This window comes from Ursus arctos, unplaced genomic scaffold (assembly GCF_023065955.2).
Source record: "Ursus arctos isolate Adak ecotype North America unplaced genomic scaffold, UrsArc2.0 scaffold_1, whole genome shotgun sequence".
In the NCBI taxonomy this organism is placed as follows: domain Eukaryota; kingdom Metazoa; phylum Chordata; class Mammalia; order Carnivora; family Ursidae; genus Ursus; species Ursus arctos.
This window is the reverse complement of record NW_026622763.1, coordinates 98,265,253-98,397,344: the sequence shown is the minus strand read 5'-3', so window position 1 is coordinate 98,397,344 and position 132,092 is coordinate 98,265,253. Positions and strand designations below refer to the sequence as shown.

The window sequence follows — 132,092 nt, the reverse complement described above, 5'->3', positions numbered from 1 at the left end:
TTCATTTCCACAGAAACACAGATGAAACTTTGAGATTTAGAACTAAGAAAGCACTTGATTACTGCTGGCTCCTTTTCCGCCTCTCCTCAATGGTTTTCTCTCCATATATTCAGCTGAAACCACCCTGCTCTGACAGAAACTTCTGAGAGGTAGAGCCCATATGAATAACCAAATTGAACAAGCCATTTCTTTCCAATTATTTCACATCTATTACTGTCATGTACTTTACACCTCATTAAATGGGCCATTTTAGTTCTTGTGAGGTTACATGTTCATGGCTGTATTTGCAAAGAGATGTGGACTAGTTTTAAACTAAACGACCCTCTTTCCTTCCTAAACCCTGAAAGTTGTCTATTGAAAATCTTGACCTGATGCTCCCCTCTCTCTCTCCACACTCTCTCCCTTGGTGCTCACATCCACACCCAGGGCTTCAGTTCCCATATGCATTTCCCAGATTCCTTCCTCCAGTTTAGAATCTCCTCCACACTCCAAATTCACAGACAGCCAACTTGCGCTCCATCTTCTTCCCACTGTCCCAAGGCACCTGCCATGTCCTGGGCCCCAGGCTCAAGCCACAATCTCCCCAGCCCAATTACCAACCCCACCAGAAAAGCTACCTGCCTCCACTGCGCCTTCTCCATCCAGCTGACAATCCATTCAAAAGTCAGCTTTGAATCAATCCCTTGTTTCTCTTAGCCCCAGATCTGGTCTTCCACTGAATTCTGTCATTGTGCCTCCTTAAAAGCTCTCAAACCTATTCTCCTATTTCTTGCCCCACTGTACCCCGCACCCCAGCTCAAGCAATCTGGGGTGGTTGAAATGTATGCTCTGGTCTACATACCACAAAAATAGTTTGGGATCATGAATAACAATGCCAACACGCCTCCAGGGACCTTACAGCATTTCCTCTCACTCAGATTCCTGAGGAACAATCTCACCAGATTGGGAAAATGGGCTCCGGACAGCAAGCCAGTTACAAGTTGTAGTTTGGGGAATCTGTTGGCCACCAACGATCTCCATGAAGGTCCTCAGAACTCCCTGAGAGGCCAGAGGGCTCCTCCAACAGCACACGTGATGAAGAGCTCACCTGTGCTCTTGTTTTTCTTGGATTATGTTTTTATAGCCACCTTGTTGGTCGTTAGCCCTCAAATCCCACTCAGGACCATAGCTGCACACTTCACCATATTTCACACTCGTTTTCTCCCCACATCGGGCCCCTCCTCACATCTCTGGCCTCTGCACCTGCACCCCTCAAGGTTCCCACCCTACTTTTTTTTTTTTTTAAGATTTTATTTATTCATTTGACAGAGATAGAGACAGCCAGCGAGAGAGGGAACACAGGCAGGGGGAGTGGGGGAGGAAGAAGCAGGCTCCCAGCGGAGGAGCCTTCTGTGGGGCTTGATCCCAGAACGCTGGGATCATGCCCTGAGCCGAAGGCAGACACTTAATGACTGAGCCACCCAGGCGCCCCACCACCCTACTTTCAAAATCGCCTAGGTCAGACTACTTAGCAAAGGGGTGTTTCAGACATGAGCTGATATTATCTCCTCATCCAAAGCAAAATATACCAAGGATTACATCATTAAAATGAAGACTCTTAAGAGGATTTATTTCTGTTTTAAAACAGTCATTAGATCCTGGGTGTGAGAAAGAACAATGGGATGCTTCCCACGAAGAGGTAGGGAGTTAAGTTTCCAGCTCCAGAAGTTGTCATTGGTCAACAAATGCAATGATGGCATCTGGCCTTGGCAGTGACCTTTCAATCTGTCCCAAAGTTCACATCCCCAGCTCCCAGTGTTACTTCCTGTTGCACGCTCTTTGAGGTCAGGGACTGTCCACCTTCACTGTGTCAGCCCCCTGAGAGCTCACAGATCACCTGGCCCAGGGTGAGGTCTGCAAACCCCACGGACACAGGCATCATGGGCAGGTGGAGATCCTGCCCTTTCCTGTTGATAGCCTCACCGCACTCCCAGTTCCCAGAATGATTCCCTAGAACTTTACGTTTTTTTCAAAGTTTAACTGGAATATAGGTTTTATTTAAAAAATAGGGGCGCCTGGGTGGCACAGCGGTTAAGCGTCTGCCTTCAGCTCAGGGCGTGATCCCGGCGTTCTGGGATCGAGCCCCGCATCAGGCTCCTCCGCTGTGAGCCTGGTTCTTCCTCTCCCTCTCCCCCTGCTTGTGTTCCCTCTCTCGCTGGCTGTCTCTGTCTCTGTCGAATAAATAAATAAGATCTTAAAAAAAAATTATAAAAAATAAACTAAACATGTGATGAAGACAAAAATATCTAAAAGGGAAGCAAATAAGAGATGATGTGATTCTTCCCTGTAAATAGAGCCGAATAGCAACAAGGAAGTGGTCATGTGTCTTTCCGCTCTCCTCCCGGAGTTGGTATATAAGGGGCTCCCCCGGCAGAAGGCGGCATCAGACCTCTCTCACCTCCTGAGTCTCCCTCGTCTTTACTCCCTCCTGAGTCCTCTCTCCTGACACCATGGGGTGCTGTGGCTGTGGAAGTTGTGGTGGCTGCGGGGGCTGCAGTGGCTGCAGTGGCGGCTGCGGGGGCTGCAGCAGTGGCTGCGGGGGCGGCTGCGGGGGCGGCTGCGGCAGCTGCACCACCTGCAGGTGCTACCGGGTGGGCTGCTGCTCCGCCTGCTGCCCCTGCTGCTGTGGCTGCTGCGGGGGCTGCTGCAGTACCCCCGTGGTCTGCTGCTGCCGCCGCTCCTGTGGCTGCGGCTCTTGTGGCTGTGGCTCCTGTGGCTGTGGCTCGTGTGGCTGTGGCGGTGGGAAGGGCTGCTGCCAGCAGAAGTGCTGTTGCCAACAGAAGAGCTGCTGTAAGAAGCAATGCTGCTGCTAGGCGTGGGGCTTGGCCTCTGGGCAGGTGCTGCAGGTAACCATGCTGTAGGTAAGACCTCCCCCTCCCTGTCTGCTCCTTTCTGACTTGCAAATCACAAGCATGACCTGAGCCTTGTCACCAACCCATAGGAATCCCACATTTCTGTGGTTTCTGTCATTCTGTCTGCATTTAATGAATACCAACCAAAGTAATAAATGGGCAGTCACCCGCGTCAATGATCATTCAAATCTTGCCCTTGACAAAAATGAATCAAGATAGCTAATGTTTTACCTTCTTGAAATGCCTTTAACCTTATGTTCATTTATGTCCTGTTTTTACCTCTGCATTGCCATCTCTGTAAACACATGCAAAGCAACTGTTTTCTTAATAAATTTTCCTAAATCAGCCTCGAAGACCCGTTTCTTTTTTTCTTGCCAGTCTCTAAACTATCTATCCCTCGGGGACAATGCCCTTCAATCTGAACAGATGAGGCCGATGGTATACACGTGAAGATAGCAATGAATCAACAACTAGATAAATCGTTCGCGATGGATATAGATGGCTGTAGATGGTGAATTCATTGTGGGTGTAGCAAGGAGCAAAGAACTCGGGGGCACATCCTCTAGTTGAGCAACTGAATGTCATAAACTAAACTCTTCCCAAATCTCTCCTTTGATAGAGTCTTAGCAACAGAAGTCTGAGTGCGTGAATATTCATACAGATCTTGCAAAGTCATTTGATAGCTTCAGGGCATGGTCACTTTTGAGGCTTATCGTTTATGATGTTCACTTTTCGTCTGCTTCTAGGGTCTTTTTCTACTGCATGTCGATCTTGATTGTCATGGCCTCATTGCTGAGAATTACTCCAATAGGCAACGTAAATGGAAGCCCTGAGTCTCTCACATCTCTTTGCGCATTAGCTCTGTAGTCCATGAGTGCTTTCCATTCAGCCGTCACCTCACTAAGCATCCATACCCTCCCATGCAGCTCCCCCAGATGTTCTGCTGGAGCCCATGGCAGGGGCCACGGAAGTCTGTCTGTCAGCCACTACAAACTACAAAATAGGCTTTCCGATGTAGTGTCAGAAAATGAGCATTAGATTCAAAATAATCAAACTGGGCAACTTTCATCCCACCCCATCAGCATTGTCTGAAGGAGTCCGCACCACACACACAATAAAATGTGTTCCCAGACACCCCTTCTGTTAATTTCCCATAGTGCTCCCTGGTCCTTTTCTGTGTAGCTTCCAGATTCTTGATCCATCATGGGTGGTTTAGCAGTGAGCTGAAAGGAGACAGGGGTCTCCCAGCAGGGTCTGGTGGTGAACCTGGGGCTGAGGGAAGCCAAGCCCCTGGGGTCTGTCTCCAGAAGATGGATATTCTTGCTCCAACGCCACAAGTCCACATGGGGTATTTCCTTGTCCCTCTAAGCAGAGCCTGACAAACACAGATGCTTACATAGGTTGAAGTGACCAAATGCAATGAAATCACCAAAGGAAATATGAATTGAGTAGTCGCATCAAGTAAGATCCCCAAAGGGAGCCCCTGAAAAGATAGTCTTCCTTCCCCCCTTGAAATTCAGAAAATAAGGTTTGAGGAGGGGTTCTGAGATGAGCTTCCTCAAATTCTAAGTTGACACACACCCATCTATGTTTCTGTTTCCTTTTCCACATCCAAGGGCCCTGAGCCTCCAGTGCCCTCTGGCTACCCATCACCCCTTAGTTACTCTCAGCCTCTAGGATGGTCTCCATCCTCTGACTTACACTTCTCCAGCCAGGTTCCACCTTTAGAACCACCTCCTAGGGGTGCCTGGGTGGCTCAGTGGGTTAAGTGTCTGACTTCAGCTCAGGTCATGATCCTCGTGTCCCAGGATCGAGCCCTGCGTCGGGCTCCCTGCTCAGAGGGGAGTCTGCTTCTCCCTCTCCCACTGCTCCTTCCCCCGCTCATGCTCTGTCTCTCTCTCTCCCAAATAAATAAATAAATAAAATCTTTAAAAAGAGGGAGAACCACCTCCTATCACATAGCTATTCTCAGCAGGAGAGAGTCCTATCCATCTATCTTACCCAGATTCTCCTCATGAGGACTCTTTGAGGCAGTTTTCCCACAAAGTAAGGTTGACGGCAGAATTCTGGGACACATGGCCCTCCTGCATCGGAGATGTAACACGTCTTAGGCTCCTGCTCTCTCCGTCCTGCTCGCGAGAAATGTGAGCTTGTTTACAGGCAGTGTAGGTAGAAGATGGGGCTGTTAGGAGTGGGTGAGTCGTCCTTACTCAGCACTGACATCAATCGGTGAAAGAACCCAGGCAGCAGGGCGAACCAGTGACAGTTACTGAACGTTTAGTTGCCAACATTGTGCTGGGTCCTATGAGGGACACTGAGACACAATTTCTTTGTTAGTTAGGTGACAACTTGATATAGAAAACAAAGTAAGTGAAAACCTGTCATGGCTACCGACAAAAGAAAGCACAAAACCATAGTATATTAAACATAGGTCACTAGCTAAACCACATAAATGAAGAACAAAGCATGAGACTTTTCTATAGTTTGTTATTCTTTTGTTATGGGCTGAACTGCATCTCCCCCAAGTCCATATGTTGAAGTCCTAACTCCCAGTACCTCAGAATGGGACTATGCTTGGCGACAGGATCTTTAAAGAAGCAAGTGAGTTCAAGGTCCTTAAGTTGGATCCTAAACAAATATGACTGGTGTTCTTATAAGAAGAGAAAATTAGAATACAGATGTGCATGGAAGGAAGACCATGTGAAGACAGAGCAAGAAGACCGTCATCTTCCTGCCAGAGAGAAAGGCTGCAAACCAAACGGGCTGCCACTTTCATCTTGGACTTTGAGCCAAGGAACTCAGACTTCATCTTGGACTTCCAGCCTCCAGAATTGTGAGAAAATAAATTCCTGCTGGTTAAGCCCCCCAGTCTATGGTGCTTCATTATGGCAGCCCTGGCAAACCAATACACTTTGGGGGGCTGCCTAATGAGTACCAACAATACACGTGTTGGTGGAGTTCCTGAGCCACAAACCTAAAGAGATGCTGTGGCTTAGGTGAATCTGTGTGACACGTCATCCCTGATGCTGAAATGAAAGAAATGTGCAGAGGCACCTGGGTGGCTCGGTCGGTAAAGCATCTGCCTTTGGCTCAGGTCATGATCCCAGGGTCCTGGGATCAAGTCCCACATTGGACTCCCTGCTAAGCAGGGTGTCTGCTTCTCCCTATGCCCCTCCTCCCTGCTTGTGCACATGCGTGCTCTCTCTCTCGCAAAAATAAAATCTTTTAAAAAAGAAAGAAGAAGAAGAAAGAAAGAAAGAAAGAAAGAAAGAAAGAAAGAAAGAAAGAAAAAAGAGGAAGGAAGGAAGGAAGGAAGGAAGGAAGGAAGGAAGAAAGAAAGAAAGAAAGAAAGAAAGAAAGAAAGAAAGAAAGAAAGAAAGAAAGAAAGAAAAAGGTGCTGCTGTTGTGTCCACAACGTGGCACGTGTACGCAGGATGGTTCCTGGTTTTCCTTGATGCACTCAGCTCTTTCTTCTTCCCCCTGAGTATGGTCCACACTAATTCCCACCGCATGAAGCGATCACAAAATTCACAAGGAAATCAGGATCCACGTATGAGGGCTTGGTGACAGGGGCTGGAAAGCATGGGAAGGGCACTCTGTGTGCATACATCCTGCATCTCACCTCAGTTCTTGAACATTCTTCTCCATAATCTGATTGCAAATATAGGTCTTCATCTAGGTTACCTGAATAACTGAATAACTGAAATTTGTAGTCAGGGCCTATAAGGATTGAAAAACAAAGTGAGAAAAATATCGGATTGAAAAATGAAATATTTGCTGAGCTCCACTGAACTACAGAAATATTTTCTTTAAATTGTGACCCATCTTTTTGTTTTCAGTACTCAGTCCGTCTGAGAAACGCGTGCCTTGTGGCAAAAGATGAGGAAAGTTACTGCGGAGGCCACAAATGCCGACCTTCACAATGACAATAACCTCTGCCACTCTTTGGCTCTGGTCCAAAATAGACCAAAAGCGACAGAGAGAAAATACACTGAAGAGTCTACAGACAACAAGAAAGCCATGAGATTCAGTGCTATGAAGCCACTCTGGATGTTTTCAAGAACTCTCTCTCCACCTCTGATGGAAACACCTGCAGCAAGCATCACAGTTGGCCTTGGATTATAATTCTTCGTACACAACCCACCCCACCCAAAGACACTCTAAGGCAGGGTCTACTTCATCTTAGAACTGGCTTCAGCACTTTAGACCTGCCTTTATATCTAGGGACTTCTCAGAGAACACTTGTCAACAGAAAGTCAACTCTTCCAAAATATTTAAATAAATACTTCGAAGTACAACTCATGATCGGAATCCTAAAAAGTCATTTGTATTTCAATTTTATCTTCCAAGTGAATGATGGCTATAGGGGATTAACTGAACTCTAGTGTCCTCTAGGTGTGAAAGAAACAGATCTTGCTCATAAAACTGTTTTCATATCAAGAATAGACTACCACAGTCTAGCAAAACAACATAGATTCCATGAATATTCAGAGCCCCTCTAAGCTCATGAGTCTTTAAAAATGGAAATAAAACTTAAAAACATACATCACAGTTTAAGTTATTAAGTAAGATCTGAGGGGCACCTGGGGGGCTCGGTCAGTTAAACGTCTGACTGTTGATTTTGGCTCAGGTCATGATCTCGGGGTCATGAGATCAAGGCTCCACACTCAGCATGGAGTCTCCTTGAGATTCTCTCCCTCTCCCTGGGCCCCTTCCCCCTATAAAAAGAAGAAGAAGAAAAAAAAAAAGATTTGAAATGAAGTCAAAAGAAAGCTTGATCCTCAACAATAGCCCAATCAAGGTTAAATTAACATAGAAGAGAATGATGGGTAGTAAGGAGGGCACGTATTGCGTGGGTGTTATACGCAACTAACGAATCATCGAACTTTACATCAAAAACCAGGGATGTACTGTATGGTGACTAACAGAATACAATAAAAAAATATTACTATAAAAAATAGAGAGAATGAAGATAAATCCCATGTCCACCAATGCTGACCCACTTAACACTACTTGATGGCATTACTTTTTGTAGTTAGGGAGATAGAAAGCTAAACTAATAATACTAAAAGTCTAAATGTGCACTGCTGGCTGAGTTTATAGGGAAAAAATGAAAGCGCCTGCACGGCAGGGGTGGAACTCTGCCCTTGACGCAGAGTAAATGGCCCCAGTAGGTGGGAATCTAAAGCAAAGGTAGCCGTCCATATTTGGGTAGCAGATACATTTCTGAAAATTTGTTTGAATTGGTTCTTTGTGAATACAACAGGATTTTTTATGAATTAGGGACACTTGCTTCTCTGTAACTGAAACTGTCATTTTAAAATAGAATTCAAAATGTAGATAAATCATTCTTTCAAGTGTCCCATTGGTGTTCGTAGCTGGAATGCATGGACAGCAGTGGCAAGAAAGCTGTTCTCATGCTCCTTGCCTTGCTCTGCTATCATTGCCCGTCTTCCAACGGATGTTTAAGTGAGATGAAGATGTTCCAGGAGGCGGGATAGGATAAAATCAAAATAAAGGCAAAGAGAAACTTTTAATGATAAAAGTTTTTATTTTATTAGAAAATTTAGAAGAGAGCTATTGACAAATAGGAATACAAGATAAAAAAGGAGCAGACATAAGAGCACATACATGGGAAGGAAATAATCACATATATCTAAAGAATAATAATGGGACCCTATCTGCTGGAGCTCCATGATGCCAGCTCTTCTTCCGGAGTGAGATCATTTTCACGTCCTTGATTTTGCTGTTTCCTATTTGACTGGAAACTTTTCAGTTAGGAAAACTGAAAACACCCAAAACAGAAAAAAGAGGAACCTAAATCCAGGAGCAAAGTCAGTCCAAGAGGGTAAGTCTCAGAATACCAGAGGACGACAGGTAGGACAGGTGAATGCAGTAGAGGAAATTCCCAGTATCTCCTGTGCAGGGACAGAGGCCAGATGGCCCACCTAGCAGCAGCATTGCTTCTTACAGCACTTCTGCTGGCAGCAGCACTTCTGCTGGCAACAGCCCTTCCCACCGCCACAGCCACACGAGCCGCAGCCACACGAGCTGCAGCCACAGGAGCGGCGGCAGCAGCAGACCACGGGGGTACTGCAGCAGCCCCCACAGCAGCCGCAGCAGCAGGGGCAGCAGGCGGAGCAGCAGCCCACCCGGTAGCACCTGCAGGTGGTGCAGCTGCCGCAGCCGCCCCCGCAGCCACCGCCGCAGCTGCCACCGCAGCCACCGCAGCCACCACCGCAGCCACCACCACAGCCGCCACCACAACTTCCACAGCCACAGCACCCCATGGTGTCAAGAGAGAGGACTCAGGAGAGGTGAGGGGGGAAACTCAGGAGGTGAGGGAGGTCTGATGTCGCCTTCTGCTGGGGGAGCCCCTTATATACCAAGGCAGGGAGAGTACTGACCCAGGACTCAAGGCCACTTCCCTGTTGTTGTTGATGCAAATATCCACAGCTGAATCTCACATGGCCTCATGTGCACTTCCTTAATGGGTCCTTCTGACTTGTAAACTTTGCTAAATTTATCTTTTACTTGTCTTTTTAAGGTCATTTTAAAAATAGGACAGGAAGTAACTATGAAATCCCATTTTTTTGCTTGTTTTCTGCGGGGGGTGGGATTGGAGGGTTTTTTGGTAATTTTTTTTTTTTTTTAGTAGACGTCTGACTGGGTCAGAATCACCCTTGGGTGCTTTTACATTTCTTGGTCATATCAGCCCAGGACAAGATATTTTCATTCCTACACCATTTATTACCATTTACTAAGTGATGAAGCATCCCTTTAGACTGAAGAGAACATTTTGAGAATCAAAGGGAAAGGTGATCCCAGGTCACACTGTTTTGTTGTCCCAAAGCAGAGTTCCTTGGGTGTTTCTTCATCCTGCAACATGAGTCAGGAGGAGACTCTGATTCAGAGGTGAAGGGATCCAGTGTTATCAGGGGTCATTACAGAGTGCCCTTGCATTCTGCCAGAAGAATGTGCATTCTGCACAACACTCCCAAGCCATGGGCCAAACTCGAGGAGCCTTCTGCTATCATCAGCCTGTTTAAAAAAAAAGACAAACCTAGGGCGCCTGGGTGGCTCAGTCAGTTAAGCAGTTAAGCAGGTAAGCCTTCAGCTCAGGTCATGATCCTGAGGTCATGGGATCGAACCCCTCGTCTGGCTCCATGCTCAGCAGGGAGTCTGCTTGAGATTCTCTCTCTCCCTCTCCCTCTGCCCCTTCCCCCATCCCTGCTCATGCTCTCACTCTCTCTCAATGAAATAAAATCTTAAGAAAAGAAAAAGAATGACAAACCTAAAGGCATATTTCCAACAGTTGCTCAGTCCCTAGTTAGCGTGGACCAGTCCACCGCGGAATGCTTACATGAAATGGTCGCTTCTAATTAGCCATTCCTATTCAGATCACTCTTTTCTGTTAAGGGTAAATAGTGAAGGCAATCAGTGCAGTCTGCAGGTCAGGTTCTATTGACTGTTGTAGAACATGAAAGTGCTCTTATCGGCCATCCTAGGATAGTCCAAGTGGCACACTGATGAGGCGAGCCCAGGTGTCCTGTCAGCCTCCTGCATGACCCTGAGTTGAAGGAGTTTGGAATACTGTGATAGCCCAAGTCCTTAACACAGGGCTCTCTTCTGGTTACTTTTTAAGTTACTGTTAAAGAAGTCCTAAAATTTAACCAAGGAAGTAAAAACCTGTACTCTGAAAACTACAAAACTTTGGTGAAAGAAATTGAAGATGACACAAGCAAATGGAAAGATAGTCCATGTTCATGAATTGGAAGAGCCAACTTGTTAAAATGTCCATACTACCCAAAGCAATCAACAGATTCAATGCAATCCCTATAAAACACCAACAGCATTTTTCACAGCACTAGAACAAATAATCCTAAAATTTCTACAGAACCACAAAAGACCTTGAATAGCCACAGTGATCTTGAGAAAAAAAAAACAAAACCTGATATATCACAATCCCAGATTTCAAGGTATACTACAAAGCTGTAGTAGTCAAAAAAGTATGGTACTGACACAAAAACAAACACATAGATCAATAGGATAGAATAGAGAATCCAGAAATAAACCCATGTTTTATGGCCAGTTAGTCTATAAGAAAAGAGGCAAAAATATACAATTGGAAAAAGACATTCTTTTCAACAAACAGCGTTGGGAAAGCTGGACAGTTACATGCAAAAGAATGAAATTGGACCACTTTCTAAACCATACACAAAAGTAAACTCAAAATGAATTAAAGACCTAGATGTCAGACCTGAAACCATAAAAATCCTAGAAAAAACATAGGCATTATCTTTTTGATATCAGTCATAGAAATATTTTTCCAGATATTTCTCTTCTGGCAAAGGAAACAAAAGCAAAATTAAACCATTGGGACTACAGTAAAATAAAAAGCTTTTGCATCGCAAAAGAAACCATCAACAAAACAAAAAGACAACCTACTGAATGGGATAAGGTATTTGCAAATGATGTATCCAATAAGGGGTTAATACCCAAAACATATAAAGAACTTATACAACTCAATACCTGGAAAAGCAAATAATCCAGTTAGAAAATGGGCGGAGAACATGAACAGACAATTTTCCAAAGAAGAGATACACATGGCCAACAGACACACGCAAAGATGCTCAACGTCACTTATCATCAGAGAAATGCAAATAAAACTACAATGAGACACCACCTCATACCTGGAAGAATGGCTAACATCAAAAACACAAGAAACGATAAGTGTTGACAAGGATCTGGAGAAAAAGGAACCCTTGTGCACTGTTGGTGGGACTGCAAGCTATGTGGAAACAGTATGGACACTCTGTAAAAAAATTAAAAATAGAATTGCCAAGTACTGGGTACTGTTGATGGTTACCAGAGGGGAGGGGAGGGGGAGTTGGGGAAATAGGTGAGGGGGGTTAAGAGTACGCTCATCATCATGAGCACTGAGTAATGTACGGGATTGTTGAATCACTATACCTGAACCTAATATAACACTGTATGTTAATTATACTCGGATTAAAAAAAATGTCTTAAAGATGACTTTTTTGTGAATGCAACTATGTTCTACTTTTCAGAGCAGAAAAAAAAAATGGAGGGGCGCCTGGGTGGCTCAGTGGGTTAAGCGTCTGCCTTCAGCTCAGGTCATGACCCCGGAGTCCCAGGATCGAGTCCCGCATCGGGCTCCCTGTTCAGTGGGTGTCTGCTTCTCTCTCTCCCTCTGTTCCTCCCCCCACTCATGTTCTCTCACTCACCCCCTCTCAAATAAATTAATGAAATCTTCTAAAAAAGAGAGAGGAAAAGAAAGGTAATGGAGTGGTTTGCAGACCTCTGAATCATGCCCACACCTACCTGGCTTCAGTCAGCACAGTTCTAGGAAAAACTCTGTATAAAATAACCAATTTACTTCTGGTGGATACTTTTTTGTTGGAATGTATTCATGTCCTGTGAATTTTTGGTAGCTCTTCTTTCTTGTGCCAGAATGAAGACAGAATACAAGTGCCTAAATAACTATCCTGGGAAATACACAATGAACAAGCATTGCTCCCATGCCTTCAGCTCATACACGTTTCTCCCCAATTCTCAAACCTTCGAGATTCCTCTGTTCTTGTTTAAAAGGGCTCATGAACTTCTGCTCTAAAGCACATTAATATTTTCCATCATATCAACGTGGGGGGGGGGAGCAGCACATGCAATTTAATAAATAGTTGTTGAATTACCCTTATCTTACGAGGATGGAACTCTGAGGACACTGTGAGGACACCATGAGATGAACCCGTGGGCTCTCAGTCTGGTGAGAAATGCATGAGCAAATTCCAATACCAGAACCAGAATAAGCCTATCGATTGACTTTCTTAGAGGTATGAGAAAGAGGTTGATTCTGAATTTATGTGGGAGAAGGGGAACTGGGAAACTGTGACAGGGACCCTCTATCGCAGGAAAGGCTCCTTGCCCATATAAGAGCGTCAGTCAGGGCTGGAGATGGGAACAGGTGAGGGGGGATCCAGGCAGCTCCCCTATAGGCCTGCAGCTGGCACTTATGGGATGGAACCCAGAGGAAGGCCTGGGAACGTAGGTAGAATTAATGGTAGAAATCCTTGGGCACAGGTATCCCCACTTTTTAGAAAGTTCATGCTAGGCTACTTTGCTTTTACAAAGACCTACATTAGTACCTGTTTTTGCTGATGGAAAGAAATCAGAAGGGGATTTTCACTTTTATGATTAAAGCCGTAAGATAGAGCTGCTCTGGGGAGCTCACGGCACCTGAGCAGCGAGAATGGCCCCGCCCAGCTCCTTCCCTGGGAACCACTCTGGGCATCCCAGCCTCACGCCAGAGCTTTGACCTGTGTCCGTGAGCACCTGTGCTTTATCTCCATCGATTGTGTGCATCTGTTAGCAAGACGTGTCCTAAGGTTGCAGAAAAGCCTGAGAGGTCTGAGAACACTCAAAATTTTTCCTTGTAAATTAATGGTAATTGCTTCTTCAGCGTTATGCCACTTTGGTTTATGAAAGTGTTCACAGGAATGCTCTACTTCCAGCCGGATAGCAAGGGAAAGCTGGTCAAGAAGCACTGGGGGTGTGGAGTCCATGTTCCCGGAAGGTGACTGACCACAGAACCAGGACTTGGGAAGGTGAGACCCCAAAAGCAGGGAGCAGTTAAAAGTCTTTTGCAACAGTGTTGGCCGGCTAACCTCAGTGGGCTAGAGACGGGGGCAGAGAGGGAAGAAACAAGTGGTAAGCAGGGCACAGAACATTCCCCAGGGGACCCCATCATAGCAGAGAAAACAGCATCACATTAACAGTAACAAACCGTGTTTTACTAGATTGGCTAGTTAGTCCCTTAGTCAGTGGTCAGTAAATACGGTTGAATGTGTCAATTAACTGATTAACTGAATTTTGCTCATCATCATGTGCTATGTAGTTCCTCTCACCCTCTTCAGAGTCCTCCCCCACAACCACACCATGATCCTGGGGTCCCCGTGAGGTGTCAGTGTAGTCAGGAACGGAGCACACTCAGCAGCCCTGGGGAGTGTCCCCAGGGCCAGGTCCCCCAGGGCCGGCAGTGATGCCACTCTGAGGCCTTGCAGGCAGGACACGCATGACGGTACACGGTGGCTGTCACCAGCCGCAGCCACTGCCTAAGGGTTGCAGGTCCTAAGCCAAAGCCATACCACGATGGAGCCCACACTGTTACCAGCCACCGCCCTGTGCTGTGGCTGCTACCAGCGAGCGCCGACCTTCCCGGCCACGTCTGTACTAACGTCACCCTGCCCTGACGTCGCTCTACTGCCATGGAGAGAAGGTCCTCCCCCACCTCGTACCACGCCCCGGACTCTGCATGTGTCACTGGGAATGTTTCTCATTGCCATTTTCCCACATGCCGCAGGCCCAAGTCCTTAGTGAGATCTAATTGCTCTTGGTCCATGACATGAACCACGCAAAAGACCTCTAGTAATTGGGTCATCGTCATAGAACTGAACACCATTGCTTGACTCTTTTCCCTTAAAATGACTCTACTTGCTTTTGTTTTCCTTAAGATGCCCCCCGGTCTTCATCCCAAGAGACCCCTGGCAGGCCCACTTCACCATTTCTGGAGACCTAACCAGACACCCCAGACCAGTCGAGTTGAAGTTCAGCTGGGACAGTCACTGCCTAAGTGTACATGACATCATGGAAGCAGAATTGATAAACATCTGTGGTCATCCATATGGCTTTCCAACTACTTTTCTAGCTGAATGAGCCAGTCAACTTTATCCCTTCTCCCTACATACTTGCTATTGCCCCTGTTTTTTGTACCAATCCTCCCTACAATTAAGTTAAAACATAAACTTCTGCGTATAGTGCATGTGCTCAGTCTATTTGTGGAATGTCAAGGTGAAAAAGTACAGAGAAATTCGTCATCATTACCTCTTGCTCTCCAAGCTATCCGTCAAACCAGATATCCAAATAATGAATGATATTAACAGAATCATGGTAGAGTTGAAATTGTCGTTCAGAGGCTTTTGCTCTTAACTGAACTGGTATGGAATGGATTAGCAACAGATAAAGTAACTTATTGTCTATAAAGGAAATTGAATTATTTGTTTTTACCTTGAATATTTAACTGTGTTTCCTTTATTTTTTGTTAGTGAAAGGATGGAAGAACCCTCACATTTTTTCTTTTTTCTTTTTTCTTTTTTTAGAGGAGGGTTTTTGGGAGGAGGAGCAGAGGGAGAGAGAGAGAGAGAGAATCCCAAGGAGGTTCCATGCCCAGTGCAGAGCCTGATTTGGGACTCGATCTCATGACCCTGAGATCATGACCTGAGCCAAAATCAAGAGTCAGATGCTTAACCAACTAAGCCACCCAGACACCACAAGAACACTCATATTTTTAAAAAAGTAGTCCATTCGTCTTTCCTTCTTAAAGGACAGAAAGGTTCTGCACATTACCCTGGAGGAAAGAACAGATGTCAGTGGATGTGGTAAAAGGATGTCTTTTAGGGATACTTCACAGAGCCAAAGAGATGACAGAAACAGTTCGTTAAACTGGGAAAAGATGGTTAGAGACTAAAGAAATAAGGACTCAGAGCACACCAAGATCACCTGAAGACCCTAAACCATAACATTAATCTTAACAACAATGCCTCCCATTATAAAAGAGTGCAGGAATCCCTACAATTACCCAAAGACTAAACTAGACTCCAACACAAATACCATCTAATGGGTTCTTTGCTTCACTTGAACTTTTACCAAGATTTGAAAAAATAACATTGGACAATGATCAGATCTCATTCAAAGGGTGACTGCATTCAGATTAACCCCCATATGGGACTGTCAGCTCAGCTCCATCCTGTTGGGATAGACAACAATCCCAACTCCCAACCTGTACAACGAGGTCATTGGAAGCCTTAGAGCATTCAAATATATGACCCATTAGTTGGTAACACAAATTTCTACCTAAAGCATGGTTCAAGTGCGTAAGCATGCCAGTTAAAAATAACCAGGTGTGGCTGTTCTAAATAGAGGATACTATTCAGTGCACCTATCAATTAACTTCTTACTTATAGTTCTACTTGGAATGATAAACACTTGAGCAAAGCAAACCACATTAACAAATATGTGTTGAACCCATTTCACATGCCAGGCCACATGGGTAATGCAAAGAAATGTACTTCTAAGTAACTCCTACTGATCAGAGATCAGTTTAATCAAAAAAGATTTAAATAATAGTCCAATAAAATAAGAGTTGACTCCAAGTATGGGCTGTTTAAGTTGCAAGTGAATATTAAGACTTGCAAGAGTTCCAAGGAGGGGCTAATTAATTCCAATTACGTAGTGAAGATAGGGAAGCTTTATGAAGCAGGCAGGGCTCAAGCTGGGTCTTGAATGGGAAACCAGACAGGAACAGGTACATAGGAGGAAGGGGTGGGGGTGGAGTGTGTAGTCTGGAATCATCTTACTTCCTCCCTCCACCTCCAGGGGTATGACAGGATCCTTCTTGATCTCAGTTTCCGGATGAAAAGAATAATACCTCTAGCAGAGGGTTATTGAGGAATGTAAACATGATAATACATATAAACACTTCAAATAGAGCTTGCGACCTACTCAATAAAAGCCATTGTTAGCATTAGTATGGCTTTCCTATTTATTTACAAGTCCTTGGGATCACTGATGCCTAGTCACAGTCTGAGAATAACAATTTGAATATGAATATTATTCCATGTAGAAAACCTATGTTTATATCTGCATAGAAGTAACAGTGGTGGGGTGGGTGGGGAATATTTTGATTCACATAATGCTTCTTCCCAGGGCCAGACCTTATGTAGGATGAATGAAGCACTCACCTGGGGTGAAAATTTAAGGTGGCACCCAAAACCTCAAGTCATTGAGATATTTTTAATGCAATATTTTAAAAAGTAAAATTGGTGCAAAAAGTCCATGATGAAAACAATAGCAAAATTTTACCAAAAGACAGGGCTGGACACTGTACTGGCCTGACTTGGCCTCCCCTAGTCCCAACCTGCTTCTTACTTTACAGGCATTTTATACAGTTTAGTATTGCCTAGGTTTTTAAATGGTCTATGTCTCCACAAACACAAACATGGTTCCACCTCCCACCTGTTAAAGACTGTGGCAGGAGGGAAGATACATGTGGTTAGCATGAATGCAGAGTCCCTAAGGTCCCATTTCTCAGGGAGCAGATTTTCAATTATAGTCATGCCAAGAGGGAGGCCTCCACCATGAATCACGTGCCAGGTTCTAAAAGGCCACAAAAACCTCACTCCCACCTTCACTCCTTCTCTATGGTGCCATCTGGGAGCTGAGAAGCCAGCTTGGTAACCAGCAGGTTGAATGTGATCCAGGCTCCACCATGCAGACTCTGAGAGACTTCCCCTCACAACCTCGATTTCCTAAACAGTGGGGATGGTTTTCATACCTTCCTCTTAGCCTGTTGTAAGGACTAAACAGGAGGAGACTTGCTGACAGCATCACTGCCACCATCAATATCGCTGACTCAGTGGGTGACCCCATGATTCATTCCCCTGACTTCCCTACCTGTCCCAGGTAGTTCACCCGCCATCTATCATCCACCCACTTGTCCAAGCTAGACCCCTCGTTCTTGAATTCTCCTGCAGTCCATTTTCTTCTCCACTTGACATTTAAACATTTCTCAAATGTCCCCATTGCACAGCAGTTCAAGCCCCCTTCATTGGCGCCCAGACCACTACAGCAGCTTCTTGTCTGCCTTTCTGCCTCCGGACTCGTCTCCCTGCACCCATTCTCCCTATGCTGCCGCACTGGTACTTTCCCCGAAGTATGTTCCTCCCCGACTAAAATCCTTCAAAGAAATCTTTCACAGTGTGGAACACAATGTCCACATACTTACGTGAGGTCTTTCCTGGTCTGGACTTTGCTCACTTCTCCAGCCCCATCTCCTCATGTGACACCCGCACCGTCAACTCTGCAGCCACACCCAACTTGGGCTGTCCCCACTGCTCATGCTGCCTCTCACCTCTGACCTTTGCACACACAGTTGCCTCGGCCTGAAACAGATCCCATCCCTGCCATGTCCCCTGACACTCCCTCTTCCCACCAGTTGCCTTAGCACTTCTTGACTTGGTTTAAGTGTCCCTTCCTCCATGAGCTTTCTATGATGCTGGCACCCCCCCCCCAAAACCTGGTTTAGGTCTTCATGCATTTCCATAATACCTCAGGCTGCTCTCAGCCTCAGCACTTATCACATTACGCAGTATTTCTCATTTACTTGTTTGTCTCCCTCATCAGAATGTAAGCACCCCAGGGCCAGGAGCCATTGGAGAATCAGTTTGGTATAGGAAAAGGATGGTCGGGTTTGGTGCCACAAAAACCTTGGGTTCAATCAGGACCTGCGTTTCTTTCAGTGAATTTCTTAACTGCCTCAACCTCAGTCACTTCAGCAGTGAAATGGGTCTAATACAATTCACCTCGAAGGCCTGTAGTGAGCTATAGAAGTAGCTGTGTGTGTGGCGGGGCGGGGTGGGGGGGGGGGAGTGTTGTCCAGGAGAACTCACCACCCAACTCATCCTTTCTTTTTTGAATGGACACGGGAGCAGCATGCAAACCCAAGGAGAGGACCCCTCGGCTGCCCTGCTGCTGGAGCTGGGCTGGCCACAAGGTTTGGCTCTGACGTCATAGCGCGGCTCCCCTCTTGTGGCTTAGCGGAATCATCCCACGCACTCGGCAGCTGGGAGGCAGTGCATCTTCCCTCCCCAAAGGCCTGCACCGAGAGTTTGCTGCACAAAATCAGCAGAAGCAGAGAGAAAAGACACAGTTGTCAGAGGCACGGATAAGGATGCTCGCAGAACAAGAGCCTCCCAGAACCCTCAACGGAGCTCAAGCTCCCTGCCGGGGCCAACGCTTCTCAGTCTCCCCAGAAATCACCCAGCATTGCAGGGAAGGATCACCCACCTTCTTCCTTCCTTTGGGGCCCGTTTTTTATTTCTTAAAAATACCACCACCACCAACGCCCGCCACCTTCACCCCACTGTGGAACATCCTCCGGTGGGTGTGAGTACAGAGGCCCCTCTGGGCGGCTACGAAGGGGGCTCAGTGGCTACGGCGGAAGGGTCCAGTCCCCGGGACGGCTGCGCGGCGATGCGGCCACGGGAGGACCAGGGTCGGATTCACTGTGCGGGGCCGAGCAGCCGACGGAGAAACTCACAGACTATGTGATTAATGGAGAGATGTCATCGTGCGTCAAGTCAGTTTATTAGGAAATTTAAAACAGCAGATGTAGACAGAGCAGCAGAAAAGACTGCACACAGCCAGAAAACTCCCAAATGGCCCAAAGCCAGGCCTGAGCATTTATAAACGATAGAACGTTACAAACTCCTAGGGTTCCCAGTAAATCTGGCTTTGCCCCGCTGTCTTCTCACGGGCTCTTTGGTTGCATCTTTGTTTCTTGCTGTGCGATTGGGGCAAACTTGTGCCAAGTGTGGCCAGAGGGAGATCTCAGAAGGACAAAGCAGGACGCGCAGGAAGCATGAGGGGGAAGCTGGTGACAGAGAGGCCCAGGGAAAGGAGTAGGTGGACGAGGTGAAGCAGTCTTACCGGCAGGACAGAGCGGCCTCCCGCAGCCGGCTCCCGGGAGGGGCGGAGCCGCCGGCCGCCTAGCAGCAACATTGCTTCTTGCAGCAGCACTTCTGCTGACAGCAGCTCTTCTGCTGGCAGCAGCCCTTCCCACCGCCGCAGCCACACGAGCCGCAGCCCCACGAGCCGCAGCCACAGGAGCGGCGGCAGCAGCAGACCACGGGGGTACTGCAGCAGCCCCCGCAGCAGCCGCAGCAGCAGGGGCAGCAGGCGGAGCAGCAGCCCACCCGGTAGCACCTGCAGGTGGTGCAGCTGCCGCAGCCGCCCCCGCAGCCACCGCCGCCACCGCAGCCGCCACCGCAGCCACTGCTGCAGCCACCGCAGCCGCCACCGCAGCCACCGCAGCCACCACAACTTCCACAGCCACAGCACCCCATGGTGTCAGGAGAGACGAGGGAGTAGAGACGAGGGAGACTCAGGAGGTGAGAGAGGTCTGATGCCGCCTTCTGCCGGGGGAGCCCCTTATGTACCAACTCCGGGGGTAGGAGCGGGAAGACACGTGACCACTTCCCTGTGGTTGATTTCAGCTCCTATAGGAAAACTTCAGGCTCTTCCTGTTTATTTCCTGACACCTCTAGTCTCATTAAGTCACCTGTTTTCAGTTTAGCTAAATTTATCTCTGTTTCACCCCACGGGAATATTTAACAGAGAACCTATCCCCGTTTTCAAATATAGCTGGTCTTGGAATCGATGAGCTGGGACACGCATCTGCCCGCTGACATTTTGTTGCTCACCAGTACTTTCGCTGGCGGAATTATTTTTTCCCTTGACACTTCTTTTAGGAAAATTCTTAGAGGTCCTTTCAGTAGGGAAAAGAGAACATAGAACCTTAAATAAAGGAGGTAACTTGCAATACCTACCACATTTTCTACCACCGGTCAGCATGCCACGGAGCAAAGAGGCCACATCACTCTAGACTAGCAAACGTGTATTTCTTCTTCCTGGGACACATGCTCTGGCTGCAAATGGTGAGTTCACTCAGCAAATGATAAAAACCATCCTCCCTGGAGAAGCCCACAGTCTCCAGATTCATCCTCAGGACCTTCACACTCTCGAATGTCTGCCTTGTCATTAGTTCTCCTTGCACGAGTCCCATGTGTAGCTTCAGGCTTGGCCACAGAACAGGCAACAAGGCGGCCACTCGGTGAGCTTTCCAAGGCTCTGGGGAGCTCCTCCGTCCCCAGAGACTCCTTCATCCGATGGCTGCCTTCTGAGCGTCAGCTTTAATTTTAAGATAACACAAGCCCAGTCCTTGCTCACATAAATAGCACTTTTTTGGGAAAAATAACTAGATTTTCCCAAAAATTCAGTGAATACAGTGACATTGTTTTATACTTTTGCAAATCGCTTTAATGTCTGACTTATTCAAAGATGACCAGCTCCTCATTATCTACTTTCCACATTGTAACTATTGGACCGTGTTGTTTTCGCTGAAGTGTATGCAGAAAACCCACCCTCACACTGATACCCAGTTGGAAAAGGACCATCTTACCACCTCAGGGCCCCCCAGGGTCTTTGAACCACACCTTGAGGACTGCCAGAAGAGAGATTTGGAAAATTTGGGTCCCTGAGGAAAGAAACTACTTAAAAATGTACCCAACTATTGACTTTTGCCTCATCAAGTATAATAAATCTCTACGCATGGTTAGTATATGATACAATGATGGCTCAATGCCACTTAATGAAATTTTAGTGCTTCTATTAAAAAAAAAAAAAACAAATCCTACCTTATGTTGCTGTATTTTCCAGGGGAGCACATTTCTTCCCACTCAACAATCCTCGGCTGATTGCCTTTGTCTTCAAACTAAAGTCCAGACTCACCAATAACAATCTGGCTTCAATTTGCTTTGCAGCCTAATCCTTCTGGGGCTCGAGGGTAACCCTAAGCTGCGCGAGAACGCAGAGCTTGGTAATTAATAGCACTACGACGAGTAGTTCATCTTCGTGGTACAGGTACCATGCCGCTCAGCGTACAGAGCACGTAGAAATAAGACACAGACGTTAACAATGAAACAGGCAAGATTCAGCAAAGAACACGCAGCACAAGAGGGAAGAGTGTCAACGTGCAAAAGTCCTCTGGGATGATGGTGACGACACAGGACACGCCCTAGATTTCTCCTGTGGCCCAGACCTTCTTGCTCTCCTAAAGGAAACACAGCAACCGTACAATCGTTATTTGAACTTTTATATCCTCCCTTATCTCCCTCATGACTGTGTCTTTAGCTGAAAATGCCCTCTTCCACCACTGAAATTCTGCTCATTTTTCACAGTTCATAGGGTAGCTTTTCCCAATCACTCCAATTGAAATTAATCTTTCTTTTTTCTACCCTTCGGTTTTGGTTGGATTTTCATTACATGATAATAAAGGGAGGCGGGAAGACGGGCAAGGAAAACAGGCAGACGTGGTAGGTAGAAGGACGATGGCGAGGCAAGATGGGGCTGAGAGCTGGTAGCACCACCTTCAATGGACCCTCCACCCTGTCCTCCTCCACGCTCACCTCTCTTCTCTCATCAGCTCAGCTCCCCTTCCAACAGCACTGACCACTTCCAATCTTGTCCCCTTTCTTCAGATGCCAGATGCTTCCTCTTGCCCCTTCACTCGAGAAGGAGCTTCCTACCACAAACTCTATAAACCCACCCAAATCTGCGCCCTCTCTCTCCTTCTTGCCCTGAGTTACAACCAAGGAAGTGCACCCCCACCCCTCCCATCACAGGCCAGCCCCTCCAACTGTGCTCAGAAGACCACCCCTCTGGCCCTTTCAATCTCCTTTCTCATGTACTTTCTACCGCCACAGTATTTGTTGAGCACCTACTACGTGCCCACCCTGTTAGAGGTACTGCAGACACAGCAATGAACTCTCTCCGCTTTCTGGACCCTTCTCAGCAGCCTCAAAACCCTCATGATAGCCTCTTTCCCACCCTCAAACAAGGAAGCACCTCTGTTAGGCCCAGTCTGCCTCCTGACACTTCCTCTTGTCTCTCCCACCCTTGACAGCCACACATCCCCACACTAGCTCCCTGGAGATGACAGGCATGAAAACAATGACATTAGAAAACAGGAATTGACCTTTCACACCGTATACCTGTATCAAATCATCACATGGTAAACTTGAATATCTTACAATGTTATTTGTCAATTTTACCTCAGTAAAGCTGGGAAAGAAAGCAAATAAAATAAGGATTGAGTGGGGATCAAGATTGTGGGAAAGGACAGTCAGCAAAATATGCATAAGATTATATACAATAAAATGCATTGGCAATCTCTTAACATATAGTAAAATATGCAGAAACAAAATATTACCCATGATTTCACTATTGAAACATAATTACTCCTACTTAATAACACACATATGCATATTTAATACAATTTTTGTTTTTTTATCATGAAAGCTATATATGTTCATCATAAAAAATTTGAAAAATGCACAGAAATACAAAGAAAATAACGATTACCACAATCACACATTCCTGAAATAACTACTGTTCACTAGAATTTTCTTCCAGAATTCTGAAAGTACACACATACGCATTATTCAAAAACATAATTGGGGATGATAGTGTGTATCCTGGGTGTTATTGTATTTTTTGTTTACTATAATAAATAAAAATCTTCGCCAAGAACTCCAGAACTTCTCCACTCCTCCCTAGACAACCACTTCACTGGAACTACTCTAGTTCAAGTCCCAGATGGCCTCCACCTGCTTCCGTCCAAAGTATGCTCTTCAGGCAATTTACAAGATAATCTCTCGGCACTAGGCAGTTGGCAAATCTCTCTATTTCTTGACACACTCTTATCTCTTGGTTTTGATGAGACAAGATTCCGTTCTCTCCTACTGATCTTGCCATCCCCATCCCCCCCAGTCTACTTTTCAAAAAATAGCTATTTGGGAGGCTCGAGACTTGGTGTATAGTCTTGCTTGGTATTGTCTCTTTAAGAAAAATTCACTTCCGGGGTGCCCGGGTGGCACAGTGGTTAAGCGTCTGCCTTCGGCTCAGGGCGTGATCCTGGCGTTCTGGGATCGAGCCCCACATCAGGCTCCTCCACTATGAGCCTGCTTCTTCCTCTCCCACTCCCCCTGCTTGTGTTCCCTCTCTCGCTGGCTGTCTCTATCTCTGTCAAATAAATAAATAAAATCTTAAAAAAAAGAAAAAAGAAAAATTCACTTCCTTTATAGTTTATTGACTCCTTTGTGGAATACTGTAGATTTTATCACATAGATTGACCTTCTTTCAAAATCTGATTTTTCTGAAGAGGACTTTCAGTCTGAAATGTTTTCAAGAATATTTTCCCAAATGGGGGAATCATCTTTTTGTCAGTTTCATGGGAAGGTAGGGGGATATCACCAGCTCTTCTGAGAATGATCTGGATAATTAGGGAGCTATAGCTCTTCATCCACTGGAGTCCAGACCAACACGGACCAGTAGAACTTCTGGCAATGAAGGAAATATTCTATTCTGCATCGGCCAATATGGTAGCCATTTACCACATGTGGCTACTGAGTATTTAAAATACGACTAATGGGGCTCAAGAACCAAAATTCTTTACTTATTTCATTTTCATTAATCTAAATTTCAACAGCCATACATGGTGAGCAACTACTATATTGGAGAGCAGAGTTCTGGATTGACGGCATCTCAAAAGAAAGGACCACACCTCATCCTTCTTTGAATCAGTTCACCAAGAGTTTGATAATTGTCTCCTAGATTCCAGACACTGTGTAGCAGTCAGGGAAGTGAGGTGAATGAGAGATGAAACTGGCCCTAAAGGAACATATATAGTCCATCCAAAAGAGACAGAAGTAAACCATAATAATGTAATATGAGAAGTTCTATCACAGAAGGCCAAGTGGAAAACACACGGAAGATCAGTTAATTAAATTTCCAACACCTAGCATAATTCCTGATATATAATACAGCCAGTTCTGCTGTAACACTTGTTTCAAAAATGCAAATTTGTTCCAAGGAGGACATTATGCTAAGTGAAATAAACCAGACATAGAAAGACAAATACTGCATGATCTCACTTAGGGACGGAATCTAAAAAAGTCAAACTCACAGAAGCAGGGAATAGAAAGGTGGTGGGGGGGGGGGGCCCTGGGTGGCTCAGTCGTTAAGCCACTGCCTTCGGCTCAGGGCGTGATCCCGGCGTTCTGGGATCGAGCCCCACATCAGGCTCCTCTGCTGTGAGCCTGCTTCTTCCTCTCCCACTCCCCCTGCTTGTGTTCCCTCTCCCGCTGGCTGTCTCTATCTCTCTGTCAAATGAATAAATAAAATATTAAAAAAAAAAAAGAAAAAAAAGAAAGGTGGCAGGGGCTGAGGGGAGGGGACACTGAGAAGATGTTGGTCAAAGGGCACCAATTTTCAGTTAGATGAGTAAGGTCTGGGGATCTAACGTACAACGTGGTGACTGTCGCTCATAGTACTGTACTGTATCCTTGACATCTGCTTCAAAGAGTCAGTCTTAAATGTTCTCACCACAAAAAGGAAAAACATGGTACCTCAGCGCGGTGATGGATGTGTTAATTGACTTGACTATGGTAACCATTTCACAATGTGTGCATACATCACATCATCACACTATACACCTTAAATATATCCAGTTTTGATGTGCCAATTACCCCTTCCTAGGGCTGGAAAAGAAGTTCTTCTAAGGAGATTGCTATATTAGGGAACAATTAGAGCAGAATGCTAATTCTGTGTTTGCTCATGCGGGACTTTGTCCAGAAGAAACACCAAGTAGACGGAGAAAACTATAGCCCCGTGGTTTTTATTGCTTAATTTTGTGCAGTGCTACGATTTGCTGGAGCACACACATTGTGTTACAGCAGAACTGACTGTAAATAGAGAAAAAAATCTTCACAATGAGCGTAGCTGCCATCCTGACCTTGGATTCTAAACACCATTCTCCAGTCAAAGGAACCAGACTCTTTGGAAGAAAGGCTGATTCCAGGTCTCGGGCTGGGGAAGGATGAAATGGGCCATGAACATCTTGTGTCAGGATATAAGTCGGTACTCAAAAAATGATAGAGATATTTTTAAAAGGTACGAGAACCAGCGTGGAGGTGTGGCAACTGGAAAAACATAGGCCAGTTTGAGCTTCAAAACAATGACAGTAATAGATAATTCAGTGAATAGAATAGGATTGTTCTTTCCATTAGCTCACACTGATATACGTGAGTGGAAGGGATAACGTGCATCTGCGTCTTGACCAGATGTGGCTGAACTGCTCTGCAAATTGGTCATAGTGACGTACATTGCCATCCAACGCTGTATGAACCTTCCGGCATCCTCATCAGTATTTGGTATTATCAGACTTGAACATTTTGATAAGCAGGTGGTTATAAAACATACCACAGTGTGGTCTTAATCTCTACTTGTCTGAGCATTAGTAGCCTCGAGCTGCTTATTATTGTAGGCAGAGCTGTGTCTTCTGTGACTCCTCAGTTAATATCCTTCACGCATGGTTTCATTAAGTTGTTTCCCTTTCTAAAATTGATTTTCTCTTTAGCCTGTGGCTGGTTTTAACTTTTGCTTTCAGCATCATTTTGTAAAATGTTTTCTTCCCTTTCATGTATTTTGTCTTTAATTAATGTCTTCCTTTTATAGTTTAAGAAATACTTTACTAATTTGAAGTCATAGAGCTAATTTTCCGCAACTCCCTAAAATGTCAAATTTTGCTTGTCACTTTTTGATCTTAAAATCATCTGGAACTTATTTTAATGTGTAGTATGAAGAAGGACCCTCATATTATTTGTACTGATAGAGACAAGCCTGTTATTTCAGTACCAATACTGAATGGCCAGGATCTTCTCCTGATTTGTAATGTTTCTGCCATACACCAGATTCCAAAATCTGTGTTATTTTATCTCTGTGCTCTCAATTCCCATCCACTAGTCTCTGTCTCTCTCAGCAAAAGAATATCCCACTGTTTTAATGATCATAGTTTTAGAATTAGTTTCAATATATGATAGGTGAACTTCTTTCCACATTCTTCTTTAAAAAATGTCTTGGGGGCACCTGGGTGGCTCAGTCAGTTAAGTGGATGGCTTTGATTTTTGGCTCAGGTCATGATCTCAGGGCCCTGGGATCAAGCCCCGCCTTGAGGTCTATGTTCAGCGGGGAGTCTGCTTGCGGACTCTCTCTTTCCCCCTTCCTCTGCCCCTTCCCCCGGCTCCCATGTGCATTCTCTCTCTTTCTGTCTCTCTCAAATAAATAAATACATCTTTTTTTAAAAAATGTCTCTTACGTTCTCGTTTTGTCAAACATATTTTTGGGGAAGCTGTCCAGTTTTTATAAAAAATTAACAATGAAAAGAGACCAATATTTTAAAAATCTCTTACGGTTTTTCACAGAATTGCAGTGAATTTATTAATTACTTTGGGAAGGACTGACATCTGCAGTAATCAGTGTTCGCCAGAGATGCCGAATCCACAGGGTATGGAGATACAGATACAGACGTATAGATTTCCTATAGGAATTGGCTCACACCATACGGAGGCTGAGAGGTGTTAGGATCTGCCATCTGCAAGCTGGAGAGCCAGTGACGTAATTTCATCCGCATCTGAAGACCTGAGAACCAGGAGCTCTGATGTCTGCAGGCAGGAGAAGATTGCTGGCCCAGCTCAAGCAAAGACAGCAAATTGGCACTTCCTCCACCTTTTTGTTCCATTCAGATCCTCAGGGCACCGGATGACTCCCGCAGACGCTGATGAGGACCATCTTCTTCACTCAATCTACTGATTCAAATGCTACTTTCTCCCAGAAACATTCTCACAGACGCAGAAAAAGATGTCTTACCAGATATCTGGGCCAGCCTTAGCCCAGGCAAGGGGACATGTGAAACACCATCACAGCATTGGTGCAATATGGAGAATTACTAGCTATAAACCTAGTACATTTCTCCATATATTTCTTCTTTGATGTTCTTCCACACAATTTAATAATTTTCTTTCTAAAGATCTTGCAAGTCATTAGGTATAATTTCATTATGTATAATTTTGTTGCTATTTTGAATGGGTTTTTTAAAACTACATTTTCTATTTGATGTATAAGAAGTTTCTTTATTGCTGAAAACTGATTTTTTTTTCCTCCCAGACTTCTTATGACCTGTGCTATGTTTGTGCCAACTTCCCAAATGGAGACACAACTCCACAGCCCTTCCTGGGCTTATTCAGCTCTAAAATCCATTTGAATAGAGACACTAAACACCAAATTCATTGCCTTTTAACGAGTGATTAGATCAGATAATGTACATAAAGTGCGTATAATTGGAGTAAGATAGAAGATAAGATAAAATGCCCGTCAGGGTCTCTCCTCTGGGAGGGGAAGATCCCCCGGAGAAGCGGGAAAGCTGGATCTCCACAGTTTCCATCATCCAATATTAATCAAAAGAATTGCACTCTGGGGCAGACCTGTTGTGGGGAAAGCAGCATGTTATTAACTATTTCTGTCAGTTCTGATTCCGCTTTTCAAATAAAAATGAATTTATCTGAAATTGAAAGAAAATTAAGTCATGTGTACTCATGAGAAAGTAACAGGAAACAAAACACCCGTCTCAGAAACGGGTCAAAACAACCAGGGGGTGAATACACGACATGTGCAACCCCCCACGTTCAGTATTTAAGGGCCCCTGGCAGAGGGCAAATATCAGACCTCCCGCATCCCCTGAGTCTCCCTCCTCACCACTCCTGAGTCCTCTCTCCTGACACCATGGGGTGCTGTGGCTGCACAAGTTGTGGTGGTGGCTGCCATGGCTGCCGTGGCAGCTGTGGTGACGGCTGTGGCAGCTGCACCACCTACAGGTGCTACTGGGTGGGCTGCTGCTCCTGCTGCGGCTCCCGTGGCTGCGGCTCCCGTGGCTGCGGCTCCCGTGGCTGCAGCCGTGGGAAGGGCTGCTGCTGGAAGCAGCGCCCTGCTAGGCGGCCAGCCTCTGCTAGCGTGTGCCCAGATGGCGCTGGCCTGTTGGTGCCACTTTCCCCCAACTCCCCCATTTCTCCTCCCACGACCTGCCAGTCCATCCCAGGCCTTTAAGAGCTGGAAGCTGACACTCCCGCTGTGTCATGTCACAAACTGATCATTTCAAAAAGACCCTGCTATTGGCGAGAACAGCAAGAACTCTGAGAGCAGGAGACAGCCCAGCTCCTGGAGTCAATTCACATGCTGAACAAACTAAAAATGGAATCGTAGCTACTAATTTATTTCTGTTTTTCTGAAATTCTTTCCCACAACTTCAGTGCCTGCATTTCCATCGTGCCCACACGTCCCGGGCCTTTTCTACTCTGTTCTCATGCTCGGCAGGTCTGTGCCACTGAAAACCAAAGGCACAGAGAGAATAATGTACTAGACGTGGATGGTTGAGATCTCCTTTTTTGATTTTTATTTGTTGTCTTGCTATGAAAGGACCATTTGTGTTCCATAAATCCATGCAAGCTAAATAAAGAAACCGTTGTTGGGGAGAACGTCCCCTCTTGTTGGAGTCTCGTCCTTTAAGATCACGGTTGCACTGGGGGGCAACACGGGCCGTGACCCAGGGCTATGCAAGCTTGGGGGGATGAAGACACAGGGCCACGAAGAAAGACCACTAACCGCAGGTTTTGCCTTGAGACCCATTTTCAAAACAAAGGAACTGATACATTTTGCTCTATCATGTTTTCTGCCAATTCCCACGTACAGACCCTCAAAAGAATTGGATTTCCTTGTCATCCTCCAACTCCAGGCAAGCAGCCCTGGCCCTGGGAGTCGGTGAAGCCCTTTCATGGTTGAAATTTCAATGTTTATCTTTAATTCCTGCCACGAACTGTGTAGACATTGTTCTACTAATCTTTTGTTTGAATGCTCTCCTGCCTTGTTCGCTGCCCTCAGTTTTGCGACTGACTCCATTTCCCGGGCTTGAAACTTGGCTTTGCACTGCAGGGATGACAGGTGACCTGGGGAGCAGGGCTGTGGCCTGAAAGCCGGCGAGAAGAGGCACGCACTCCTCGAGAATCGGAGACAAAGAGGTTGACCACAGCTCTGCTCAGGGTTGTGCCCTAAAGATTTTACCTCCGTGCTCAGGTCACTTGAAGGTTAGGTCCATCAGGAAGCTCAGAACCGGATATTTGCCTTGTCAAAAACGGTCTTCCATTTCGCTTTGAGGTGGGGTGTCCTTCGTGTTGCCCCAAAGCCAGGCCGTTGTGTCAAGATGCAAAGAGATTTTCAGAAAGCAAACATGATGTCTCTGTTGAGCAACCCCTTTCTGTTATTTAGAGGGTGCACCTGTCTGTATCAAAGTAATTCTGGAAAAAATCCCTGAGGGGTAGTCCTGAACATAAACTTTTCCTCTTTTTTCTTTATTAAGAAAGAAAAACCCATGACGCCATTCCTTTTTCCAGTAAAAATCTTTTTCTCCCTGTTCGTAGTCACCAACAGGTCTAGGACAGCCTTATTTACACAACCTCAGGGGCCGGTCTCACTGTCTGGGACACTCCGTTCTTTGAAATCAATGGGATTGTTATTACTCTTTCCAAAAGGCCCACATGTCACATTGGGTTGAAGGAACAGGAGCCCACTTTGTGCTGTTGTCACTCCAGTAGAATGGCAGGTGTTTTTCCCCAAATCGGCCTAACGCACCCCAATAGGACATTCTTAAGACAAATGTCATCCATCTACCAATCTGCATACATCTTTCCATTTCAAATACCAATCAGAAGAATGTGGCCTTTGACACAAAATGCTTATCCCGGAGAGTGATTTGGGGAAGAGGTCATGACCAGGTCAGGCAAACAGGTATTTCACTCTTACATAGCAATGGCTCTGGGCTGGGGTGGGTCGAGATGCACCGAGAGTGGGATCGTATTCAGGTGCTGTCAAAGTTCACGGAGTCCACGTGAACAGGTACAGGCCTGTACCTAAGAGTTCAGTCCCAGTCTGTTCGTTTTTACTTTCTTTCTTTCTTTTTCTTCCTTTCTTTCTTTCTTTCTTTCTTTCTTTCTTTCTTTCTTTCTTTCTTTCTTTCTTTCTTCCTTCCTTCCTTCCTTCCTTCCTTTCTTTCTTCTTTCTTTCTTTCTTCTTTCTTTTTAAAATTTTATTTATTGATTTGCGAGAGAGCACATGCATGAGCAGAAGGGGGGGCAGAGGGAGAGGAAGAATCAGACGCCCCATGGAGCAGGGAGCCGGATAGGGGACTCGATCCCAGGATCCTGAGGTCATGACCTGAGCGAAGGCAGACACTTCACCGCCTGAGCCACCCAGGCATCCCACTCTGGCATCTTTCTTAGAAATGGTGAAAATATTTTAATTTTGCATTTGCCAGTTTCTGAGGGTGATTCTTGGCCTCATTTTCATGAGAACAAACAAAGTAAATGTGCAAAGCAGATCTAAGATGTTGACCAAGGACCTCCCCCTGCAAAAAACAAACAAACAAAACTTTTTCTGTACATTCATGAGCAGGAGGATGAAGACTTTTGAAATCTCTGTGTAACATGGGGATAAGGACTGCAATGACTCTTGGCCAAACCAAAGCATCCACAAATACACCTACCATGAGCTCCGGATTCTTAAGACCCAGAAGGATTCTCCTCATGTGTAACTAAGAGAATACAAGTCAAGCATAGAGAGAAAACATCTGTACAACTGAAGAATTTAATTACTACCCCTAGTAGATTTAGAAATTGGGAAGAATTAGGGGCGCCTGGGTGGCACAGCGGTTAAGCGTCTGCCTTCGGCTCAGGGCGTGATCCCGGCTTTATGGGATCGAGCCCCACATCAGGCTCCTCCGCTAGGAGCCTGCTTCTTCCTCTCCCACTCCCCCTGCTTGTGTTCCCTCTCTCGCTGGCTGTCTCTATCTCTGTCGAATAAATAAATAAAATCTTAAAAAAAAAAAAAAGACATTGGGAAGAATTAATCTATACCAACTTTGTGGCATGTCCTATAGTTTTAGAAACTTAGTCATTTACTTATAAACAGGAGAACTTCCAAACAATTCGGGACAAAAACTGGCCTGAGGCCTATTCTCTTTAGAAGGACTCCGGGTTTGGAAAACCCACGCTCTCCTTTGTTCATCCGTCCCAGTGTGCTGTCCCCTGGGACTTACTGTCTCTCTACAAGGGAAATCTACTCTACTTTAGTGTTTCCCCTTGTCCACTGGAGACCCAAGAGTAACATCTAGAAATCTGCTCATCCAAAGTCTTCATAGACCTGAGGACAGCCTTCAGTCTTTTCCTTGTCGAATCTAACAACCCCAGTATTTTAGCCTTTGGTGAAGAATGAACTATATTCGATCTCACAGTTGGGCCCTGACACCAGCAGTGTCAGCATCATAAGGGAACTTGTTAGAAATGCACATTTCAGAGAGTCTGGGGGTGGGCCCTAGAATCCGTGTTCTAACAAGTCCTCCAGGTGATTCTGAGGCATGTTTAAATTTGAGATCTTTTGACTGTGTCAATCTTGAGGAAGAAGCTAGTTTCCATTGGGAGACGGGAGTGTCATCCCATCATAATAGGCACCTCATTTACTATTTACGTCCCATTTTTCCACTGAAGATGTTTTAGAAATAGAGATGATAAGGGGCGCCTGGGTGGCGTAGTCGTTAAGCGTCTGCCTTCGGCCCAGTGCGTGATCCTGGCGTTCTGGGATCGAGTCCCACATCAGCCTCCTCCGCTGGGAGCCTGCTTCTTCCTCTCCCGCTCCCCCTGCTTGTGTTCCCTCTCTCGCTGGCTGTCTCTCGCTCTGCTAAATAAATAAATAAAATCTTAAAAAAAAAAAAAAGAAATAGAGATGATTAAAAAATTGTTTTAATTTAAAAATTAAAAAAGAGAAGATAACTTTTTACTAATTTGCATTATTCAGTCACCTTTCGTATGCTTACTTTGCCTTCGAGATCTTCTTTCCATATCTTTTCTTAGACCCACGAGTTGACGAAGTCTACTATTTTGAAAGCAGCATCTTTTCTCGCTAAGACTGTATCAACTGCTAAATTTGCACAAAAACAACCCAAAATGCAGGGTCCCCTAATAATTACCTGGTGCTTCCAGGCTTACATCTCAATATATACATTTCCACACATACACAATTTTCCTATCAATAACTAATAACTCGGAACTCATTTACTCAACTCTAATACCAGTCTGGGGTTGGGAAGTGTGATCTCCCTAACAACACCAAGTGGTGAACATTCTTTTCATGATGTTGGTTAAATATACAATAAGAAATAGAATAACTGCTAGTCAGACGAAGCCGGGGGCAGCTGCCCTTTCCTCAGTGACCAGTGCTGCCAACCTTTGAGTTACTTATCTCGATACTGGTTCTTAGACTAGTACGGGAAGAAAATAGAAGCATGTCATTTCAGCAGGTACATTCGGTACTTCCCGACAGAATATAAAAATAAAGACAGTAAAATAAATATAGCTTGTATGAACATTCTTTTAGGCCACCTACCTAATTCCAGATAGATCCCAAGAGCCAAAAACAGCTTGTGCAAAGAGCAGTGTGATTGCCTGAACGACAAAAGCTCTTTCCCTGGAAACAATGCTCCCCTCTTCTCTGACACACACACACACACACACAGTGAATCCCAAGCAAACATCACAGGCTTCCATGCAGGTAGAGGCGGTCTAATTCTTAACCTAGATGAAGAGTCCAGAAAATCAGGATTGAAACCATGTCTGCGAAATTGCAATTCCGGAACTCATGATTTTCTTAGTGATTTATATTTGTTACAAGGTGCAATCTTTTACCTGGAGGTGAAAAAACAAGTAGAGCAAAAATAAACTACATACTAACAACAACAAAGAAACCCATGTGGGAACATTTAAAACAATACCATTTAAATTCGCTCCAAAGAAAATGATACTTAGGTATGAATCTAACAAAACATGCACAGAATCTATATTCTTGCAAGTTACAACATGCAGATGGAAGAAATTACAGAATCCTAAATAAACGGGAGACACGTCATGTTTGTGGGATTCGAAGACTCAACATAGCGAAGATGCCAATCTCCAAACTGATCTGTAGGTTTCATGTAATTCCGAAGTCCCCGCCAGGTGTTTTGTAGAAATAGACGAGTTTATTCGAAAGTGTGTATGAGAAGGCTCAGGACCTATAATAGCTAAGGCAATTTTGAAAAAGAAAAGTAAAGTGAAAGGAGTCCTCTACCTGGCGTCCAGGATTATTCCACAGATAGTCATCAAGACAGCGTGGAATGGGAAGACGGACCGACTTACAGATCCGTGGAACGGACTCAGGGGTCCAGAAGGAGACCAACACTAACATGCCCAGTTTATTTTTGACAAAGGAGTGAAAGCCATTGAGAATCGTCCTTTCAACAGTTGCAGCTGGAGCAGCTGGACATCCAGAGCCGAGAAAAGAAAGAAAAAGAGAAAAGAATCTCAACCTGAACTTCATACCTTATTCAAAAATTACCTCAAAGTCAATCATGGGTTTAAAGGTAAAACATAAAACTTTTATAAAGTTTTTAGAACAAAACGTAGGACAACACGTTTAGGACCTGGATCAAGGCGAAGCGTTTTCAGACATGACACAAACCGTAAAAGGAAAACTTGATTAGTCAGACCTCATCAAAATTAAACTGTTCACTCTGCGAAAGGCCTGCTAGACAGGACGAGGAGACAAGCCACAGGCTGAGACAAGACATGTGAAGCCACTATCGCGCAAAGGACTCGTTTCAGAAAAGAGGGCGCCTGTCTCATCTATGGAACATAAGAACTAGAATGATCAGTAGGGGAAGAAAGGGATAAAGAAAGGGGGGGTAATCAGAAGGGGGAATGAAACATGAGAGACTATGGACTATGAGAAACAAACTGGGGGCTACAGAGGGGAGGGGGGTGGGGGAATGGGATAGACCGGTGATGGGTAGTAAGGAGGGCACATATTGCATGGTGCACTGGGTGTTATACACAACTAATGAATCATCGAGCCTTACATCGAAAACCGGGGATGTACTGTATGGTGACTAACATAATATAATAAAAAATCATTATTAATAAAAAAAAAGAAAAGAAAAGAAAAGAAAAGAGGGCACCTGGGTGGCCCAGTCAGTGAAGCATCTGCCTTTGGCTCAGGTCATGATCCCGGGGTCCTGGGATCGAGTCTGCATCAGGCTCCCAGCTCAGTGGGGATTCTGCTTCTCTCTCCCTCTGCCTCTGCACTCCCCCCACCCCCAGCTCATGCTCTCTCTACTTCAAATAAATAAATAAGATCTTTTTTTAAAAAAAGAATAGGTAAAGAACTCTCAACACTCAATGGTAAAAGAAAACAACCAATTAGAAAATGAACAAGAGGGGCGCCTGGTTGGCTCAGTGTTAAGCGTCTGCCTTCGGCTCAGGGCGTGATCCCGGCGTTCTGGGATCGAGCCCCACGTCAGGCTCTTCCACTGGGAGCCTGCTTCTTCCTCTCCCGCTCCCTCTGCTTGTGTTCCCTCTCTCGCTGGCTGTCTCTCTCCCTCTGTTGAATGAATAAATAAAATCTTAAAAAAAAAAAAAAGAAAATGAACAAGAGACATGAGCATGCTTTTCTGTGACAAGGATATGCAGATGGCGAGTAGGCACACGGAAAGTGTGCAGCATCCTTAGCCATGGGGGAAATGCACACGAAACCACAAGGAGCCACCACTACATACCTACCAGAATGGCTAAAACCCAAAATAGCGACAACACCCACAGCTGGGGAGGATGCAGAGAAACCGGACCACTCATTCTTTGTGGGCACCAACGTAAACTCGTACAGCCATGGAGAAGTTAGGGCAGTTTCTTACAAAGCTAAGTTGCAGTCAGAGAATTCAGCACTTGTACTCTGAGACATGGATCCCAGAGAAGTGAAAACTGACGTTCACGCGGAAACCATACCCAAAACCCAACACTATACACAAACGTTTATAGCGTCTTTAAATAGCCCCACGCTGGAAAAATTTCAGCTGCCACTCGACAGATGAACAGTTAACCCCCCGCCCCCAGAATACCATGCAACCACGAAAGGAACCTGCAACACGTGGATGGTCAAAACAGAACTATGGTGAGGCAAAAAGCCTATCGCAAAAGGGTATCTACTGGATAATTCCGTTTACAGAACACCCTCAAGATCGCAAGAGGACAGAAGCAGAGAACAGAGGAGTGGTTGCGAGGGTTGAACCGAGGGAAGTGGCTGGGTGTGACCGCAGCGGTCCCTGTGAGGGAACTGTTCTGTATCTTCACTGTGATGGCGGTCGCATGCGTCCACACATGTGATGAGATTGCCTGGAAGGGAATACCCCCAAACGAGTGCCTGGAAGAGCAAGGAAAGCCGAACACAGCCCCCAGCACTGTCTGCTTCTCTGCTGCGATCTTGCACTGTGGTCAGGCTGAGTGTTACTCCTGGTTTAAAAAGCCTGCAAGAAATACATGGAGGTTACTGGGGCGTCAGGGCCGAGTGGGACTCAGTTCCTGCTTCTCTCCGGCCACTCCATCTGCTCACTCTCAGCCCCAATATGAATTGATGCTGACTCTCCCACGCCCGCTGCGGTGTCTCCTGGGTCCTCCCTTCACCTTGGACGCTTGCATCCTCTTTCACAAACGTGCACCTGTTTCTCCAGTCCCGTCAACCCCCGGTACCAGCCATCATCCCTCTTCTGAGCTATCATGTGACCTCCCCACTGTTGCTCATGCTTCCCTCCTTCCCCCGCTAAGTCCCATCTTCCGCGCAGCACAGAACATGCCTGCAGACAGCTCACCAACGGCTTCCTTCTACGCTCTGGGTGTGTCCTCACCCCCCTTAGCCCAGCCCAGCAGGTGCTGCGTGGCCCGCCCCTGCCCCCTTCCCACCCACCCCCCCACCCCCCCCCAGCCACTCCTGCTTTCTTTCCATTTCTCAAGCACAGAAAGCTTGTTTCTATTTTAATACCTCTGCCCGAGCTGTCTCCTCCGCCCGGAAATTTTTCTCCAAATCTTTGCACAATGGACTCCTGCCTAACCTCCAGTTCTGACCTTAAACACCACGTCCTCCCTCAGAGTGATCTTCCCTGGTCACTGGACCTGAAGCAGTTCTTAGGTTATCTGTTGGTAAACACCCCATTTTTGCTTGTTAGTTGGCCCTTACTTATTTTTCTCTCTCTCCATGAGAGTTGAACTCTGCCTGCTTATCTGCACTCTTGGGGCCGTTTTCCCGCTGCTCTTGGCCAGTGCCAGGCACTAACTCAGTAACGTCCACTGAGTCAATAGAAGGACGCTCTGTGGGCTCCCTCGCCCATGCGGGCACCTATCTTGTCCATGGTCTTACTGGCACTTGGATGCAGTCACGCCCGTGCCTGTTTACAAGACCTTGAAGTTCTTGGGGCAGGAACCGTGTGTTCGGCGCTGCGTTCCCAGGCCCTTTCACTGTATAAGGCATCGATTAATATTTGATGAATGAATTACTTCACCCTCTTTGCAGGGCTGGACACCAGGTGGTCACATCACCAACAATCCATTTACCGCCATTTACAAGGCCCGTGGTAATGGATATTGAATGTGTCTTTCGTGGGGCATGTGTGTCAGGCACAGGAGACCTGACACTTCCCTTCTTGTTAAAGTACACAGATCAGCCAGGTCATGAAGCTTCTGGCCAGAGATCTGTTTCACAGAAAACACACCCCAAAAGGAGCAAAGCCACACCACCCAAGGCACAGCTGTATCATCTAGAAATATTTTGAGTTGAAACACTCTTCCAAAAGGCACATCATATAAAGCAGCAGAGAAAGGAAAGCCCCATAACAACAGTATAACAAATTTCTTTCAAATTAAAATCAGTGGTTTGCATAAGGGATGTTCCAGTGGCCTCTGGGGTCTACCAAGCTTCTGGGAGGGAACCAAAGTGGAGGAGGGAAACTCAGAGAATAAAGTCATCTTAAAATCCATGCTATTATAAAATCATGATAATACTCTTTTAAAAACACATTAAAACGATCCCCCAATTCATCTCGAGTTTTACTTTTATTGTGGCTTTTATTGTTTGTTACAAAAATGTATAATTAGATACAAGCAAAACTGAGCTTCCAAAAAAAAAAAAAAAAACCAAGCCAAATAGGCAATAAAAAGAAAACCATTGGAATGAAGTACCTAAAATGTCTAAACTCTGTGGCTATTGCATAACACCCTTTATCCACGTGTCTGACTAGTTTTCAATGGGCTGGAAACTCAACCTCCAAAAAGAAGACTTTCTCCTTGTTGCCTCCCACCCAGTCCACACCAGCGGGCCATACTGCACCCAGCCACACCAGCCCCAGGGGCCAGTGCCTTTGTGCAATTCATTCACCAGCCTCTTGATCCCGGGATACAAAGTTTTGCCAGTAGGACCAAGACAAGAACAAAGTGACATGCCTAATTCCCTGGGACCCAACGTCTTCAAAATGGCTTTTAACTATTTTTCAAGGAGGATGTTAGTGAATATTCTTTTCCCTTTGAGTTATTCCGACACAGAACAGAATAAAAAATTAGAAACTCAGAGCCATTGAAGGCAACATAAAACAGGTGTCTGGGCAACGTTGCCAACCCACCAGGAGCCAGCAGGTAAGACCAAAATCTCATCAAACGCGTCGCCATGCGAGCCGTAGGATATGGGACTGAGTACTTTTACCCAGAAATAACCAGCTCGGTAATTGTTCATAAGACTGAAGGAATACGGCGTGGGCAGCTATGGTTACCACAGGCAGCTCTTTGAAACCTTTTGAAGAGGTCGGAAAAGAGCCCGGGTGTTGAAAGGCTGGTGAACTAGAATGGGTCAGGGGGGCGTGAGAGATGGAAGACATACACTGGCGAGCTGGAAGAGGGAACTGCAGAGACAACAGAAAGTGAAAACCCTAAGGGCAAGTGACCAGCATCACTCTTTGTCTTTTTCTTAACATGGGAACTGGTGCCTTGGAACAAGCATTGAGTGGGAATCTGGTTTTGTCCATATCACTGGTCAGCTGTCTCCCTATCAGTGATTAACCAATCCTCTCTAAGCAGCCACATCTTCCCTTGTAAACATTGGCTCAGACTCTCCCACGGGTCCTGAGAGCTCTTAAATTCTTCAGCTGAGTGCATGCTAATTCGGAAGTGTCCATTTTAACTAGACAGTCTTTCCCAGATACATACTTATTTAGGGGATTACTCATTTGCCTAAAGAGTGTAAAAGGAGTTATTTTTATTCAATCTGAATTGAAGATCTCATTCTTATTAATTTGATGTATACAGTTAACATGTGAATTTATTTCAATTAAATTTCTTTTCACGATGAGAGGTTAAGGAGGTAATGTTAGAATTGTAATTTAAATTAATAGAAGCATATAGACCCAAATTTTATTCTTAAAAGTTAGGCCAAAACTAAAAGAAATTAAGACTCTGAACATGTAAAAACTTGAAACTAGAGCCGTGATGGTAATAATGAAGATATAATAATAGTTAACAGCTATGGGGCACACTCATACATCAATCTAATTTAATTCAAACGACAATCCTAAAAGATCGATATCATGATGTACATTTTACAAATGGAGAAACATTCAAGGAAATTAAATAAGCTGCCAAAGGGGCAGGGCTTTCTGAGGAGTGGATCTGGATATAGAATCCAGATTTGAGCGATTCTACAGCCCACGCCCTAGTTACCTCGCTGCAAACACCAGCAGAGTCACGGAACAGTGGGTTGCTGGACAGACAAGGGCAAATGGCAGTGGGGATGACCAGATGTCTTTGTATATTTTAGCACTAACTAATGGTGGTGTTCATTCTTTCTGGATAAGAAGAACCGATTTATCAAGATCTATTTGAAGGACAAGTAAACTTTTTCTTGACTTGAGCAATGTCAGTGCTCTATCCCTTTAAAAGTAGCAGAGAAAAGTAAATATCAGGCTCTTTCTAAACTGGGGACAAGACCATGTTCCATCTGCACCTGGGCTGGTCCACCCCTTCCTCTCTCACTGCCACGTGGCACCTTCTCTTCCTCCTCCCACGGCAACTCAACCCACAACCAACATGGGGACAGTCGGATGCTTTCACTGCAGAAACATGCCACCTAGTTTCTTCATCCACGCTATCCTGGGGTCCTATGTGGACTCTTAGGGTGACCATCAACAAAGTCCCGGAACATAACCTGTTAGGACCAGGCTGCTCATACCTCATTACTTGAGCAAGTGGATAATATTTGGTAAGTGACTGTTGGCTAAACCCACTCAAGGAGGGAAGCAGTCACATCATCACTGGGAAATGAGTCATAGGGACCCAATTTTACCACCCTTGGGAAATGAGTCAAAGGAATTCAATTTAGGATAACATATGTATTTAGTTCACTTGTTTAATTGCTCAAAGAAAAAAACAACAGTGCCTCTAGGCACTGATTTGCTGCTATGGATTCAGATGAAGTCCTCCAGTCCATCAAGGGAGGTTAAGTATTTGCATAACTTATCCATACATATAGGGTTTTTGTTTTTTCAATTTGTAATTGAGATATACTTCACCTACCATAAAATTTAGCTTTTAAAGTACACAATTCAATGGTTTTTAGTATATTCATAAAATTCATTATGTAATGTCAGAACATTTTCATCACACCAAAAGAAACTCCACCCATTAGTGGTCATTTCCTATTCTCACTCCTCCCTCCTCCCTCCTCCCAGCCCTGGGAACCCCGTCTCTATGCATTTGCCTGTTCTGAACACTTCATCTAAATGAGTCATAAACAGGTGGCCTTTTGGGTCTGCCTTATTTCACTTAGCATAATGTTTCCGAGGTCCATCCACGTTGCAGCACAAATCAGTACTTCATCCCTTCCTATGGCTGAAAAATACTCCACTGTCTGGTTATACCCCATTTTATGTATCCGTTTATCAGTTGGTGGATATCTGGGCAGTACCTACTTTTTGGCTCTTAGGAATAATGCTGCTACGAACATTCATGTACAAGTTTTTATGTAGACATGTTTTGTGTCTCTTGGGTATGCACCTGGCAGTGGAATTGCTGGGTCATACGGTAACGACGCTGAACTTTTCTGAGGAACTGTTTAAACTGTTTTCCAAAGCTCCTGCATCATTTTAAACTCCCACCAGCAGCAGCAGAGGGCTCTGCTTTCTCCACATCCTCGCTAACCTTTGCGAGTGTTCATCTCTTATCAGAGCCAACCCAGGAAACGCGAAGGGGAATCTCATTGTGGGGTTGATCTGTAGATTCCTAACGACTGATGATGTTGAATATTTCTTCCATGCGCTTATTGGCCATTTGTTTATATTCACTGCAGAAATGTCTGCTCAGATCTTTTCATTTTTTAGCTGGGTTGTCTTTCTTATTGTTGAGTTTTAAGAGTTGCTCCACAGTTTAAAGTACAAAAAGGAATGTTGGACACATTATGTTAGACCCAGTTGGAAATACATGTTTAGAATTCATATACAAGCTTATTTTTGTTCTTTCAAGTTCAATAATTTTTTATAAGTTGATATTTAGGGAATTCAGTTCTAGCCATCGTTGTCATAAAAAGATAAGACATGCTAAAAGCTCTACCAACTCTTCAATAGTTAGTAACAAAGAAAGTGCCAAATATACTTAGGTTTTATTATAGGAAAATAAGCAATTTCTCAGTGGCCATGATATCCAGTCACCTGTTCAGCTCTTCACTTGTAAACTGGCCACATGACTTTTTCCAATGATAAGTAATTAGAAAAAATTCAGTTACATCAGCCTGAACTAAGGCAGGTTATATACATATATTGAACCACATGTCATTAAATATTGGGAAAATTAGATTTTAACTACCTAAATTGTATTCCATTTACATAGACATGCAATAATTTACTAAACATTCCAGTTTGCAGTACAAATATTTTAATAAATACCCTTATACATAAATGTGTACATATAGTGTTACCTTTTGAAAGATTTCCAGGAATAGGCTTACTGGGATTGATCTTTTCAAGAGTCTTGCTTCATGTTACCAAACCGCCTCCCAAGAGATTTTACTAAGTTTACACTCTGACATCACAATGTGAATGTTCATTTTGCTTGATCTTTACTGATGGGGAATTTTTAAATAGTCTTCAGTACTATCATAAGCAGAAGATGGTACCTCATTGTCTACATTGTACTTAAAACTGCTAGAGAAGCTATTTTCCCAGGGCTTATTTGCTGGTTCTAGTTCCTTTTTGGGGGGTGGGGAAGGATTCGCCTATTCACATCCTTAGTGTGTTTTTTAATTGCTTAGTAAAGGAACATTTTTCCTATTTGGAATATATTCATCCTCCAATATCCATTCCAGAGATTCATTTACGGAACAGCAGTTGAGCAAAGATGCTGAAAGTTAGTTCCTGGTTAGAGAACAGGAACAGCCTCAAGTTTCACTGGGGCGGTGGGCGGTGTCCCGCGGGCCTGGCTGTGTAAGTCACGTGGGACTCGCGCAGCCCAGCAGGCCCATTTCCAGAGCCCGCCTGCGCTGTGCGGACGCCGTGCCCTGCAAAGTCTAAATATGTACTATCTGGTCATTTTAAGGACAGGGTGCAGACCCCTTATGGTCTGACTAAAGAGACAGATATCCCCGTCACTAAAAACGACTTTATATACCACTAATGATGGGGAAGTGTACTTTTCAATTACTAAATCTGAAAGTTGATACAATATTTACATACATTGTATACCAAAAAAAAAAAAACTGTAATTGGGAAAGCTCTACGTCAAAATGTTGATACTGGTGATCTTGGGGTGAGGAGGCTATTCTTCAGAGGGGGAGGGGCTCTGAAAGTTTTCTCCAATGAACAGATTTTACTTTTTGTATAAATGCAAATAATAGATCTACAAAGGAACTGCTTTTAAATGTTCAAAGGTAAATGGTTCGGGTACAAGAAAAAAAATGTAAAATCATTTCTTCGGAATCCTAGAAACCACTGCCCCTCTTCAGCCAGTGTCCGGTGCCCGGGCCGCTCCTAGGCCAGCAGGAGCCGTGCCACGCATAGGATCGTCACCCTGTCACTGCTCTGAGCCAACCGCTCCAGCGTGGACTGGCATGGTCCAGCGGTCACTACCAAGAAACACCTCCGGGGTCCTTAGGTGCCTCTGTTCTGTCATCTGCTGAGGCTCCTTCCCTTTCCAGTGACTGGCTTCCGTGACCGGTGGCCGTGAAACCCGTGTCCTTCAAACTCCCCTCTCCCACAACACCCTCTGAAGAGAAAGGCTTACTTCTTTCACGCACACCTTCCTTTTACAGCATCAGCTGATGCTTTATGTTTTAGGAGGTCAACACTGGCACATGTCTCTACTGATTATTTTTTCAATAAAGAAAAATACCCTCTGCACTGACTCCTAATTCCTAGGAACATTTAAAACTGAGTATGTTTGAAAGGGAACTGGATTCAGATGTGCTTTTACATAATTTCTTTTGCTTTTTTTTAAATATTTTTTTATTATGTTAGCCACCATACAGCACATCCCTAGTTTTTGATGTAAAGTTCCATGATTCATTACTTGCATATAACACCCAGTGCACCATGCAATGCGTGCCCTCCTTAATACCCATCACCAGTCTATCCCTTTTGGTTTTTCTTAATCTACCTTTTTAAGATTCTCTAGGGCAATGGTAGCATAACCAATTTATACAGATTTAGAAAGCTAGATACAAAAATTATTTCTCTAACATAGACAGGACCAAAATCCGTGCATCTCGATTTCTTCAACGTGTGCAAATCACCTGAGATTTGTTAAAATGCAGATGCTTATTACTGGGGGATGAGATTCCACATGGCTAACAAGCTCCTAGGCCACGTCCAGGCTCTCGATCCACAGACCACACTGAGTAGCAAAGGACCATAATCGTCTTTAAGACTATAGGCTCAATACAGATATTGTAGAGAGGCCCACATTAATACTACTTTGCAAAGGAAAGTATTTGCAATAAATATTTCCACACACACACACACACACACACACACACACACACACACACACCATACTTTAATGCTCTAATGCCCTGGGGAAAAATTGGCCCAAGTGTTTTTTTGTGTTTTTTTTTTAAGATTGTATTTATTTATTTGCCAGCGAGAGAGGGAACACAGGCAGGGGGAGTGGGAGAGGAAGAAGCAGGCTCCCAGTGGAGGAGCCCGATGTGGGGGCTCGATGTGGGGGCTCTATCCCAGGACTCTAGGATCACGCCCTGAGCCCAAGGCAGATGCTTAAGGACTGAGCCATCCAGGCGCCCCAAGGCCCAAGTGTTTCTAACAGCTGCTTTTCCATCAGTATGGAGTGCCCACAACACAAACTCCTCCTCCTCCTGCTTCCCTCAGCTTCTGCTCTTCCTTAACTGCTGTCTTCAGTCCTATTCTTTCAAGGCTATCACTCCTTTGTTAAGTCTACATTAGGCAGGGTTGAGATCTTTCCTACTCTCAGCCCCCTTTTCCTGCCCTTGATTAGCACCTATGCATCCACCAGCCTTCCCCCCTCCCTAACCCCCAGCTCGAGATGGTCAGTTCCTTCAGGTGACTGTAAAGTGGTTCTGAGCACCTGCTTTTGAGTTAGAGCTGGGTTCAAAGCTCAGTTTTGCCACTCACTATACCTGGGCAAGTAAACCATCTCTAACGCTGTTTCGTCTGGTAAAATACAAGTCATTCCCACATATAAGGTTGTGAGGATGATAGAAAATAATGTTTAAAAATCATTTAGCAAAGTGGCACCAAAGTAACACATGTATACATGGGAGCTACTATGACAAGGACAGAAAGCCTTTAGTGTAATTTCTCTTACATGTATAATTCTCAAACATCGCTTAGAAAGTCAAAATTGTTATGTATTTTAAAGATATTATTTCTAAGTAGGAGAAACTCAAAATATTGGAAGTTTCTGAAATGGCCCAGGACTTTCAAGTTTCTCTATTCTGAAATTCCCAGTTTATTTAGGATGTTGGATATCTTGGCAATTCCTCACTTCTCTGAGAGAGCTACTCAAATATGCTTAGTAACTGAAAATAAGGCTTGAAAGGAGCTGTACTGTTCCAAAATCATAACCAATGTATTCTATAAATAGACAATATCCTTCTATGATAATTTCATTGAAGTGTAGTCTGAAATGTTACTTATAACCAGAAAATTTTTTTTTTAAATTCTTCTAGGATTACACAGAATTTTAGTTCTTTCGAAACCTTAAAAACCTTAAAAGTTACTGCAGAAGAGCATACAGCAGAGATGACACTTGAAGACAGAATGATGAAGAAACTTGCAGAACTGGTATAAACAGCAATCCAGATGCAAGGCCCATCAAATTCCGGGCACAAAATAAACACCTACATCCAGACATCATAGTGAAACTAACACATCCTGCAAAAGAGCCATTTCTGCACGTAGCAAATACAGGGAAGGGAGAAAAGATGAGCTCATGAGCCTGCATAATGGCCAGTTCAACTAGGGGATCTGAAGTAATCCTTTTCTTTTTTAACATTTTATTTATTAGACAGAGAAAGAGAGCGCGAGCGCACGAGGTTGGGGAGGGAGAAGCAGGCTCCCCGCTGAGCAGGGAGCTGAAGCAGGGTGTCATCCCAGGACCCTGAGATCATGACCTGAGCCGAAGGCAGACGCTTAACGGACTGAGCCACCCAGAAGTAATCCTTTTCTGATTAAAAAACAAAATTATGAAACTAGAAGGAATCTTAGCAGTTTTCTAGATTTGAAATCCCATTACAGATGAGGTTATTCATCCTAAATGACATCGTTAGCATTAGAAAGGTTCTCCTTTGTGCCTTGGTAATCCCCAAATATAGAATGTGATGAATAAAGATATAAATTTAGGTGACCTAATTAACATTTTTAAATTAACTTTTAAAACAATCCATAAATGAGAAAATGCAACTAGGAAATCATGGGAAAAATCAACTTCACTAGTAATCAAAGAAAGGATAATAAGATGCGCCATTATTTCATATCCCTTAAATTAGCAATCATTAAAAAGAACTCTCTCTGGCAACTGGATATTGAAGTAAAAATGGGCCACATGCCTTTTTGGTATTTGTAAAAATTAAATCAATCCCTTTAAACAGCAGTTTAGTTGAGAGGATAAAATCTTAATCCTTATAAGCCATTTTTGTGATTTTTATAATTTACTCCAAGACATAAAACAAATGAAAGGTTATACACAGCAAGGTTTTCAATTAACATTAAATTATGAAAAACGATGAATGACCAAGATATTCACTGTTCACTCAACAATTCTAAGAAAACCTGATGCCAAACCCTAAGTGTGTAAAGGTGTAGGTAAAATTTCTGATGCTGAAAAAATCAGAAGCAACCTCAATGTTCACACTACATAGGGATGCAAACCCCACATAATGAAACATCATTGGCAGAGAATGTAGATCTATGCTTGAAACTGAAAGGAACCCATGATATACTGAGGAGAAGGTTACAAAATAGCATAGCATGATCCCACTCTGGAAGAGGTCTTTATATTTACTTACACATGGAACAGAATCCAGAAGTACTTACATCTACGTGAGAGTATAGTTCTTTTAAAAAAAGTAATTTTCTGTATTTTCAGATTCTTTACAATAAGTGTATTATTTTTACAAGCAGAAAAAATAATAAATGTATTTCCAGTTTGGAAGAACATAGTTATGTGGGGAAAGTATCTTAAAAATTAACTGGCTATGATCATAATGCAAGATCTGCTATAGGCAAGAAGCAAATACGGAAGGGAAAAAAATCCAAAACTAAATCACGCAGGATAAGAAGACTGTTTTTTTTTCACTTCCATTAGTGTTTGTGAAATAGGCTGTTTTTCCAAAAAACTCACTCTTACTAAAATTGCTGGAACTAGAAGCTTCAAAGTATGAATATAGGAGAGGATGAATTTTAAAGTCAGAATTCTCCTCCAGCCACTTACTAAGTAACTATAATCTTGGCCAAATAAAAACACCTAAATGTCAACTTTTCTGTCACAAATACTGCCTGGAAACAGTTGTTGTGACCATTAAATGATAGCAATTACATGAGATGCAAGTCACAAAATTGGTAATTAACAAATAGTGGCCGAAACACTAAATTCTATGAGGCTGACACCTGGTATTTTTGATCTACAAAAACACCAATTTCAAACTATTATTCTGAAACACTTAATTCTAATTCTCAAGGCTAATTACTAATTTAAACATGTATTCCAATGGCTGAGGGGAATCCTACTCCACCATTTGGAAGAGGTCACATTTTGCAGTTGAGGAACCGGAAGATCTAAATTAGAGGCCTGAAGGCCAGCTAACATCAGAACTTAAGATTTGAATGCGGGAAGTTTGACTCTAGGTTATTTCTTTTTCCAGAGCTCCAATAAAGTTCAGTAAAAATTGTTAGCATACTATTTAAGGGGGCAAAAAAAGGAAAAAAAGAATTTTAATCTTTTCTCATTAAATGAGACTAAATAATAGTCTAAAATAAACATTAGTTTTCCCCTGGGGAGAAGGAGAGGTGATATTGGTGGTCGTGGTGGAAATAAGGATTCTAAGAAAAGTAAATTTTCTTCTGGGTTCTGGTGATGGTTATTAATGAAAATAATTTAAACAGAAATGTACAGAATCATCAAGATGAATACAAATAACAGTGGTGGCTACCACAAAGACGGGGGTGTGAAGAACCAGGAGGTAGCTCACGAGTTACCTGTGAAATTTCTAGAGGTCCTAGAATGGGTAAAATCCAATTACAGTCAATCTATCGTAAGACCAAGCTAGATCAACATACGTATCTCAAGAGAAAAATGTCATCTTTTAGGGGGGAGAAATCAGTATTGAAAACTCAGTAAAAGCACATGTTTTTAAAAAAACAGAGGTTTTGTAATGTAAAAAGACAAAAGTGAGAAACGTTAAGGTATAATTAATGGAATAGAAAAGATTAAGTTGGAAGTAGATGCATGAGCCGCTTTACAGAAAATACATGTTATGTGACAATTAAAGAGGCTATTCTCAGACGGTACACAAACTGAGGAGTCTTTATTTTGAAAAGATTCTTCCAACAGTATTTTACAATGAACAAAAAACTCAACCAAATGTATCTATACTGAAAGGTTATAGAGATGAATACTGAAATCAGCCTGTAGGTTTTTGTCCCAACACCTAAAACCACCTCCTGCATTAGGGACTGGTCTTCATAAATGCTGGCATATTGAACACATCTTCCAAGACCTGTCTTGCTGGCCAAAAAGGTTTCCTCCTTTCTTTCAGACTTCTCCGTAAGTCCTCTCCCTCCCTACACTTAGCCTGTAGGTGCTACGGGACCTTTGGTATCAGCTAGTGGGGCTGATATCCGTCCTCATAAAGAAACTATTCCAGGAAGCACATCCTGTCTTGACTAATGGTAAATGCACATTTAGAAATTCTCTGGACTCTGCCTAGTCTTTTGAGGAGTAAGAATAAGAACTTAAAGTTATTATCCAAATCTTTTCTAAGGCAAAGGGAACTAATTTTGAAGAATAAAATACACGGTTGTGCCAAAATACTTTACTGTAGTAAATCTATACCTTATCTTTTTAAATATAAGGTGTATTCTAAGCTGTCGATAAGGAAAGGTGCAACACCAACAAGTAGTAATAGAAAATCACCCCAAAGCGTACTTTTAGAAACTTCCAGAGTCGTGGGTAGGGAAAATGGAAAAATTAAAGTGCAAAAAATGGGTACGAACTTGCACAACCTTTCAATGACTGACTGAAAACCTTCAAAGTTCAGTTAAAAGGCATAGGATTTCTCACGTATCTTAGATAGTCAATTTGAAGGATTTCCCCGCCCCCTTAACTGGAAGAATTTCCTAAATGGAAGCATAAGATAATAAACAGCTGGGAAGCCTCAAAATTGAATGAGGTTTGTTTTATTGAGTTTCCAGTCAGGCAGGGTCAAGACTTATCATCATATATGCATAAGGATGTTCTCAATTTTGATAATGTTTTTAGTAGAAAAAATCTATACAAACACTCTTCAAAAGGGACATCCATATAACGAAATCCTGCAGCCATTAAAATAATGAGTTAGAGCTGGATGGGCTAATAGTAAGATAACCAAATTAAATAAAAAGAACCAAGTTACAAAGTTGTACATTTAAAATAAGGGAGAACAGCAAGAGGAGTATATATGTATACAGAGGCGTATGAAATGAACGGTAACATTTCTGAAAGGCTATACAAGAATACAAGAAACTATATTCCCCTGGGGTGTGGGAATGAAGTCACAGGAAGGAGACGAGATGTAATTTTTCACTTTATACCCTTTATAATTGCATAATTTTAAAAAATCATAAGCACGTATTATTTTATAACATATAAAAAAGTCAAAGTCTTTAAAAAACCTGATTGTACCCACAGCATTTTATGAAACACTGACTGTATAACATCAGTTTACAATCCTTTGCTGCCTTTTATTTAATGGTCATTTAGTCAAAATTAGAAGGCTCCTTGGGTGTGTGCTTCCTCTCTCTCTCCACTCAAGATTAAGGGAAAATATTGAGAATTTAGAGTTTAAATCTAAATTCTCATTGATTAAATTGTGGCTTGGAGGACACCTAGCTAAGATACCAGAGAACCAATGACAAAATTAACTTAAATGGGCACTTTAATCACTAATTAAAATATTTTATCCAAGATCACTTTTCCTTTTTACAAGAGCCTCAGTCACATTTCTCTTTTCATTAAACTCCACAGCCCTTTGATTTCAAAAATACATTTAAATACATGTTGAATTCTTATCCAAGGCCATAAAATAAGCAGAAAACACAGATGCCACAAGTTTGAAAAGAAACACATTCTTAGCAAAAGTCTTCACTGGAAAATAATACCATAAATTCAAATCCTACAGGACTCCAAAATCAGAACAATGAGGTTGCATAAGAACCCTCTTACGCAGACATGGGATTTGCCAACTCGAAGGTCTTAAAATACATTTGAATGTCTGAGGCTAAGAAAATTGGGAGGAATAGGCCAGTGACCACCTGAAGCGTGCATGCTTTAAAACTATTCAAAATCCAAGTTTTTAAAACACTGTTGGTTGAACAAAAAACTGTAGACAGAATTCAGAGTATATGACATGATGTGCAAGCCTTACCATTAGCACAATAACTGGACTTTTTAATACCAGGCTTCACAATACTTGAGTCTTTCCAGATTAAATACCTTCGTGCCCTGTCCACTTATAAAAGTGTCCAAATGCTTGCTGAATTAACAATATAAAACAAAAGACTCTTCCAATATTGGATACAATCACCAATAAATTTAATGAATGAGTTGAAGCATTCTGAGCGCTGGAGTTGGCTTGCAAAGGCTTGGGAGCCTGGTGCGCATCTCTTTCTAGTTCCAAGTTTAATGACATCAGACTGATAGGTGACATCAGCCGTTGTTGAGAGTTATCTACACCACAAATATCAGGAAACACAAAACAGGGCACTTTTTCATGAGAGAAAAAGTTTCATCAGCACAACACTAAGAATTACATCTTGGTCATATATTCACTTGTTTAAATATACAGTGCAAAATTTAAATTAATGACATTATAATGTTCTAAAATATACAAAGAAAAATGTAACTAATGAGGATGATCATATAATAGGTTAATTTAACACAAATGTTAGTAACAGCATCCTTTAGAAAGTAAATTTTAAAACCACCTAGGGTGCAAACCATATCAAAAAAAGATGGAATGTTTCTCACAAAATAGGAACCATTCTAATACTTCAGATGCTTCTTTAGTTTAAAACAAGCTCCATTAACTACCCTATTAATTAACTTGTAATAAAATAAAAGCTTAGTGAATAAACTGTACTGATTTCATCAAATGATGAATGGAACTCAAATAACCAAGTTTTATTAGGTATAAGGGATATAGAAAGTAACTCTCTTGGAATTTTAAAAGACTTTTTTTTAAAGGGCTACTTAAACATAAATGTGACAGCCCTTCAACCGAACAATGAAATATTTGCTCCCCAGAGCAAAAGCTGTCATTAGCTTAACCTCCCTATGCCTTGCCTTCTTTCATCCTTAAAGTATGCATCCCTTTAAAGATTGTATAATACATGAAAAGCACTTAGCAAGTTTCTCATACATTTAAAGGGCTTAATAAACCACACCCCATAATACCACCACATTACTTTGAAGTTATTACTTTTTAAAAAACGTCTCTTCACAATGGTCTCCTAGAGATTAATTTTCTGAAAGAAGTTTGAGACTGTCGGTGGAGACCAAAGATGAGGTGAGTCGTTCCGAACACAAGTTCAGGGAAGGAGCACAAACACATGGACGAAGAAGGCCCAAGAAGCAAGGCACAGGGCCTGCCTGGGGTTGGAAATGGAGTATTAGCTCGAAAAAGCCTAATTTACAATATGTCAACAACAGCAGCAACAAAGCCAGAGTTTGTGGTGACTAATTATTGTAAACTACCCTTTAAAGTCACTTCAAAAGAATTTCGAAACATTTTGTTTAAATGAGAAGCAACAGCAAGTGCTCTCTTTAAAGATGAACAAGGTATAAAAAGCTACTGGTGGGAAAACCATAGCAAACCTCTTTCTGAAGAGGTAAACACATTCCTTTAATTGTAATAGCGGACTTCCTGAAGGGTAGTGATTTTTGTTAGAGGAATCCACTTTTCATTAAAAAAATTCTTTAACTATAGCTAAAATTATTAACTATAAACATGAGAGATACGAAACTATTCATTTTGGACTTTACTTCAGCAAAGCATTTTTTCATTTTTAAAATGGCTATCTGATAGCTATTAAACAATGACACAATCTCAAAGTGGTCGGAATAGTAAATGATTCCAAAATAAACATAAAAAACCACAAATCAGAACTTGTAATATCCCTGAAGGGCATATTCACCAATGTCATCATTATTAAAACAATTTCAAATAAAAATAGGAGACAATCCAGAAAACAATATTAAACATGTTTGCAGTTTCAACTCAACTCTCCACTTTTCCCACCAAGCAAAGAAAACCACTTGGAAGTTCAAGGAGCAGTATGTTTACCTTATAACCACACACTGTTATTCTGGAAAATAGAAATTTAAAGGGTAGTGCAGTGGTTTTCAAAGTCCCCAAAAGCCAAGTGTCACAACTATTTTCATAATACTACTAAGATGTTATAGGTCTGTCTCACTCGTGAGTTCACAAGTGCGCGGTGGAGTTTCCCAGGGCCCACGTGCCACGTGACAGAAAAATCCCTGTGATGCCAAGGGAGCAGGAGAACCTCGCTGCTTCTCAAGCCAGGTGCTACAGAGATGTGCAAAACATAAAACAATGTTCTTCTCATTAATTAATGGCTTTTGGAAGACAACTAGTTTTTATTTAAAAATGGCATTTATGTTAACATGCAATGGGTTTATTATTGTTATACTTAAATGAATAAACACTTTTTTAAGTATCTCAGTATTAATTTCTAATACAGTAATTTCTGATAGATACAAGCTACATAAACAAAAGCTCTTTGGGCATCTTCAGTAATTTAAAAGAGACCAAAATGTTTGAGAACTGTAAGTGCTGCCATGTAAAAGCAGCCAGTTAGTTTTCTCTTCATTTTCCCAACTTCTGGGAACTGTACCAAAGCAGGTGTGTGCTGGGGGCTAGGGCAATGACAGAGAAGCTTCTTCAAATTTACAAAAGGAATTATTTTAAGGAAGAAAGTGATTGCCTCATCTCTATTGTCACAAAAATGAGAATAAAATATGCCTTTAAACTGTATCAACATTTGCCTCCCTAAAAGAGAAGAAAATTTTCCTCCCAGAGCAAAGATAGGAGAGAAGATCTGATTCAACCAGTAAGCCAGAAAATATGAAGGTCTTCAGCCTTGTCCTCCTCTTCAGTACTCAACACAATTCGGATGGGTCTATATAAAACCAAAAGCCAGTCTGAATACGAAAGTCGAACAGAAGTGAATCTAAATCCACATTAAAGCTAGATCACTTTTTAACCTAAGGGTTTCAATTTTATAAGCACTCATTTAAAGTAAGTCTTAAATAAGAGTTCTCATTTACTTACAAACTTCAGGATTTACCCAGGGGAAAAAAAAAAGTCTTTAAAATTACTTTAAGAACAACTGTTTAATTTACTCATTTCTTAGAGGGAAAGCCTGGTAGGTTATTTGAGTAATGGCCTACAATTATATAGCATAACTTTGTACATATGAATTGACTGGGACCCAATCAATCTAAAACACAGAAATTCAAAGACATTTCTTAAGTACTTCCTCCATGAAAAAAGGGCTGGAGAGAGACCCCCAAACTGTAGGTATTTCCAGTACACACCCACACACACAGACCTCTGCAGCATTCATTCAATATTAAGAGAAGAGGCATACTGGTCAAAAAGGGACAGAGATTTCCCAGTCTTCTTGCTCATCAAAATAGTTAAGCTAAACCACACACTGAGCTGGGGATGCAACAGACAGCAATGCTTTACCAAGTCTGGAACACTACACAGACTTTAAGATTGTGCAACAACTCATGTAGTCACCACTGGAAAAGGTATTCAACACCAATAAAATGTTTGAAGAAACGGATGTTCACTTCTTTTAATACCAAAGCTTTTTAAAAAATGTTTAATCACTGTAAGATAGAACTTTCCAAACACGTATTACATATTAGTATATGTAATTTTACCTTTTCTTGATGACACAGAGTCATAGTACCAGACTATTATCAGAACATGACGTAATACAGTGATGTCCTCTAGGCTGGCCTGGCTGGCCTTACACTAAATGGTCGACAGGTTTTCGTGGCTTTTCTATCTCCTTCCAAACTGTCACTTCTGAACTGCTAATATGCCAGGACTGGGAAATCAAATAATCAAAATTTCACATAAAAACAAACATATAGAGACTTTGTGACTTCTGTGGGTTGCTCAAAGGCATTTAAAAAAGAATTAATCCAAGTTTCTCAGTTGTGTTCTATTTTGATGAGACTGCTAGATTACGTCTTGATGAGGCATTACTGTACATAAATATTTAAACAAGTTCATCTATTAACAAAAAGATATAACTAAACATTAGTATCGTTGCCTTTTTAAACAAAGTATTCTATAACTTTAAGGTAACACTGGGTTCCAGTTTGTTTCCCCCCAGAAATGAACATAAATAAATGTCCTATTTTAATAATATCAGTTTGTCCAAACAAAGGAAAAAAAAAAACTGAGGTGCAATCATGTCACAGTTAATGCATGTCTGCTTCCAATACATTCAAAGACAATATTTCTGTTTAAAAATCAATAGTTAAAATAGGACTTCTGCAGTCTGAGAATTCAAGATACTTAAAAAATCTGTAAATACACATACATGCAAATTCTTCATATATACAAATTTTCACAAAATTAAGAAGTTGCAAAGAAATTAGAAGGATTATGGTGAATCTGACAAGCTACATTTAAATGCTTTACCACTGACATATTCCTGAATATAGCAGTCATAGTAGTTTTAATAAATTTTCTACATGGCCTTTTTTTTTATAAAATTTTCTCTTTTAGACATAAAAGTTAGTCACTAGAAGTCTTCTGAAATTCTAATTTAAGAATTCAAGATGTTCTCAATTCACTACTCATATTTTAAGGCCACTTTGGTAAAGGCATTGCAGCAAGAACACAAAAACAATAGCATATTTTCTAATATTTATTTTTTTCACCTGCAAACTGTAGCAAAACATGATCAGCTTTATTATGCAGACAGGTATCCCTCTACATTTTTAAAGAATTTAGGTATTTATAAATAGAAGAGCTCTTTAGAAAGGAAAAATTCAAGAATGAATAAAACCTTCCAATTTTGACTTTGTAACTTTCCAGTAGCAATGGTTAAAATGATTTTAGGTCATTCATTCCAAGATATATGACAGCACCTTAAAAGTGGCTGATCTATTTCCCCAGTAACATTTCTCACATAACAATGTGTTAAAGTTACAAATACTGATATGCACAAATAGCTAATTTCTAAGAAAAATATGTACAGTACTGCAGCATAATGAATGTGGTATCTGCAATAACTTAATATTAGCCAATTTTTAATATACATGATACCGCTACCTTTTTCTGCCAATTCACAGGTTAAAAGTTGTTACCGGAGCCCTCTGTTTTGCACATATTACCTGGTGTTTAATACACAATGCAGGCTTTTTAAAGACTTCTCTTGTGTTTAAAGCTAAGATCAGTGAAACAAGACAACAGTGCAAGAGGCGGAGAGATGTAATGTGACCACGTAAAAGTTCGTTCCAGTAAAGTGTCTATATAAGGCTATAAGAAAGGATTGGTTGATGAGCTTCCTGTTGGAAATTGTCCTGTTGGTGCACCAGTCTAAAGAAAAACATAAGACAAAATAAATAGACAAGTAAGAGTGGTATATGTGTGAAAATATGAAAAGATTAAACTTTGACTAAATCTAATTTAATGAAACAGTATTTAGATTAGAAATTATTTTATAATTATAAGCAATCATATTTATTCATTATTAGCAACATGATATAATACAACTATCAGGTGTCAGAAACTGTGTTATGGCCTTTAATATCCATTATTTCATATAATTCTCGTAACAGAATCTAAGAAAAGGACTTGGCTTGGCCCTTAAGAAAATGCATTTATGATTCAAACCAAATCTCTGACTCCCAGCCCTTTTCACACAGTTCACTAAATCTACAGCTTTTCATAAAGCATTATTTTGACAAGAAAGCAAACAAGTTTCATGCTATGAAGTAGCTTATTTACTGTCAGTGCGTGGATTTGCAACTGATTGTGTGTCTGTGTGTTTGTGTCTTTTTAAGTCAAAAAAGGATCATGCATGATGGCTGTCTCAATTTGTAAAATCTTCTACTGTCACATCAGGAGAATAGCAAACAGTAGCTAGTACAGTCAAATCTTGCTTTTCCTAATTTGAAAATAACACACAACAACTTACAAAGTGCTTAAGACTGCATCTCACTTACCATAAAAGGATTACTAGATACTCCAGCAGCTGCAACTTGACCAAAAGGGGTTACCACTGGCTTTGTTTGTCCAAATGCTGCAAAACCTGCACCTTGTTAAAACAGAACCACCAATTATAACCCATACCTTTCAGAGACAATCTGATGCTTATAAAGCCTCATAAGGAGTTTCAGAGAAATTCCTACCACAGCAACAATATTATATCAATGTTTAATTGTTAAGTTTCATGCTCTTTCAAATACCAGAGACAAAGTTCCTGTGGCACATGTAATACAGCTTTCATACAGCTTCTCAGAAATGGAATTAATAGATGACCTGTGACTATCTGAGACGGGCTGCAAGCAAAACACAATGGCTTCATGTGAAAAGCACAGTATTTGTTAGGAAATATTTTATCATTATGGCTCTGCCATGGACCTTATTTCCAAATTTTATCTAACCACAGACACTAAAAAATATATATACAATTATAATTTAAGAATAATCTTCAAATCTATGGACTTTGAAACTTTAGCAAATAAGCTTAATGGGTAAAGAAATCCCTGGCCTCTAGAACAAGTAAACAAGTAACAAACTCTAACCACAATACAGTTACCTATTTAGAAAATTAGTCTATGTCTCCCACATAAATAAATAACTTATACAAAACAGCAGATCCACAAGAGTTTTCTGATGCAAAACAAAAACACTCAAGGTCTACACAGTTTTCTTTTAAAATCAAGAAGTGTATCAGAACATACAAGAAAAATTAATAATAAAGAGACTGTAGAGGGCCGGGGGGAGCCCCTGGGTGGCTCAGCTGGGTGAGTATCTGACTCTTGGTTTCAGCTCAGGTTGTGATCATGGGTCTGAGATCGAGTACCTCCTTGGAGCTCCGCTCTTAGAGTCGGCTTGAAGATTCTCTCCCTCTGCCCCCCACCCCCAACTCACACACAGGTGCGCTCTTTTTCTCTAAAACAAATAAATAAATAAATCTTTAAAAAGAGGAAAAAAGAAAAGACACTGGAGATTCTAAGAAGGGGTACTCTTTAGACAGTCTCTGATTTCTCCTAAATCTATAACCTGGTCACAAAAACTTACTAATCATTCAGTTTTCTAAGGCCCAAATCACCAAAGGTGTCTATATTTGTGTAGTAAACGTTTAGCACACAGTGCCACAGCATTCTTTGGACAAGCCTTTCTGTCCAAATATACATTATGATACATAAAGGATGTCTGACGTGGACTTACAGCTAGCCAAGTGTTAGATCTTACCATTGGGCTGTTGAGAAAAAGCTGTCTGTTGAGGGAAAGCTGCTTGGGCTGGGAAGGCAGGCTGCTGGAAGCTGCCGCTGAAGCTGGTGGGAAGACTATAGGGAGCAGGAGTCCCGAAGCCCGCAGGCATGCTCATGGAGGCGGTGCCAAAGGTCGCGGCTGACAGGAGAAAGCAAGGGCTGATCAATGACACACAAAAGAGCAGGATTTGCTCCTCACACCACACACTACAGAATGATTTCAATTGAAAAACATTAAGTTGTACACTAAAAGCATTTTAAATTCCAAAACACTAACAAAGTTAGTAATAAGTTTAAGCACTATACAGTTTAACACAATCTATTAAATGTTGTTCTCCTGAAACCCAATGACCAGAATGACACTATTAAAATTATCGTTTGAAATCACAAGAAAACTTCTCAAAGTAATTAAAAGTCTAAACAGCAGTCAACTTTTTAAAGCCTATCATCATGCAAGTCACATGTATACTAATACACACACTTCTGTTTTTAGTTTTGTTTTGCTATATACAGTAAAATAGCAAAGATTGAATTTTATCCACTGAATTGTCTGCTATAATGTAGTAAGGATGTTCCTGACAAAAAAAATTTTAAAACTTCTAAAAAATAGGTCACTGAAAATAACAAGATTTATAGAAGAAATAGTTAGAAGCAGGCCTCTCAAAACCTATACAACTTTGTAACCAGAGCCCAAAAGGGACTGGAGGGGGATGGCTTTTCCTAGTAAAACCACTAACACAATTAAAAGAACATGTGAAGTTCTTAATACATCAATTCCAAAAGAAATATATGGACCACCACATCTCGTATGAAAGATAAATAGACTGCTTTGGATAAGTAAGGGGTTTAAGGTTAGGATGCTGAGTTATAGAGATTAGGGAAAAATGCATAAAGATTGAAAAGGTAGTGAAATAAGCATTCTTAGAAAAGACAGAGGTGGGGAAGTGAGCACTGTGATCTAGACTGCCCTGACATCAGGGTGTTAACAATCACTATACACATGGTATGCTGCCATCACTCCCCCACTTATGAATTACTAATAAACTAATCTGCATTATACAAACACATGTAGTAGGGGCGCCTGGGTGGCTCAGTAAGTAAAGTGTCCGACTCCTGATTTTGCTCAGGACGATCTCAGGGTGGTGAGATTGAGCCCTACATTGGGCTTTGGGCTCTGTGCTGGGCCTGCTTAAGATTCTCTCTCTGCCCCTCCCCTGCCTCTCTCTTCCTCTCTCTCTTAAAAAAAAAATTAAAAAGACACAGATGTAGTAGCAAAACAGTATATTACTTACTGCTAGTGAAGATTAAAAACAGAACCTTCTGAGTATATGTTCTGGAAAAAGTCTCGGTAAAGTAAGAGCCAATAATGGTGATTTTAGCACAGAATACCAGCAATTACAACAGTGAAATATTGTCGGCATGATGCTATTAAAAACATGATAATTCACTGAATTTGATTTGAAAAAATTTTTTTAAATTTACCAACTTGATCTCTGATTTAAGGCACAGGAATTAATACTAAAATTGTTACGCAGATTATATTTTATTTTAAAAAAAACCCCAGAAGTCATGCTATAGATACTGCCCAAAGTAATCCTCATAATCCTATTGTTTATAACAATGCAATTCTTCTCAATGAATCTAAACAGAATGCCAAATTTTTTGAAATTACGATTGATGAGAAAACAGGAGAAACAAGCCACTCGGAAGCAAGTGAATTAAAGAATAATAAGCACACTGCAAGGGAAACAGAAGGGTTTCATAACAGACAACAATGCACTGACAAACTCTGACAAATCACTTTTTAAGAAAGCACTAAAAAGCGAAACTTGTATACAGTTAAGCAAAACCAAACTCCATGGAATAATGTGGTAAAATGGTTTGGTATATTGAAAAGGTGTCAAAGTACTATGAATTCAAACTCGAGAAAAATAATCAAAAAAGCTATTAACATTCTAATGTGACCATGGAGGTAAGCGATAATGCTTTTCAGCATTAAAACACAAATCACCACAATTTTCATGTAACTTTAAATATAATGTAATCCCAATGCCACACATCCATGCCCACTCCATTGTAAAACATGGAAAAAACTTAATTCCACATGCAGGGATCCAGAACACTAGCAGAAGCTTCCACAAGCAGGTAGACAAATTGCCACACAAATCTAGGTATCAGCTGTGGCCACCTACCAAAATGAGCGTGAGGAAACACTTGAGAATGCATTGCTCCAGAAAGGCCTTATGGAAAGCCATAAAGAGACCAATGTCAATTAACTTACGGATTAACTATTGTCAAAATAAAAGTAAATTTGTTTCATTAAAAAGTCCTAAAATTAGAATATACTGTTACAAAGTGGGTAGCATAAGAATACATAATAAAAACATATCCATAAAGTCTTTTAATTTCAATAACATTCATGACACTAATATTTAACCTGTTTGAAACAAAGGGGAAATTAGAATAATAAATACCAGAGAAATAAATATAAAATGAAAGAACCAATTATGAAGCCCATTTTTAAATAAACACTAACATTTTTTATGACAAGATAAAACTACATCCATAAAGACTTTGTAGGCCTCACGAGTTATACCCAAAAATACTATTCATAGGATAATCTAAAATGACCCGAATCTACCTTTTGCATCTAAAAAGTCAAATCTTGCGGACAGAACCTGAATGACGTTTGATTGTTTTATTTACAATTCTGTACACTAACTAGAAATTCATAAAGATAACACAAGTGAACTAATTATGATGAGGGGAAAATTATTCAGTGTAGATCATTAGAAAGGTGAATACAACTTTCAGTTTACAATGTAATGGCTGAAAAGAGAAGAGAAAAATGCATCTTGTGTAAATCTTACTGGGTATAAATGAAGTCAGAGAGGTTACACATAAATACATGTAATGAACAGAAAACAAACTTAGGTTTTTAAGTACTAGAAATTTTTGTGTGTTTTAACCATCTGGAGTGGAAATGTTTCAAAAATATATGTCCATGCATTTTAAATTAGCATACTTAACCAATTAAATGTGGGACAACAGAGCGATTGAGAGATTAGAGTGGTTAGGAGTCTTGGTTCTGTCATTTTCTAACTATAGAAGGTTATTTAACTTCTACAAGCTTCTGTTTCCTCATTTGCAAACAGGAGACAGAGGGGAGGGATAACAGTATCTACTTGACGAAGCTCCATGAAGATAAATTTAACAATAAATTTTAAAAAGTGCCGTAAATATCCAATGGATATATTTTTCTTGCTAATAACTTTAAAAGATGTGTACTTAAGAGATACATCAGTACTGTGTTCTGAATTCAACAAAAGGGTAACTGGGGAGGACGGGTTCTATAATAAGTAAGTTAGGTCATTCTATGTTTATCTCCTTTCTTAAAATCCCTAAGTCTCTTGAGAAGTCCTGCACTAATAATAAGGCATAAAACCCTTTTCCATGGAGTATTTGATAACATCTCAAGAGACATGCTCTACAAAATACACTTTGGTACAAACTGACCTTTAGTCAACAGTGACTGTGAACCAATATTAACTGCCGTAACCTTAGTCTGTGACAATGATGCCCTCCTCTTAAGCTCTAGTCCTGGATTGCTATAAAACTTTTTTAGACTTAACAGCTTTTTGAGATATAATCCACATTACCACACTATTTGTCCACTTAAAGTGTAGAATTCAGTGCTTTTTAATATCTTCCCAGGGTTGTAAAACCATCATCACAATCAAACTGTAGAATATTTTTATCCGCAGCCCCAAGAAATTCCATACCTATCAGCTGTCACCCTTCTTCTCACCTCCCCTTCTTTCCGTCTCTACAGACGGGCCCATTCTGGACATACCACCTTACAAATGCAATCACAGGTTATATGTTACTCTGTGATTCACTTCCTTTAGCCTAATGTTTCCATGTTGTAGCATCAATCAGGACTTCATTACTGTTTATTATCAAACAAACTTCCACTTATGATTATAACACATTTAGTTTATCCATTCATCAGTTGATGGACATTTTGGGTTGTTTCCACTTTTTGGCTATTATGAATAATGCTGCTATGAACATCTTTGTACCAGTTTCTATGTGGATGTACAGTTTCCTTTCTCTTAGGTATATTCTTAATGAGTGGAATGAGTGGAACCAGTGGAAACAGTGCTGGTTTAGAAGAGTTCTGGGTACAAATATGAGCTTAGTCACTAATCAATTCTGAATGTTTAAGGCAAACCCATCAAATCAGTCTCCACCTAGGTAACAAAACAAGGAGGCTGGCCTAGATGCTACTATGATTCCTTCCTCTCTACATTTCTATTATCTCCTCGGGGGTAAAAAAATTTTTTAAATCATTCACTAATTCATTAAAATGATGTTAGGGAAATAAAGACTATTCACTCCATAGCAAAGGAGAGATTTAAGAATTGTAAGAGAATTTCATAATAATTGAAAATTGTATTAACTGTTAGATTTAAGGTCTCAAAAGCTCTATAAAAAAGAATGCTATTATAGAATAAAAATGAAAAAGGTCTTAGGCCATGTTGGCTAATACCCTAATGAAGGTTTCTATGTAACATGGTAAAAGAAAATTAAAGCCCCAAAGCTTTATGAATGCAGAAGAAAAATGATTATTAAAATACGTATTTTAAGAAAGAAATATATCAGTAAAATGTTTTAAATTCTGAAAAGAACTACTATGAAATACCCTCTTTCAAAAGCAACCTCAAATGGAATTTAACAAAATATCTGAAAGCAACAAAAAATATTTCCTAAAGAATATTAATTTTGACATTGGAAAGTTCTAAGCATAGTATTATTTATCAAAATACGATTCATATTTCAACTTCAATAGAAACATAAGTAGTTAACAGTTACTTTTAATCATTTCTATAACAACTTAATGAAGGTGATCAATGTGATAAATTAAAGTGGTTAATAATGGAAAAATTTTTTTATCTTGAAATAAAAACTTGTAGATACAATTTACCTTTCAATAAATTGTGCTTAGCCTAATACTAAATATCACCGTATGTCATCTGAACATACATCGTACCTTTTATATTCATGTACATCCTATGTAGATCCTTAACTTTAAAGGACTTTCATACTCCACATAAAAGAAGAAAAAAAAGCCCTTAACTCTAATGACAAACCAATCTGGAGGTACAGTCATGAAAGGGAAATAACAGGAAAGATTTACCAACCATACAGGACAATGCAAAGACCACGCACACTGGTCTGTACCATCTAAATTCTCACAAAAATCCTGCCAGTAGGAGAATATTGCTCACATTCTACAGAAAAGGCTGACAATAAGGCTCAGAGAAGTTAGATCAATACAAGCTTAGTCAAGGTACAATCTGACTTAAGTTTCCATCCTTCAGTTGCCAAATGGGGTTATAACAGCTATAAAAATTGCAACAGTATCTTGTAAACAATTTTAAACATTCAACAAATGTTAGTACATCTTCCTAACATCTTTACTCTACTCATTAGAGTAAATTAACATATAAAAAGATCTTTTAGGGTCACCTAGCATGTAAGAACTAAATCAGGATTTGAACACAAGTCCGGCTGTACCCAAAACATATTCACTTAACTTTTCTGAGTCTCACTTCCCTCAGCTGTCAACATGTATTTGATGAGAGTTAAGAGGACTATATAAGACAATGTACAGAATCCTATGTGCCCAGAGACATCTTACATATTCATTTCACCAAGTCAAAATAATATGCTAAGAAATACAAATGTTACATATATCGTAACTGATGAATATTTCCATCCAAAACACAACAGAAATTGAATCACTAAGTAAGTATACCTGAATTAAAACAAAAACAATTTTTTTAAATTATGTGAAATTAAAATACTTATTAAACATCTATTATGTGAGATACCAACAAATTACGACTGAAGAAACTCTTACTACCACAATTCCTAATCTTGCCAATGACACAGATTTGCTAATAATTACCAATTCTTATGGCACAAATTATGTTACAAGCACCTTACTCTTTCAAGATTTCACATCAATATATGCTATATGCTTAAAGCTTTAGTTCTAAAATTATTGGGACACATACACAAAAACAAAGCCAGCCAACTTTAAACTTAATGGGTCTCGAGATATACCACGTGCACTTGCTGACATTCTAAGATACTAGCAAACAGTTCTGGTGTTCGGGTGACAGGACAAAAATCAAAGAGGTGTGATACAAAAACTATGTGGCTGGCTTGCAGCATGAACCAAAAAAAAAAAAAAAGGAAGGAATAAAGAGGATTAAAAAACTATGAAGAGAAAATATTCAATTATTATACCCCAAATCAAATCAGGTTTGCACAACTTAAAAAATATGAACGCCCTAAAAGACAGAAGCACTAGAAAGACCTAATTGATAAGCCCTCGTGTAACAAAGCTAATGTGTTCCTCGCCATCTCATGAAGAGGAAAACATGAAACAAAAAAAAACTCATAAATTTTTCCTATTCAGCTTGAATGAGTAATAACCAGTAATCCCAGAACCCCAGACCTCCAAATGAGTCAGAATTACTGTATTAAAAACTAATGATGTACTGTATGGTGAATAACATATCATAAAAAAAAAATTACTGTATTCAAAAGTCCCAACTCAGTCACAAAGTGGCTGCAGGGCTCTAGGAAGTCTCGCCGCCACGCTAGGCTGCCTCACGTGAACAACGAAAGCTGTGACTGAACAGTGGGGGCCGCTAGAGAACTGCTACGGTCCCGCTCAAATAAGAAAGTCCAGGATTTTATGAACTTTCAGCTAGTACTCTTTACGGACAAACTCTTCCATCCACTTCCCATTCACTACAGTAAGAAAGAAGAACTTTCTTCTTTCTTCCTATGTGTCTTTGCAATAAACAAACACCTTTTCCAAAGTTTTCTGTTCTATAATCTGTATTTACTTCTTACCTGTTGCTCCTCTGGCATTGGTCTGAAATGGATTTGTAGAAGATGCCACAGAAGGACCAGCAGCAGCAACAAATGGATTTGTGGAAGGCGTAGCTTTAAAAAATTACAAAAATACACTGTAAAATCCTAATGTATTTGTATTCAATTACTAAAAATATTTGTTCATACAATTATGAACATAGAAAATTAGAGCTTTCTGATAATTAATTGTTGCTTTCATAGCCTTCCAGTACTCCTAAGAAAATGCAGTACAATACACACAAGCTTTATAAAAACCAGCATATATACCAGAAACACATACCTCCAAATGGAGCAGGCACACTTGAAGAAGCAGGCTGTGTCTGTGCAGAAGCACCCACTGGCACTGTTCCAAAAACACTGCTGAAAACAAATACAGAAAGAGTTTTCTATTTTTTTAAAGCAACGGTAATCTGTCTAGAGGGTGGCCATAAAATGTGGAAACAGGTATAATTGAACATACCGTACATCATAGCAGTTCTTAAACTTTATGTCTCAGGACTCATTTACATTTTGAAAAAAGTTACTGAGAACCCCAGAGTCTTTGTGTAAATGTGCTATATATTAACAATATGTATAGTACAGAAATTAAAACAGAAATTTTTTAAAATTTCATTCTTTTAAAATTAACCACAAAGCTATTACATGCTAACGTAAGCAGCATTTTTATGATAAAGAATTATATTATCTAAAACCAAAGGAACTTAAGAGTCACAATGGTATTTTTGCAAATCCCCTGAATTAGAATAGAAGATCGTGCTGTTGTGAAAAACTGCTCTCATAGACACCTAGTTGAACAAAGTAGGAGAATCTGACAAGACTGGGTGCGTTCAGGGTGGTATGGCTATAGACAAACTAGGAGAATATGAACAGCTTTTTCAGGTAATTGTGAATACTTTCCTTGATATCATACCCAAAATGACAGTGATAGTTTACTATCAGAGGTTAGCTGCAAAATAGAATTTGAAATCATATCAATGAACTCCTTTGCACTCTATTGAAGTAACACCTACAAACTTATCTTGCACTTTAAATGAATCTTTTACCAATTTTATATTATTTGGAAAATATCTGATGCAAATCTAAATGTCAACAATTTCCTTATGCAAAAATCAAAAATTTACATTCATTAATATCACCACTCATATTATCAGAAAAGTAATGTGAAGCTGTCAAGCTCATGGTGGAGTCAATAAATCTTCTAAAATCCTAGTATTTGCTTGGAAGTGTGAATTTTATCAGTTATCTTCCTTAAAGTGACAGACTTAAATATTTCATTTTTGAGAAAATGTCTGCCAAATATCCAGATCTGAATCACCATGGTTATTATCAGTCTTACTTTTCCCATAAAACAATGGATATATCCATTATTGTATGTGGCTGGTTCATTCCATAACTCAAACAACCACACAAGGTGACTTTCCTCAAGTCATCCACCATACTCATAATATGCAGCAGAAACTACTTGATACATACCTTACTTGAACACATAGAAAGTTAAGAAGACATTATTTAAGGGTCAAGATTTAATAAAATTAGATTTTTAAAAAGATTTGAGAGAATAAGAGGGGGGGAACAGAGAAAGAGAGGGAGAGACTCTCAAGCTGACTCCCCACTGAGCCCAGAGCCCGATGTGGGGCTCAATCCCACAACCCATGAGATCATGACCCAAGCTGAAACCGAGAGTCGGACGTTTAACCAACTGAGCCACCCCGGCACCGCAATAAAATTAAATTTTTTCACTGTTTCATCAAGAATATTTGTAAGAATATATAAATAAGTCATGGGGAAGTAATGTACAGCACGGTGACTATAGTCAGTAATATTATAGTGCATACTTGAAAGTTATAAAGAGAGTAAATCCTAAAAGTTAGCTCTGTATGGGGACAGACAGTAACTACACTTACGTGATCATTTCACAATGTACACAAACATCAAATCATTATGTTGTATACCTGAAATCAATGTTATATACCAATGATACCTCATTAAAAATTAAAAAGAATATTAATCAGGAAAACTAAATCAAGACTATTCACAAGTAAAACTGAATGTGTAGTGTAAGAAATATAATGACAATTAGATGACTACTAGTACAGTTTGGTGTCGTGGTCTTAATTTGTGCTAAAGTGCTGGCAAGTTTTTATTTGTCACTGTTTTTGCACCATCATTACAAATGTCAAATACTGAAAACACAACCTGTCAGAATTATTATGACTATAGTTTTAACTTCTAAGACCCCTTGAAAGGGTCTCAGGTCCACAGTAATATGATATCAATAAACCATTTGTTATGTATACCTATGTTTCCAGACTTTATGGTCACCTTGCTATAGGTCACTATTATACATGTCTAACACAGACAATCTTAATGACAATATATATATATATAAATACTCTAAACTTTATTCTTTGTATTCAATTTTTCCTATTTGGCATATAGAAAATTAATTACTGGAGAATCCAAGTAGTTAGTGTTACAATCCTCCCATTTCTCTCTAGAAAAGGCGCTAAAGGGAAACAAAAAGCTGCTCAGATAACAGAAGAAAGAAGAGAGAATATGCAGGATGGAAAACAAAGAGATGGATAAAGAAAGCACTGTAAGTCACTTGTACTTCTGGATCTGTTTCCTTCAGAAATGCAGAAGTTACAACTAGAAGACTTTTTAAAGATCTATTGCTGTTAAAATGTGTTAGACTTCCTGCTGCCAAGAATTCCCTCACACCAGATATATTTGAACACAGTTAACAAATGTCTATGTGTTAATACCAGTAGGACACTGATGAGATACAGAATTGGGTCTTGGGTTCTCTTGCAAACATTTCTAAAAATGTTTATTTACAATTAAAGCTACAACATGTTACTTTCAGTGTTTAGTCTTCATGACTGAAAACTGTACCTTAAAAGTATATAATTTGCTAAATGGATTCTCTGCTCAGTATAATTAAATCTGTATATAACTCTCCACTCTGAGATGTGTATACACCCTCAATTACACTTTAGTGTTCAAGGAAGAAAAGTAACAAAACCTTTGATTAAATAAAAAGATAAAATGGCAATTACTCAACGATATTTTAATTAGCAAATTAAACTCAGTTTCTGCAAACTACAAAAATACTCAAAAATTTAAAAAATATGTCCCCAGTCATTATTTAACATTTATTCGGAGTCAAAAAAAAGATACAACACGAACCAGGAACATTGACTGAGACAAGGTAAGGTACCTGCTAGCATTACTTGTGGAAGTATATGCATTACTGGAAGTGGCTGCAGAGCTGAAAACGCTGTCTAGTTCTGCCAGGGCTGCGTATTTGTCTGAGGATGCACTTGACTGACTGGGAACTGAAACCACAGAACCAACAGGAGCTTTACCTGTGGTCCCAAAGCCACTCCCCTGATCACCACCTATAAACGAACAAAAACAAATTACACTGAAAACTTAGTTATGCTTTCAATTTATCAACTCCATTTGCCATGAAACACATGTAAATTTAAAACTGATTTAAAGCTAAGCAAATAAATGGATAGGACTCTACAGTCTTATCTAATAAACTACCTAGAAACTATCAGACAAGATTAGTTGCTACACGTACCATTTTGGTAGAGACAAAAAGCTGCTTCTGTAACAAAAACGAAAATGTTGTACCAATAACATGTCTAGCTCATGTATAAAGAACAAATTCTCGAAGTGCCACATTAACATCTCCAAAACAGGTGATTCTCACTCAAGTGAACATATAATTTATAAAATGCTAGACTCAATGTGAATAACCCATTAATAATATCATTTTCCCAGGGCTGTCCATAAAAAAATTAGAGACAGTAATAAGAGGAAACATTTACATAGCACTTATGTGCCAGGCACTGTTCTAAATGACTGAGATACAGTAACACATGCAAGTTCGATGCTATTACTACCCTCATTTTGGAGATGAGAAAGCATGGTCAGAGATCAGGATGCAGACTCCAGTCCAAAAGCAGACCTCTGCTGTTCTCTACCACACTACACATTTTGAGAGGCAAAATACTGGCCTTAAGATCAAAACCAGGTATAAAAATATACTGTGAAAATAATTTTTTAAAATACCAAAATATTAATAGTAAAAATAGTTCAAAACACATATATTACAAAAACCACCATATAACCCTCCAGTCAGCACTATTAATAGGATTTGTTGGCCCTCTATGGCCCTCCAACAGTGAAACATACTTTCTTTTTTTTTTTTTTTAAAGATTTTTATTTTATTTATTTGACAGAGACAGCCAGCGAGAGAGGGAACACAAGCAGGGGGAGTGGGAGAGGAAGAAGCAGGCTCCTAGTGGAGGAGCCTGATGTGGGGCTCGATCCCAGAACGCCGGGATCACGCCCTGAGCCGCGAAGGCAGATGCTTAACGACCGCGCCACCCAGGCGCCCTTCTAAGACAAAATTGTATTCTGTCAATATTTTCTTTTAAAATTAGAACTTTACAAATAGTTTCTAGGCCTTCCAAAAGGCCTACTATTGGATTGTTTCACATCCAAAATATGGCAAATAGTCATGAACCTTAAGTATAGACAAAATTTCTTCACAACTATGAAAAGCATAATGACCTTAAATTTTAATAGGCACAACCAAATTTAGAGGACTGTTTAATATACAAATTGGTATTTATTTTGTTTAAAGCTTAATACCTTGCCCAGCACTGAAGATATTATCTAAATTAGCAAGTGCTGCATATTTGTCTGTAGTCTGTAGACCAGCTTTGTTCGTTGAAACTTTACTAACAGCCGATGCTGTTTGATGACTCTGAGAAGTATTGAAGGTTCCAAAATCAGCACTGGAGGATTTGGGGAAGTTATCAAAATGAGCAAAATTAGCATTTACTGATCCAGCACTTCCACCTGTAACAGAATAAACAAAACACTTGAAATTTCTAGACTTCTCCTAAAATCCTTTGATAGATTACATGATTTCTTCCTTAATTAAGTGTTCTATAAGCAATCCTACTGGCAGATGGCATTTAACTTTGATCATCTACATGACTTTTTATAATTTGGGAAACTACATTTTCAAAGGCCCTGGCAATACATAGGGTAACAAGTTACTATATGTAATTATCTACCCTGTACCCTGAAGTGAAGACTATAAGTCACAGAAGATTAACTCCATGCTACCTGGTTTAAGACTCAGTTACCTTATAGACTATTCAGCTATCTATATACGATCACCTTTTACTAGTTCTCCCTAAACGGATTCCATAAGTAAGATGCAAAGTATCTTAAACTCTAAGCTCCTGTAGCTCCAATACAGACATGGTTGAAACAAATCCCAGGGTGGGGATTTAAAATGTTTAAGATGTACTATTTTGATCTACAATTTCTTAAAAAGTGGTCTTTGAGCTTTATGCTTATTTTACTTGAAGAGCTCATATGTAATTCCGCATAATTTAATGTACATATAATATCATGATTGTCCTCAGTAAAATCATGTCCTATCATATAGTTCAAGGAATAAAAATTAGAGTACACAATCTATAATCTAAATATCATACCAATTTTTAAATTTATAGACCACAATTCACCCAATGGTCACTACTGTATATATCCTGCTAAGATTTTAAAGATTGTTCTGTACTCTAGAGACTTCTCTAAAGTACTATCAAGACTAAAGCCAGACTATTTCATTCTATGCCTCTGATGCTACACTGTTGTTATTAGTTCTTTACACCTACATGGTAACTGCAGCAATCAAAACAGTATATATAGTTATATATTAAATGATACAAAGCACAATTACAGATACTGTAAATACAGAAAGATACAGCCCTATTTTAAAAAAGAGAACACAAACACTTTCCCATCAATTAGTATTATAGACATTATAAAATTTATACTGATAAAATTTCTTTCAGGAATTAAGCTCCAGTAGTTTTCAATCAAAACTAAGTAATGTGTGTTAGTATTTAAGACTGTGATCTGTTATAAGTAGCTGGTGAACAAAGTACGTCATACTAAGCTTTCAAAATTTGTATGATGAAATTTACTTCTAATTATTAAATATTGAATTATTAAATCAACTCTTTTATTGTATACTATTGTGTTCTCTGAGATTAGTAATAGTGAAGAGAGAATAAAAGTGAGAATTTCAGAATGATTACCATTAAAAAATGAGTAACGTTCTATAATTGAAAAATCCATGAAACAACATAAAACATACAAATTAGTAAAAGATGCCTACTTGACAACAGAACTTACTGTTGGAAGCCTGGAGAGGAAAAGCTGAAGTAAATTCACCAAAACTGCAGCTAGATGAAAGCATTCTAAATGCTGGAGAGCCAGAAATTATGTAAATGATGGAATTTAAACAAGAAAAGAAAAAAGAAAATTGAAAGAAAAGGCTTTAAGACAATACACAGAGTTAAAAGTTGAAAGAAAAATAATCAGCCAAAGATCTAAAGGAGGGTTCAATGAGATTCCGAAAATAATACAGGTAATGGGACAGCACTCAATGTCTGAAGACCGATTCCTGCACAGAAAACTATTTCCAGTCTGATTAGGGTGACTGTTCAATAGTCTGATTTTGACTACCAGTATTTATCTTCTCAAGCTTGCTGCCCTGAAAATTACTTATATTTTTATTTCTATGGAAGCAATCCATTAGCTTCCTTTATTCAGAGCCTTTATTTAATGTGCTCTGTGAATCTAACAAATTTTTAACACTGTAATGCATAAAGAAATTTAAGGAAGATTCATGCGCAGGAAAAGGAAGAGAACAGACACTACGAATTAGACAACACACCAGAGTTAAAAAAAAACAGATGAACACAGAAAAAAATAAAGATTTCAGGTTTCCCCAGAGCTTTTTAAGGATAGAACTATTTGAAAATTAAATAATTATAGATTTTAAGTTTAGAATAATTTTTCAAACGACATCTAGAGAGTTTTATGTTTTAAAGTAAACACTGAAGCATAATGCCGGAGACGCTCTACCTGTAGTTTGGGGCTGAAAAGGAGAGTGACTCGCTGTGGGGAAACCTCCAAAATTACTCGAACCACTAGACTGTCCAAATGCATCAAAGTTTGCAAAATCTGCATTTGCAGAATTCTGAGCTGTAAATGGTAAGGAACAATATATGTTAATGAATATGAAAATTATAAATGAAAAATATGACAAATGAAATTTTATGAAAAGTTTGTCTCATAATTCACTTTAAAGAGAATTCACTTAGAAATCAAATCATAAATCCTACCAATGTTTATTTAACCCAGTTTCAAGCAATTCATTAAAACATATCCAAAAATTTCCCCAAACACTTTGTATAACAATAAATGTGTACACAATACCCTTTGAATAGCCACAGGAATAGTAGAGTAAAAGTGATTCTATTAAAGGAACCTCTAAGAGCATTAAATACATGAGTTACAGTAAAGCAAACAGAGATGTATGATATAGATTACATTCTGGAAAATTCAGACTTAAAATGGTAGTGATTCACCAGCTATGTGAATCTAAAATAATGATACAAAGAAGGTTAAATTCCTTTAAAATTCTTTTGGGTTTTTTCTAAGTTTACAACTATTTTACACCATGGCATATAAAAATTTGAAAAACTGAATGTATAACAAGGACAGAGCTGCCAAACAAATCAAAGATATTCACATTCTATTAGAACCTGCCATTTTTCAGACATACTAAAATTTGAGAAAGGATGAAAACAGTAAAATTTATGTGTACTTCAGACTCAGTGAAAAAGACCAATTGGTATTTTCCCACAGGTCATCAACATAAGAGCAAATTTTTAGGCTTCTCTAAACTTAAAATATGTAGCTAAGTAAAATAATTCAAAAGATTTTTTTAAAGGCTAAAGATGATGCTGAATAAGATTTTTATAGAGAGTATGATGAGAAGTCGCTGGTATGCAGGAAAGGGAATGCTAAGTGGGAAGAATGAAAAGCATGCCCAAAAGATAAAGGCTGAATGCCATCAACACAGTAAGAGTCAGCGACTTTTAAATCCTTTGCAGGCAATTTCACTTCAAGGAAGTTTTGGTAAAGAAATAATCTTATAAATGAGTATGGCTACATCTAACAGCTAAACAACATGTGTTTTATAATAATGAAAAAAATTAAAAACTCAAACGGCCAGTAATGAGGGATCACTTAAATATATTATGAAACATTATACAAAGAAATATAAGGCAGCCATTTAAAAAAAAAACACAGAATATGTAGTCCTATTTAAAGATGCTTATGACAAAGTCAATAAGATAAACAAATAGATTCGAAATACATTTTCATTTGCCAATTTTGTTAGCATGGTATCATGTGCACAGAAAATCCGCGTTTTCGTTAACTCAAAGTAGTGAATTTTCAGATTGGTATCGTTTTCTCCTTTGCTTGAGTTTACTAAAAGCTTTTGCAATAAATATGTATTCTAATTTATAAAAAACAAAAAAAGTTATAAACAAGAAATTTTCCACTAACCAAGTAAAACATCACTCTAGCTTTATGTATAGCATTTTATAATTACTCTTTTGTGTCTGTCTGAAAGGGTATGACTGCAGCAGGGGGAAATCACCTAAAGTAGACCTCCTTTTACTAGACACCTGTGCCACTTCCCTTCCTACGTCCTCACATCTAGCACTTCCGACAGGTGGAAGTGCTATGCTACATATACATATCACTGCTCACACTTTGTTCTTGAAAACCTTTTTTAAACACATTTGTCCTAGCTTTCAAACATTACACAGAGGTATCTAAATTAAAAGGTCAAAAGGCTGCTTACTGCATAACAAAATAAATTTTGTATTTACTGGATACTCTGAAATCTTGTTGTTATTTCTACTTAACATAAGAAAATTCAATTTCTTTATAGGCTGAGATTTTACTTTCCCAAAAATAAACACAATGAAAGATATACTAATAAAAAATAAATGAAAAGATCAATATATTGAAAAGTATTTGGAAGAAATATCCACACAAGTTTAAATAATAAATACAAGTTTAAACACAGTTACCATTTAGTATATATAATGAACTAAGTTTATGAAAAGTGAATCTAAAATAATCAGAGAATTCCATCCTAACAAAGAAACTGTACAGCCTTGGACAAGTCCCTCAACTGCTCAGGCTCTTCCAGTTTTTTCACTAGCAAAACAAAAGGATTCACTAAATGACCTGTACTTGCAAATCCAGTAGTATGACTCTACAAATTATAAGACAACAGGAATAGATTTTTAAGAACTTCGGAATACTAGGTCCAGAAGAGGAAAATTCTACTAAAAGAAGTCGAATATTAAACATATAGATAAAACTATCAACCAAAAATAAAAGAATATGGTACAGAAGTTCTCAAATTTAGAGTGGGTTATATTTCAAAAGACATGTTCTAAGTTTTTTGAACAATTTAGTTGTACATTTGAGAATAAATGACACGCATCTATACCTTGGAGAAAAAGGAATTAGGTCCCTAAGCTGGTTTATCACTTACAATCTCGAATATACGTGAATATGTAGTCTACAATAATACATATTCCACATTTAACTTACATTTAGACCATTATAGGGAAAATATACATTTAACATGTTTCAAACATCATCAGGAAACAACTCAGTTCAACATAATCTGTTTTGTTAATCAAGTCTGTTTTATCACATTTATAAACACTGGTGTTTTCCAACCGAAGCACCAAACACATTAATCAAACACCTATGCATTAGAGCAAACAAAGCAAGACTTTGTAATACTTCTATCAGTTTTTATATGGAGACATTACATCTACTCAGTGTCTTCAACAATTGGTTATAGTAACTTTTAAAATTGGTAAGTACTGTAGAATGAATTTTTAGAAACCACAACTTTGGAAATTAAACACTAATAAATTCAATAATACAAAAATTACTATCTGGAACCTCAAGCAATCTCTATACAAAGAAATATAAACTGAACAGAAGGTGACAAAACAGTAAAGATGCTTTTTAAATATGATCTTATCTCAAAAAGCACAAAGAAATAATCTCAGTTTAAGAATTTAAGGCATTGAAGTTAATGAGCCTGAATCTTGCTGAGAACTGTCTTCCACCTCCAGTGAGATATCGGTACTCATGAGAAAGGAAGATAAACGTAGAGACCAGAGATAGAAACTGACTGCAGTCATCAAATTGAGCTGAATTTGTTTCACCTACATATTTAAATTCTTTTTCATCAACCCCAACACTTAGAACATTTCACATTAAATAAACAAGCTTTCTTGCTTCTCTTAAAAGAAAATCAGTATATCTAGTAATCCTGAGCCTGTATGTCCATGTGGCAACAGGGGGTTAGAACATCCCCCTTTGGATGTGGTTCCTTCCACAATGCATTATATTATTAACCTGTGTTAACTAGATGGCAAGACAATAAAGTTTAACGTCCATAGTACGAGGTGTGACAAAAATCAATGACAGTTTATAGTTCATAGGTTTGTGGTATGTTTATTACCAAGCAAAATAACTTAAATTCTGTAGGCTAATTATGTTTCTAACTGCGTAAGTACTTCTGTGAAAGATGACTTTTCCTGAACACAGCGATAACCCCATCACTGATACACATCGCCACATACCATCTCAGCCAGGATGTTCGGATGAAGGGTGAAGACATCCGGCTTTTAAGTCATTAAACTATCTGCAAATATAACAGGTTTCCCTATAAAATAATGCTCACTAGACTGGCATATCTGAATAATTATCATTTGCTATTAAAAGTTCTATTTGTCATATCAATCTGTACAGGAGAAAATTTTCGCCTTAGAAAGTTTTTTAAGAGGTGCCTGGGTAACTCCTTCGGTTGAGTGTCCAACTCTTAGGTTTCAGCTTAGGTCATGATCTCCTGGGAGAGTCTGCTTGAGGGTGCTCTCCCTCCACCCCCACCCTGCCACCTGTTGCACACATGCCCGCTCGAACGCCCTCTCTCTCTCTCACTCAAATAAACAAATCTAAAAAAAAAAAAAAAAAAAATGAAAATTTCAGGGAGGCTGACTTTATATCTGTGGACCATACATGGAAAAATAAAGATTCAGAGTTCTTGTAAAGGCTAGGGAAAAAGACATAGAACAGAAAAAGAGGAAATGAATAATTTTATTAGCTTTCTTCTTGTAGCATGTGTATATATTTTATTCTCCTGGAATCACATGGAGTTTTGGGGTTTTTTTTTTTTGTTTTTTGTTTTTTTTTTGTTTTTTTAAAAAGGTGATTTGAGTGTGCATTCACAAATAAGAACTTCAGGCTAAAAAACTACTCCTCTTAGGCAACCTGACCTAACTGACATGGTTATTAAACTATATCCTCACAGACTAATCTTTCCTACCATTTCCACCACATGTGGAAAAGAGACAAAACAGTTAAGATCTACTATCTTCTATCAAACTGATAAAATTACGGGTTTCATTTGTTTCCTTTTTTTTTTTTTTTTTTTAACATTCTACAATTAAATAATGGCTAGGGGCGCCTGGGTAGCGCAGTCGTTAAAGCGTCTGCCTTCGGCTCAGGGCGTGATCCCGGCGTACCGGGATCGAGTCCCACATCGGGCTCCTCCGCTATGAGCCTGCTTCTTCCTCTCCCACTCCCCCTGCTGTGTTCCCTCTCTCGCTGGCTGTCTCTCTGTTAAATAAATAAATAAAATCTTTAAAAAAAAAAAAAAAAAAATTAAATAATGGCTATTATATTCAAAGAGCATTTTAAAGGAGTTATTGATGCTATGAGTGGAATCATGGTACAAAGCAGCTGGTGGAGCTGCAATGACCTGTATAACTATTTTTGGCTAACAAGGCTACCTGGAAGAGGATAGCATTATTTCCTTGAATGGTGAATATTCACAAATTGCACTTAAGGACAAAAACACAAGGGGAACATGAAACAAGTTGAAAATCTACAAAAGAGCTTGGTAGTTACTTATCAGTCACCTCAAATTATATATCAGTAAGTGTAACATTGAGATAAATGCAAACTATTCATGAATTACAGAAGGTTCACTCTATATTCCTTGATTCTTCAACTCCTTTTGCCAGGATTCAAGCAACAGGTGGGAACGCAGAGCTGGGGCTCCTCTTTGGTCAGAGGAGACTAGCTGCCCACCTGGAGAATGAAGGGGGAAAAGTCTCCCCAGGTTTCCTGGACTTTTTGCTGCATAGCTAACACAGGAAAAGAGAAACCTACCACAGTCCCAACATCTTAAGCTTCCTGATTTTTTACCCTTCTCAGTATAATCTTTGCTAAGAAAGAGATCCTCTTCATCCTAGTATCCCTTTTTAAAGCAAACACACACACACAAACATATATAAATTACACATAATTTCCTTCTGTAGCACACCCTTAGAAAATACTTTAACATTTACTTTTTCTCATTAATATTTAAAACAAAAGATTCCTTTAATGCTTGCTAGAAAGAAATGTGGCTGAAGAGCAGCTTTTCCATAATTTTTAGAATTATCTTAAACAGTACATTTTGGGTGTGTGTGTATATATGTTATACTTAATACCATTATTATCCAACTATAAGCCAGGTCATCAAATTAAAAAGAAGGAACAGCATCACAATCTCACAGGTGAGTAAAAGAAGGTAAAGTAAGTTCTAAAATACAAATAGGAAATCAATTCTATAAGTGCTAGTTTCTGCTATGCTCACAAAATAGTGAAATACAAGTTTTAGAAAGATAGTCTTGAATTTTTCTTGATTATATAATTAAAGTTATGAAAATCAGTGACAAAGAAACAAAAAATGTAAGCTAATACCCCATACATACATGCAAAAATATAAAGCAAAGTTTCAAATGATGACAAAATCAATTCTTAATTTTAGTGCTCTACATTTGGTATGATGCTTACTCAACTCACAAATGCTGAGAAGTAAACTTTCTAGGACATACACATCAAAGCCTACTGGCATCCAAAAGATTATTTCACACGTATCTCTGATATAAATACAATGTAGGCTTTCAGACTGTTTATATCAGACCTTATAAAAAAAAGTAGAAGGAAGCATAAACAACTCTAAAGACTCATTCCGACTCCAAAGCCTATTTCTTTTCACTACATTATGCCATTTCACTGTCCACTATAATTATTTACTATTACAATTAGAAAGGCACAAATGACTACATCCATACTTTAATAATCAATTTTTAAATATTACCTAAGCAACTGCAAGTTTTACATATTCATTTACAAAACAAAACTCCATAACTTCTAATTTCTGGTGAAGTACATTTAACTCTTGTAACAAACATGTTAAGTCTGGGAATAAAAAGAAGTTATATCTTCTAGAGCCAACCTGAAGATACTGCTACTCTAAAGATGGGATAATATGAACATCAATAAAGATAATAATGACAACAGATTTGAGATGTAGCAAATGTTAAATCTATGAATCCATAATGATATGAAACAAAAAACAGATCATCATTAAACTATGGTGGGGATTCAACTCATTCTGATACACGATTGGTCAGAATCAGTCATATATTAACTTTCCTACACAAATTATACCACTGGATAACCAAAGATTTTTAAAGAAGTATTTCAGCTCATAAATGAAGGAATGATAAATTTAGAATATCAACATTTTGCAAAACGGACCCAGGCATGGAGCATCAACAGCTCATACTACAAAAACAGAAACAATCGATAATATGTGCCTCTTAAACCATAAGTAGCAGGTTTGCACCACTCCAAAAAAATAACCTGTAACAGATCATATATCTAGAACCAACTATCAATTTATAGAGAATACAGAGAGAAGAACCTGTCAAAGGACCCCAGAGTGGTGCAATCAACAAATTCAGATTAAAATCAACTAAATACTCTACAGGACAAATAACCTGATTTCTTCAACAAATAACAGAGGAGAAAAATGAGATGGAGGAAGAACCCAAAGACTATGACGTGATCTATCTCACAACTGCCGTGTGTACACCTTATCTGAATAAACTGTGTGTGTCTGTCTGAACTGTAATGGAAAATGTGGATAGTGACTAATGAATAATAATAATTATTATCATTATTAGTTAAGGAATGATACTACTACCATGGTTATGTTTAACACAGTTCTTCTGTTTTATAGATACATATGAAGTATTAAGGGATAAACAAGTATGTCTATAATTGCTTCAAAATAATTTAAGAGGAGGAAATGAGTAGAATGACAAATGAAACCAGATTAGGCATAAGCAATGAGTACACAGGGTTATATTATCTGGTCACTTACGAGTATTTGCAATTTTCCATATTAAAAGGGTAAAAAAATACATTAAAAATTTTTTTCCCATTTTTCTTTGGAAAGAGGTCATGTCTGTATCTGACATTAAGTATAATCTCTTCTGTGATTAAAAAAGCACGAGGGTTACATGGCTACATATTACACCTCAACAGCTATGAGGGCCCACCCCCTCAATAAAGCACATTTACTGATATTTAAGTTTTAAAAAGAATGGATGTTTCTCCATGCTATATACATGTCTGGCAAAAAGCTGTTGGGAAAAAACACGTACCTGCATGACTGTTGAAATGTGCAAAGTTAGCAAAATTGGCTGTAGCTGTTGACTGAGGTGCTGGAGCAGCAAAGATGTCTGAGCCAAGATCACTTAAAAGGTCAAACTGTTTCTTTTCCTGCTGCTGCGCTTGAGAGCGACCTACAACTGGGGACTATAAACCACATATTAACTATAGAGAGCTTCCAGTCAGATCTGCTACACTTTTAGAACACTATTTCCAATTCACCAAGTTTAAAACACAGTTTTAAAGGTTACATAATCTTTCATTAGTAGTTTTGCATACTTTGCTATTTTTTGAAAAGCACAAATTTTGAACATCTATCGCCAAATTATCTCTCAATTCTAAGTACAAAGTCAAAGGCAAACAAATACTGTATACAACAGTTGTTACACCTTCTAACACAAGACAGACTTCTTCTAAGACAGCAATGATAAGACTTTCATAAAACACATCCTTTATATGATGGGAAGAGTACAATATACTGACTTAACCCTTCTCTTTACTTTTGACTCAAATCTCTTGTGAAAACTGAATTTTATCCAGATGCCCAAGTGTGATTAGAAAGGGTAGGCTTTAATTCAAACAGTACTATGCCTCAGAACCATTCCTGTGTAGGACAGACGCTGTAACCCCAGACAGGAACAAATTTGTCACAGCTCAGTCAATTGTAATGAAGTGCAGAAACACAAATTTTTTTACCAAGTTATGAAAAGACTTCAGTCTGTTTAGTTTTTTAAAATAAGGTATGTAATGCAAAGCCACCTGTGTTTCAATGATAAACATGCTTCACAATTAGGCAGGGGGAAAATTCTACTGCTTAAGAAATTCTTTCTTGTAAAAGTCCATCACAGAGACTATACTGCTCTAACTCTAATGGTCCCCGTACAGTCATGTTTAACTAAATGTAGGTTATATGAGCCATTAACAACATTCCTGTACACCTTTACAAACCTGTGGAACATTCAAACAAACTCTAATTTGCAGTAGCAAGAGAACGAAAATATGCACCTCCCAACCACTTAACCAAGATTCTTTTAATGTATTACAAACCTTTAGGACAGAATGCTACTGGCATATAAGTTTATGTTCCTGTCTTAAAGAATTCTCCAATTCATGATACTCACTATCCTCCTTAAGTAGAAGCCTCTACAAAGACTTAAGACTACTCACCTGACTAGGTGTGCCCTTATTTAAGTGCAGTGCTGGTGCTGAATCTCCTAACAGGGACTTCAGTGGCTTGACCTCAGGTGTGCTGCTTGTGCTACTAGCAGAGGACCCTGAAATAGACGCATGAACTGATGCCACCACTTTGGCTTGTTCTGGAGGGACATACCTAAAACATATGAAAAATTAAGCAGGCAGTTAACTAAGAAAAATGTAGGGAATACTATGCTTAAAAATGATAAACGTAATTCTCATTTTTTACGAGACTATTTCAACATTAATCTTACTTCAAAACTCTCTTAGAATTGATAGCTTAAGACTGCACTTAATTGAAATGCTCAGAAAGGATAATAAAGACTAACCACAAAACTTGTTTCAATTATTTACTTAGAATTTTTCTAAGAAAATAAATAACTGCTTTTTTTAAACGAGAGGATCTATAGTTAATCATCATGATGAACAGTTAAAACTCTAATTTTTAAAAATTAAACTATCATAAGATCATTAATAACATTTGAGAAGAGAGCAGAAGAATGGGAAAATGTTTATTATATTACAGTTAACAGTCTAAAATATAAAAGTCTATCACAAATCTAGGAGAATAAGATCAACAATGTAATTTTTAAATAAGCGGAAACAATTCACAAATGAAGACACAGAAATGAAAACACTTGTAACCTCATAAAATGCAAATTAAAATATCATTCACATTTGCTCCAAGCATAAATTTTATAAATTTTGTTACTTCCTACTAAAATATATAAACAGGTATGTTCTGTGTCCCACAAGTACAACTTCCAGAAACTTCTCCTTTGGGATTAATTGGATAAGTAACACAGATACATGTGCATGCATGTTATCATAGCTTTCTTTATAATTTCAAAAATCTGGCCACATATCAAACATTCATCAGGAGAAAAATACTTGAAGGGGTTATGTTAACATCTATATAATAGAATACTACATAGCTACTCTTGTTCTAACATGGAAAGATGTTCCTAAGTCTTTACAGGTCTTTCAGGTTTGATCTCAGTCATGTAAATATAGGATTTATAGGAGGACGAGAGTAAGGAAAGAGAGGCAGTAAGAAGATAATGCCCAAACGTTGCCAGTGCTAATCTCTAGGACTGGGATCATGTCACAGCTTTAGTTCGATTTCTAGGTTTTGTCCCACCCTACCCTTCTCCCCACCACCACCCCCCATATCACTTGGGGGACGTAGGAAAACACAGTGGTTAAGAGCATCTATGTGTTCTAGAGACAGAGTTCAAATCCTAGCTCTACCACTCAATAGCTATGAAACCTAGGGCAAACTACTTCACCCTTTGTGCCTCCAATTTTTCATCTATAAAATGGAGATATAGTTGCTGGGAGGTATAACTGAGTTAATATTTGTAAATACTTAGAACAGATCCTGGTACAGGTGTATTAGCTACATAAGTGTTAGCTCTTATCAAATTATATAATAATGATAAACAATACAACTACTTTCCCAGTAAATGGGACAGATGTGAAATGAAAATGGAAACAGGAAGTTATGCTTTCCCATAATTTGGTGTATTCACTGATGATATCAATTTTTGAGTATAGTCAAGTCTTATCAAAGGATAAAAGCAGATAATACTATTTGGTTCAAAACACTCATCTGACTAAAAGTAAAGAAGCTAGGCTTGTGTAGCACAGGAAGTGAGTTTGAAAACTGGTCAATTTCAAAACCCCTTCAGATCTAAGACTACAACAACCTCAAGGTATTAAGTACAGTGAGGATTTTTAGGGAGACTGCATTTGGACAGTGCTTATGTCATGTTAAAAACCCACTGCACTGCTCTCTCATTACATGTTCCAGGGATGAAGAAGTGTGAGTTTAAAATGCACAGGGTCTGACCCACATAACTGTGGGTCACTCCCTCTAGGTGCCCACCATTCAAGTGTGTATTTGTATTAGTCTTGTCATTACTGCCCTGTTTCTCAGGACAGAAAAAGTAACATGAATTATAATTATTTGAGGGTTACAGTCATTTGGGTTATGGTCTGAATTAATAATTTTATTATTATTATTGTTATTACCATCATAAACGCAAGAAGGGAATCAATGGTTTTAAATCTATTAACTCTTACTCACGCACACTTTTCTTTTGCTACTTGAAGATGAACCATCTGAAATCCCATCTAAGTTCTATTCAAACTAACTTTCTGAGTTGGTAAAACTGTTGGGAAAATCAAAAATTAGGCTATAGCTATGCAAGGAGAAAGGTCTAACTACAGGATACAAGATCTTGGAAATTAAGAGCTGAAATGATAGAAGGGTAATTATACACTTCATTTTAAGAGAATCATTTATGACACCATGTTTTTACTATTACCCCACCCTCAAAGATTTTCTTCTTTCTTGATCTAAAATTTTACTAGTATGGGGGTACCTAGTGGCTCAGACAGTTAAATGTCTCCCTTCAGCTCAGGTCATGATCCCGGAGTCCTGGGATCAACCCCGCATCAGACTCCCTGCTCAGTGTGGAATCTGCTTTTCCCTCTGCCCCTCACCCCAATCTCATGCTCTCTCAAATAAATAAAATCTTGAAAATTGTACTAGTATGTTTTTATCTCCATTCATACTCAACGTATCTAGTGCCACTGAATGTAGCCCTGGCTATGGTTAATCTTGCCTTATAAAAACTAGTCTCCTCTAGAGAACAGTAAGAATCCAAAGTTCGCAGAGCACACAAATCAAAGCCACTTCTTTCTACTGTGCTCACTGAATCAAAGTAGAGATATGTCACCCATGAACCACAGCAAATACTTCCTCAGGATCCCCTGGGTTAAAATAAAGCTCCTCAGGGAAACGAGAAACCATTTACTTCCTCCTTATATATTCCCCCTATTTGTGACTCTCTCCTTACTTTTCTTAACCTCCCAAGAAGGAAATATGTACCACTGAAAAAAATATGTACCCACAAAAAAAAAAAAAAAAAATGGTACACTGAAATATGTACCATTCAATTCTTAGTAAATTGAATTAAATTGTATTCATGTAGCTGAAAATGATGATTCCAGGGTAGCTGAATACTAGTTTTATAGACATATTTCCTGCTCTGGGCTTTCACTAGCCATATGTCCAACCTGTTTTAACTTCTTTTTAAAAATTAACATCTGATGGATTTGTCAGGGGACCATAAATGCTCTCTTCTTAATCAGGTAGTAAAATGATTTCTTGGGTGAGAAGTGAGGATATTTTGAACAAGACTTACTGCAAAATGCAATTAAGTAGATGGATTACTACACAAGAGATTTGGCATAGCGCTTAGAATACAAAAGACGCTAAATACTTTCTAAACGAATGATGATTAAGAAAGAGGCTGTATAAAACTAGAATGTCTTGAGAAGCTAATAGGACTACAGAAAGATTAGAAGGAAGGATCCCTAACTTTCCAAAAACATGGTAGGAGGCCTGGGAATAAAGAACAAACTGCTGCTAGGCACAGCTGACTTAAGTAGAAGTCAAGGCTTTTAGAAACCAAATCCAATAAAATGCCAGAATATCACGACGATCTATCTACCTACATACCTATCTCCTTATTTCCTATCTACCTATTTCCTTCCTTCCTTCCTTCCTTCCTTCCTTACTTCTCAGATTAATCTTACCCATAATTAATGTGAATTTGGGAGCCTTTGCTCTAAATACAAACTATTCACTCACCATCTTTTCTTTTCATACTTTTCTTGTAGGAACTCTTTCACTTTTTGTGGATCCCTGAAGTCTGGAATTGCTGAAGATCTATCATCAAATAATCCTAGCCAAATCTGTTTACAGACCTTTGGAAAGAATTAAAAAAAAAAAGTGTTAAAATTGACATCTTAACTTAATGAAAGTTTAAGGGAAAAATAGGATTCTTTCAAAAAGCTAACCTACTTAATACCACTGCTTTCAATGAGAATATTTACCACAAAGAAAAACGAAGAAGCAACGAATGAAGTAAATTTAATATATTCCAGTATGCAATAAAATCTTAGCAACAGCATTATAAAAAATAACACCTCACAGGGAAACAACTAATGAAATGGGATTTGAGGGGATCTGGGACTTTTTCGTCTTGAAATGACCCTAAGCTGTAAGCTCTGAGTAAAGTCATGTACTTTTATGAACCTCAGTTCCTTCACCCCATAAAACAGAGGAATTAGACCAGCAACAATTTCATGGATCTTTGACAGATTTAAAAATCAACCAAAAAAGGGGCACCTGGCTGGTTTCAGTTAGAAGAGCACGTGACTCTTTCTTTAAAAAAAAAAAAAAGATTTATCTATTTATTTATTATAGAGAGAGAGCACGCACATTGAACAGTCGGGGGGAAGGGAGAAGGGAGAGGGAGAAAGAGACTTAAGTAGACACCACATTGAGCATGGAGCCCGACACGAGGCTCAATCTCACCACCCTGAGATCATAACCTGAGCCAAAACCAAGAGTCAGACGCTCAACTGATTGTGCCACCCAGGTGCCTTTAGAGCATGTGACTATTGATCTCAGGGTCATGAGTTCGAGACCCCATGTCAGATATAGAGATTACTCAAAAAAAAAAAAAATCAACCAAATAAAAAACCCCAAATAAAAAGTACTAGAACCATAAATATTTTGAGCTTAAAGCATAACAATAACAAAAATATAAGGCAGATGCAACTCTAGCTTTATAATTACCTCCTATGCTTTCTTACCCCTAATGGCTAAAAAGGAAGAAACTAAGATATTTAACTTTTTAGAAAAATTACAGAAATGAAATGATGCAGAACTCAAATAGAACACAACGAGCAGAGAATTATAAAGAAAAAACTGATAAAGGTGGACATCAAACTTTACAACTATTGCTCTTCAAAAAACTTAAAAGAAAACATGAAAAAACAAGCCACGAACTGATAAAAAGTATTGGCAAAATGTGTTAAGAACCGAAAAGAACGTGAATCCAAAATACACTTAAAAATTCTTAAAACTCAATTACAAAAAACTTGTAAGAGCGGGCAGAGAAGGTGAATAGACACTTCATGAAAGACATGCAAATAAGCAGCCCGAAATCACTAGTCATGCAGAAAATTAAAAACAACACGAAGACTCCACTACATAGACACTCATATATACCACTAGATGGCTAAAAATAAAAAGATTATCCATATCATGTGTTGGTAACAATGTGGAACAACTGGAACTCTCAAAAATGTTAAAATGGTACAACCACTTTGGAAGATTGTTGACGGTTTCTTAAAAGTTAAATATATACCTACCAGATGATCCAGCGATCCCACTTCCAAAATATTTACCCAACAAAAATAAAAAACACATGTCCACACTCAGATTTGTATACAATATTCACAGAAGCTTTACAGATAATAGCTCCAAAGTCGAAACAACCCAAAATGTTCATCAACAGGTTGAATGGATCAATTTTGGGATATCCAAGTAGGATACTCTTCAGCAATTAAAAGGAATAAATTATTTATACAGGCAACTACATGAATAAACCTCAAGATAATTATGCTTAGAAGCCAGAGCCCCCTCTAAAGTAAATACTGTATGATTCCATTCATTTATATTTTAGAAAATATAAACATCTACAGTGATAGAAAGCAGATCAGCGGATACATTACAAATGGACACAAAAAACTCTTCAGGATAATGAAAATGTATGTTGTCTTGTCACTATAGTGATGGATTTTTTTTAGTGACTTTTTTCATCAAAATTCATCAAAATTGTATAGCTTAAATATGCACAAGTTATTGTAATTATTCTTCAATAAAGCTATAAGAAACCAATCCACAAGTTACTAAAATTATATTATTTTTAAAAATAACCAATTACAACACTGTGAAAAGAACACAGTATCTAGCTTCAAAAAGCCTGACAAAGATTTGAGGAATCAGAATGAAAAGTAGCAGCATACCTCTCAATCTTACCCTGCTCACTGAAGTGGGTAAGGGAGAAAGAAGAACCAGAAAAAGGACTCACCCTTTTCCTCTATCTGTACCCCAAGCATGTTTCAAGACAACTTTTCTTGCGGTTCCCTCCTACTCCAGGCTCAGGACAGATACTATACCATCATTAAGGCAGTACAGCTGACACACGTAAGTCCTCGGTTAAGGTACAAGCTCATTATAAAAATTTTTCAGTGGCAAAGCCCAAGAAGTGCAGACACCCAGAAATGGTGATGCAACTTACTGCCAGAAATACTAACAACCTTGTAGAGAGGCAGTTACTCCAACAACTATTTAACAACTTAAGAAGAACCAGATGGGACTCTCCTTAGTCAGAAACCTGACTAATGATTCTCCAAAAATGTAATTTTGAAAGATGCTGTGGCTTTACAATTACATTTTAAAGGGAGGACTGGAAGTTTCTAATTCTTCTATCTTAAAAATTCCCAAATGAGAAAACAAGAGACATGATAATCATTTGCCCAAAGCCAAAGAATTATTAACTGTAACTGACACAATTAGTTCAGGATACTTTATGACATTTAGTCTTTACACTCCAAAAATCCCCATTAACTACCATACACAATTTTTTGAACTACAAACAAATAGTGAATATATAACAAATACACAAATAAAAAGAAGATGGGCTGAAGAAAGATCATTAAGTTACTGTCTTGGCATTTATCATGGTACTATAAAGCAAAGATGAAGTGCTTGATTGTAAAGTTTATAGATACCTGGCATTAGCAGCCTGTAGGCCCTGCCACTCAAAATTCTGTACTAACTGCTGCGGTTCTTTCTGCTCCTGCTCTGACTGGAAAAATCACTAAAACTAGCTGCTTGGGTCCACTAAAAATTCATGCTATCTCACTACCAAACCCCTTGATATTAGTTCTTATTTCTGACTACATTAGCCCACAATAACTATTTTTTATATTGCTCAAAATCCTAACTGTAACTACCATTCCTGACAGTTGAATTTGTACCTTCATACCTAAGTGAAGTGGTTCTCAAAATGCATTCCCTAGGGGCACCTGAGTGGCTCAGTTGGTTAAGCGTCGGTTTCTTGGTTTTGGCTCAGGTCATCTCAGGGACCTGGGATCCAGAGCCCCAAATCCAGCTCTGCGCTCAGTGGGGAGTCTACTTGTGGATTCTTTCTCTCCCTCTTCCTCTGCCCCTCCCCCAGCTCGTGTTGTCTCTAAAAATAAATAAATAAATAAATATTTAAAAAAACAAAAAACGCTCCCCAATTCCCTGGACCAGCAGCATCAGCATCACCTAAGAACTTGCAAATGCAAACTTTCGGGACCCACCCAAGACCAAAGAAATCAGAACCTCAAGAGATTGCCCAGCCATGGGTCTCGGCAAGCCCTTTGGGTAACTGGGGAATAGGTCAAAGTTTGAAAAACAATGCTTTATTAAAATCTAAGCCAGCACATCGAAACTTTCTTTCCATATATATACACTACATATAGTTTTCAGTATTTCTCAAAATTATGTAGTCACTAATCCTATTATTGGGCAAGATTTATTTGAGAGAAACAGTGTTCCAGGACCCATCTGGCAAAATATCAGTCTCTAAATCTTTGAGACCCATTCACATTTTAGTTCCTGAAAAGTTGGCTTCTGTTCCAACCATTCTACTAAAATTGCTCTTTCAGGTTTACAGATTTCTTGATAGGAAAGTATAAAGTTCTCTGTTTTTGCTTGTTTTGTTAGTAAAATAATAAATACTGAAAAGGGACAGTTTCTCGAAGGTAAAGGACAATGGGAGAGTGAATCATTAATACAGCAAGCAGTACTGAGGCCTGTGGTCATAAGTATTAAAGTGAAACCAGTCATAAAAGTTGTGGGTTTCCCTCCAGTCTCCTCTGGCTCTTTAGGTGCGAAGTAGTCAAGTGTCGGCTTTAATCAAGGTAAAATACAACGGAAGTTAAAAAGGAGTGGTTATAACAGACCATAGAATCTCAAGTGAGAAAAACAAAGATACGATGAGGATGATGGACAACAAAGACGTTTAGCCTCAGACTGTACCAAAGTTGCTGGGAGTTAGAGGGAATGAGCTGGGAAGAAAGAAGTGGAGGTGCTCAGAGAACAGGATGCTTGAACCTGAACTCTGAGAGGTGACTCAGTTTTTGACAAATAAAAATCTAAAATAAGATGCAGGATTATTGGAGGTTAAGAGGTCAAGGAATTCAGGAGGCCAAATTATCTATTATCGTGATAATCATGTGGATTACCCATGCGGATACTGAGATTGGCAGAAATGATTAACATTAGTAAAAAAAAGACATTATGTAAGGAGCTAAAATCTATAATGAATGAGCGGCCTCACAGATATGACTGCAACAAGAAGCCACAGCAGTTGATAAAATCTATTTTCACGAGAAATATGCGGCTGGGGGACCAGAAACACCACAAGAATGATACCGAAAAGACACCATTTGAAAGAGCTGCACTCATGATGTAATTAGTTTTGATAATCTCTTTGAGGGAGGTGGATAATCAGTTCTAATTATAGAATAATGGGATGGCTGTGGTAGTTGAGAGCCTAGACTAGGGAACCGGACAGCCTGAATTTGAATTTCAACTCTGTTTAGTAAGAGAACCTGCTTCACAGGGATGGTGGAAAGGTTAAATGAGTTACTAGGTGTTTTCCACTCTGGAACAGGCATATATAGTGAACTTTAACTAGTATTAGTTATTATTACTTTCAGAGGTGGGTTACAGAATAGTAAAGTGAGCAAGGGCTGGGAAGTAGAGGTCTCCTCAGGAACACAGGAAACTATGAGTCTCCCTTCTTTCCTGCTGCAGACAGAATCAAAGTTGTTTTGATAAAATAATCTCCCTCCTCCAAAACTTCTATAGCACTCTGTACTTCTCACATGAGATTCATTACCAACTACCTCATATTCAAATTACTGCACGTGTCTCATGTACTTTTGAATTCCCCATAATGCTTAAAACTGTGGGTTGTGCCATAGTATGTGTTCAATAAACATACCAATAATGCTCAAAAGCACACATCATTTATTTATTTTAAAATAAAATTACATATCAGCCAACAGAATAAACCCATGAAATTGTCAGAATAATTTTTTCCTTATTCTAGTGCTAATCCACTTTAGAACTGCAATCATAATAGCCACTGACAGAACCTAAAATATTTTAAAGCATACTTATCAGTCAGGGTTGCCATAGAAAACAGGTGGCATACTCAATTTGGGAAATCTGAAAAAAGTTTAATAGACTATTTACAACGCACAGAGGCTGTAAGGAAATCACACGAATATAATTCCCCTCATTAGTAACAGCAAGGCCCAACCTTGCTGTGAAGAGAGGAGGAGGGGAAGAGGTCAGTAACCTTAAAAGGAAGAGGGCTACTTGATGGGAGTTTGACCTTCAATGGAAGGATGCAGAAAGGATACAAGAAATCCCACGGGGAAAAAGAAAGTAAATATTTTAACCTCTCCCTCTTTCCTTTCTTCCTTTGATCCGCTGACAATGTTCCCCCATCAGCTAAACCCAACTGGAAGCCAGGAGTCAAGAAAGTCCATTTGTGTATCCAGATAAACCAGCTGCCTGGAGTCAAAGCAGGGTAAAGACCAGAGGTAGAAGAACAAATAGAAGCTCTCCAGCACGGCATCCAAACCATGATAATAAATACATGTAATGCAAGCAATTTAACAAACTCAATTACGGACACCAGAGATAGGAAATATCCATACTAATTCTCAATTAGTCCTATAAAAAAGAAAGGGTAAGAAAACAGTGCTGCGCCAGGCTTGAGAAGGAAAACAGATAAGGGTAGAGATTACAGGTTTATAATCCTCTCGTGGGACAGCAAAACAAGAGCAGAAATTTGTGTGAAAGGGAATTTACCTTTATTCTGACAAGCCCTTATTTTCACAAAAAGGATACAAAGAATAAACACTGTGACTAGACTCTGTTTGCAACCTCTAGGTAAAAAGATAAAAAATAAGGAAAGGACAGAAAGATGGTCTGGAATTAGAGAATATTTTTTCATTAATCCAATCTATATACATCCAACTAGACTTATTTGTCTTTTCACTCCTTAGTGGAGAGATGGAGGATTATTGACTCCATGTAAGATATAATTACAGCATTTGATAATACTGCCCATAAAACACAGAAACAAGAGACTTAAAGAACTGAAAAATTCATGAACAAGTAACTAATATCCACTCTTTCTAAGCACACAGAAAAACTGAACAGAAATAAATATTAACAAACAGGAAATCCCATTAGAAGCTCTCGAGATACCATGTATCATCAATACACTATTTTGCCCTAAAAAAAAGAAAAATCGGGGTTTTTTTTTTGCCTTAATTTGCCCTAAAAATCCAAAATCAGAAAAATATCTCAAATACATGTCATGACTCAAGTCAAATACTGGAAAAATAAGTACATTACTAACATTTCCCATACCCATCCAACCTACATTAGCATGACTATGCTAATATTTCTAGACTGGTAGGTATTTCTCCATGATAGCTTATCTAAAGGATATATATTAATTAATAATACTTAGAGAAACAAAGACACTATTCATAGGATTTATACAAGAGAACAGTTCTTCATGTATGTATCTTTTAAGAACTATATGGCATATTCCATCTTAAAATCTGGTTTTAAAAAACATGCAAGAATTAGAATATATGCAACTGATTCACTGAAGAGGCACTCACAAACTTTACGTGCAGATAACTAAGAGACCAGAGCCTCTGTGAACCAGACACATAAATGGATATGTGAGGGAATAAGATTTATATCAAATCCAATTTATTTAATCATAGGTTTTTTTTTTTTAAATTTAAGCACAAACTACCTTATAATGGCTTCCTTAACATAAAAATCAAATTCTTCACCAATTTAGCCTCCAAAGGAGCCAACCCCTGGTTAACTCTACAGACTCCTCTTCTATCATCACTCTTCCTAGCCACACAGACCTCCTCAGAAAGTCTTCCCTGAACATCCAATCCAAAGGGGGCAACATCCCCCACACCAAACCTCATATATACATTACTACAACACAGTATTTATTTTCACCCCCTTTGTCTCACAGCTTCTAAATGTAAATTTCATGAGGTCGGAGCCTTCTCTGTGAATCACCACTATTTGTATTCTCAGTGCCTGATACACAACAGACATGAAATACATAACCTAGTGCATGAGTGAAAGCAATTTCCTATGAGCACTGACATATATGTGCTGTAGAAATTATCTGTTTTCCCTTTGTTCCATCTAAAATATACACGCTGACCTAGTTTACCAACTTACTCATGCAGAAGTAATAAATTCACTGATCCAAATTCTCACATTCTATATAGACCAGAGGTTAGAAAATTACACCTCACAGGCTAAATCCGGCCTATGGTCTGTGTTAGCAGCTACAGTTTCATTGGAACACAGCCACGTGCACTTGTTTATCTACTGTCTATGCTGCTTTGCTGGGTAGCTACAACAGAGACCGTATGGTCCACAAAACCCAGTATGCTATCTGACCCTTTACAGAAAAGGTCTGCCAACCCCTGACTTACCTGCAGCCATGGACTTACTAGGATACCATCGCAGCATCCAAAAATAGTGATTTAAATAGGATAATAAATAAAAGCCTATTTTAGAGGCAGATTATACTGTGCCTGGGGAATAACAGAGATGAAACTAAAAGAAGACTTTCCCTGGAGGAAGCACTTTCCAAGAATGAGGACTATCTAAGGGAATTTATCATACAGACCCATTCCGTAGAGAATAAAGGAGGAAAAGAACCACGGTAAGTTTTATGTAAGTATTAGTAGGTATTTAACACTTGTTTTCTAAGTAACTGATGAGTACAAAGAAATAGAAAAGATAAAGGCAGCAAATATTTAGAACACTAGAGAGAAATTAAATGCAGTGGAGAGAGGGCGGGGGAGGGGCGGACTCCCTGCTGAGGGGGGTACCCAGTGCGGGACTTGATCCCTGGACCCTGGGATCCTGGCCTGAGCCAAAGGCGGACGCTTGACTGACTGAGCCACCCAGGCACCGTGAATCACTGAATTCTACCTCTGAAACTTATAATACAGTGTATGTTAATTAAATGGAATTTAAATTAAAATTTTTAAAAGGAAAAATAAATTAATTAATTAAATAAATGCAGTGGAAATCGCAGTAAAACTTACTTGCAAGTATCTATGGTCTGTGAAGGAGACCAGGAGATTCAGAAACCTACCATGGCCACTTAGTAAAAGGCAGTACACAATATACAACACACAGCACATTCCCATGCCTGATTTCATTTAAAATATCTAATGTCAGGTAGTGTTCCAGATAGGTTTCAAAGAACAAAAACCCAGCCACAACAGTTCAGATAAAATAAGTTCACAGGAAGCATACAGCAACACTTCAAGAAAACAAAAACTTTATGGGAACCTGGGCTGCAAAGAGAAAGCCATCTGGGACCTAGGTAGTCTGAGTATCTGTTTCCAAGGCCCCCTTTCCACACCTCTCCCACCAAACACACAGTTTATCACCTCTGGTTCTCACAATATGTCTATAAAGTCACTGCCGTTATCTCAGCACATGATTTTTTTTCCTGTTTACTTGTTAAGACTGCACATGGCCCAAGTACATACTGTCTTTTTGGTTTAAGTGACTCATCATTTGAATCCAGCTTCTGTGAACCTCAATTCAATTTCTTAAAAGAGGGAGGATCTGATTAGTCACTGGCCCCCAGGGTTAGCTGTCCATTCCTGGTCCAATAAATGTGTTTTGTGTCCTTATTTTGTGGTTTTCCCAAGACAGGGAGGGAGTCTTCCTCCTTCCGTCAGCAAGGAGCATGAGCATGGTAAGGACTCCCCAACCTGAAATATATGTTGATTCATGAATGTGCTCTGCAAATTATAGAAAGCTTTATAAATATAAAATTTACTACTTTAGTGAAGTCACATTAGTGTGGAGAAAGATGATCATTTGCCCTACTTTCTCAAACTACGATGACATATGCAAATTACCCTGTATGGCTGCATGGGTAACGAAACAATTGGTCTTTTAATTTTGTATGCTATGTCTATAAAAAGCTTCCTGATTTTAGCTAAACTGATCAGTATTTACTGTGATTTTTCCATTGCTTTTAGCATATAAAGTCCTTACACATTTAAATTAAACAGATACTCAGCTGTACTTTCTATTAATTTTATGGTAATCACTTGTGGTTTTTTTTTATTGTCTACCTCCAAGCGTATACAACCTTAAACACTACAATTTAGTCTGTTGTTTAGCCATAAAATAATTTGTTTTACAGAAAAGTTGCAATTGTAGTAGAAAACAACTCCCATATACCCCTTACCCAAAGTCTCTAATATTAACATTTACTTTACCATTCTCTCTTGAGACAAAAATTTTTCTGAACCATTTAGATATGAACCTTCCCTTCCTAAATGTGTATCTCCTAAAAATAGGGACATTCTTTTATATAACCATAAGCAAAATCATCAAAATTTTGTTTTATTATCTAATCCATAGACTAGTCAATTATCTTAATAATGTCCCTTATAGCTAAAGGAAAAGGATCACCCAGTACAGAATCCATAACCGTCCTGTTGCCTTTAATCTGGAACAGTTCCTTCATGTGTCTTTGCCTTCAAGACCTTGACATCTTTGCAGAGTACAGGCTAGTTATTTTGTAGTATGTTCCTTTATTTTGGTTTTCTCAAAACAACATTTTTGTCATGCATTTAAGTTATGCTGTATCCTTCTCAGTGCATTATATCAGGAGACACATGATGTCAATTAGTCCCATTCCTGGGTGATGTGAAGTGACATATGCCAGATTTCTTCACAATAAAGTCACAATTTTTCCCTTTGGGATTAAAAAATATCTTGTAGGGAGATATTCTGAAACATTTTCTATATTTTTATTGTTTTTGTGCTTTTAAATTGTAACTTTAAACATCTGCCTTAGACTCTGGTCAAATTCCCAGGGTCCTGGAATCAAGTTCTGCATCCTGTATCTGGCTCCTGCTCAGCAGGGAGCCTGCTTCTCCCTCTGCCTGCTTCTGCCTGCTGCTCCCCCTTTTTGTGCTCCCTCTCTGACGAATAAATAAATAAAATATTTTTTAAAAATAAAAATAAAAAATAAAATAGTTCTGAAATTTATTTTGGCATACTATGTCAGTTAACATTCTGACTTTCCCTTTACTGAATAACCAATTCCTTCCATACTGAACTGCTGAAATTCATTTATTTTATGGTAACTTCATACACCTAATATATATAAAGATTATAGCGTATCTCAGAATTTAGTCTACAGATCTGTGCCTATTCTAGTTTCAGATTATTGTAGCTGCCACACGTTTATATTGAAAATTATTGCCTATAAACATAGATATATATAGTATCTAAGTACAGTCAATCCTATTTCCTCTTTGGTTTACAATTTCTTCCTAGTTAATTTTACTGCTTTGGTTTTTGGATGAACTTTAGAATCACCGTCTAAAATAGAGAACAAAATTCACACCAGTGTTTTGGTTCCAGTTGTTCTACACTTAATTTGTGAACCTCCTAAAGCACAGAATTCTCATTCCCAAAGACAGTTATGAATCTTATATGCAAGACTGCCAAGAAGGAAAAATTAACCAAAGGTTTTGGTTTCTCTCTCTCCACAGAGAAAGTTTTCCATTTTTATTTTCCAGAATGAACAGCAAGGTTCTGAACAAGGGAGCAGAATGGGAAAGTTAACCTAATCATATTTCCTTTAGAACTGATTAACAAGTTTTATTTATTTGTCATGATATGAAATAACTGTGGATTATCAATGGTTTAACAATAGCATCAATACCAGTGAACCACCTCTAACAAGAACGCAACTCATTCAATGTTTAACTTAATCTAAGGTTCAATGATAATAATCAATTTGTACTGACACTTCTATTGTCTGGTTGTCCTGGTGACTAAAGGCATGCATTTGCCAGACAGCTGACTGAGGCTGGGAATGTAGCCTTTGGCTGAGGAATAGAGAGACCAACTGGCCCAAATGCAAAACAAGCCTCTGAAGTAAACCTGATCTGTACCATATTCTATGCAAATTAATGATCAGGAGAAGAAACATTTAGTTTCCACTGAACATTTGCGAATACACGGGTGACTAACAGGTTAATAAAGAAAAAAAAGGACAAGGAATATTCAGGCAAAGCTCTTCTAAGCAGACATGAGGTTTGTAGAAGAGCTGAGTTTTAGGTAGGTTTCCAAAACAGATTTCCTCCACATCCAAAGGGGACAATCTGAGCATCAATAGGAATAACTAAAACAGACTGAAACACATCAAATAATTTCATAATGATATTTAAAAAAACACACACCTAGTTGGTCACTGTTGGAAGATACTACGGAATTCATTTTGAAAACAGTCAAATTTGGAGAACCACAAATAGCTTTATGTGCACTATACCTGGTATGTATGAGAAGTAGTTTTGATGTACTTAAAAAACAATAATGAAAATATTGCACATTAATGTAAATGACTTCTATTTATAAAAATAGCCATACTTTCTAAAACCAAAAACTTTAGTGAAAAGAAGTGGCACTGTTTTACATCTTTGCAAAATTTCATTAATACCTCATTGAACATTAGACAGCTGATTTTTCATCTGCTTCTGCATTTTTATGTTATAGCTTCTGGAAAACTCTCCTGTATACTCATGAGAATGAAACTAAAAATTGCAAATCGAGTCTTCATTATTAAAAATTTTTGACTTTGGGGCGCCTAGGTGGCACAGCGGTTAAGCGTCTGCCTTCGGCTCAGGGCGTGATCCCGGCGTTATGGGATCGAGCCCCACATCAGGCTCCTCCATTATGAGCCTGCTTCTTCCTCTCCACTCCCCCTGCTTGTGTTCCCTCTCTCACTGGCTGTCTCTCTCTCTGTCAAATAAGTAAATAAAATCTTTAAAAAAAAAAAATTTTTTTTGACTTTATAGAATCCCTGAAAAGGATCCCCAACAGGTCCCCAGATTGCGCCTGGAAAATCGCTAAGTTAGAAATCACTACTTTAAGCCCAAATTAATGGATGTAGGAACAGAGAACTGCAGTAAGAGCTGCGAACATACGCCCCCCTCCCACGACCACAATGCCTACCCATGCATGAACACACAACCTGACAACCTATGAAACACCAGGTCTTCCCCTTCTCCAAATTAAACATGAATCTTAAGAAGCTACTAGATCCAACTACCAATTTACGGTTAACTATGATGACTGAGGAACACTGACACTACGACACGGATAGAATCAGCAAAACCCAAACACTGGAAACTACTGAACAAACAAATGGGCTGGGAGAAGGGAGAAGCAAGTGGGAGAGGAGAAAGGGAGGGGAGATGGAAGGAAGAGGAGAGAGAACAGGAGTAAACACTACTGAAGGGGAAACTCATAGGAAAAAAAAAAGATTTAAAAAGCAAGCAAAGCAGGTTCCACTTCCAGTAATGTCAGAAAGCTCATATTAACACCCAAGTCTCCAGCAAATGACAACTATAAGCTCTGCGCAAACAGTAAAAACTATCAGAAGACACTAAAGACCAACAACAGCAAACAAACTGGAAAGGAAATTAGTATTTGCTGTTTTTTTTAAAGATCATCACTAGAAAGCAGGACCCAGCCAGCACCAAGCAGAGCTGGTAAAACCCAAACAGAAATCCACAAATCTTAAAACGGAGATCCCTGCAACCACAGTAATTGGAAAGTGAAGGGCAAATCCAGGGAGGGACAGAATCAGAGAACAGGAGCCACAAAACTTGCAGAACCACTCTGCCCAGATCTCTGGCTCACCCTTAACCTAGGCATGTATGGGGCTGACTCCAAGCAATTAGTTAGAGACTAAAAGAACTGAGCAGAGATTTTAACTGGTATCCGCATGAGAAGCAGAGTTTGCTAAAGTAAAAAGTGGACAAAAGAAACAAACAAAACCAATACCTTTTGAAGGAAGAAAACCTACCAGAGAATCTACAACCTACCATTTCCAATATTCTGGATATAATCCAAAATCACTAGATAAACAAAGAAACAGCAAAGTGTGACCTACATTCAAAAGAAAAGCAATCAGTAGAGACAGATCTGATATGACAAAGATTTCTAAATTAGCAGACAATGATTTAAAGCAGCTAGCATCCCCATATGCAAGAGCTCAAATGAATAAAACTATGAAATCTCAGCAGAGAAGTAAAAACTATAAAAAAGAACCAAATGTAAATTCTAAAACTAAAAAATATCAAATTAACTCCAAATAAAAAACTAGAGTATAGTGATAACAGAAGAGTCAGGTGGGGAAAAACAGAAATTACCCAATCTAATGACTGGAGATTGGAGCTGGTAAAAGTAGTTAAGTAAACTTGAACACATTAATTAATAGAAATTGGAAGAATGAAAGACTGAGAAAAAAAATTAACACAGCTTCAGAGACCTGTGGGACAATATCAAAATGTATAACATGTATGCAGGTGAAGTATAATTTTGGGGGTGCCTGGGTGGCTCAGATGGTTAAGCATCTGCCTTTGGCTCGGGTCATGATCTCCAGGTCCTGGGATCAAGCCCCAAGTCGGGCTCCCTGCTCAGCAGGGAGTGTGCTTCTCTCTCTCCCACTGCCTCTCCCCTCCGCTCGTGCTCTCTCTTTCTAATGAATAAATAAAATCTTTAAAAATAAATAAAATAATCTTGAAGACAAATTCACAGATTCACAAAGCTCAGCAAACACCATGAGTATAAATACAAACACACACACCTGCAAAGCATGCACAGGTACATCATAGACATACTTTAGAAAACAAAGATAAAGAGCTTCAAAATGGTCTATCGCTATAGAGCAACAACAATATAAATATCAGATAATATACTCTTTTCAAAGAATAAAAGAGGATAACCAAAGATAATGACAGAGTGACACCTTTATCAAGACAACACAGTAATAATAAATACGTTGGCCCCTAGCAACAGTTTCAAAATAGATGAAGCAAACAATAAAATAGGGGAAAATACACAAATCCACAATCATTTGTTAATTACTCTATCAGTAACGGATAAATTACCTAGACAAAATCAGTAAAGCAGACCTACAAGAGCTGAACAGCCCTATCAATCACAAACCTATAACTGACATTTATAGAACACGATACCCAACAACTTCAGAACCACATTCTTTTCAAGCGTACATAATATGTTCACCAAGACAGACTATGTGCTGGACCATAAAACAGGTCTCAAAAGGTAAGAAAGAGTTGAGAGAACATACAGAGAGAGAATGTTCATTGACAAAAACTGAAGTAAACTAGAAATTGATTGCAGTAAGAGACCTACAAAAACCTTAAATATGTGGAAATTAAACAATCACGTCTATATAATCCATGGATCAAAGAAGAAATCACAGGGGAAGCTAGAAAACATTTTAAACTGAATGATATAATACAACATATCAAAATTTGTGCAAAACAGGCAAAACAGAGGAGAGAAATTTATTGCTTTAAAATACTAGAAAAGAAAGTTTTCAAATCAATGATTTTAGGTTCTACCTTAAGCAAAGAAAAAGCAAATAACACAGAGCAAACAGAAGAAAAGAAATAATAAAGAGCAAAACTGTTATAGAATCTATGCACATTTAAGAGGGGCTCTCATTAATGTCAATAAATATGACAACTTAGATGAAATAGTCAAATTCCCTGAAAAATATAAATCATCAAAACTGATACAAGAAACATAATCTGAATAACCACAGTGGTCACTTTTATTCTCTGCCCCAGTGACACTCGGATCCCAGCATTCCTTACTGTCCTAGAGAGCCCAGTCATCTCAACTTGAGCAGCTGGCCAAAGATGACAAGAGTCATCCACACCCATGTTAAGATTCCAACCCTTGGTACAGAAGCTGCCAACAGGGGAAGGGGGAACGGGGAAAGCAGGGGGAGAGCCTGGGCTTGGTCCCTATGTCAAATAACAGTAGACCACTAAAGGGGACATATAAAAACAGGCAATAGGCCAAATTTGGGTGGGGGGACCGGGGGAGGCGGGGGCACAGTTTGCCAACTCCTGATCTAGACATGTAGAGTAACCTTTAAAGAAAGGGAAATTGGAGGACTTGCACTACCTGACCTCAAGACGTGGTACTGGTGAAAGGACCAATGAATAAATGAATGAAACTGAACACAGAGCCCTGAAACATACTCATACTTACATGGTCATTTCATGTTTGACAAAGGTTTCAAAGCAATCCATTGAGAAAAGTGTTTTTTAACAAATGGAGTTGGAACTGTATGTATTCATAGAAAAATATGAACCTCAACCTCTAGCACACGATATACTAAAATTAATTTGAGATTGATCATAGATGAAAATGTAAGAGCTAAAGCTTTCAAAGCTTCTAAAATAAAATGAGATTATTATGATTTGGGAGTAGGCAGATTTCTCAAGATAGAGCTGAGAAAGCAGTAACTATAAAACTAAAAATTGATAAAATTCATCAAAAAGACAAACTTCTGCTTGTCAAAAGACACCAATAAGAAAATAAATGAAAAAGCCATAGACAGAAAGAAAATACTCTCTAATCACAGATCTTACAAAGAAGAATGAACAAATTCTGATCTATTCATATAATAGAAAAGTACTAGGTAATAAAAAAGGAACTATCATGCATAACTCTCAAAAGAACTTTTACCAAAAAGCACACTTTATTATTTTATTTATATGAATACAAATAAAAATCAAAACGGTTACCTCTGGAGGGCAGAGAGATTAAATAAGAAGGAATGACAAGGAACTTTTTGGGAAGATGGCCATGTTCTATATCTCTGCAGGGGTCTGGCTTGCCACAAAATTGGATGTATTTATTAGAACTCTTTCCCAAAGTAAGATTTTTACATTTCAGTCTATGTAAATTATACCTCAACAATTTTTAACAAATACTGAATTCCAATTAATGATATCCTGAAGATTTAAGTGGTGATGTGAACCAATGTTTGCAGCCTACTTTGAGATATAAGAAAAATATAAGATGGACTGACTAATGGACAGATACATAGATATGTGCTAAAGCAAACATGGCACAATATTTACTGTACCTGCATCATTTCTCCACTTTTATGTATATCTGAATTTTTCATAATAAAATGCTAGGAGGTGGAGGGGGCAGAAGACAGGCAGATCTGGTCATTGTGCTATGACTCTGAGCAGCCTCTGCCCAAGACCAGATCTTGCCATGACCATCCATGAGAAGGGGTTCTAGGGGGCAATACAGCATGTAGCTCAATCTGGCAAGCAGAACCGATACTGCGTCACAGCACTCTCACTACTGGGAGACCCCACTCACCTGCAGCAAGACCTAAAGGACCATGCTACAAGTTCTGCAACAGAAGATGACTGCTCACAACCACCCCATCCTTGTAAAGATCCTAGAGTCACAGGCCAGTATGAGACTGTCCATGGGGAATTGGTGGAGCCCACGGTCCAGGAAAAGACTGACAATACACCATCAAAACTCTAAGAAGTTCTTGCTGGGCGTGGCCTTTGCTTACTCCTACCCAAAGTTGATCTTGCCTGTGCAGGATGGCTTGACTTTCATGAAACAGATGAAGAAACCTTCAATGTCATCACCAATTCCTCAAAAATCTATGGGCCCAGAACCTGTTTCAACTTTCTTCTTACCAGTTCATAAAATATCCCACAACCAGATGGCATCCTCTGTTGCCAAATGAATGCCAGTTGCTGTCATAGAAGCCAAACAGATTTCCTGCTCTGTAGTAAGAATTAAACATCAATTGTGAGGAGGCTGTATAGCAGCTGATGCTGGAGCAGTGGAGGAGACACAGGTGAAGGACTACACCTCAGATGTGCACCACAGGGTACTTGGCCTGCCAGGGCCTAAAGTCATCTGAGCTGTTATGCTTCCCAGGGACTTAAGATGGCAGGGCCCCCAGGTTACAGGGTATCCAGTCCCACTATTCTGAGGCCCCCACTCTCGGATGCAAAACTGGCTTTTTCCCACAGTCCAAGCAATACAAGTCCCAAGATGTTGCCTGGTCAGACTGTGATCACCTAGCCTCTAATCCTTTATCAGCAGTACAGTTTCAAAACCCATATTAACCACTCACAGTATGTGGACCTTACTTGTATCTTGACTTATACAAACTCTTAAGAGAAGGAAAAAAATGAAATTTATGAAATGAAAGAAATTTGAATACTGGCTAGATAACTAGATTATTGTTAATTTTTATGGATGTGAAAATGGTATGTATCGTGATTACATATTTTTTAAAGTTCTGTGTTTTAGAAATAACATCAGTTGATGAGTTTACAGATGAAATTATAGGTCTCAGATTCGCTTCAAAATAATAAGGAAGGGATAAGACCATGAGTTGGTAGAAGTTTGTTATATTATTCTGTCTACTTGCGTAACAAAAAGTTTTACAAAGAACCAAAAAGACTAACAATTTCTATTTTTAATTAGATTCAAGTAAGTTTTTAAAAAGAGAACATACTAATAACAAGACAGAAACAAACAAAAAGCTGAAATAAAAGGAAGCTAGAATGACTGAGGCAAATAAACTAGAAGGAAATAAATCATGTGACCTGGGATACCAGTGCAAAAAAAGTTAAATACTCAGAACAGTAGTTACAACCTAACATCTAGCTCTTTCTACAATTCTCTGCATTTTCAGTCACCATTGAAAAAGACCATGTTACAATATATACAAAATAAAGGTACAAAACAGGTACTTCTCACAGATGACAAAGGAAAATGAAGCTCAGGGAGGAAAAGTAGTTTGCCCAAAGTAACAAGATTCATTTTATTAGTGGTGCTGAAACCAGACCACAGATTATTTTGAGTCCTAGTCAAGAGCCTTTAGTTGCTATAGTTTTCTCAAATGGTAGTCGGTAGCCCTCAGCTTCAGAATCACAGTGGGGTTCTGGCCAAAAATGGAAAGAGACAGTCCTTTGCCTCACCCCACATCCAGGATCAGAATCTCTGGGGAGTAAAGCCCAGGATTTTTCACACACACAAAAAATAAAAAATAAAAAAAAATTTACTACAAGTTAATTTCAGTGAAACTCACATTGATCTTAAGTTTCAAAGTCCCTTGGGTATACTCTTGTACATTCTCACTGCTGTAAGTGTAATGAAAAAGTATAGAAGATTATGCCACAGAAATGCCTATGTTTCAAGGGTAGTAGAACCAATACAAAAGAAACCATGAGAGCAATAAAAAAAAAAATTGTGTAGGGGCACCTGGGTGGCTTAGTTAAGTTAAGCGACCAACTCTTGATTTCCACTCAGGTCATGACCTCAGGGTCCTGGGATCGAGCCCCGCATGGGGCTCCCTGCTCAGTGGGGGAGTCTGCCTGAGATTCTCTCCTTTGCCCTCTCTCTCTCTCTGCCCCTCCCTCCCACTTATTCATGCATGTGCTCTCTCTTGCTCTCTCTCAAATAAACAAATTAAAAAAAAAAGTTGTGCAGTACCTTATAGTGAATACTATACACACACACACACACAAACACCCTATATGTGTGCACACACGCACAAGCACGTGTGTGTGTGTGTGTGTGTGTGTATAAATTTTTCAAGTATGAGTGGGGGTTTTATAATCCCTGTCAGCCACAATATTCCTGGAAGACTTAATAGGGAAGTAAAAATTTAATAGGACTTAAAAAAGATTCACAACAAATAAAACAGCATGGGCAAAATGGCAAGAAAACTGGAATACAGACAGCAAACATGGAAAACAAAACAGAGATCACTACAGTTAAAACACTTCTGCTGGGAATGAAGCAAGAAAAAGATTAACTAGGAAGGTTATAAAAGGATTCATATTGAGAACTGAAAACTTTGGAATGCCGCAGACCAGGAGTCTTCAGCCAACCACCTGTAGATCAAACTGGGCCACTGGCCTGCTCTTGCACTGCCCCGATCTAACAACGGTTTTTAAATGTTTAAAGGATTATTTTTTTAAAAATATTTTTTTCAAACAAGGATATGAAATAGCGACTGTATGTAGGTGGCCCACAATGCCTACAATATTTACTGGTCATTTACAGAAAGTTTGCCAACCTATGCTAAGAGCAACACAGTAACTGTAGATCCTGGAGTAATGAGTTTGTAACTTAGCTCTGCATTCAATAGTGACATTGAATATGTTGTTACTAAAATAATGGCCAATTTTTGCTATTATTTACACTCAGCAAAAGGTTAAAATGTTCTAAGAGTTTAAATACATAAACCAAATATTAATGTATATGACACTTTCATATTCTATAAAAACTAAAAAATCCCTCTAATAAAACCACTCTGCAGGGAGTAAAAATATTGATAATCCTTCCCCTGTAACTTCTACTATCTCAGATTTTGATTCAATAAACATCTGAATATATACATTATTCAACAAGAACTACATTAGGAACTTGCCTGATTCAAAGTATATGTTGCCTGATTTCAAAGTATTTTAGGGGCATCTGGGTGGCTCAGTTGGTTAAGTGTCTGCTTTCATTTCAGGTCATGGTCCTGGGGTACTGGGATTGAGCCCCCATCGGGCTCTCTGCTCAGCAGGGAGCCTGCTTCTCCCTCTGCCTCTGCTGCTCCCCTTGCTTGTATGCTCGCACGCACTTTCCCTTTCTCAAATAAATAAATAAGATCTTAAAAAAAAAAAGAAATACAATACTTTGAAGCTACATGATATTTCCATATACTGATTCACAACTCATTCAAAGGTTCACTGTCTTTGCTCTGATAATGTCCCAAACACTCTTTCTGATACTGGCTTTCTACTTTTCAGAGTCCACGATTCTGTATGGAGAACCACCATCATGTACTACAGTTTACAGGACAGGATGATTTAGGAAATAACCACTAGTGTTCTGTTTAACCTCGTAATGGACTAGGTATATATAACATATAAAATGATACCTGGATAATCCAGCAAAACTATGAGAGCATGTGAATTTGGAATTTTAAATTTTTTTAGAAACAAAAAATTCTTTTTGTGGTAGTGTTTGCTTGTGGTTATAAATGGCTCCAATCTCTCAAAGATGCAATTTAATTACCCAAAAGCTCTAAATAGTTTGTCTCATAAAATAAGGCCTATTTAATCATAAGTATAGCTTCCTGAAAAATACTATGTCTCCACACTCTCAAAGCATCTGCAACTCCCAACTGAAGCCCTTTCTCACTCTTAAACTGAAATGGAATTGACAGAAATAATTCTTCTTGTCTCTCTCCCCCCACTAAACTCTAAGCTTTACACGAGGCAAAATCATATCTGCTTTTGCTTATCACTGTATCTCTGGCACCCAAGGGGACAGTCCCTGGTATACACCAGGTGATTAATAAATCTGCTTCAAAAATGAAAAACAAATCCTTTATAAATGTTAACAGAGAAAGGAGCACCTTACTTTATGGGTTTATTGTTTTAGGAGGATCTTTTTAAAAGCAGTAGTTTCTGTTTCTTGGGTTATTTTGATAATCTCGCATAAAGACAATCAAGTACTGTCAATCAATGCAAGATTTTATTTCTCCACTTAGACTGTATGCCTGTGGAACATCAGTAACTCTTTCATTCTCAGGCCTAAAACATAATTAAGAAGAGTTAATTTGCTACCAGAAAAGAATAACTGATGCTTCAAAATAAAATTACTAATACATCTTCTTTTTATTGAATTATCTATAGCACCGATCACCAGCCCTCCTTCCATTAACTTTAATAATCAGAAGTTAACCCAATAGTGAAATTCCTTCAACTAGAGGACCATGAATTACCCACAATACCACAAAAGAGGATATATGGAGAAAACCACTAAAGACTTTTTTTTTAAGTTAACATCACTATACAAAAGAAAGTATTACAAGATAAACATATGGAAATATTTTTGTAAAATATTTTACTTTTGAAAAAAATGTCAAAACAATTTCTTTAAATAATAAATACAAAGTGCTTCATTGCAAAATATTTTACTAACATCTGGCATACTATGTTCTATAATGTAATAATGTACATATCTGCTCCACTGAACACACTAGTATAACCTAAAAATGTACATATCTGCTCCACTGAACACACTGTAGGAGTCTGAGAACACTAAAGTAATACTCAAGTATTTTGTAAACTACATCTGTAGAAACTAATGATGTACTGTTATAAATATTAAGCATGTCCTTTATACATGCTTATAAATAGTAATAACTTTATTTGCTTACCACAGCTTACAGAATACAGATGTACTTTATTAATGACTCAAATATCATAAGTGGCACTGCCATCAGTTTGGTGATTTTCCAAAAACAGTGAACAATTCTAAATATAGTTCTGAATGAAAGCTGAAATCTTCCCTAGATATACACATGTGCTAGGCCACTGAGCTTGATGGTGAATTAAATGGCTTCCCTGTATCCATGTCCTTTGCCCTGTAACTTGGTGGTCCCCTCCTACTCTTTATCTGAATTTGGCAGCATGATTTTCTTTGTCAAGTTTTTTACAACTGTGATGAAAGCATTAAAACAGATTTAAGTTATACACACAGATGACTGTAAACAGGTTTTCCCACATATAAATGTCTGGAGGAACATTCAGAGCATGTGGAACATAGGTTAATTCTGTACAACACTCTGTGAGTCATCCAACAACCACTGCGCTTACCTGCTTAAGCCCGCACTACCCCAATCATGAACCAAATATGCCCCTCAGAACACTAAGCTCCCTGGAGAGAGTAGAAGATCCCAGATTGCTGCCAGTCAATTTATTTTCTTTTAACTGGTCAAGCACTCCTCTTCAGGCATGACCCATTCACACACAAGATGTATGACAGTAGTGTCTTTTTAATCCAAAATAAACGTGGTTGAGTATGGTCCTTTCCAAACTACTGAAAGATGATACACAGAATATGGCAACATGTTTTGAAATGAAAAATTAAGATTTGTATACTTTTTTCTATGCATGTTATACTTAAGGTTTAAATGTTTAAATAAGATAAACTGATAATAAAGCACCTGCGTTTGAGGTCTATATAAAGTTTTAAGTTGTGTTAATCACCCTGCACATCGTAATATCAATCCTCACCTTCTATGCATCTCTTAAGTTTTTAAAAACACAGATATTGTTAATATTGTTAAGAATTAAATATACCTAGCCCAATACTTTGGTTCTAGGATGTTCTTAGGAACACAAAGTATGTGTGTTTTCCTTAACAAACATTTAAAAGGTTGGTATATTTTCTAACAGTAAGAACTACAGTAAATTTCCCTTTTTCTTTGTGCACTATGTTTGCTCTGCCTTCAGTATCTTTTCCTGCCACAGGGTGCCTGTCTGGCTCAGCTGGAAGAGCATGTGACTCTTGATCTCAGGGTTGTGAGTTCAAGCCTCACGTTGGATGTAGAGATTACTTACAAACAAACAAACTTAAAAACAAATGAACCAATATCTTCCTGCCAGCTTAGGTTCTAACCTCTATGAGATCTTCTCAGTCTTCTCCTTTTCACCAACAAGTTGTCTCTCTTTCCATACTACTTCTGAAACTTTTTATTCTTACCATTAATTATCTAACACATGCTATCACTGTTACATATCTGTCTCCCCAACTAGATTTTAAGCTGTCAGCTAAGCCTATGAGAAACACCGTAACTGCATCCGCAGCATCTAGCACATCGACTGCCTTGGTGAGTGCTTTAAGTGGCCTACCAATTTGCATGATTCTTTTTGGATTAATATTCATGAACCCATTCCAGTCACCTCTAAGTTTACACTTTGTTTCTAGTTTTTGATATGAGTTGCCTAAAATCAAGTACTTCCTTGTATACGTAAGTTTATCTTGAAATCCATCTTAATGACTGCCATATTTGACAACATGGTTGAACCTTGAGGACTATGCTAAATGAAATAAGCCAGTCACAGCAGGACAGAAACTGTATGATTCCACTTACATGAGGTATCTGAAACAGTCAAACTATGAGTCAAACTCATAGAAGCAGCAAGTACAACGGCAGTTGTCAGGGGCTCAGAATGGGGAGTGGGGAGTTGCTGGTCAGTGGGTATAATGTTCACTTATGCAAGACGAGTAAGTTCTGGAGACTTAATGTACAACACTGTCCCTCTATGTAAGAATGACACATAACTTTTTTTTTTTTTTTTAAGATTTTATTTATTTTATTCCTTCCAGTGGAGGAGCCTGATGTGGGGCTCGATCCCGGAATGCCGGGATCACGCCCTGAGCCGAAGGTAGACGCTTAACAACTGAGCCACCCAGGCACCCCAACACATAACTTTTTAAAGAGAGGAGACCTTATGTTAAGTGTTCTTACCAAAATGAAAAGTTCCTTCAATCTTAGTATTTGGAGACCAGTCGTCACACAACCTTAGCTACTTCCTGACAGGTACAGATGTTTTTACTTACTTCTCCAGTGAACCGTTACCTTTTTAGTTCTACTACTCTGAATTTATCTGTTATCATTCGATTTTTAATCCACGAACAGAATAATATTTATTTCTGACTCCGAATTCTGATGTCCAAAATTTTGCATACTAGACCAACATTCTAAGAGAGGAATTAAAAGTTTACACTACTGGTATAATTTCAAACTTTATACAGAAACAGTTCAAATTGTATTTCAATCGGTAAATACATTATTCTATACTTACAGCCATTACAAATCTTCTGCCCTTTCCCCTTGCTTTAGATTTTCCCACATTAGCCCAGAATTTGATTACGCAAAATAATTTTTTTATCAGCACAACAGTGTGCTCACTTCTCTACATCATGTATTTAAAAATATTTCATAGTTTTTAATTTATACTTACTCACTGTTTTAGAGCCAAAAACACATGTGTGTAACAAGAAGACAAGCAAGTTTAATATATTACTATCAGAATGTTAGGGAAAAGGGGCGCCTGGGTGGCTCAGCCAGTTAAGCATCTGCCTTTGGCTCAGGTCATGATCCCAGCCCCACGTGGGGCTCCCTGCTGAGCAGGGAGCCTGCTTCTCCCCCTACCTCTGCCACTCCCCTTGCTTGTGCTCTTGCTCTCTCTCAAATAAATAAATAAAATCTTTAAAAAACAACAACAACAAAAAAAAAACCCAAAATATGAGGGAAGAAAGAGAGGCAGAGTGTAAAACGTTTACATGTATCTTCTCAGGGTGAAAAAGATTAAAACTAATAAAATCTTAAAACAACTTCTTTTCTTTCTATTATATCAAAAATATGCAAGCGGAATACTGTAACTAAAGTAATATTTCCTTTCTATAAAATAATGAGATAATGGTTATTATTAATCAATTAGGATGACTGGCTCAATCTTATCCCAAAATATCCACTTTTCTTGTCAATTTTATAGATAACCACTTTTTCAATTATTAGATAAAAAAATTAGTTTTTTCAATTATTAGATAACCACTTTTACCAACAGCATGGTAAAAACATAGAACTAAAAACAAGAAAGCAAACAAACAGAATGAAATTACTGGAAACCCATTAAAGCAGAGTTAGAAGGAAAAAGCTCCTCTCCAAATTCTTATTGGGTTCCCCTTAATGCTGGGCTGCCCCCAGCACTGCCAGCCTCCTCCCTACCCAGCACCTGCTCAACACAAAGTTCAGCATATAATCAAAAGGCATGAGGGGACCTTCAAGGAAAGCTGATCACACAATGGCCTAACAGAAGTTTACTACAGTACTACAAAGTTAATTCTCTCTCTCTCTCTCTCGGCCTTTTAAAGCAAAGACTAACAGTTACGCCAATACTAGATATCCTCCAAAAATGCCTTTTACATTCAACATTGATGAATTTTAGATACATGTTTCAACTCAGAATAAAGGTATTTATTAGATATTTATAGTAGACATTAATTCTAAGTACATTATTAAATGAGTACATTCTAAAATATCTAAATATGGAATACAAAGATAACTTTTTCGACAGTGAAATTCACCATTCTAAACAACTTATTAAATCTTATTAAAATGACTGCCAACAAAAAAGTTAAAAATTGTAAAAACACTTACTTCATTTCCATGTTTTTGCAGGAATTCAATTTCCTGTTGTGTGAATGTTGTCATGGAGATAGATTTCACCCTATGTGGTGGATTTAACCCTCTCCTAAAAGAGAAAATATTTTACAAATTTACTATTATGTATCTTAAAAAGTACACATCAATGTAAAACATTTTTAACTAGCAGATTTAAGCATGGAACAGTGTTCGCTCTATAAACTAAAATTATTTAAAAATTATTTTAAACTATTAATCCCCACAATAGATAAGTTAAATTAGATTCACACTAAATAATAAATTTAAATATAAATTCAGGTAACCATCTATTTAGGAACACATAGTACCTGTAACACAAATATTGCTTTATTGTGTTTCTCATGGAAGGAGAAGACTATGTAAGAACTCTACGGTTAAGAATTCAAAAGTTTAAATATTTTCAAATATTTAAAATTCAGAAATTTAAGTATTTTCGTATTTCCTAAGAAAATGACAATGATTTGTTAAGTATGGAGCTATACAAATATTCTAATCAAATAGCCATTACCTTTAAGCTTGAGGCTGATTTGAAAACTGAAAACTAACCCAAGAAAACTGAAAAGTATTAACCCAGAAGAATGAAGCCCCATCTCTCCTTCAATTCAAATGAAAATTTATAATAAAGGACATTTTCAATCACCTCGGAAGGCAGTAAATGCTCAAGAAGAAACTGAAGGGACATGAAGGAATTCGAGAAATAGCCAGATACATGATTAAATGCCTTTAAAGTTCTTTTACAACCTTGAAGCATTTTCTGTATAGACGGCCTTAAGAGAACTTTATGTTTCTTGATGTTTACACTGCATATTAAAACACTGATAGAAATACCTTCAGAGAAGACTAAAAACTATTTACATTTTGTCCAACTATCACTAAGTAGCCTACTCCACCACCCACAAAAATAAGGGTTAAATAATCTATGCAAAGTAACAAGTAATCTATGCAAAGTTTCATAAAACTATGTTTGAGTCATGTCCTCTGCCAAAGGCCTCATTCGGAATGCAAGTTCTAGAACAGATTATTAATACTTTTACATAATTTGTCATACTCATCTTGTAGTCATCCATGCTGAGAGATTTAATTAACAACGATGTAAAATAATAAATGAACCAAAGGTCTTTCAAAAATAACCTGGAAATATTTTTGAGTAATTAAATATGGTGTGTAATAATCCTAGAAATTCACAATATTGTAATTCAACAATAAGGGAAATTCAGAATTAACAGAAGGTCCTCGATTATCATATCCCACTCCTCCTCCCTCCCTGACAGAGAATAGATGGTAGATCTTTCGAATCATGCTTTGAATTAGGGCAAAGCACTTTATCTGTTGCATATTTTGAAGAGGGCAAACATTAAGCTGGGTTTTGTTGCTGTTTTGTAACTAATTCATTTACTTCTAACTCTTGGCTAAATCATAAGATACAGAAATAAAGATTGCACAGTAGAAGAAATTGAACACAGCAATTTCTTAACTATGAAAAAACAACTACAGAATTAATTATTTTCAAGTAAATTTGCAATCACAAATTAAGGCTTTAAAAATATCTTCTGGGGGGCACCTGGTGGCTCAGTTGGTTAAGCACCTGACCCTTAGGTTTCGGCTCAGGCCATGATGTCAAGGTTGTGAGATCAAGTCCCACCCCCGGCTCTGTGCTCAATGAGGAGTCTGCTTGAGATTCTCTCTCTCCCTCTCCCTCTGCCCTTCCAACCACTCACAGGTTCTCTCTCTAAAATAGATAAATCTTTAAAAAATAATAAAAATAAAAAACAAAAATGTCTCCTGAATTTCCAAAGTGAAAATGTAGGAAAGTCATTATTCATTTAAAGCAGTACACTCTGTTTTCCAATTCATCCGTATTATGAGAACAAGACTAGATTCACCATCTTCAGGGAAGCTTATTAATTTATGATGTGTATTTACATCCTACCTTGTTCCAAAGTAACTTAAGAAGGAATTAACTTATTGTTCTCTTAAATTTCACTACTCCTCCCTCTCACTTAGCAATCTGGTTTCTCCTTATTTCGAATACTGCCTTCCTTGTTCCTGCCAACCATTTACTTTTCCACCTCCCTTATGGTATCCTTTAAAAAAAAAAGGAAAAGGCAAAGGAATAATCTTCTAATAAGGAAATGTCAAACACTATTTCAACAGTGTATGTTTTGGATAAGAAATTTTGGAGCAAAGACTTATACTCCTATATTTCTCAGATCATTAAATGAGGAAACCCCAGATTCTTTTTTAGTTATGTTACACAGATGTAATCTCATGAGAGTAGTACAGTGTACGGCTTATTCACTCACAGATCTCATGGCCCTATGGTATCACAAGATCTACTTATGCATAAAGAAGACACTCATATTACTTAAATAAGTAACAAAATTTCGAACTTACAAAACAAATATAACCAGAATGAACTCATAACCAAACTGTGAAAAGACATTTTTCCCCACTAAACAAGAACACTTACTACAGGACTTCTTTAAGTGAGCTGACTTGGTGCATTTAAAATAGGGCTCAATTTACAAAACTGGAAGACACAATCTTGCCAGGCCACAATAATTATACAAATTACACAACTCCAAGAAAATTTTACATGTGTTCATGCTGCCTTCCCTAATTGCCCTTTTATATCCCATTTACTCAGACAGATTAACCATACTCTCAATGCAAGGATATACATGGATTTTTCCCCTTTTAGCCTCCAAAAGCTTTATATAGATAATACATGCTTACAAAATAATTCTGTTAAAAAAAGTGGTAAGTCCAGTCCAAAGTGAAAATTGGTCTCATACACTACGTTAGGATAAATTCACCAATTTGTATCAAGAACCTCATTCACACCTTTTGACCCAGTACTACCCTTTAACAATCTGTTCTAAAGAAGGAATCTGAAACATAGCTAACTAATTATGTACAACATGTTCATCAAACAGGATTATTAACAGGAAAACATCAGGAACAAAATTATCAAAGAGGAAGTGATCAAATAAATGACAATAACACTGTAAACATTATGCATACTTATGGTTATGTTTTTTTAGGATGAAAATTATATAGTACTCTCAGAACCATATAAAAAATATCTGCAAAGAAAACAGATAAACTAAATACCCCCAAATGTTAGCAGTTCTTGCAGATAAATGATAGGACAGGATGATTTTTTTTCTCTTTATAATTTTCTATTCTCTCCCAAGTTTTCCACAATGAATATGCACTATTCTATAATAAGGAAAAAGAAACAGCAAGAAATAACAGAGAGTCCAACTGACTAGTAGCAGTAGTCAAAAATTTTGGACTTTCAGTCCTGGCTATATGGATGTGAATGGCTGTGCTGAAGAATTAGAGAAAGAAAATATGGGAAGGGGAGAACAATTTTCCTTTCTAAAGCTTTCTTTCAGTTTTTCTAAAAAACCTGGAATGCTTTTCCTCCCAAATATACTTACCAGCATCAACACCTTATCCTCACTTTATTTCTCTAAATCAGGGTTTTCTCAATTTTGCCACTATTGACATTTGGGGTCAGGTAACTGTTTATTGTGAGGGGGCTGTTCTGTCCGTTGTAGGATGTAGAGGAGCACCCCAGCCTTTAGGGACTAAATACCAGAAGCATCCTCAAACCAGTAGGGACAATGAAAGATGCTGCCAAATCTCTCCCAGGGAGAAAAATCCCTCTAGTTGAGAATCACTGCTCTAAATATGCAAAATGCTAATTACCAAGCAAAAGAAATTACTGGAATTCCTCTGAATCTTTATTGGATATAAATCCTACCTAGGTTCAATCTTTTACAAAACACTCCATACATTCACCCCATATACAATAAAAAAGTTAAATTTTGCCATAAAGTCATTATTTTCAGAAGAACAGAAAATAGAAATGAACACTTTTTTCTATGAAATGATAAATAACAAAATAAATATACAAGTTTAAAATCTGTATAGTATATATTAAATTTAAGTTAGGAAGGACTGGGGAAAGTGTCCACAAAAAAAATAACCAAACATGGAACTATATTATGTCAAGCATGCTTAATACAAATGCATAGGCAAAATGAAAGTTAATAAGTCAGAACAAAAGTACCTATATTGCACACTTAATCTCATCCAATGTCTACTTTCAATTGTATGGCAGACCAGATATTCTGAAAAGTCTCCTCTGCTAAAATAAGAGAGATGCTCTGTAAGTTACAAAACAAAAACAAAAACAAATCCTAACTGTTAACATATTGTTGAGCTTTTTAGAAAATAAAGGAAATCTCTGAGGATCCCCTCCCAAAAGGGAAAAAAGACATAAAAATTAAAAACTGAGCTGAAACCAAAGAGTGATACAAGTTATATTCAAAATTTAGTATTGCTTAGAAGGCAAATACCAACCAACAATAGCTAAGACAAGATGACACAGCCAAACCTGAGATAGATCTGTTAAACCTAAGACCCTGGATGAGAAATAAAACTGCTTCAGGCTTTAGTATCCCTCAGTCCCAGCAGAAGAATATGCAAATCCTCTCAGAAGGAATGCACTTTAAACTTATGCTATCAGGATCTGGAAAAATTGAGCTCAATAAAAACCATCACACAACAACAAAACATGACACTGCACTTGTCAGTAGATACATTTTTAGACCCATCTCTCCCAAAGACTTTAGATATTGTAGTGATCAAACACAAAATAGAAAATATAGTATTACAGGAAACATAATAAATAAAAGCATAAAAATATACAAGATAAATGGAGTCATCAGAATAACCATGCAACTTTAAAAGTCAGAACTTTTAGAAATGAAAAACTATAAATGTGGAAATTAAAAACTCAACAAAGCAGGTAAAGAGCAGATTAGACACACCAAAAAAGAAAATTGGTGAATTAGAAGATAGAAGAAAAACAATCCAGAAAGCAGCACAGACTAAGGAGACAGAAAAGACTAAAGGAATTAAAAAGGACATCAGAAGGTCTAACATATCTAATCAACACTCTCTAAAGACTTATTATTTTGAGAGAAAGAGAGTGGGTATGGGGAGTGGGGAAGGGCAGAGAGAGAGAGACAACATCCAGCAGACTCCCCACTGAGTGCAGAGCCCAACAAGGGCTCAATCTCAGGACCCTGAGATCATGACTGAGCCAAAACCAGAAGTCTGACACTCAACCCAACTGAGACACCCAGGTGCCCTCTAATCAACACTCTTACTTTTGAGAGTGCAAATGAAAAAAATTAAGAGAGGTGATATTTGAAGAGATCATGGCTGAGATTTTTTGGATCCAGTGAAAGGCACGCATCTACAGATACAAGATTTACAGTGTATCAAAAGCAAGATAAATAAAATCCACACTTAGAAACATTTTGTTGAAACCTCAATAACAGAACAATCTTAAAAGCAGTCAGAAAGAAAAGACCAAGAAAACAAAATTTGACTAAAAGCAGACTTCTCAATGGAAACCAAAAGATAACACAACATTATCTTTTAGTAGTAAGAAAAATTAAGAATGTGAACCCAGCAAAACTATCTCTGAAAGTATAAGATCAAAATAATAATATTTTCACATAAACAAAAACCAAGACTTTACCCCAGGAGATCCTCACTAAAGAAATATAGATTGATGGGGCGCCTGGGTAGCGCAGCGGTTAAGCGTCTGCCTTCGGCTCAGGGCGTGATCCCAGCGTTCTGGGTTCCGGCCCCACATCGGGCTCCTCCACTGAGAGCCTGCTTCTTCCTCTCCCACTCCCCCTGCTTGTGTTCCCTCTCGCGCTGGCTGTCTCTCTCTGTCAAATAAATAAATAAAATCTTTAAAAAAAAAAAAAGAAATATAGATTGTTGTGGCTCCTCGTGGCTCAGTCGGTTAAGTGTCTGCCTTCGGCTCAGGTCATGATCCCAGAATTCTGGGATCAAGCCCCGCAACAGGCTCCCTGATCAACAGAGAGCCTGCTTCTCCCTCTCCCTGCCGCTCTGCCTACTTGTGCTCTCTATCTCTCTCTCAAGTAAATAAATAAAATCTTTAAAAAAAAAAGTCAAGTGTTGTATTAAAAAACAAAAAAAAGAAAAGAAAAGATATATAGATTGTAGAAAAAGAATGACCCCAGGAAGGTCCTGAAATGCAAAGAGGTAAGGAAAGAAACTGGTAAACACCTTTAGGTAAATCTAAAACAAACATCATCTGATTTTAAAATATCCAATTTATGAGGAAGTGGGGATGAATTTATGTCTCACCAACAATAACCCTTAACTGAGGGTACTTTGTATTTTTAAAGACCTTATGTTATTAGGGAAAGGTTAAAATACTGATTAGCTCTAGAATGTCAATATGGAAAATCAAAATTCAATGATGACCATAAAAGTACATGGAATTTACAGCTTCCAAACCAGTATAAAAAGAAAATCAAATCAAAACAAAAAACTGTCATTTTTTTAAATAAAATTAAACATACAATTTCCATATGACCTAGCAATCCCACTCTTATTTACCCAGGTGAAATGAAAACTTACGTTCACCCAAAAATCTGTATATAAACATTTGTAGCATCTCTATTCATATGAATCAAAATCTGGAAACCCAACTGCCCTTCAAATGGGAAATGGATAAATTCACAAGCAATGGAATACTAACTACTCAGCACTAAGGAGAAATGAACTATTGGAATATGCAACTAACTTGGATTCATCTTAAAGGTACTATGCTGAGTGAAGAAGGCAATCTGAAAAGGTTATATACTTAAGATAAAATTTCCATGACATCGTCAGAAAGAAAAACTACAGTGTTAGTTGGCAGGGGTTAAGAACAGAAAAGGGTTAAGAAGAGTCTTCAGGGGTGGTGGAACAGTTCCATGTTCTAATTGTGGTGGCAGTTACACAAATCCATACACGTTAAGACTCATATAACAATATACCAAAAAAGTTAATATTGCTATAGGTTAACTTAAGATTGTCTTGATTCTGTTACTATTCACAGTAACCACAATTTTCACACTAATTAAAATAAATGTTTTCTCATTAGTGGACCTACCTTCTTCTGTACCAAGTTTGATCATTTACTTGAATGAAAACTAATCAAAACTGAATTATTTATCTAGTTATTTCAAAGGTGTATTCATGGAAGCTGGTGCCACCTCCCTTTTTTTTTTTTTTTTTTGCTAAGTCTAGTCTAGCTATCATGTGAATTCAATGTTTATAAAACATTTTACTGTAATGACATTAGTCATAACTATTGGATAAAAGTGTTGTACAAGTAAGCCACATCATTTTTATAGTGCCAATATTGAAGTACCACCCATTCCAGATCCTAAAATACACATTTTAAGTCTCCAATTTAGTGTGAAAAAAAAAAGAATTAAATAATGACTCATTTAATAACAACAGTATTGGTATTTTGAAAGCATGTTTGCCAGTTAATTGGTTTCAAGAAGTTCCAAAGTCACCTACTGGTACAGCCCAATATGTTTTCGTAGTATAATTAAGTTATATGCAGATCCCCAAGAGCTTTAGTTTTGAAGACCACCACCCAGGTACGACTGTAACCAGATGGTGTGACTCATTCCATATGTCCACCAGTATGCTGCTCTTAACTACGCCTCAAACAATCTTGCAAATAGCCATTTGTTCAACTCAAATAACGATGTATACTGGGTGAATAGGAAAGCTTGTTTAGTTTTATTCATTGTTTTTCTCCTGCTGGGAGAGAAACTGGCTAAAATATTTTAATAGACTGTGGAAATTTATGTGATTGTTAATCTTGACATGAAGCAATAAAGTTAATTTGATATTTAGATCTATCCCAATCCTAGTTATTTAGTAAAAATATTACATATAGATGGAAGATGCCTTTAACAGGACATCAAGATTTTACAAACTATCGATGCCAAGGCATTATATGTACTAGATAGTCCGGAAATATTAGTCTATCCAGAACCCAACTTTAAGATACTGAAAACACACACACACACACACACACACACACACACGATATAAACCACATCTGTTATTTTGGGTTTTTTCTGAAAGTCACAAATACTACACCGTAAAGTCCTTTTAACACTTAGGGGAAACATCTAAAAAATAATACTCAAGTAACAATTTAAACCTAATTAAGGTATCCCAGTTAAATGTGGCCACCCCACCCCACCCCCTGCAAAAAAAGGGGGGGGGGCGCCTGGGTGGCTCGGTCACTTTAGCTTCCAACTCTTGATTTTGGCCCAGGTTATGATCTCAGGGTTGTGAGATCGAGCCCCCCATCAAGCTCCAGGCTCTGTGCTGGGTGGGAGCCTGTGTAAGATTCTCTCTCCCTCTTCCTCTCCCTCTTTCTTGTCCCTCCCTCTCCACCCACCCAGCTCATGCTCTCCCTCTCTCTTAAAAAAAAAAAAAAAAAAAGTGGACAAAACCCAAGAATGTCTTCACAAACCTCTCCAAACCTCACTGAAATGAAAGCAAAGGAATAAAAAGGCATTAACCCACACAGAGAGACAGAGAATAAGGGAGGAAGCCAAAAGCATACTATAGTTCTCTAATAACAAAACTTGGAAGATAAAAAGTGAATACACCAGCAGTAATTGACTTTGCAGAGTAAAGAAAAGCAAAACAGAAGTTCCTTCAAAGAGAAGCGAACTAGAAGCTGATTCCCACTCTAGAACCCCTGAAAGATTCACAAAAGGAATTAGAGGCAGGTTAGGGGGATTTACATTGGGTCAAAAATAAACTCCCAGTTGCCCTACAGCCACAAGACTACCCCTACCAGGCCCTAGGCAAAAGTCTGAATGAAAATTTAATCTGCAGAGATTATCCGAATAGACTCTGGCCTCAGGCATAGCTAAAGACTGTTATTAGGTACTCTGCTAAAAACTAAGGAATTCAAACTGAGACTCTACCTACTGAATGACAGATTACATGCCCCTAGTCTCCTTCCTCAACTTGGATCCCAGAAAAATGGCAGCCAGGCTTTTTTAGTCACCAACAAGAAAGAATATTGGAGAAAATATCTCTGAACTAAAAAAAAGCATGACTTCCAAACCAATGAGTCCAAAACAATGGCTACAATATTGAACAAAAGACCTAACCAAAATGCTTCAATGTACGGCTCAGAAAAGCAGGAATAAAAAAAAGATCATATATACTCCCAAAGAGGGAGAGGGAAAATGGGGCACAAAGAATCAGTAATAAGAATAGTGCTGGGTGGCTCAGTCAGTTAAGGGTCTGACTCTTGGTTTCAGCCTAGGTTGTGATCCCAGGGTCCTAGGATGGAGCGCCAACTCAGGCTTTGCACTAAGCGTGGAGTCCACTTGAGATTCTCTCCCTCTGCCCCTTCCCCCATGATGCTCAAGCCCTGTCTCTCGAATAAATCAATGCTTAAAAAAAAAAAAAAAATCAGACTTCCCAACATCAATACTGAGGATGTCAAGACAATTAAGCACTGCCTTAAAGTCTCAAGGATAAAGTATTTCCACCTTATGAATGGGAACAAACTATCAATTTAAAAATGAGGGCAGAAGAAGACATTTACACCACAGACCTCTCAAAACGATCTTCCACTGACCTTTAATCAGGAGGCTGAGGGAGATGAGGGGCTCCTGGAAAGAGAGGGTCCAACACAGGTTAGACATGAAAAGAATTTCCAGAATGAAGGCAGAAGAAAAGCCCAGGACGACCACTGCATAGAAGGTCTAGAGAGCAGCATTTCCAGACTAGAAGATGACAAAAGTACCCAGAAAAGATTTATCAACTTAAAACAAAAATAAAAAGGTATCTGTTGTGTCTGATCATATTGAAAGAAATTTTATGCCTCAACCAGAGACACTTATCTGGGGATATACTGATACGTACATGAAAAAGCAAATGAAGAGAACTACACAAGTACAAACTTCAGGGGGAAAAAGGTTGTACAAGTAAGAAAATAACAGAAGCGATATAGTGTATGACTCAGCTGAAAAGTATACATATTCGTGCAATAAAGCAAATACAGAATAGTGATTTAACCAACAACTGTGATAACATTATACAGAAGAGGTAGAGACAGTAGGTAGAAAAGGAGAAAGAAGTGTTAAGAGGACCAAATACTTATCTTCCTCCTTGTACAGTAGAGAAGTCAATATTATAAAGCCAAAACTGAAAAATTCTTTAAAATAGCTGTAAGCGCGTTAGCTAGAAATATTAAGGTAAACATAGAAGGAGGGCACACACAAGAGTTGACAGTCACTGTCTAGGGCAATAAGAAATGGCAGAAGGGAACGGGTGATGGTTGTTCATTTAAAGCCTTTGCCTTTTTAAAGAATGTGCAGGTATTCTTTTGTTAAATAATTAAAACTGAATTAAAAATTGAGCATAAATGGGGCGCCTGGGTGGCACAGCGGTTGGGCGTCTGCCTTCGGCTCAGGGCGTGATCCCGGCGTTCTGGGATCGAGCCCCACATCAGGCTCCTCCGCTATGAGCCTGCTTCTTCCTCTCCCACTCCCCCTGCTTGTGTTCCCTCTCTCGCTGGCTGTCTCTATCTCTGTCAAATAAATAAATAAAATCTTAAAAAAAAAAATTGAGCATAAACAAGAATGGATATAAACAGGGGGTGCCTGGGTAGCGCAGTCGTTAAGCGTCTGCCTTCGGCTCAGGGCATGATCCTGGCGTTCCGGGATCGGGTCGCACATCGGGCTCCTCTGCTGGGAGCCTGCCTCTTCCTCTCCCTCTCCCCTGCTGTGTTCCCTCTCTCGCTGGCTGTCTCTCTGTCACATAAATAAATAAAATCTTTAAAAAAAAAAAAAAGAATGGATATAAACAGTTCTTGCTCTTCAAAACTAAATTTAACTGACATACAGTTAAAGACTGTTATCTTTAATGAAAAAGTTCGAGGAATTTTTAAAATTTCTGAAGTATCAAGTCTGTTTACTAGACACCAGAGATCTTTTTGTAGAAGTACCTACTGAATACAACTGTCCCAGGTTGTCCCAAGGTAGAGCTACCAAGATTCACTGAGTAAGAGATAAAGCTTTGAAGACAAAGAGTTTTCACATCTTCCCACATTATTAGTTCCACTGATTTTAACTCTCCTCATCAAAGAGCTTGCACGGTCTAACAAAAAATGGGGGAAGAACAAGAATTTTTAGAATCTGACAATGACAAGAAAAATTCCTCTCTTCCTTTTATTAACACGCATGTTTCTCTGTAACTTCCATACACTTGTGTCCTATCTCCCCCTAGATAATGTACCTATTACCTCTTCCACATACAGGCCTTAGACTTACCCAAAGATAGTGACCATATGTATAGCTCCTCACACCCACTAGTATTTTCTTCTTTAAGCTAACAACATTTCTGGCTCCTGCAAATGTTCTTCTCATACACAGTTTTTTAAGTCTCCTTATCATCCTGATAAAATTCCTTAGAGCATGCTGCAGTTAATGTACCTCTTAAAAGAAGCAACCAGAATAAAAGCAAAATGTAATTATGACTTCCCTCCCTCTAAAACAGCATGGTACCAATCAAAAAGAGACGACGTCTTACTCAGGAATCTTTGAAATAAATATGTTCTAACTTAAAACAAACAAACAAAAAACCCTATCATTCCTCGTATTTCGAACAATTCAAACAAGTTTCCCATCCTTACTGTAACATAAGTCAATGAATTTCATTCTTATCACACCTAATCAGGGGTCTTTAGGGCAAGAGCTCTCATGTGTGGGCCTATAAAGGATGTCACAAGGAACCTGCTACTAATTAAAATAGTTATGAATGATTTCCCTTTTTTTATATACATTAGAGAAATCCATGATGGCTATTCCTAACCAATTATCACTCCGACCATATCAAGTGGGAAATGCATTAATAAGTCTGGGGGAAAATGGGAAGGGTAACAGCATCTAGTGCTGAATTATCTCCATTGGAGTTTCTCAAGAATATGAGCATTATGCATGTTGTATAAAAAAGAGTGAAATTATGATGTCACCATGCCACATATGCTTAAGAGTTTTCCCAGGACAGAAGATGTTCACAGCACTACAGAAAAATCCCTCTTAATCAATTTGCAAGATGAATCCGTTTTCTCCTCTTTGCTAAAAAACATACAGTGAATGCCTACTGCACAACAAACATTTATAGCTAGGAGGCCACTTTCTCCTGCTCCTTCCAACTGAGTTTTATGTTTATCAAGTATTGTTTAATATAATAACTTGGTAATACAGTTGGCACAGTATTTGGTAAATATATAGTTGAAGTGAATACTTTGTAAAATACTGACACAAGTGAGAACTGCTTCCATAAAAACGAAGTATTTTAGAGACTTAACTAAATTCAATTACTATGAAAAGCTGTTACTTACCTGTAGACAAGAATTGTAAAAGACTGAAAAAAAGACCTAGAACAATCCAGCACTCAACTTACTTTAAAAAGTAACTTAAAATTCTAAAAACTGTAAACACAATGTGAGTCTGGGTCATATCAAAGGGACAAAGAATCTAATCAGTAGAACCACATTCAAAGAAAAGTACTAGGTGTTACATTAAAACACTGGCAAATTAACAATTATGTTAAAAACCTAAGTATATAAACACATACATATATATATACGCATACATATATAACTTTTAAAACAAATCTAATCACTATCAATCCTAAATGCACAGGGTGAGAGGTTTTAATTACAATTCAGATAAAGAAAACAGCAAGAGAGTTCATTCATGGCAGTATAGATGGGCCAAATTCAAAACAGTCAGTGCCAAATTCACATTACACTCACGATACACAATAGCAGCTTCTGAATAAAATTCAAAGAAAACACAAAGTTAAGAAAAGCTAAGTTCCTTTACATTTTTTAAAAAAGCATAGCTATAAAGCAAAAACGCACGTATATCCATAAGCTATCCATCCTGCTTTTAAAATCCAAAGAAATTAAAATCTATTTAAACCCCAAAACACAGAATTCACAATAATTTATAATAATTCATGGGAAATCTTTATACCTTTGCTAGTGGTAGAATCAGCATTAGTTCTGGATCTCAACATTAACCAGGGTATCACAACAAAGCATCAAGAATGTATATGCTATATTTTACAACTTAAAGTTGGGGGAGGAATAACAGCACCTTCCTCAAATGATTTTTATTAGAATCACACCTGACACACAGCTAGCACTCAATAAATATGACTAATAGTTATTATTATTATTATTATTATATTTTCCACTTCAACAAATATGTTGTCATAACCCCAACACATGTACTAGTGCCAGGAAGTTCATATTTGCTTAAAAAAAAATTCTGTCCTTCATAATGGGCAAGTATCAAATCATTTTCCCACTTATACTAAAGTGAAATTGTACTACATTTTCAAAATACCTCATCAAATACAGCCACATTGGAGTACTAAAAAATGAAAAAGGAATTAAAGATATAAATCACTGCCCACTGTAACCTCATGAGGTCCTGAATATTATAAACAGAGCTCCAAAAGAGTATCTGATTCCAATCCACTCTAATGCTAATAAATGTATAAAAACAAATTAAATGCCTTTTCATCTAACTTTAATGTCAAAATTCTTGCAATATTCACCATAAAAATCAAAATGCACACAAAATTAATAACATGTAAGTTAATATCAGGCTATATTTATACATCTATGAAATTCCTACTTTAAATACCCTGTCCACATAAAATAGCTGGCAGTGAGACAAAGTGTTTCTTAAAGGTTATTTTTTATTTTATCTAAACCCTCTCTGAAAAACTTGTGAATCACTTTTTAAAGATGAACAATTCTTATTTACTGATCACACTAATGTTAAATAATTTGGTCTAAAACTAGTCTTTAAATGAACTAAAGTTCTTTGGCATGAAGACAATAGTCTGTTGTTGGCTATCCATTCATAATTTTACGTATTTCGGTAGCTAGAACCAGAAAGAAAATGACAAATTATCTGTTATAATACCCCCATTCTACCTCAGTAATAAATACTATAACTGCACCTAAATTTGAAGTTTCACAATCTGAATTCAGTTATATGCCCTGAATGAGCATCAAACAAGCATATGACAGTCATCGGGAAAAAGATTCTCTGAGTCTAGTAAAATAAACAGTTAAGATGCTTGTTCAATTTGTTTAAACAAAGATACTGCTAAATTAATGATAAAAGGTATATGACTAACCTCTAAAATTTAGAATTCATGACAGTAATAAAAATTATTTTTAAAAAATTAAAAAAATAAAATTAAAAAAAAAATTCATGACAGTAGATACTGTTTATCGTATATTAGCATTTTCTAGGCAATCGGGTTTTCCCAATGATAGCTAGAGGCCTTATACTTTGTAAATCCACTGCTTAGCCTCATCCTTTCATATAGTATATGTTCGATAACTGCTCGTATTGTACCATCTAATCCTTATACCAATCTTAAGCTATGCATTATCTTCTTTACACAAAAGAAACTGAGGCTGAAGAGAAAGATCCAGGTCAACTGGCACATGGTGGCCTGGCTTAATACGTTGCCCTAAGTCACAAAGCTAGTGGCTGTGCCTGATTTCAAAATTATATTCTGCCAAGTATACCATATCATCTAAATAGCAAACATATTATTATTAAACTCAATAGTTACTTAGTTCTTCTCAAATTATTTTCCTTTATTACTGCTTTTCAAGGACAGAAATATTTAGGAGCTTCAATAGGTACCTTCAATATTTCCACAGTACACATCTGATCCAGCATCTATGCCTTCCCTCACAAGAATCCCAGATTTCTGATTGGAGAACTCTATTTGGGGATCTTTGTTGTTCCAATTACAGAATATGGGTCCCATCAGGGCACTGGTTCAAGGTGGCTATATGACATGAGTGAATTGCAAAACTTTGGAAAAGTTGGGACACCGATATAAAATAAGGCAATATGCAGCCCCAGGAGCTGGAAGCAGCCATCTTTAGATGAGAGGAATCTAGGCAACAACATTAAGCCACTGGAAAAGTCTTACTTAAAAACAAAGAAAAATCTAAACTCATAGATTTTTTATAAGGTGCTTTTTGTTTCAATGTCTTTCACATACTGTTCCCTACTCATGGAATATCCTTTCCCCCTTGTTTAATACCTCCCATCTACTGGGCAGCTATTACGTACCAGGCATCAAGTGAGATGTTAAACCCATCTTATCTCTAATACTGAAAACTAATCTACATCCAAAACCTACAAGGTAAACTTTACCCTCACTATTCATGGATGAGAAAATTCAAACTCAAGGAGACTGAGTGACATTCTCAATACCACACAGCTAATAAGCAGAGCCAGGATTTAGGGCCAGGTTTATCTAGCTCACAAGTACTTGTTCTTTCAACAACATTGAAGCAGCCAGACACATGGATCTTGTCTTTAGAGGTCTTTGCTCAGGCATCAAATCTTCTGTGAAGCTTTCTCTATCCATTCACATATTTCAGCGATAGCTCATTTAGAGAAAGAAAATATTACAACGTATTATCACTGTTTACATATTTAGAATGCAAGCTCCTTAAAGATAGGAGGATCCAAGAATACCAGTGCCTCCCACAGTGTATGACATAGGCCAGTCAAGCAAACATTTGTAAAATCATCAGTGAATGGAGATATGAAGTCCTATTACGGATTTAATTCTTTAAAATAAACAACTGTCATTATACTGAGATATCCTTTTATATAGAATGTTTCAGAAATGTGGGTTTTAGAAGAAATGTGTAAATTATTTCTTGATCTCATACATTTGCTGCATAAACTAAATGTTGCCCTGCTAGACTTATGAAGAACCACAGAGAAATGTCAGAAATTCAAAAGAGTAACTAAAATAACTACATACATTTTTTTAAACCAAGTATTTCATATGTACCAAAGGATCTTGTGTTTAGTAAACACAGGACGTATTTATTATGCACGTAATAAAAATCAAATACACTTAAAACACTGGACTGTTGGCTTCATCTTAGAACCAAAGTTGCCTAATCCATGTCACTTTATCTGTAAGTGAAAAGTATGAACCAGACTATCTCCTAGATTCCACCTAGCTCTATGATTCTGTTGTAATTCAATAATACTACTGTCAACTTCTCAGAGTGCTTCCCTAACTACAATCTAAAGTAACCTCTCAAACAAGGTCTCCGCTATCACACTATTTTAGTGCATACTTATCCCAGACATTTTTCTCATTTAATTACCTATGTATTATCATCTCCCCTAGTAGAATGTAAGCACCAAAAGAACAGGGATTTTACAGTATTCATCAGCACACCCCAAAGCTTCACACAACACAGCAGACACCCAGTATATGTTTGCTGAAGAAATAACATTCATGGAAGACTAATAATACCTTGTTGCCCAACATAAGGGGAAAAAAGCAAATCGTACACTGCTGGGCATATCCTACATTTTCTAATATATTATGTACTTTGTCTCAGTATTAATCTTACAAAGGTTTTTTGGGGGGGTGCCCAAATTACTTTCTATGAAAGAATGCTACAAATGGTATAACAAAGGTTTTAAGAGTATTTAGTGACTACTTGAAATAGAAGATAATTAGTACATAAAAGCAACTTATCAGTTCCAAAATTATGCTCCAACTTTCCAAAGGAAATTTCACAGTAACAAAGTAACAAAAATCTTATCAAAATAAAGCTTAATAAAGCAAAGAAGAATACAAACCATCCCAAAAATTCAAGACGGTAGTCTCCATTTTTCTGAAACAATGCTATCTTCTCACCTCTCCCCATTTCTGTATACAGCCTGATATCGATACTGATAGAGAACTCCTACAGACACCACCACATGTACAATGACACAGCTTCTAGTCAATATCTTATTTCCATTAAAACTTTCCCCAAACTCAGACTCTTTTTGGACCATAAAGCTAAAACCCCACAATCTCATATCTGCTTCTCTGCCTCCCTCACAATTAGGCCTCTTGAACTTTTCCCTTGGGATTCAAATCTCTGCCATCAAGACATTTTAATCGCGCTACTACTCCTCAGTGCCTGTTTTCTCCCCGCGACCTAGGTACTCTCGACCCGAGTCAAAAAAACAAACAAACAAACAAACAAAAAACCCAGGCTACGCATCCTTGCTCTTTCCCACCCTAGCTTCTCCCCCACCCCCTCTATGGGCGCCCGGCAGGTGCCCAGTTGGGGACCTCCGCGCCCCGGCCGCCGAGAGGCGGGGCACACAAAAGACCCGCACGGCCCTCCCCAGCCTCCTCCGGTCTCTCCCCTCCAGCCCCATCGGGTCAGCGCCACGGAGAGCGGACGCCCTAGGGAGGAGGCGCCGGCACCGCTGGGACCAGCGATGCTCGCCCCAGGCGCCCCTTTCTGACCCCACCTTCGCCCACGCCCCACCCACGAAGGCTGCCCTGGGCCGAGACCCTCGCCCGGAGAGACCGTAAGTGCATCCCCAGGCCAGCAGCAGGGGCCGAGCACATCCCGCCCGCCGGCCTCCGCCGGCCTCCGCCGCCCCTCCCCGCGAACCCGCGCTCCAACTGCCGCCCCGGCCCGAGCCGGCGCCCCCGCTGGCCTCCCGCGCCTCCCAGCGCCCCCGCCCCGCCGCCCGCTCCCCCGCCCCCCCAACCCGGGGGAAGGGCCCACGCCTGCCCGGCCGCCCCGCACTCACAGGCTGCCAGAGCAGGAGGTACAGACGAAGGAGCCGACCGTCATGTTCACGTAGGTGGGGCCGCGCTGGTCGCAGTCGAAGCACTTTCGGTTGTGCGGGAGACCCGTCATGTCCCGCAGCATCTTCAGGTGCTTCTCCTCCTGCTTCCGCTTCGCGCTGGCCGCCATGGCCGCGGCGCCGAGGGAGGAGGCCGGCAGGGCCGGGAGCGGGAGCCGGGCGGCGCTGCGCCGGGGGCCCGCGGTCCCACGGGCCGCCCTGGCCGCGGCCGCCGCCCTCCGTCAGCGCGCGCCGCCCGCGCCGGACCTGGCCGCCTCGGCTCGACTCGACTGCGCTGGGCGCGGCGCGGACGCTGCGGAGCGCGGGCTGACGGGCCACACCAACCGGCCGGGCCGGGACAACCGCCGCCGCCTCCGCTGCCGCCGCCACCTTCCCGACTTCTCCGGAGGGGAAAAGAGGAGGAAGGGGGACGGCAAGAGGAGGCCCGCCCCGGGCGGCCGGAGGCCAAGTGTCGGCTGGCGCCCTCTGCTGGCCAGGAGGAGTTAGTGACTGCGGCCGCGCTGAGGCCTGGATTTGGGCGGGGCAAAGTAGCAAAGATTCAAAGGTGATGGTGATGATAGGCAGTATTTATTAGAGAGTTTATATGTGCTAAGCGCATTACCTGACTTAACTTCCTCCTCTGCTCAAAACTCTCCAAGGGTTGCCCACTGCTTTGGGGATAATCCCAGGTTCCTCGCCGTGCCCCAAAAGGCGCTCCCTCATCTAATCCACCTACCTCTGTCACCATCCTGGTTTCTCACCACAGCTAGCTTTCTAGTTTGTACCCCACACACGACAAGCTCCCTTCTGACCCAGGACCCTTGCCCTGCTGTTCTCTCTATATTAAGGTTTCTCAGCCCTGCCATTATTCACATTTTGGACTCTATAATTTTTTGGTGTGGGGGATATTGCGTTGAGGGATATCCCACCGCATCCCTAGCCTTTATCCACTAGATGCCAGAACGACCCCCTTTCACACCCTCCGTGTGGCAACCAAAAATCCCCACACGTTACCAAATGTGGAGCCATGGTAGACAGGGATATAGTCAATTCATTTATGCACGTACGGCAACCTTCCTCAGCCCACCCAACCCGTTTAAAGTTGCGACCCACCTTCCTGAAAGTAGCCCTCCCTCAAATGGCTGTGTTGGGTTTTCTTCCTAGTTCTAGCTATTTGAAATCCTGCTTCTTATTTAGTGTTTACTGAGTGTTGACTGGGATCCCCCGTTAGGCTCCAAACAGCCTGACCCTGGCATTTTCCTCTCTACTCCACCCTCTGCCCCTCCCAGAGCTCAAAGCTCGGTGCTTGGTGTTCATGGAATGAATGCATTCAGTATCTGATTTAATCTTCACAAGATCCCTTTGGGGTAAGGATTACTGTTCCTTCCATCTCACAAATATGGAAGCTAAAGCTCTGGGGGATTAAGTAAATTTACTGGAGGATACATATGGGAAAACCGGGATTCCAACCCAGACCGTCAGACCATAGGACCCAAATCTCTTCCTTGCTCTAAGCAAACACAGCCAGCAGGATGTTGGAAATCATCCCTGCCCCTCGTTTCCCAAAGGAGTGCATGGAGACCCAGAGAGCTGAAGTTCCAAAATTATGCAGCTGGTGAATGGAAAAGTAAGATTACAACCCACATTTCTTAATTGCCACAGCCAGCCCTCAGACCTCGCTTGAAAGTAACTGGACGAAACTCCCAGGTCAGACTTCATGTTAATATAATGCTATTAATAATAGCTAAATATTACAAAAAAGTGATCATCAGATTTTGGATTGGTCAATGGATTTATTCTTTAACTTTCTATTAGGAAAAATATCAAACTCCCATGAGACTGTGGCCCATCGTCAATAATTATCAGCTCATGGCTAATGTGCTTTCTACCCTCCCCATCTTCCCATCCCCCCTCCTATTATTTTGAAGCAAATTCCAGCTAGCATACCATTCATCTGCACATGTTAGTTTGCATTGCTAAAATAAATAAATAATAACTTTTTTTAACCGAACCACGATACCATTAGCACACCTAAAAGATTAACCATAATTCCTTAAAAATCATGAAATATCCCAGCAAGATTTGAAGTTTCTCTCTGATGTTTAAAAAAGTGCTTATAGTTTATTTCCATCTATACATTGTAGTTGGGTAATATATGGATGGGTAGTAAAGTCTCTGCGTATCTGCTTTATCTACTTTTCCCTTGTAATTCTTTTTTTTAAGGAACTGGGCCCTTTGCCATGTTGTTTCCCACAGCTTATGTTATTTAACACCCCTACCTTTCCTAAAAATTGTGGTTGGGTCAAGTTCACTTGTTTCCAGTTGTTTTTTTTTGTTGTTGTTCTTGGCAGAATTTTATTTCTTCATCTGCTTCCACCAGGCAGCACATAATGAAGGGAGGGCGAGGGGGGTCCTTTCTGTCTTTTTACGGTATTAGGCACCATTGATGATTAACGTCTAGATTCCTTAATTTATGAAGGGTCGCACAGTGGTGATAGTCTAACTTTGTCAGCTGAAATGTTCCTTTAAAGACAGACTTCCCCTCAGCTGCTCTCTGGCACACTTTCTGTCAGAAAGACAGGAATAAGGTTTGATTCCTTTCCTTTATTCACAGATTTTCAAAGTAATACATTGGTTTCCTAACACCTTGCAGTGGTGATCAATATTTTTGTCAATGTCATGACTGACTCAAGAAATTAAACGTGGCTGATAGGTTTCATATCCTTGGTGCTCACATTGTCTCATCACTGGCCAGTGGGAGCCTCTTCAACTCGGCTCTTGACTCTTTGACAAGAGGTCATCTGGCGCGCCCTTACAGCAGGGCCCTGGCTGTTTAGGAGACGACAGCACTGCAATGTCCAAACCTGGCCTGATCAAAACAGAGGCTCACTTACCAGCCCCACTCTGGCTAAATATAAGACACCCAGCAGACTTACTCACCACCAACAAATGCGCTGAACCCACAGCCAATGGCTTGTTTCTCTGTTTGTGATGCTCCCTTGTCATTTGCATGTTTTCTGGTTGTTCATCTTTCCGTGGTCTGTCATCTGATAAATGCCAAAATCAGAAAGCGCGGCTGCAGCCCCTTGTACAAACAGTTTAATACGTGGTTGTTTTAATATCGTGTTGTTTAAAGAAGCAGCAGACAGTGTTTCCAGACTATCCGTCTGTAGGAAGGTGAAATGCAGGTGAAGTCCCGAATATTTTCTACACGTAAAGCTGAAAGTCCGTATGATGGGTGAATTTTGGCTTTTCCGTACTCTGTGTAATATCAAAGCAGGTTTCTACTTTTAAAAATCCCAAGGGAAGTCTGCAGTGTGTCAGGCCAGACCGTTTATTTACTGAAATTTGCTTATCCCTCACACCAACGCGCAAGGAGGTATTATTAACCCCACTTTATATAGGAGGAAATTGAGAGTCTGAAATGCTGGCTTGCCCAAGGCCACGCTGAAAATGAAGCAAGAAACTGGGATTCAAACCCACATCGGACTGTGCCAGCCCAGCTTCTGCTTCCAGTAACTGAATCCTGGCCCTGCTTATGAAGCAGAAATCACCTTCAGAGATGTTAGCACTGCAGCCAGAGTGATCTTTCAAAATGCTAATGTGATTCAGGCGTCCTCAGTCTCCTCCCCCTGCTAAAGCCTTTCAGTGACTTCCCACTGCTCTGAGGCCGAAAGAAAATCTGAAAGGCCCAGAAGCCCTTTGAAAGTGGCCTCCTTCCTACAGACCATGCTAGGCCTCCCGATCCTGCCCCAGCTCCAATGTGCCTCAGGCAGGACCCTAAATCTCCACCACCCTGCTCCAGCCCCAATTTCTCCTCTAGTTTTTATATTCTCTTCTGTCCCACCTCAGGGCCTTTGCACATGCATTGTTGGTTCCAAAAAGAGACTTCCCTCTCTTTCCCTTCTCATCCCTTAGATCCAGCTCAATATCTGGTTTCAGAGATCCTTCTCTGTCTATTCTGATTAAGCCAGACCCCATAATAGGTGCTCATAGTAGCACATACCTCTCCTTTAGAGCACTTGCTGCTGTGGCTAATTACCATGCTTTGTGATTTTCATTTAGGGTCCTTAGCCCCCCACTACAGTGTGGACTTCACTCAGGAGGGGCCTAGGTCTGCATTTGCTCCCCGTTACTCCTCCAGCACTTAGCTTAGAGCCGTGCTCTTAGAAGGGGCTCAGTAAATAGTGGTTGAATGAATAAATTAATGCAACAGTAGGGGAGCCAGAGAATAAAGCTTCCTTCAATCTCATGCAGTGGGTTCTGGGTTCTCTTTATTGTTGTCTCTGCTGTTTGAGCTCCTGGAATGACTACAGCTCTGTCCAAGCTACTATAGTTTTGTTAAAGAGCTTGCAAATTCTGAAATCAAACCCCTTGACGGTGAGAATCTAAAACCTGACTTGCTGAGAGGCTCCCGCCTGTCTTATCACCAAGGGTGACTCAGAGAAAATGTCCTGAACAAACCCTGGCGTTTGGAGAGGCCCCAAGGAGCCAGCAATGGAGCTGCCAACTCATTCTAGGCTACCCCACCCTCTGGGCCAGGCCCGGAAAGGAGGCCCTCTGTGTCTTCGCAGACAGCAGAGCAGAACAGGCATGAACAAGTATCATAGGATAGCTAGAAGTGACTTCTTGCCCAGAGCATCGGAGTTCAGGGGAGCAGGGCTCCCCATTCAAGAAGGACTCCAATTCAGACTTAAGAATAATCTCTGAGTTACCGACAGGGTCAAGGAGATCCACCAAGAGAATAGAAAGAAGATATTGCCAGACACACACGCGTGCCCCCTGTCCATCCATACTTTTTTTTTTCAGATTTTTTATTTAAATTCTAGTTAGTTAACATATAGTGTAATATTGGCTTCAGGAGTAGAATGTAGTGATTCATCACTTACCTATAACACCCCGTGCTCATCCCAACAAGTGCCCTCTCTTAATCCCCATCCGCCATTTAGCTGAATTCATACTTTTAATAAGTCCTGGATTTACTTTGTGAATAACACCATTATCTTCTTTTCTTGGTTTGCGTGGGTAGTACAGCGTCTCATTTGTTAAGTATAATTATTTTTAAATATGCCAGTTTTTGTGGCCCCATTTTGACGTCTTTTCATGTGTTCATATCCTGGGAGCCTTGAAAACATCGAAGGGGCAAAAACCCTCTCTGAGGTGAGTGCCAAGTGCCCCCACTCCACACCTCTCGGCCCAGCTCCAGCTTGGAGCGCTGACCTTTCAGAAGCTCCTGGTCCTCCCTCAGACACCCAGTTTCGGGTTGGGGGGGCCTGGGCTGTGGAGGAGCCTCGAGTCTACATTCTTAGGGTCTTCATATCTTCTTTCCCTTCAGGACCCCCTGATTTTTTTTTTTTTAAAGATTTTATTTATTTATTTGACAGAGAGAGAGACAGCCAGCGAGAGAGGGAACACAAGCAGGGGGAGTGGGAGAGGAAGAAGCAGGCTCACAGCGGAGGAGCCTGATGTGGGGCTCGATCCCAGAACGCCGGGATCACGCCCTGAGCCGAAGGCAGACGCTTAACCGCTGTGCCACCCAGGCGCCCCAGGACCCCCTGATTTTGATTAGGAGAAGTGTTACCAGGCAACAGTGAGAATTTACAGTCTAGGAAAACTGGACCTGTGGGCTTTCCCTCTTTCTTGACAACCTCCCTCCCCATAGCTTGACTTTTTCCAGCTTGCGGCCCTGAACCAATGTTCATTTTTATGGCCCATTTAAGCAATGCAAAAGGCAAGTAATGGTGGCCCCATTAATTCCCCTCAGGCCCCCAGGGTTTCACAGAATGAATAATCACGGGGCCTGTGTATAAAGCACTGCGGAATAATAGTCAACTCATTTTCCCCCCTTTCTTCTGTTAATAGCGCTTTCCTTTCGCTGTGGTTTGATTATTTTTAACATCGCTTTCTGATTCGCTTTTTAATTTGCAAGAAGCCGTGAGATAGAAAAGGAAGGGGGAAAAAACCTACAGAAGACACGCAGTTAGTTCACACTTCCTGGAAACATCGGTGTGGTTTCTGGGTAGTGTCTGCAGAGAGCGACAAGAAACTAGACACCTGAAGGACCCGAGGCCCTCAGCACCAGGCTGGCACCTGGCTTCCTTCTCCCTAAAGACACCAGGACAAGCAGAGAGGCTGCAGACCTGCCCTCCCCTCAGCTGTCCGAGCCGTTGGAGACCTTCTCTCCTGCTGGGGTTCATTTTACCCTGTGCTTCGTGATCTTTGTCTCACCAGCCAAATTCTGTCTGCTCG

General features: G+C 39.4%; 1 protein-coding gene across 10 annotated transcripts; it reads right to left on the bottom strand.

Moving 5' to 3' along the window:
• Positions 1-47,387: 47,387 nt before the first annotated feature.
• AGFG1 (ArfGAP with FG repeats 1) lies at positions 47,388-126,060 on the bottom strand. Of its 10 annotated transcripts, none has more exons than XM_044381000.3 (15): positions 125,808-126,060; positions 108,217-108,310; positions 82,947-83,062; positions 79,259-79,421; positions 78,085-78,238; positions 70,553-70,672; positions 69,818-69,889; positions 68,255-68,464; positions 66,807-66,987; positions 63,867-63,943; positions 63,566-63,658; positions 58,825-58,872; positions 56,613-56,771; positions 55,358-55,449; positions 47,388-54,728 (listed from the first exon to the last, which is right to left on the bottom strand). In XM_044381000.3, the coding sequence occupies exons 1-15, from the start codon at positions 125,972-125,974 to the stop codon at positions 54,669-54,671; spliced, it is 1,806 nt and encodes a 601-aa protein (XP_044236935.2). In that variant the 5' UTR covers positions 125,975-126,060; the 3' UTR covers positions 47,388-54,668. The 10 variants fall into 10 exon arrangements, with proteins under 10 accessions (XP_044236935.2, XP_044236939.2, XP_044236933.2 ...); XM_044381004.3 differs by having other exon boundaries at positions 55,358-55,443; positions 63,867-63,946; positions 125,808-126,059; XM_044380998.3 differs by having other exon boundaries at positions 63,867-63,946; positions 125,808-126,058.
• Positions 126,061-132,092: the final 6,032 nt, after the last annotated feature.

Coding starts and splice junctions, on each gene's coding strand:
- AGFG1 (XM_044380998.3), bottom strand. CDS start 125,974: ATGGCGGCCAGCGCGAAGCGGAAGCAGGAGGAGAAGCACCTGAAGATG. Junction 63,947..66,806: donor TCCACAAGTAATGCTAGCAG/GTACCTTACCTT, acceptor ATTTGTTTTCAG/CAGTGTTTTTGGAACAGTGC. Junction 54,729..55,357: donor TATCTAGTAATCCTTTTATG/GTAAGTGAGATG, acceptor GTTTTTCTTTAG/ACTGGTGCACCAACAGGACA.